This window comes from Tachypleus tridentatus, chromosome 4 (genome assembly GCF_004210375.1).
Source record: "Tachypleus tridentatus isolate NWPU-2018 chromosome 4, ASM421037v1, whole genome shotgun sequence".
Taxonomy (NCBI): Eukaryota; Metazoa; Arthropoda; class Merostomata; order Xiphosura; family Limulidae; genus Tachypleus; species Tachypleus tridentatus.
Genome location: NC_134828.1, coordinates 40346445 through 40490623, shown reverse-complemented (window position 1 = coordinate 40490623; position 144179 = coordinate 40346445). Strand labels below are relative to the sequence as shown.

General features: G+C 31.6%; 2 protein-coding genes across 15 annotated transcripts; one reads left to right on the top strand and one right to left on the bottom strand.

The window, feature by feature from the left end:
* The first annotated feature begins 4996 nt into the window (after positions 1-4996).
* LOC143248910 (protein-L-isoaspartate(D-aspartate) O-methyltransferase-like) lies at positions 4997-23799 on the top strand. 12 transcript variants are annotated; one of them, XM_076497892.1, is made up of 8 exons: positions 5002-5472; positions 9194-9253; positions 9545-9681; positions 11381-11485; positions 15527-15647; positions 20585-20670; positions 21829-22006; positions 23383-23799. In XM_076497892.1, the coding sequence occupies exons 1-7, from the start codon at positions 5457-5459 to the stop codon at positions 22003-22005; spliced, it is 702 nt and encodes a 233-aa protein (XP_076354007.1). In that variant the 5' UTR covers positions 5002-5456; the 3' UTR covers position 22006; positions 23383-23799. The 12 variants fall into 12 exon arrangements, with proteins under 12 accessions (XP_076354018.1, XP_076354007.1, XP_076354016.1 ...); XM_076497901.1 differs by having other exon boundaries at positions 5012-5472; positions 9163-9253; XM_076497896.1 differs by having other exon boundaries at positions 5018-5472; positions 9126-9253.
* Positions 23800-34076: 10277 nt separating this feature from the next.
* On the bottom strand, positions 34077-143562 carry Sos (Son of sevenless guanine nucleotide exchange factor). Of its 3 annotated transcripts, none has more exons than XM_076497905.1 (26): positions 143509-143562; positions 117682-118031; positions 109041-109301; positions 106276-106359; positions 102311-102391; positions 100878-101072; positions 97487-97627; positions 90183-90293; positions 86706-86804; positions 84809-84936; positions 83344-83474; positions 80312-80503; positions 68878-68995; positions 66154-66237; positions 62747-62956; positions 57397-57537; positions 53506-53662; positions 52549-52656; positions 50033-50188; positions 46399-46581; positions 44861-44978; positions 44417-44586; positions 43420-43536; positions 42378-42642; positions 40624-40689; positions 34077-35399 (listed from the first exon to the last, which is right to left on the bottom strand). In XM_076497905.1, exons 2-26 carry the CDS (start codon positions 117781-117783, stop codon positions 34771-34773), a joined length of 4047 nt encoding a protein of 1348 aa, XP_076354020.1. In that variant the 5' UTR covers positions 117784-118031; positions 143509-143562; the 3' UTR covers positions 34077-34770. The 3 variants fall into 3 exon arrangements, with proteins under 3 accessions (XP_076354020.1, XP_076354019.1, XP_076354021.1); XM_076497904.1 differs by having other exon boundaries at positions 143152-143524; XM_076497906.1 differs by lacking the exon at positions 40624-40689 and having other exon boundaries at positions 143152-143524.
* Positions 143563-144179: the final 617 nt, after the last annotated feature.

The following is a 144179-nucleotide window of genomic DNA, read 5'->3' as shown; positions in this document are numbered from 1 at the left end:
CTGCAACTTTGTCCTGAAAGCTGAGACGTGATTTGCAATCTGACAGACAACCTGGTTTTTGCCTTGCAACTTCAAATTCAGATAGTTCAAGTGTTGTGTCATGTCGACCAGAAAAATCAAATCATCTTGCCATGCTGAATCAGTCATGGAAATCACTTCTATATCTTTGTTCTTGCTTCTGAGGAATTCTATCACCTCATAAATCAACCCCCATAATCTTCTGAGCATTTTCCCTCGACTCAGTTAGCGTACTTCACAGTGATACACAAGGTCACCATAGTATGAATCAATTTCTTCAAGAATACTTCGAAACTGACGGTGATTGAGCTCTCATGATTTGATGAAATTAATGGTTTTCGTCACTAATGCTATCAGTGCCTAAAAACCAAGTTCTTTACTGCACAGGTTCTGTTGGTGAATAATAAAGTGCAACTTCACCAACTGTCTCTTTTTCTGCTTTCCTCGATGCTTCATCAACAGTGCTTCCAGCCTGCTACTTTCTCCGGTCATGGCTGGTGCTCCATCAGTTGTCACACTTACCAGTTTCGTGAAATCCGATGAAGCACTACTACACAGTCGTACTGTCTCCTCGAATAGAGCAGATCCAGTTGTCTGACCCTTCATGGAACCCATGCCGATTAGTTCCTCTGTGATATCAAATGATGATGACACACCATGAACAAAAACTAGTAGCTGTGCTGTTGAACTGATGACAGTCGACTCGTCTGCTGCCAAAGAGAAGAAGACAAAGTTGGCTGCTTTATTTGTAAGCTGCCTTGTCACGTCTGCTGAGAGGTGTGAAATTCTTCGTTGAACTGTCATACGATTCGAAGCCACCATCTGTAGCTTGCGAACTGCTTCCGGACACAACTTTTCCGATGCAGTAATCATACATTGCTTGACAAAATCACCATCAGTGAACGGTTGGCCAGATTTTGCTATCATCAACGAAATATCGTAACTGACCTTACATGCTGCACCTAAATCTGCTGACTGCTTTGAGAAAACGTCCTGCTGGTGATTCAGCGACCGCCGCAGATATTCAGTTCGAGCTGTTCGCTCATCACCGACAACGTTGTGGAAATCTTTATGCTTCGACTCATAATGACGTTTTATATTGGATACCTGCGCCACTGCTACTGTCGAATGACACAGCAGACAAATCACGTTCTTCTATTGTTGAACAAAACAGTATTGCGCAGTCCAATCATCATGAAACGGCCGGTTTTCATTATCAACTTTTCTTTTACGATTAGCTGCCATTTTTGTTACGAAATAATATCAAAATAGGGCTCGTAAGTAAATCTCGAAGAACAATTGGAACGCGTGAGATTTCAGAATTACGGAAATATTACATCATTGCATCAATGATTAAATGCCTATGCATTAACGATATTTGCTTATTAACTTTTCTTTATTGCTCGACACAAACATGGAACCATCCAGTATCTATTCTAATGCATATTTTTTATAGCGCTTAATCTTCGAACAGGCGCGAACTCTCTATGTTTGACTTTCCCGTTGGACATCGGGGGCCACTCGGCAACTCATCGTGGGCCGGATTTGCCCCGCGGGCCAGACTTTATGCACCACTGGTCTAGATTGTTATCACAGCTTTTAATCACATATCTTACGTGTGTTGATAGCTTTATATTTGCCTTCATCTATGGTGTGACGTATGAAGCCTTAGCATTAACATTAGCAGTGGTTATTTTACATCACTTACTATTTCTTCAACCAATCCAGCAGCATAGCCAATCACCCATAGTTACAAAGTAACACTGAGACTTCATCCTTGTCAGATTAATCCCCTCTCGAGCTAATACTACCAGCTTTTTTGACAGGAAATAGTTTATTTCAAGTATGACTTTCATAATAGTGATACTATAGACTTTGTCCAGATTAAACCATGTACATGGAGGTATTATCATTCCCTTCATACACTCATGCAATTCACTGTTACATGGTTCAATCTTGATAACATTAAGTGTTTTTCTCATGGTACATTAGCTCTCTGATTGCAAAGGTAAAATTGATTGACAAATTACACAGTACTGAAGTCATTTCCAAATCCATGATTTAAAACATCTACCTCCATTCTCTAAGTAACACTTCGAAGATTGAGCCAGAAATCCACTTTTCTTGTTGAGTCTAATCTAACGACATTTGCCAGAATTAAGCTGGTATGGTATTTGCTAGATGTAATGATGGTGTCAGGCAGAGGATTTGAAAGATCACGAGATCTGCTAAAGTCCTTACTATTCTTGTGTTGACCAGGAACTTAACTCCTTTCCAATGTAAATTTATTGGCACATATCAAGCTCCACCCACGTTGACCACTACACTCTTTGTGACAATATGTCTACTTTGTACTCAAGGCTAGTGGCCAAGCCAGACTTGGGTTCCTTCAGTTTTTGAAGTATTTGCCACAGTGTTGCCTGCCGTGCTGCTAGTCATTTCAGACCAGTTGATACAATGACTGTTATTTATACCTTTCCCTAAGAAGTGCTGATATTATTATTTGGTTATAATTTACTGAGCCATTGCCTGAATATGCTATATCTGCCTTTTTTTTACTGAAAACAAGGTATGGGTATTTCCTCAACCAGTGCTCTACTTTGCTCTTTGGGTCCTTGAAAATGTCCAAGCAGAAGCATTGGCTGTATCTGAAGTATGAAACCTACACCCCATGGATTAATCTAGCTACAGCATATACTTTGTGGACAGGCCTACTACAAGTCAATACAATTACATTGCATTTTCATCTTGTGGAGATCGTTGTTTGTTAACCTTCTACAGGGAGCTAGCTCACCAGGGTGTACATACCTTGGTTGTGCCATCTGATGATGGAAATAACCACTAAAGCTGTCACTGAAGATCTGTTTCTCTCCAATGACTTGTTTAAACTGGTCACTTCAAATTGTTTCACAAGGATGCTATCTCTGTCGGGGTAAAGATTCCTTTCACTTTCAGATGCTGTTGTATAAACCCATTCAAAAGTATTTAATGAACTAATTGACCAAAATGTTATCCAAGTCTCCTGAGCACATTGCAATCAGCACAGATCATCTGCATGGGTGGTTAGTTAATGAATGCTGATTCTCTTCTGAGCCTTGAGTTCACCCTAGCTGCTCACTTGATTCTCCGCTGGATTGAATTGGCAATGTAGCTTATACACTACTGTTTCCAGGTCATCCTTCTGTTCTTCATTTAGATATTTAGATATCAGGGATTGGACCATCTAAGCTCAAGAGTCCATCTCTTCTAGACAGTGACAATCCTGTAATGATTTAGCAACTGGTCTAGACCATCTCTTGCTATTCCTTTAGGTACTTGGAATCTTATCTGCTTGGATTCATACGCAAATACTGAATCGAATCCTCTTTGTCTCTCTCATAATCCCAAAAGATACAAGGAGAATATTCTGCTGAAGTCCTCAGTTATAAATGAAAGCTACTGACTGGGACTCTGACACCCGAAGAGCAGTATTTCCTGTTCCAGAGCAATGAGCTACACGAGGTAGCACATTGTACAGTCCTACATGGTCCAGTTATTCTGAGCTACCATTGATGTCATAGGAAATCTTTCCACCTTGAAAAATATTTTAACTCAAGGGTGACAGGTGGTGTTCCATTCCAGTAAACTTCTGTTATCTGTGCTTCCCTTCTCTCGAGATTGATTCTCAGAGATACCATTTGTTTCAAGAATCTGGACACTGCAGATGCTAACAAATTTATTCGAGTCAGTAGTTGCAAGTTGGTTGATATCATGGACCTCACAACAATGGCAAAAGTCCTTTATCGAGCAGAGAACTTCTTCTAGAGTCAACATTTCGCCTTTAGTTTCCTCTCAGTTATGAGTGTACGTACATTTAGGAAATGCCATTCTTTTCATAAAAAGCATTCTTTTAAACTCAATAAGCCCACGAAAACACAAACGTTATGGTTTAAGAAATTATATAGTAAATTTTAATTTTTATAATATTTCAGCATTCACGTTTCTCCTCCCTATCCACTCGTGTATTTTAAAGTAAAAACTGATTTTTCAAAAGTCATCAGATTATTTTCTCAGAAAGTAAGGAAAATAATTTTGATTTTGTTTGAATTTCGCGCAAATCTATACGAAAACTACTAGTGTTAGCTGTTCCCAATTTAGCAGCGTAAGACTAAAGGGAAGGCAGCTAGTTGTCACTATCAATTGCTAACTCTTGAACTACTCTTTTATCAACGATTAACCGTCACCTTATAACACCCCCATGGCTGAAAAGGCGAGCATGTTTGGTGTGACAAGGATTCGAACCTGAGGCCATGGGATTACGCCTCGAGTGCCTTAACCACTTCCCCATGCTGGGTTTAAATAATTATGAATCTGATAATTCAAATGAGTCAATGGCCAAGTGTGTTAAGGCGTTCGACTCGTAATCCGAGGGTGGGGGGTTCGAATCCCGGTCGCACCAAACATGCTCGCCCTTTCAGCCGTGGGGGCGTTATAATGTGATGGTCAATCCCAATCATTGGTAAAAGAGTAGCCCAAGAGTTGGCGGTGGGTGGTGATGACTAGCTACCTTCCCTCTAGTCTTACACTGCTTAATTAGGGACGGCTAGCACAGATAGCCCTCGAGTAGCTTTGCGCGAAATTCAAAAACAAACAAACAAACAAGTTTGCTTTTTTACAAGGTTTGTGTGTAACCTCATCCGTCAATTGGCATTTAACCAAATTTCTTGCATGGTAAGTAGCACGTAACGTTTTGGAGTAGAAACTTATCTTTTCTGTCAGCAAATTGAGGAATGGCTTGGAGCTTTTTTCTGTTCCAGTGCTTGAAAATGCGTAGACTTATATCACTTGCTGAAGAAATGTTTTGTGTGCAAACTTAGTTTAAGTTTTGTTATATTTTTTATCATCATAAACCGAGTTCTCTTTTGTTTAGCAGATTTTCCTTTATTCACAAGATTCTTTGGTAGAGTTACTGGTTTTTGCAAGATTTAACGTTGTTTTGTTTATCTGAGGTCTTACCATGTTTTGTTTTTATACTTTATTTTAACTTTGCATTTACTTTCTGTTCGTAATTTCAAACCCAGTGGCCCAGAGGTTTATCTGCGAACATACGTCGCTGGAAACCAGTTTACCAAAGTCGTGGTGGGCAGAGCACACACTGTGTAAAAATAAACACTTAATTTACTGTGTAAAAGTGATATAGGACGGGCACACAAGGACTTGAGAAACTGAGAGAAAGAGCTTCTTAAGAGATCACTTCCTTTTTGTCATCAGTTCATCAAAGACACACTTATTGTTGTTTCATTAGTTTATTTCTATTAAAAAAAGTATTGTGCGTTACAGTAATTCCGTACTTTTTTCCTGACAAACTCAATTCAACTTAGAAATTGATAATTAACAGAATACACTCTAAGATCGTTTCCTTCGAACCATCAACTGGCGGGCCTACCTGATTGCTTTGAATGAAATTCGTAAGAGGTAAAATATTATAGATCTTATTATTTCAACATAATAATTGAGTTGACAGATATGTGGCAGTAGAAAGCAAACTCATTTACGTGAAAATAAGATGTTTGTATTGTAACATTTAGAAGCGTGGAGACAAATGGAAGTGGAGGGTTAGTTTTGTTTGTATGAATTCATAAAATAATTTTTTTTGAGAAATTATTCCACTGAGACTAGAAATATAACATAAAGTTGTATTGATAATGTGATACTCAAAGTTCAAACGAGAAGGTAAGTTGGATTTACTTGAAAATAAAAACACAGCTAATCATTAAAGTTTTAAATTCGTGCTAAAATTAGTTGTACATTTATCCTGACTAACGTCTACCTTTCATACACAGTATCAGTGTCAAGTGAGTGTTAGGGTTGTAACAGGCCTCTACATTACTAGTTATAATTGTATAGAACATTGAATGTTATTATGTAATAGTTTTATGATTTGGTAGTTTAGATTTTATAATTGATGGTTTAGGTTTGTAAACATGTGGGATAGTTTGTCTTATGATTTGGTATGTGTGTTTTATTAGTTGGATTTCTTTAAAAACATTAATTGTGTAGGATGTGAAAGACTACGTTTAATGCATGTTTACACTTTGGGTTGAATGTAGCAGAGGAGTGAATTTGATGAGTCAGATGGTCTTCTGTTACAATGCTTTTCCATAACTTTTTGTGCTAACTTAGTAAAGTGTGCAATTTTTTCAGTGCTTTGTGATTAGGATACTGTGCAGTTATGTATTAATGATATAGAATGTTACAAGCATGCATCACTAGTTTCAGAACTTAGATCATCAGTACATAATCAGAAACAAATCGTGATATTAACTAAGTCAGTTATTAAACATTCATAAATATTTAAAATATAAAATGAATGCTTTGTTGTTAACTTTACTTTTGATAGTATTCATAAATTTTGATATTACTTGCATAATTTATTGAAGTGATGTAGTATTGATGCTCATATTTCTACATAATCAAAACATAGTATTAGAAGTACACTTAAGACAGAAAAGGAATTTTGTAATTAAATGAACGTTTAGCCAATGTTTATTCCACTTGGTAATACATAAGTTTTGTGTGTTTATATAGTGCATGATCAGTGCAAGTTAAAATATAACACACACTTCTGCAGCAAGTGTTGGCTCTCTCCTGTTTAAGTTCACTCTCCTTAAACATCTAAAAGAATGTCTGACACCTGCCAAAAGAGTATTCACAAAGTATCTTCTACCTGTAGTTGACCATTCAAAAAACTGGCTCATAAAAACTTAGAAATATTTCTGCTTCATTTAACAGTCATAAAGTGGTCCTTACAATTCCTCTAACCCATGCAAAATTATATTATGTTCTTTAACCAGACTCCTTGTAGAAGTTAATACCTAAGGCTTAATTTATTACATGACTTTCTGCAAATTCAGTGTTTTAAATCAGAATTTAGAAAATCCAAATATTTTCCAGACATAAGATGTATTCTTTGGGAGAGTGAGATGTGTTTTATTTTATTACTACATACTCATGAAATAATATGGAACCTTATCTTGAGAACTGTCTTAGTGTACAGGTGTTAGTAGCCTTTTGTTTAATATTTTATAATAAAAACTTTTCATTCTCAACAAGCAAATCACTTGGCATTATCTTAAGTGAAAGGAATATTAAATTCAAACTTTCTGTGGCTCAAACCTTAAATGTTGCTTGAGATTATATTGATTTTTTAAAAAAAATTATCTTATGAAGCAACCCTTCTCTGAATAATACAGTCACACTTCTACCTTCTTATAACTAAAAGATTTAGCACTAACTAAATTAACAAGATGTACTGTTTATTCTAGTTTAAGCCTAATGTGATAAGGGTTAAAATGTGTATTAGTATTACAGTGTATAACCCATATGAGAGACCTAATTACATCTGTCCTGATTGCATGTATGTGTAATAAAATAAACTTATTCTCAGTAAAACATAATAAATCAACCATTCATATATTATGACCATTTATATTAACTAAAATGTAGCAGTATTTAAATAATACACCAGACTACATTGTTTAATTGTGACTTTTGACTTGGTAGTTATTTCACTAGCAAACTGTAGCATTGACTGATATAATCCAAACTTTTCTTAGATTATAAATTTTATTACCACATTTTTATTTACCTGTTTCAATTGGAATGCTGGCTTATGGTAAATAGTCTTCAGAATTTAGTTGCACTGTTTCCATACTAATGTAGAAATTTTGTTACTTTTTACCCTGAATGTGAATAAGCAATAGCATTGGAAGAGTGTTACCATCAATGATATTGTTATAAACTATATTTTTAATGTAATTTAAAAGTAAGAAAGAGGGGACTGCAGGTCTTATTTAAGTTTAGGAAGCTTAAGTAAGCCTAAATATAATGCTTGGAATGTTCTAATTATATGATGTAAAGTTATGTTATTAGGATCTGACTTAAAGTTATAATAGGTTCAAACTTAATCTATAAACATGGCATTCCATAAATCATTGTGAGGCTAGTTATAAAGTGAATTGTTTCAAGTGTTTTAAGAGGTATAGTTGCATAGTTATGGAGATAGATAGTATTTTCAGACAATGAGCCAGTCAGTGTATTAGCTATTGCAGTTACTTTGTACAAATATGTTGGTTTGTTTTATGTTAATTTAAGTCACTTGTAATGTATTTATGGTAATACAAGTGTTAAGTTTGTTGAAATGTTAAAAGAGAAAATAAAGTAATTTATTATTATTTTGTGTAGACTAGATGCTAAATTATTTTTTTCTATTCAATATAAAACAATTTGCCAAGAAAGGAACTACATTGCTGCAATGGTTTCATGAGTAGAGTTTATTTGTAGAAGGTAAAACAGAACTTTTATTAAACTTTAACTGTTGAAGATGACAACCATGAGGTCAAGTAGTGAAATTCAATCATTATATGAGGTGATGAAGTCACTGAAATAATTGAGTACACGAAAACAGAAAATTAAAAACTAGAAACCGTAAAATAAAATAAGAATAAAAATTGGAAAATTTAACTAAGAACAATAACAACATGATATGAAATCAAAAGAAGATTATGACAAAATTTACAGAAAATCAAATTATATTTTACTTGAAAATGTATTTCTGATATGTAATTGTCTCTACACATTTTCCCACCCATCCTCCCAATATCTCTTGAATATTTTCTTAACCTGTTAAAGAATAAAGATTCATGAGTGCAAGTTCATAAGGGGAGTTAGTGTGCATGAAGATGTGTTTCCCTACTATTGGTAGAGGGCTTTTCAAGCATGATGCAGTGTTGCAATTCATGTAAAAATAACTAGAAATTAAGTAGGAGTTGACTTGAAACTAGTGGTACACAATTCACTTTACCAGATATGTTGAGGAAGGTAATTGATCTGGGTGTGTGGGTTATTATCTATTGAAAGTACATTTTTAGGTAAGGAAAATATAAGCACTATCTCCAAATTTAGTCTGTACAACAGTAGTAGTTTTCAAATGTACATGTAATAAAAAACAACAACTCCTTATTTAATAGTGAAAATTAACTATTTGTATTTCATTGAATGTATTTTGTTTCTTCATAATCTAAATTTTTAAATATTGCACTGCCTGTCTTAAATTTGTATTTCATAAGGTATAGATGACCCCACTGTTGAGGAATTTTTCTTTAGCTACAGTTTTTTTTTGGTGTTCATGGAATAGTGAATATGGCCTGGCTTTCTCGTGGAAGAAACAATGCAGAGATGGTTCAGAAATTAAAAAGTAAGTTCAGTACTGGAGATACATGTTTATTGAGAGTCAGCTCAACTTTTATGAATTAAAACTTTTATACATAAAACTTGACTAAAACCATCTTATGTAAAAGATATGTTGCACATTAAAAATTCCATATAAGAAAAGTATTCATTATGCAGCTTCAAAAACTCAATTTGAAAGCACAGTCTGATTATGACCTCTTTTACTTAGATTATTTATGAAAAATTTCACACAAAAAAAACTTGAAGAGGGTGTCTACTTGTAGTTTGTTTTAATATAGAAATTTATTGTTTTCAGAAAATGGAATAATTCACAGTGAAATAGTGGAGAGAATAATGCTGTCTGTAGATAGAGCTCATTACTGCAAAAGTAATCCCTATATGGATTCTCCTCAGGGAATAGGATATTCTGCTACTATAAGTGCCCCTCATATGGTAAGCTTATTTTCAATAAACATGTGTAAAAATTATAATGAATTTTTTTTATTTTTCAGGTGGACAACAACTGATCCAGCCTGTAGAATTACATGTATATCATTTCAGAAGAACAGTTCATGGAAATGTAGCGATTATCACATATCTGATGAAAATTGTCTTGCAGTAATGTTTTGATATTCCTGCCAACACACAAATAAGTGAATAAAATTAAATCACTATGGTGAACTTATGCCTGTTGTGTATATGCTTGTGAATTGAAAATACATTTTCAGTTCCTTGTATTAAATCTTATTTTTTTGAAAATCAGTTTCAATTCAGAAAAAAATAACATTTATATATAAAATAGAAAACAGAGTTAAACAGTTGATTAGTAATTACTGACTTTGTTAAGTTCCTACAAAATTAAAATTTATAGTGCTCAATTTTGAATGTAATTAGAAGAACCATGATCATATGCAGCCATACATGGTTATGGGGGTACCCTGAGAAAGTCTTAACTCTTCATATTACTGAAAAGTAACACAATTTTTTCAAGCAACAGACAAGTTACTTTGCTTTCTGTAACTCTTTGTTGAGCTGCTAAATCAGATTTCTTAAGTTATAAACCTTAACATTTCTACAAAGTTTAGCTTAAAAGTTTTATAACTTGCACAATAAGCTTGGTAACAACTGACTGAGCAATTTTTTCTTGCTTTGCCTTAACTGCATCGAATGATTGTCATAGCTTAAAGTTAAATTCTCTGTATAAATTTTGCCACAAATACCAAAGAACTATGCAATCAGGCAGCTTGAACACCATTTCTAGTCACTAATTTCTTACAACAGATAAAGTCAGTAGCTTTGTTTGTTTGTAAGTACAAAGTTGCTCGTTTGGTTACCTGAATTGTGCCTAGTACTGTTTATGTCAGAAAACAGATCATTAAAATTAAATATTAAGTGGTACTATAGAAATCAAACACTATTTGAAATATTGCAGTAATGGTGTTTTATAGAAGTATTTGTAAAAACAAAATTGTAAATTTCTGAATAAATACAATGCAATCAAATTTTGTACTTGTTTTCATTCATTACAATGCTGAAACATGCATCTTTGCAGGACAATATGCAACTTTTCTGCAATTATTAGTCTTATATTTTTACAGACTGTTTACCTCCCTGTACCAGTAAGAGTTATGAACTTGTGTTAAATTACGTGAAATACAAATATAGGAAAAATATTATAAATTCAGCAGTTCAATGTTTTATCAGTCATCTATTGTTTTAGAGCTAACTTGGAAAAATGTTTCTATTTCATTTTTTTTATAAATATTTTATTTGGTAGTTAGCTAGAAAAATTACATTTTCAGATTTTTATAATGCTAAATGATTTAATGTTAGATTTAAATTTAAAATATTTTAATTGAACAATTTTATTTATTTAAATGTTAATAACAAATACAATTACTAGTGACTATGTGTCTGGCAGGAAAGCTTGTTTAGGGTTCTGTATATATATATATATCAGCCTTAAGTATCTTAAATGATTTGATTTGTGTGTATTTATTCTTATAATACTACTATTAGATGGAGAAAAATTGCAACTTTGAACTATATTGTAGACCTCACAGACGTAAATCTGTATTTAGACATTTAAATATTTTGTTTTCTAGAAATAGATAGTAAGTTATTTAACAACTGTTTGTTTGTTTGTATGCAGCATGCTTATGCCTTAGAGCTACTGAAAGACCACCTATATGAAGGTGCCAGGGCATTAGATGTAGGTTCGGGTAGTGGCTACCTCACCACTTGCATGGCATTGATGGTATGTTCTTTGGAAATTTGAGGTAATATAAGTGTACTTCTACTTTTCCATGTTTAAATTCAAAAGTTTTTTACAAAATTGACTCTTTCACAGCTGGCTTGGTATAACTTGTTCATTACACATTTGCAAACTTAAGTATTTGTACTATAATGTTTGATACAGCATGTGTATCTTCACAAAATTTAGTAGACCTTCAGTAAATATTACAATTAACTTGTATACAAAAAATTGGATTTTTTAATGAAATATTTTTACTAAAGATTTCTTTATGAAAATATTGAGTTTGTTTTATTACTAGTGTGATTGCAGAGTGATTTCATGCTATGATTACAAAAATTCTTCTTTGTCTTCAAAATCTCAAATATTTGCATAATCTCTTAAAACCTCCTAAATACATTTCAAATATTTGTTTTCAGTAATACTTTTTTTTTTCTATAACTATGTGGGGTCTGTCACTTAATCAACCTTGTAACTGTCATAAAAAATTAGGAAATATTAATTATCCTCTTTTTCTTGCTAGAACGACTACATATTATAACATGAAAATACAAGTGTTTAGTCTAAATAGCTTAAGTCTCGTAACATTTTATTTATATATAGTATACAGGTCATGTATACAGTAATATAAAACTGACTTTTAGTCTTCTCTGTCTTGGCTGCATTTTAGTGGAATAATATTTTATAATGTACAGTCACATTTCAATTATTAAATATTATGTATATAGATTATTACTATTTAGCAATAAATTATTAAACATATTTTTCTTAAAATACAGAACAACAAATCAAACAATTATCTCTTCTCACTATGACCTTTATACTTGGTTGTTGCTGGACATAGGTTACATATCCTTTTAAAAATTCACACATGAGGATATTAATCAATTTGTTTTAGGTTTTATATATACAGTTGAATAAACAGAAAAACTTAACTATACTGATACCATAGAATTCCACTATAATTTATTAAGCTTAGTAACTAAGATTTATTTAGATTTTAAAAAATATGAAAGTTTGAGCGGACTAAAGACATAACCTACCACCTTGAAAACTCGGATCGAAAAAATACAATAGCTTTGTCAAAGATTAAAATGGCTGAGAAAACCATTCTGGGGACATTCTAAATTGTTAATCTGTTATTCATATGTCGTATACTGTAGTAAGAGTATGTAAGGGACTCTTTCAAAAAAAAATGGAAAGAGTTAAACAGGGCCACTGTGTTTGATTCAGTACATTAGTCATATCTCAGCAAAATAAAAAAAGATAAAGTTCTTATTTTATATTCTAACTTGTCAATATTAGGAATTTGAGTTCCTAATTTGTATGAAATTATAGACTTAGTATTCTGACATCACAAACATGTAATTTTAAACAGTACTGCATTCAACATACCATATGACTCACTAAAATCTATATTTAAATTATTTTTTTAATATTTACTTTTATATTAAGAATTTAACTCATATAATATATTAAAGTTTGGATTATAATTTACAATTTGACTCCAAACTTATGGACATAAATTCATTAAATTAGTAATTTAATGAAATTTTGAATGCAAGTCAACAAATGGGATGATATGGTCTTTGAACCCTGACCTTTTGTGAAAGGATTAATTAATTTCTGTAAAAATTTACAATGTTGTAGGTTTACATATATCTTTATGACATGTATGTATAACATATTTTTATACATTGCATATCTTGTTTTGTAGAATGTACTGTAGAAAATAAGTTGTCTGTTATAAAAACTTCATTCAAATACCAAAAGGGTAGTGCTGCTACTCTGATGTTGACATACGTGTATTTCACCAAATATTTTACAGCATGATTTTGGAGTATATTTTTTTGTAGTCATACATGCATTAATGCCAAAATAACTAGAAAATTTATTTTCCTCTAAAAAGCTAACAAGTAATTCTTTTTTATCCTATGGATAAATGAAGGCTGACATCAGAAACCTTATTCTAGCATTTAGTCTTATAGAAGTTTTTGTTTTTTTACTAAACTTTATTCTACCTGTGTACTGGCTCATTAAGTATCTTGTTTAAAGTTTCCTATATTGCAACCAATTTGATATATTTAATTTGTTAATCTTTTATGATTTATTTTTATTTTAAAGTTAAAAATGTTGAATACTGCACCTCAAAAGGTAGAAGTAATCTTGAAGCTCATCTTCCTTCATTAGGCTGTATCTTTTAAACATTTTCCAGGTTTACGCATTTTAGGTAGATAGAAAATAAAAAACATTTATGTATTAAGCCAATGTATTTGAGTACCAGCTGGGGAACTTTAGCAGTAGTTTTATTTTGAAATGTAATTTTTTAAAGCATTGGTTTCTAATATATAGATAATTTTATGTTTAGTTTATCTTCTGCAGAGCTTTAGATGTAATGAATGTGGTTTTGAGACAGTTTATTTTAAAGTATTGGATCTAGTGTTATAGTTATTGTGTAAAAATTAAGTTGGTTTTATACTAAGATGTCTGAGCAGCAGCTTAGAAGCTCTACTATAGATAACATGGCTTTCACGTTTTTTAAACATGGGTTTGTAATATACAACTTAATGAGTACAAGACTCGGTTGCTATAGTGCTTCAGCTATTATTGATACAGTTTTAAGCAATGATTTTGTAAAACATTGTCTTTTAGATTCATTAGTTAATATGCTTGATAGTTTAATAGGTGTCGAATAAACTCTTGACTTTGAATGACAATAAATGAACCATTTCAACAGTTTGTAATTGATTCATCCAGGGATCAAATTCTCACCATAAATCAGCACCTTATTCTTTCATGTTCCAAGTTGAGTACTGCTTCATTTTTGGAAGCCATTACTTTTTTGTATTTTTTGTCAGTTTATTTTGAAGAGTGTAAGAAATTCTGTTAATTTGTTAAAAAATTGATACTTTATATGCTGTGAGGCAATGTCATGGCAAGGGTTGAGAACTTGTAGCTGTTTTTAAAAAGAATTTCACCATTGGTTTTATTGCCCTTGATGCTGAGTAAACCTTCATTACTTTGGTGGTAATTATAAAGAAGCAGAAAAATCTAAGATTTTTTTTTTCTCATCTTTGAATTTTATTACACGTGTACAACTCCTAGTGCAAAAACATATAACCTGCCAATAAATTAAAAATATTCTTCTTTCACTTTTGTAATGTTCTGGTCCAAGTAATATTAGATTATAGGAATTAAATTTTCAACTCTTCAATCTTGTAACCTAAATCTTTTTAAAATTCATCAAAATGGCACAAACTGCTTCCTCTAACATGTCTAAAAGTAATGGACAAACGTGTGTAGTTACAGCATGATAAAAGCTGAAAATACAAAAATACTTTTTTGTAAGGCTTATATAATCCCTATTTAGGACAAATGAGTGAAGAAAGAAAAGCACAAGTAAGCATTCAGTCACATGCACTAAGTAAGATATTGTAGCAATTAAAAGTTACTTTTTAATAGGTACTATGGATAAGCCTGCTTAAGTATTTTAGTAACTACCTGAGAGCATTACCCTTACATGTATGTATTTATGACTAAGTGATGGACATTTCATGAAGATTGTCTGATCATATGAAAAGTTTCAGAATTCCGTAACTTCATTTTTCCACCTGCAGTGAAAAGTAAGAGGAGCTTATTACTATAAACCTGATAATTACTCAGTAGTGTGTATCAGATATGTCTACTACAGGAAGAGTCAGCAAAGAGGGAGGGGGTACTTTTCTTCATTTTGTAAAATATTGTACATATAAAAGACCATGGAAATTTAACTGAGTGTCTTTAAAATTCTAGAAAAACCATTAAGTTTAAAATTACTGATGGTAGTCCATGTGAACTTCATTAGCTTTTTTAACACATCTTGCTAAACTATATATACACGTAATTGTTTAGTAATACCTAATAACATGTTCATCACACAGAAACATTTAAACAAAAATATATATTTTCACATAGCTTAACATTTGTAAACTAGTAATAATACTTTGCTTGTGTTTTAATTAAAAACAGATATAAAACATTAACTGATGTAAGTCTTGAACTTAGGTTGGTGAGACAGGATTGGCTGTAGGTATTGATCATATAAAAGACCTGGTGATCATGTCAGAAGAAAACATCAAGAAAGATAAACCACATTTGTTAGAATCTGGAAGAATCAAAATGATTGGTAAGTTGGAGTTATTCTGTTAGTGTAATCTTACTAAGTTGTTTATTTTGCATTTATATGGTTCAACAATTTTGAGTGACTTTTTAAAGGTTTTGACTGTTCAAAGCTAGTATTCATGTTGCCAAATTAACAGGATATTTGGCAGAGCTAAACGTAGTGTACCAGAGACAGTGAACGCATGTTTACTTAGCTAAAGAGTGGTGCTACCCTCCTATAACACACATGAAACTGTGATTGGTGGAACTGTATATTGTTAAGTCTTGTCTCTGTGATGACATTTTAGCTGCTGTATGGTTTAGTACACAATAACCTGTGAGAATGGATGAGGCAGTGTGTGTATGTCACTGCTTTTTCTGAAGAATTATATTTGGTATTAAAATGTGATTTTTATAATTCAAGTTTTAATATTGTACTAACATTAATTTTTCTAATTTCAAAATGAAATATAGGAATAAGTTCTCAGTCTTCACTTATCTGTAATTTGTGATGCTTCTTCACTCTGAATTGCCCATTGCTTTATTTTATTCACCTATATTATGGATATTGCTCAAGACAAACTTCAAGTATCTTTCTTTAGTGTGATGTAAACAAAATGTCACATCCTATCTTTATATCTTTCTTTAGTGTGATGTAAACAAAATGTTACACCCACATTCCCTTGCTGTCACATCCTATCTTTATATCTTTCTTTAGTGTGATGTAAACAAAATGTTACACCCACATTCCCTTGCTGTCACATCCTATCTTTATATCTTTCTTTAGTGTGATGTAAACAAAATGTCACATCCTATCTTTCAAAAAACGTTAATAAATCTCTTGTAGATTTATTACTGAATTATTTATACCCAATATTTAGATTGTTTCCTTGTCTGTCTTTTTGATGTTTAGCTTAACTGTCTAACAATGTTTTTAACCATTTTATAGATTATTTAAAAAGTCCAATCAATTATAGTAGTTTTAGAACATTTTTCTTATTATTTATGATAATGTTTGTGTTAAACTGAATACTTGAAATAGAAATTAATATTTTGGACCATCAAGTTTATTAGAAAAAAGTAAGTTCACAGTTGTGCTTTGTCCATCAGTGGCAAAAGGACTGTGTTCAGAAGTAATACATTTCTTGTTTTTTTATGTAATTTTTTGTGTGTTTGTTATAAAAGTAACTAACCTATAAAAAATTAGAAAATTATTAGGTTAAACACTAAAATTTAAATGAAAAATTAAATAAATCATGACATGATTGTATTTGGATTATGGGGTCTTGTAATTTAATAGTTTGTTTACACAAATATCTTCAGCTATAGTAAATGGCTTTCAGTGTACTTCAAGAGGATCTAAGTACAATTTTAAACCAATGAATCTAATTAACCCAAATTTGAAAAGACTTACCTTTAAATGTCAGAATAAATTGTGTTTGTTACAATATGCAGGTATTTCAGAATGAAAAATTGGTTTTGTTACTTTGTATTTTTCAGCTTTTAAATATTTTCTACATTTCAGATTTTCTAAATTTACTTGTTAAGGTAGAGGAAATAACAGATAAAATATAAAGTTTTAGTGAATAAAAACTTTCAGTATCGATTTAGGAAATTCTAAAGATCGTGCAAATGGTGTGTGAAAACTGCAAGATAAAAAGAAATGTTTTTATTAAATTATCTTGTACTCAAACTAATCTAAGCCTGACTGACTGTAAATTCTCAGACAAGTTTTCACTAAGAATACTATTAAATATCCATTTTTTTTTGTACAACAGACTTGTAATGTTTACTAAAAGCTTTTCAAATTTTATGAAAATACTTTAAATGCATTCATATTTATAGTATGTAAAGTCTCATGGTTACAAAGTTGGTCAAAATTGTGAAGTATGTACTCAGAGATAATTAGTTCATAGACATGTTTAATCTAAACTGAGAATTTTCCTCAGTAACAGCTCGAGTTTGTTAGAAGCATGTGTTATCAGCAATAGACTCCATAAATTGTGGGTATATTCTACCTTGATTAATTTCTATAGTATAGAACATGATCTATTAATAATAGGTTCTATAAAGTGGAACCTGTGCTAACAGAAGTAGTACCACTTCATGCTAACACTGCATACAGCATCAGTTCATTGGACTAACACTGTATTGGAGAATCAATCTGAATATTTAAAGAGTATTTCTGGTAAAGATACATACAAGTACTTTTGTAGTCGATCTGATTGAAAGTTGATTTTCATGCTAACAACACAAAATAGTTCCTTTTTGTCTTGTAGTATTCAAGTACAATTTGTTTAACAGAATCTTCATTTTGTTTTCCAATAAAACTATTTTGTTCACATATACCCTCTCTTTTGCCCTTAACTTCTAATATGGTTTTCAAAACCATCTGTTCTTGTTGGACTAGTTTATTTTATTTTCTAAGCAGTCAGTGTTCCTTTTGAAGTTGGCAGCAAGAGATATTAGTTCAAAGGAAGTGATTACTGTGAATGTATGTAAGCAAAATTGATGCTCATAGCATTAATTATTAATTTTAACCTGTTTTTAGGATAGTTAGGAAGTAAGTTAAATTAGTTTTTTTTTTAGTGACTTGTATATTACTTATGCTCTAAAATGCATATATGAAACCTGCATAAACTTTTCTTTTGAAAATGATCTTAGGCCTGGATCTATGTTTCACAATGTGCCTAATATAATTGCACTGTATAAGAATCTGCTAATGTGTTCCCACTTTGTTTTGCTTTTTATAGATGAGTAAACTATACTTTGTAAAAGTCAAGCAGTAAAACTATAAAATTGAAATAAATTGTGTAGGAGAATATAAACAGTTGAAATTATGAATATATTAAAAAAACCAATATTTCAAAGTATTGTCTTCAAAGAATAAGTGAAAATGAAAAGTGTAAGGTAAAAATAAAATATTTTTATTTTTGGCATGAAAGTTATCTTCTACTAACACTATTTTATATTTTTCTGATTATAAATTCATGCCAAGTAACTAGTCTGTAATTAAATATCCTGTTTTTTGTGTACAACATACTTGTGACATGTATTAAAAGCTTATCAAATTTCATGAAGTTATTCAAAGTACATTTAGAGTTACAGTATGTATAATTTAATGGTCACGCAGTTGTTATGAGGTTGGTCAAATTATATGAGCTAGTATACACAGTTAATTGAAATTAACGTTTTTGATTATTACTACAACGGTAAACAACTATTTCAGAAACTTGAAACTTACCGAGAAACATGCAACACATTATAAACATGCCAAGTAACTAGTCTGTAATGAATAAAAAGTGAAACTTACCTCCATCTCATATGAACAACAACTTCTTGGGATTTATGAATATCACTAAAACATTTTTTTGATATTCTAGATAAAGAAATTTCTCACTGTTATTGTCTATACAACCTTTTGCTTGAAGGAAAACAAGTACAAAACTTTAGAGAGCTGATACATTATTTTTGCAGTGAATAACAGAAATAAGATTTTTACAAGTAACACCAACTCAATAAATGCTTCTAACACCTTTTCCAGTCATCCTCTTTATTGTAAATAAACTACCACAGCATTAAGTAATCCACCAGAAACTAGCAAAACCCCTTTAACTCACAATAAGAATTTTGAGTTTTTAAAAATGCTTCATGTTTTAATAGGCATGAATGTTCTCAAACTAACAAACCTGTTAAAAATAGTAGTGAGCTCATAAATTACACAGGTAATGATCAAAACTCCACTCATATCTCTAACATTATTAATCTTTCAGACATAACTCTCTCAGAAACAGAACTCAGTCTCCTTAGTAAAGGTCTCAACTTCTACAAAAGAATGACTTTGTTAATGTACTTGAACTTCTTTCTGAACTGTACAAATTCTCTCAAAAACTAAGACTTCAGTTTTTTTCACAATAAATCAGCCTTACTGAAAATCAACATACACTGAACTACAAAGAAAAGTCTTTGTGAATGCTTCCTCCAAAGAGAGAACCACATTTAGAGAATTATATTATATTAAAGTAGTAGAAAATAGCACAGTATGGATCTGGCCCAGCATGGCCAGGTGGTACTCGACTTGTAATCTGAGGGTCGCAGGTTTGGATCCTAATCACACCAAACGTGCTCACCCTTTCAGCCGTGGGGGCGTTATAGTGTGACGGCCATTCCCACTATTCGTTGGTAAAAGAGTAGCCCAAGAGTTGGTAGTGGGTGAAGATGACCAGCTACCTTCCCTCTTGTCTTACACTTCTGAAATTAGGGACGGATAGTGCAGATACGCCTAGTGTAGCTTTGTGCGAAATACAGAAACAAACCAGTATGGATCTTAAAATGTTCAAAATAAAATCATACTAATCTTAACCAAAATGAAAGAATTGGCCAATGCAATCTTTTAAATCAAACAACAATATCATAACAAAGGCAGCAGACAGAGGTGTTGTTCATAACGAAGATCACTATACAGCTGAAGCTAACTGCCAACTCGACTACACTAATTACAATAAGAAACTCTCACAAGATCCTTCAGCTCAATTTATTAAGACCATGACTGGTAAACTTAATTAACTCCACCAAAACAATAAAATTAATAAAGAAACACTTTGATATTTGATATCCAGACAAGTTTGTCCAGGTAGATTTTATCTCTTACTGAAAACACAAATCAAACAATCCTGGCTGGCTCATAATTTATGACAAAAATATGGCTATTGAAAAGATGTCTGCTATTGTTGGCCAACATAAAATGTATTTCACATATCCTTTCTTACATAAAGATACTATTCATTGTCTTAACTCTCTAATGATGCCAGTAATAGCTTTTCTAAAGTGTTAACATGTGTAGAATAACATTTTTAGTTAAAACATAATGTAGCTAATGTTTAAGTCATTTTTAATCCTATATTGTTTTCTTTGACAGAAATATGTATTTAAAAGTGATAAGTGTATTAACATTTTGTGTAGTTGGTGATGGAAGAAAAGGTTATCCAAGTGAAGGTCCTTATAGTGCAATCCATGTTGGTGCAGCAGCTTCTCAGCTACCAGATGAGGTAAATTTTTCACTTTTTTGTTTTAAAACATTATTGTTTCTGCTGTTTATAAGCTCTTTAACTGAATAATTACTTCCTTCACATGGTAAAGTGCCAGTTTTACTTACCAGCCAAATATAAGGAAGAAATCATGCTAATAAAAGTTTGTTGATGAACTTACTGTTGGGAAAATATCTTTGTATTTTACATATGGAATATCTTAGGTAATTTTTTAATTTATATATATATAAATAACTTTTAAATAGTTTGTGTTTCTTCATTAATTATGTCAGCTACTAGTTTTGTAGTTTTTGGGTAACATTTACTGGTATTAGTAATTAAAAAAACATTTTCTATTCTAGTGTTTAAAATAAATGTCAAATTTTATAGATTTATTTATGGAACATGAACATTTTTAGGACATTTTGTGAGGTACTAGGAAACATTAACTAGTTTTATATAGATGTCACTATAGAACACTGGATTAAGTTGCAATACTTTGGACCTTAATTATGAAATCATTACAACCAAACTACAAAACTTTACCTTGGACTAGTACAAGTTTTCATTGGCCTAATTTCAATAACAGAGTCGTATAGAAGGTCATTACAGGCTTTCAAATGTAATTTTTTTTTTAAGTACACTTTTATACCTGTATATTGTAAGTAAAACATTGAGTTTACTAGATTTAGTTAAAAGGCTGGGCAACCTTAGACTGTTTGCAGTAAATGAGTTTTTGGGTATAACAAGGGTATACACAAATTCTATAAGATTTAATTTGTTGTTTTTAAATCAGTAATTGTAAACTGATTATTTCTGAAGCAGTGTGGCTACAAATATTTATTTATTTACCTAAAACTTATCAGCTGAAAGTTTATATTAAAAAAATCTACATAACCTTAATAATTTTACATCCAGGTAATGATGTAGCAGTATTGTAACTTGAAATATGAATATTAGATGTTGATTTTACAGATGGCAAGTATGTACTGCACTTGTTTTTTATAAATTGTAGAGTAATTCAGGTTCATACCTAGCTGACATTCTGCTATGCACTTCTATTTTGTTTTTAAATAAGAGTAAAAACAGTGTGTGTGTGTGTGTGTATTGATCACATACTTTCTTTAAAGTTTTTATACCTCTGTTCACCACTAAATATGTTTTTTAAATTACATCCAGCTGGTTGCACAACTTAAACCTGGTGGTCGACTAATAGTACCTGTTGGAAAAGAACACCATAATCAACTTTTAGAACAAATAGATAAATTACCCAGTGGAAAGATTAAGAAGAAGTCTTTGATGGGTGTGATTTATGTACCTTTAACAGATAAAGAAGTACAGTGGCCTGGAAAATAAAGTATGTTTTTGTCTGTTTCTTTGTCATGATTAGTTTCTCAAAAAATACTGTTAAACTGTGTTGAAAGAAATAAAGAAAAACAAATGTATTCAAGTGGAGTTCATTAGATGAGAAGGGACTGATTCTATTATTAATTATGTCATGGAATAATTATGAAAAATCTTGTGATTTTTATACCATAAGACAAGAACTAGTCTTTTTGTTCAAAAACTTGCAGCTATACAGTAGATGTTAAACTGATCTAAAATGTAAAAATAAATTCATGAAAATTAACTGTGATGTGTAAAACCTTATAGGCTTATTAAACTGTTTATATCATAAAAGGAATGGTGTAGGATATTTTGAGAATTAATTTATTAATAATATGTTGTAAGTTAGTTATCAAATGGCATACAACAAATTATGACTTCTGGCAGAGAAACTATTCATTAATAAAATGTAGCTTATCATTGCAGGTACACACTTATTACCTATTTCACTTACATTGTTGTATAAAAAACTCTTGAGATAACTAACTATATGGTAAAACATTTATAATTCAACTTTCAGAATTGTCACTAAATCAGATTATAACTTTAACTTTTTTATTGTCTTATAACACAAAGTGGAACATCAGAGCAACTAGTCTGTTATCTAGGCTTATTCTGAAGTATTTTTAAAGTTAGATATATAGTCCATATTTAAGATTACTCTTTATTTTTCTTGTGGCAAGCATGGCACTATAGATGTTATTTCAATAACATGGAATTTGGTATATTGGCTTATTTTGAGGGTTTAATTATGTTTGTTCAAGATATATTCTGAACTACAGATAAAACTCAATACTTTTACATCAAGAGACTTGCATTTGTTACCTTTTGCTAATTATTAGAATGGTATTTGTTAACCTGAGAAATTTTTGTTTACTTTGCATGCTATAAGTCTAGCCAAAGTGGTGTAAATATAACATCTCTTGATATGTTGGTATTTCGTTGTTTTTTAAATTTATATTGTATTATAACGTATGTACGCACAGACTTCATATGGTATCAAATGTACCTGCAGATGAAAAGAGAAAAATGTTATTAAATTTGTTTGAACATCCTGTGTAGAATAAAATGAAACAACTGTAAGTACAGTATTAAATGTTACTGTTATTCCTATTTTTATTTACTTTTTTAAATCAATATGTATAAACCACAATATTTGAGAGAGTCGTAGTACGTGAGAAAAATAGGTCTACAACTGTACAGTTAGTGTGAAAATATGAAAAGTATACAATATAACATTTATGATTAGTTAGTAATAATTCTTTCATTGATAGTAAGGATTATAATAGTATATTTATTAGTTTTCACTAATTGAAACTAGTGCTTATTTTTTATTTCCTTTTTCAGATACTCAAGAAGTCAGCTCCAGCATATGTGTTGATTTCATTTTTTTTGTGTGTACTCTGTTAGAAAAAGTTTATTTACCTTATGAAAAAGTGCTTGATAGATTGTGTGTCTTTATTTTCTGCTAGTCTTATCTTTTGATGCAACTTTTCTGATGATCCAAGTTTTATTTCATTTCATTTCAAGTTTATTATTTATGGTCAGTTAAACACTTGTTTCAGTTGTTTGAACAAAATTCTTAGGACATTTTCTTGAAATTAAAAAAAAAAAAAGAATACAGTTATGTTGCTAAGTTTTAAAGGTAACCAACTTTTATGACGTATTTAAGTAATAGGTTCATCTGTTTTGGAAAAATGATGTTGCATCTTTCACATTGTTGAAATTATACTACATTATTTGAAAATAAATAATATAAATGTTCTGTGGAATCATTCTTTTAGAAGCATCACTTCTAAAATTAGTAAAACACATAATTAATTAAAATTAGTTTTTACTTCAAATAATTGCAGCTCCCTTGTATCTACAAACATTCAACTTCTTTCTTTGCATAGTTTGAAAAATTACAAAATAATTGGAAAAAGAAATCTTTATATCAAAGTATTCTCTAAAATATCTATCATAATGCATCCTTTAGTTTTTATGTTGGACAAGTAAAAACCCTATGTAGAACTGGCTACTAAACTTAAAAAAATAAAAAAAACAAAATAGTGATGGAAGTGAACTTACACTTGAGTGGCTAATGATTACGTAGCACACTAAGTTGTTAAGATTTTACGTGGAGAATAATAAATTTAAATAATACTTCCACACTTTTTCTGTTGAAAGATTGGTGTTTGAATAGAATCTCAGCATTCATCACTATACCTTCCTTTTAGTTAACTTTAGAATACTACTTTTATTAGTATTTTACAATAAGTAACATTTTACAATTAGAAATTCTGGTTTTATTTGCTTTACCAGTGAGGAAGCTAGTAAGTAATGTAGGGATTTTATTTTCTATGTAAAGTCAAAACAACTTAGTCTGCTATGTGATTTTATTAGCTTTTCAAGTGATATGTCTACTTCCATCCCTATTTGTTTGGTTTCATTTTTTGGTAGCCAACTCTACATAAATATTGGAAAGATTAATAAAATAGGTTGTCAAAGATCATAATGCCTGTTTTACTTATATCAAATGGTGATAAAATTATAGTTACTGCTTGAACTAGGTGGGTCCTAGGCCTGTTGAAGAGAAATGATTATGAATGAAATAAGAAATCAGTTTTTGCTATTCATTTGGAGATGTTCTGGATAGCTGAAAAGTGACACTGGAATTAGAGTTAAGTAGCACTTCATATTTAGCTTCTGATGGCCTGTATAGAAGAAAATGCAGATGCCTTTTTGTAAAACCAGCATGCATGCCATTTTTACATACAGTAATAGTGCACTCTTTAATTATTCAAAAGTTTCATGAGAACAGTCAGTTGTCAAGTTATTTACTGTCATTAGTTTTCTTTGACAGAGTGAGACTGTTCAATTCTTGTATAATTTTCTTTAATCATAATTTTTTTTTCATAATATTTCATAGTCAGTGCTATATTATCCCATGGTTCATCATGAAATTTCTTTTTTCAGTAGGAAAAGGACACAAGATTCTGTACAAGATGAGTGAAATTGTATCTTATGGCTGCTTTTCAACTCTTTTTCAACTTTTCTGTAAGATGCAATTCTGCAAGAAATCTTTGAAATACTGTAAATTGTGGATTTTTTTTTAATCAAAAACTTTGTGTGTGTCTATTTTTGGGAATCATTGAAAAGTCTTTAAGCCTGTGGATTTTATCATTATGACTGTGTGCAAACTTGTCCTGAATGTACTTAGGTTTAAAAGTAACTGTGTAATGAAGACAGGTCAGTAGGCTGCCAGTTAAGTTGTTATTTATTTAATTAAATAATGCAATGGGTGAGTGGAGCACAAAAGCACTAACTCAAGGCTTTACAGTTAAAGCAAAGAATACAACTCTGAGACCACGATTCCAAAATAAGCTTCCCAGATACCAAAAGTTTACATTTAACATTGCATATTCTCTTCAGACTATTAAAACCTTTCTTGTTCAATCGTGTAAACACTCTTATACTTCAACTTAACCTTCTTTTACTGAGCTAATCAATGTTAGGAATAATGGCAAAAAGTTATTTACAGAGAGTTCGGGTGAGAAACGTCCAGACGACTCATCATTGCAATGTTCATTGTTGCTTGCTTCAACTGTCATGTGTTGTCTGAAATACAGTTTTTTGGCTTCAGGAGAGGTGATTTTTCTGCTCGTTACATGCATTTTTATTCAAACTTCTTTGTATCCTTATGATCATCCAAATATTATTCACAACTATCTGCAAGTAGTTCTGACACTTATTGGTCATTTCCTGCAATTTTGTGCAACACCTAGGAAAAAACCAAAACTGCTTATTGATTGGTTGCAGATGGAGTCTGTAAACTAGCAGTATCTTGTATCTATAAGTGCATTCTTGTTATTAATACTTCTTGAAAATGCTGACTCCCTTTCTTATCTGGCAGTTTCATGCACGAGAATTATTAATAATCTGCAACTTTAGACCATGTTGTCACGTCTCCAAGCTGTTGGGGGAGTTTTCTCAATTCCGTCTTGTTAATGAGACCATATTTTTCATATCTCTTTTCTGATCTTGATAGCATCAGCTCCTAGTAGTATAAACATACAAGTGGAAAGCTGCTCAACTTGTTCTTCCTCTTAAGCAATCATCGTTATACAACCATTGTTATGCCTCTGTGCTTAGTCTTCTGCTAGTCCAGCGGTAAGTCTCCAGATTTACAATGCTAAAATCACAGGTTCAATTCCCCCCAGTGGGCTTAGCAGATAGCCTAATGTGGCTTTGCTATAAGAAAATAAACAAGCCTCGGTACTTATAAATCACACATCTCCCTAATGTACACAGATATTCAAAACATTTTAAATGCCTGAAAATTCTTCACTCTTCCTCCCTCTAGAAAATGTTTATCTTCAATAAAAGTTCCATCACCAAACCTCTGTTTCCACCCTTCTATTTGTATATGGGCCAACATTTACAATTCTTCTTAACTAATTCTGTACAACGGTGCAATTTACCATCCTTAAATTGATTTTTAGGGTGTATACACACACCCACACCATTACATATTTTGCTTACAGTTACTGAAAATAATCATTTGCAATTTCGAATTGTAAACAAAATACTTGTAGTAGCCATAACAACAATATGTTATATTAATTATGTTAGCATTTCTTATTAATATTTTATATTAAGTTTAGTTATTACATCAAAGTCAGACCATCTTTTTACATTCAATGACGTCTTCTAAGATCATTTGAGATGGACGGCAAATACAAAAGAAAACTTTTTGCTTCTCAGATAAACTTCTTTCAGTTCAAGTTGGACATTACAGTTACCTGGTCCGTCAAAAACAAATTCAAAAACATATTAAGTTGGTTGGAGTCACAACGTAGGGAAAATGTTAAACTCTTAAAATATTAAACCCTGGTATCTCAGATGGGGGTTGGGGTACAGAATCTCCAACGAGAGGATTAACGCTACTCCTATGGACACGTCACCGTGTTTTGCATCACAATTCGAAGGCTTTCGCATATATATTTACACTCGTACGTGGTCGTTCATGTACACTTGATAAAGTAAAATTCCACTAATTTTATTCACAAGATTGTAGTTCTTTAGGAAACTTGTATTTTCGTGTTTGGTTTCTTCATAGTTTATGCTTTCTAAACATATAAAAGCCTAAATTACTCTCATTTCGTTGACTGAGAAAACAAACATACGAAAACAATATCATAGGTGAATTAAATTTTCAAAACCATGTTAAAAGTGATTATTCTTCGTAGATGCCTCTACTGTAGTATACTATCTAACACGTAGTATGGTATTATTATTATTATAGAGTAAATTATATTATATTATTTATTATAGAGTAAAGCTACATTTGACATTATTCCCACCAGGGAATAAAATATTGCGTATAGTTATCCAAAATTACCTAAACACCTAAATAAATTTAAATGAAATATAACGACCCACAGTTGAAAGGCTGAAAATATTTGCAAGTTGAGTGCCATAGCCAACAGACTCCTTTCGTGTAAGAAAGGATAATGTTAATTTTATTTTGATATTCCTTTAGTTTTAAATATTCCTAAAATTACAGCTACGACATTCTGTTTACATCTAATAATTGAATTACCTCCAATATAAAATTAAAAATACAGTGAATTTAGAACCAAGCTGTAAATAATTTAATTTTCTATTTAACAATAGTTAGTGTACAAGTTATTATTATAAATGAATATCCAAGAGTTCTCTAAATAAGACATATCGTGGCCAATGTATTTGCCATCTATGAATTTATTAGATAACCTCAACATGAGTTGTACTTAAATTAAACCCCTTTTTTTTATTATAACGTTTCTTATTTAGTAAAAAACATTAACGAATTAATATGTCGATTAGTCACGATTTTTCTTTCTTTGAGCTGCAGTATTTAGACACTGATCACATAGTACACATTAGGTGTCTAGCCAGTGAAAGTAGGTTTTTTCAGGCTATGCCCGTTTCACCCCTTTCAAATTCATAGACATTGAATCCTTAGATCTTGCCTAGGCACAGGATTCAGAAATTCCCGCATCACTAAGAGGATGTTCTTTGAGCTCTAAGTTTAACGTTGTTAACGAAAGAATGTTAGAATCAGTAGGAGGCTCAGAAGATTAATACTTGGCTATAGAAGCTATTCACGAAGGTCAAGATCCTGCTCAAAGGATACACAAAGTAGGGGTATCATCAGTATAATCAGCAATAACATTTCAGCAGTTTTCTTCTGAAACATTTCAAACCTTTCTTTCTATATTGGGATTACAAATTACTATTTACTTTTCATTTGTTTTGAATTTCGAACAAAGCTGCACCAGGGATATCTGCGCTAGCCGTTCCTAGTTTAGAAATGAAAGACTAAGGGTACTCTTTTATCAGCGAATAGTGAAATTGTCACAATATAACGCTCCTACAGTTGAAAGGGTGAACATGTTTGTGTGGGACGGGGATTTGAACCCACGAGCATTACATTGTAAACCAAGAACCCCGTCCATGCTGACCTTTCCTTTTTATTAGATGTTAAATTAATTGCTATACTGATATAATATATGAAAAGCATATCCTTACTGTTAGCTATCGAAAGATATGGTAATTAGGCTTGAAAATAGGTTTATTTTGTTTTTTGTGGCTAAGTTTGAAAGTTTTTTTGTTTGTTTTTTGAATTTCGCGCAAAGCTACTCGAGGGCTATCTGCGCTAGCCGTCCCTAATTTAGCAGTGCAAGACTACAGAGAAAGCAGATAGTCATCACCACCTACCGTCAACTCTTGGGTTACTCTTTTGCCAATGAATAGTGAGATTAAACGTAACATTATAACGCCCCCATAGCTGAAAGAGCGAGCATGTTTGGTGCGACGGGGATTAGAACCCGCGACCCTCGGATTACAAGTCGAACGTCTTAACCCACTTGGCCTGGCCGGGCACACGAGTTTGAAAGTAATTATGTGCATGGGGTATTGACTTCATGAAAATTTTACTTTAAAATATATTTGAAATTTCTAAATGTATATATCAAATTTTTTTTCAATTACATATCAAGAAAGCAACTTTTCATGGCCTAAAATAACCTGGTACGAATGGAAGATTTTAATATAATGGGAATAACTGAAACATAGTTCAATGTAGACGGTTTTAATGACAGAAATTTCTTTGAAATAGAGAATTATACGTTATTTAATAGGGATGAATTACTAAAAAGAGCCTGGCTCTCACCCAGGAGGCCCGGGTTCAATTCCCGGCATGGGAATGAAAGTATTAGGCCCGGCATGGCCTAGCGCGTAAGGCGTGCGACTCGTAATCCGAGGGTCGCGGGTTCGCGCCCCCGTCGCGCTAAACATGCTCGCCCTCCCAGCCGTGGGGGTGTATAATGTGACGGTCAGTCCCACTATTCGTTGGTAAAAGAGTAGCCCAAGAGTTGGCGGTGGGTGGTGATGACTAGCTGCCTTCCCTCTAGTCTTACACTGCTAAATTAGGGACGGCTAGCACAGATAGCCCTCGAGTAGCTTTGTGCGAAATTCCAAAACAAACAAACAAACAAACTAAAAAGAGAGGGAGGAATGTAACCTAAGAGTTACGTCCAACTGGAGTTGAACATTTAGATAATAGCGAGGAAACTGTATCCATTTGGTTGCTATTAATGGGTACAAAAGGAAAATACGTTTAATGGGAATGTTACTGACGACCAGATGATACAGTGATAATAAGGTTTCAGTTGTTAATGAGGTAATAATTATGATTGATTTTAATTTAATTTTTCCTTTATTAGGAAACGTTAGAGTCAAGCCATGACGGACAAAAGTTCAAGATGATTTTCTTCACCAACTGGTCAAGGAACCTACTAGAAACAATGCCATTGCAGTGATGACGAGAAACCCACTTGTTGAGAAATTTATATGCAAAAACGGCATATAAACGAGCCGTTTTTGCATATAAAAATGCCATTGCAGATTTATTATTAACTTCTAACACAAAATTGGTTTAGAGGGGGGAAATGTGGATGCAAGTAATATTTGATCTGTTGGGTTTGATGTTTTACTGAATATGAAATCAGGAATAATGATTTTTTATTACAAAGATAAAAAGGCAAATTCTGAAAAAAAAAGAAGCGACAAATTGTCTGTTGTAAATTGTGCAACTGAATTATCTGGACATACTGATAAAATGTGAAATATTTTGAAAATAAATTTTTGAATATTCAAGATAAACATATTCCTTTAGAAAGAAAAGGATGATTACAATTTAAAAACTATGTTGGCTCACAAAGTATATAAAGGATAAGATTAAATAAAATCATTATAAAGCTAAGAAATTTAAGCTAACTGGTATGGCAGGAGATTTAGAATATTATAAAAGATCAAGGAAATTGATCAAAGAAAACACCTAAACCTTCAATGTGGAGATAACAAAGATGCATAATAAATATGAGGATTAGTAATGCACTAAATCACTTTTCAGTTTGCTAACAAACACACATACAAAGTGTGAAAACAGCCTTCGTCTACCTTCAATGTGGAGATAACAAAGACACATACTAAATATGAGGATTAGTAATGCACTAAATAACTTTTCAGTTTGTTCATTGAGTAAGAAGTATTCCTAATTTGCCCCAAAAGAAGAAAGGTCCACCTTTCGAAAGCGCTCGGATTACAGGGTTTTTATTAATTTCTATCAAGACATCTTGAACCGACGTATTTTTCTAACATCATGAAGTTATAGTATTTATTTAGTTACACGATCGATTAGGCATGTTATTGTACAAATAAATTCATTTGAAAGTTAATGAATAAATTTCTGTTGAAGTGTTATTTGTAAACTTAGTTTACAATTATGGCTGTGTACAAGTTATAGTAACTCCCAACAAACGAAAATTAAGAAATAAACTGAGCTTCGTAATATTTTCATTAAATAATGTAAAAAAATCGACCCAATAATAAAACAGTGATACCATACTTATGTCAGAAATATTATTTTGATGAAAATAAAACCTAAGATAGAACTTTGGCTCAGTTTCATTATGGCATTCAAAGCTAGAAAAGATATTGAAGCTTTGATAGTGATAGTAAGAGTATTAAAAGAAAGTCAAGAAAAAAGTGTGAGAGAGAGAGAAAGAATTAGAAGAATAAAACAATTTTAAGGTATTAAAATAAAGAATAAAATATTTTTTATAAATTATTGAAGACAAAATTAATATAGCATTACGAAATGGCTTTAAGTGGTAAATTTGGCCTGAATACTACAGAATATAAAACCTGTAATGACAGTTGTGGTGTTTACTCCTCAGGCGAATCTATTCAGGCTCTTACGTGTATAGCTAAACCTCGACTAAGTGTTAACTCTTTATGTGCTTAGTTGCGAAATGACAACAAAGTAATTTAATTGATTTCCTTGTCAATTAAAATATCTTTTACTGATTAGTTTTCCCTTGAAGGACACTGTTCTCGTATGTCTACACTTACAGTGAATAGATGGTGCTGCCCTCTATTATGTCTAATTGCTGAGTAAATTACAGTCAAAGTGATCAAAACGTATTCAAATTTTGCTAGGCTAAATTTTACCGTATGTTGTGTTGCATATTCACCATATGCGTACAATCAAACTTTTATAAACAAAGACAATACATATTTAGTGTACAGATTGAAAAAGTTGAAACGTGTTAAAGTATTTTCATTAATATTCGTTTTTCAGGTCAATGTTCCTAAATGGCTACAAATAGGGTCAAATCCGACAAAAACAAATCAAAAACTGCGTTTAGTAGACCTAATAAAGTTGGAATTTCGCATAGAAAAATCTCTTTCTTAATCTCATCTAGGCTTGGCACAAAAATAGTGAGCTAGTCATTCACAAATATTGATACTGTAATATTTATATTGGTTTCTAGTAAGTAGGCAGGGCCTTTTCATGCCTAAGCCTGGATATTATCCAGGACAGGAAGAACTTATGAATTGGTGGAACCCTACTAAAGGAACTTTTCATATTTTGCCATCTAATAAAGACAGCAGATATACTGTTTTCAGTCAACAGTTCAACAGATGCCAGTTAAATCACATTACCAACACTTTATTGAGCAGCAATGTAGGGAGAGATATCGATAATGGCCATAAGATCAGCAGGTCTGGAATGACCAGTAACAAATAGTTGATATACTAGAAAATTTCTCAGGAAATTGATACAGCAAAAGTCAGACTTGGATATTAACTTGAAAAAATATGGTGAACCTCTTCCATTAAATAGTTAAGTAATTATCCAATTTTCTATCAGTGCCATATGAAATGTATGTTGTGTTGAGGGTAAAAAAGCAAGATATTGAGTTCTTAATAGTCACATGAGTGGCAAGAGCCTTACTAGACCTTGCAATCCTTGATGTCATCCAAGAGAGATCATCACTGTAGCCAGTAGATAATACCTTCATTTTGGCAAATGGTGATAGAATGATAGATGAGAAATAAATCTCTGGCTCATTCTAGTAGGTGTCACCCATAAAACGAAGGTATTCATTTCTAATTGCTGTTCTGAAACTGACATCGTTTGAGCAGACACATGGCAGACCTTGTCTTTCAGTTACACTTCTCCAACAAATTAACCAATGTTCCATGGAAAGTTCGTTTAATGTTAATCAGATAAAGATCAGGAACAGTGAATTATACAAATGAATGATGCATAGAATAAAAGCACCTTCATGTACACAAGTGGAACTTTTAATCTGGAATAAACCTGATGTGTAGATGGTGTGCAATATGGTTATAGAGGTTACATATGAAATAAACTTCTGTTTGCAAAATAGCATCAGTTTGTACAGTGGTCTATCTAACAAGAGATGAAGTTAACAATGTTGTTTTGCAGCTATATATGACCAGTTATCTATCTATACACTGGAATTGTTTTAGAGGATGTGACCAAAATGGATATATCCAACACTAGCAGTAAAGCTAGTACTGCATCTGTCACACCACAAATGAAAACAGGTGCCTAGCCATTGACATTCCCAAGTTTGTTGGTTGAAAATTGCAATGACCATCTTCACTCAATGCAGCAATAGCAACTCAGCGACTTGTTAGGTGAATATACTGATGTAATTGTGAGCTCAAATGCATGAATTGGTTGAACAGCAGAGACTTAGTACCATATGAATACAGAAGATACATATCCAATAAATCAACTAGAACATCAGCTTCCTTGAAGCTCTGCAAAGGTTGAAAGTGCTACAATACAGTAGCTGCTGCTTATGGAATCTTACAACTTTTCAAGAGTAATTGGTCATCTCTAGTAGTAATTTTAGAGGAGAAAAAAAAAGTTTACTAGCAATCTTTGTTAGCTTTAGAGGCTGGACACAGTAACCAACATTGATGCCATCTTTTACAGTAAACAAATGACAATTAGAATATCCTAGAAGGTCTCTACTTGGGCTGATGTGATGGGGATTTGAACCTGTAAACCTCAGATTATGAGTTGAGTTCCTTAACCACCTGGCCATGCCAGGCAGTCTAAAAAGAACCCCCACACCACAAAAAAAAAAACTGGTAGCTCACATCAACACATTGCCTGATACTGGTGCACATGACAAAATTAATTCTGCACATGGATTGAAAAAATCTTAGGGAACATTGTTTGGGGTATATAGATTTCCATGTAATTGCTGAGAAAAAATAAAGTATGATGAATCCACAATTAAGTGATTATCACAGTGTTAAAGGTAAACAGCCCACTAAGACCACAAAACATATCTGTGCAGCTCATTGCATGTAGGTAGAAAACATCCCATTAACACTTGCAAACGCACACAGAATGGTTCATCATGTGCAAGCAGAAAATACATCTAGTATGATTCTTTACGTGTACATGGAATGCAATATTTGCACTACAGTGAAGGAAAGTACAAGTGCAATAAAAGATTCACAAGTCTTATAAATTTTAATCTAAATCTAGATGTAAAATAACAGAATTTAGTATATCCTAAATGTATCTTTGTTGTTATAGTGCAGTGATAAATTTGTGTAATAAAAACCATCATCAATTTCAATTTTGTTAATATGTTTAAAATAAAAGCAGACATCATCTGTAAAGTTTTAGAATCTTTTTTTATTTCTTCCTTCACAAACTGCTAGAGTAGAATCTTTTACATTTTCATGGAGTTTATACAAATCATGATTACAAACAGGAGGAATAAATACAAAGAGCTTTATATGTTTAACTCTTCACATTGTCAAGACTGTTACATTTCTTCTAGGGCTTCAAACCTCAGATGTGTGTTTGTTACTGGAAGAAGCCTAGATCTATCTGCCTTCTACAACTATAGTGTCTGTACTTTGACAAAAACAAACAAATAATGCATTTAATATTATACACTAAATCTCATGGCCACAGGTGTTTACCACAGTAGTTGATCAGCTGTATTCCAAAGCATGTTTGCAACATTTATATGTGGGTGAGTGTGTCTATATGAATACACACACACACATAGATATATAGACAATTATACATACATACATACACACACACAGCATGTGTGTGTGTGTGTGTATATATATATATATATATACTGGAAGTTTTATATATATATATATATATATATATATATACAAACACATATATATTGCAAATTAAATACATATATATATATATATATATACACACACACACACACACACACACACATACTTCGCTGCTTACCATTCCACTAATTCATTCAACACAGAATCAGTTTATCTATCTATACACTAGATTGCTAAGTAAGTCTATTTTTTCCCTATGGGCTACCTGGCAGTGGCATGGTTGTTCATCAGGAAACGGTGTGTTTTTGGAGGCAGCTGAGGAGTTTCTGAGCCAAATGACAAGGGCTGATTGGGATTACCAGCAGAAGAGCTTGCTGTTGTCCTAACAAATGGTGTTGCTGTAGTTGGAGGGCTATTAATGCTGGTCTGAGAATGTCTGCGATGTGTAGGTGGAGGCTGTAAGGGCAACTCTGGAGTAGCAATACGACGTGGTAAAGTAACATCAGGATAGCTGGAGAAGTTGAAACCAGGTCCAGATAAAGACCTAACATGAGGCGGAAGATGAGAACTGGAATGCATGCGAGGTAGTGTGGACCCACAAGTCTGATCCCGCCTAGGAGGTAAGGGAGGAGGGCTGGTTTCTTTCTCTCGTGGGGGAAGCATGGGAGCATCTGGAGCTTGCTTGACTTTAGGAGATGTTTCTCCTACAGAAGGCTCTCTCTTCCTTCTTGGAGGGAGAGGAGGTGGTACCAAAGGATTTGTCACTGGTGGAGGTGCAGGTGTTGGTGTCAAAATACCTGTCATGCTTACAGCTGCTAAAATTGTTGTTGGAGCAACAGTGGAAGTTGGGCTAGTTGTTGCACTAATGGTTCCAGGAAGAGCAGTGGCACCTGAGGAAGAAAATAAAAGTCACTCAAAGGAAGTATGATGAACTTCTGAACAAAATGATACTACCGATTCAAGAAGGCAGTATCCTAAATTCATGTAGCACAAGAGAAAAAATAACAGATCTTAAAGCACACCTACTTACAGTATTTTGAGGTAAAAAGACAGTATAATATTTAATGATAGCTTAAAGAATGTAGCCCATCACATGTATTAATACAGACAAGAGCACCTATGAATCTGAAATTAAAATAAGGCAACAATGTGTAATGTAGAAGTGCAGAATAAAATATATTGCTACTATAGGTTCAACAACTTGATTCTTTATTCACTGCTAGTCATTATTCTTGAGAAAGTTATCAAATCAGAAAAACAAAAATTATCTCTTTTGGTGTGGGGGATGAGTTAAACTGGATAGTAGAATGATTAGATGGAAGAAAGCAAGGGGTTGTTACAAACAGATTCAAACTGCATTAATGTTACAAGTGGGGTACCTCAAGGTTCAATTTAGGACTTTTGCTCTTTTTGTTTTACATCAATGACATAGATGAAGAAATAGTCAATAAATGTGCAGATGATATAAAGGTCTTGGGTGTAGAGGATGCTGCTGATTTACAAAAAGATTTAAATAATGTAATGAGTTTGACAAAGACACGACAGATGAATTTTAATTATAATAAAAACAAGGTAATGCATATGGGTTATCATAATTTGAGTTATACACATAACCTGAATGGGAATAACAGTGTCATGAAAGAAAAGGGCCTTTGTTGTTCAACATCCAAGCAGTATGCTGCTGCTAGTGGTAGAGCAAATAAGCTTTTTTGGTTGTATTATTTTACAGAAATATTGAATACAAGTCCAGATAGATTATACATCACTAGAAATAAAGTACATGAATGATAAAAACAGGTTTTAAGGGTTTTTTATGTTGTTTTTTTAAATTCAGTTACTAATAGTTTTAGTTTAGAATAGGAGACAGCTGACACGGACCAATAGATCCCATGTTGTCCCAGTACATTATACATTTATGTTATTTTAAAGATGTTGTTGTTCCATCTCCTTTGAACTACTAATTTTTTTCCCCATTCTCTATAAGAAGAAAGTGTTATTTTGAGTGTGGAAGAAAATAAGTTAAAAGTTATAATCATAATATACAAATGTGCAAATGAAAGGTGCAGGGAAGAAAACTGTTCTTGTTTAAAGCAAAAGCTAGACAACGAGCTGTACCCACCAGAAAGACGGAACTTCAAAATTTTAGTATAATAAGCCCTCAAGCCTACTAAATCCACCTGGGAGAAAAGGGAGACATACTTGTGTTATCACAAGTATCACCCTCAAGCCTACTAAATCCACCTGGGAGAAAAGGGAGACATACTTGTGTTATCACAAGTATCACCCTCAAGCCTACTAAATCCACCTGGGAGAAAAGGGAGACATACTTGTGTTATCACAAGCATCACCCTCAAGCCTACTAAATCCACCTGGGAGAAAAGGGAGACATACTTGTGCATGTGTTATCAGAAAAGTTTTGAGAAAATTACCCACAAAAAAACTTAATGAAAGACAATTATGGAAGTGGTGAAGAAAAAAACAGTATAAAAAAAAAAATAATATAAGAAGGTAACATGTTTTTATAATTAACTACACCAGAGTTCATACTTTATACTGTGAGTAGTTGTCAATCAACCAATCAGAAAATTCCACGTTGTTAAAACGTCTATAAGAGTACAAGCACTCTTGGTTACAAGGTTTGAAATACTGTATGACAAGATACTAAAATCAAAGTTTTAGGTAATGAAGGGCATTCCATGTCAAAACTTGAAAGCAAGACTCCATATTCCAGTAGGAATCGAATATGAAATTGAAGAAGGTGAGTGAAACTAGCACTGCTAATAACAGAATTGGACGATGAAAAAAAAACACTGAAAACTCTCTAAATCAATGTTAAATAGCTTGGAGTATGTTCTTTGTAAAAAATATATACGTGTGTGTGTAATAATAATAATTAGTTAAAGATACATAGATGCTTTAAAACTATTGCTGAGAAAAATGAACCACGTAAAAAGTTTGAAATGAGAGTAATATTACAAACAAGCATCATAAGCTTTGCTGAAGGCATGTTATTTACACACTGAATTGTTTGGCAATAAGCCATGACTGCTAAACAGAACAAAGAAGAACAGTATCTACAGTGAAGGAGAAGATCAACAGAAGTTTGGGACTATCTCTGTCAGTGGTGTTGTTGAGCCACATAAAACTAATGGTATTCTGACTGTTAACAAGTACAGGTAAAATTTCACTCATCACCAGACACTAATTCATTTTTTGGTAAAATATGGTGAAATGATATATTGACGGTAAAGAGGTCAATGGACACTCACAACCATGGTTTGACCTACACAGAGTCATAACATGAACAATCTTGAGAATGTATACGCATTTTAAAATAAAACTTGTTCAGATGATTACCAAATAACTTTACCTATTTATTGAAAGTAATACAGGGCACTTGGAACAATATTCCAGAATCATACGTTAAAAAAATGTACGGTAGCATTAAAACAAAGTGCAAAGTTCTAACTAAACCATATGACTTGCATAAAAATAATAATTTAATGTACAACTTATTTGCAAATTATTTTCTCTTTCACCTGGTTACCATTACAAATTGTTTGTGGCTCCTGTAAATGTACCAGTTGTGTGTTTTCATATAATAGATTTGTTTATGGAAATGTTTAAGAGCAAAGTGTCAGTTTTATGCACAAGTCAAGATCTCAGGAAATGAATATCATAAAATTGTCAGATTTGATGAATAATAATTAAAATAAACATCTGTAATGTTCTTTGTAATAAACATTAACAAATGGGTTTCATGCAATTTCAGCAAACAAAATATGAAAAGAATCAGGAAAACTGAAATTGCACAAAATAAAAGTTTCGTTAAGAACACATTTTCTAAGCCTACAAGTCATGTTACCAGCTATGTGTAACACTAACACTCATTCTTCAACTGAGGGTTATTACAACTTACACAGAAGCAAGGTAAGTTCAGTCATTTTTGTGGTTTAAAATATCATTTCAAGTATTTTACACTTGTATAACACGGCAAAATAGGTGCGTGACCAACCATTACATATCCAAATAACAACAGAAGAAAAAAAGGTGCAACAAAACAACTGTATATATATAGATAGATAGATTTAAGGTGTACTAAGAGCAACTATTATAAATGTACTTTTAACAGTGACTGTTCATAAATGTGTGTTAATTTTTGTATGTGTTATTAAAGTTTAGCAAAACTTGTTTCTACACCAAAAAAGTTAAGTCACAATTTTCATGTAATGATGCAACATCAAATTGATTTTTAAAAGCCAAATTCAGAGTTATGTTCATGTGATTTTATGTCAATGAAAAAAAAGATACATTTTGTATATTTCAAAGAAAATTCATGTGCAATAAGCACATCTGAACATGTTTGGTTTTCACTTGAGTACTGTTCTGTCGTGTTCTGAAAATTCTGTAAACATATGCAAAAGCAAGGATGGTTGAGTAAATTTTTTAAAGGTGATATAAGTATTCACTGTATCACAGTGAAAGAGTTGGTTTTAGTATTAAAAGAACTTTTTGAAAGAGTATAACTTAAGTGGTCATATATTTTATTTTGTGTGGCTAGATAATAGTGAATTGAATTAAATACCACAACTATATGTATATTTTGCAAACTTTTGATACATTCTACAAGTTATAATAAAGTGAAGGAATAGTAAGAACAGATTTTCAAAATAAAAATGGGTTATGCATAATACCTGTTTGTATCTGAGCTTAACAACAATGAAATTTACAAAATTAATGATGACCCATGTAAATATTAAACCTCAGGTGTTATGAAAGTTACCTTAATAAGAACACAACTCAAAGAATACTTAAACTTTAATAGCAAAATTTTAAACCCTGGACATGTTGAAAGTTACTTTGAAAGAAACATAGCTCAGTGGATATCAAGTAATTATTAAAGTAAGACTTCTAAAATAAGGGAAACTGTACAAGTTGCAGAGTAGAATCTTTTTATATCTTCATGGAATTTATACAACCATGATTATAAACTGTAGGAATAAATATAAAGCTTCATATGTTTAACAATGTTGAGTTTGTTACATCTCTTGTAGGGCCTTAAACCTCAAATCTATATCTACCTACCTTCTACAAGAATAATGAGCACTGTACATTTCCTGGTTCAGTAAATTTCATTTTTACACAACAATTATAAAGACAACAAATATGAATAAGGGCTCTTTTTTTCTCAATACTATTCACATAAAGAAAAAACTTAGAAACAGTGTAGCCTATACATAGATGAACAACAAATGAAGGTAGATTTACTTCTAAACACATGAATGAGTGTACTGGTTAAATTAAACAGTTTCTTCACCAAATGTACAAGTTCTCCAACACTTGTATTCATTACACACAACTAAACCAATTATATAAGAAAACAGTGAGATGAAATTCAATAATTATCAAATGGTCTACTGTATCATCATCAGATCACACACATTTTCACAAGGTAAGTGAGAGTTGAACAACCTTTCAAGAAAGCCTGAAGACATTGGAGGAACAACCAATTAAACAATGCAGAGACACATCTGAAAATTACTCTGTAATTACATTTAAGTCAGGGGGCCATAGAAGGATAATTCATCATCATATTAAATGCATATGTATACAGCACTTTAACATGTGTAACAATAAAAATAACAAAGGTAGGTTTTATTCACCATAAAAATATTTTCCATATAATTTTTCAGTTCTATTCTATAACCAGAATATATTTAAGGTAAAGAAGAAATATTACACATGGTAAACATCCTACCAACACTTATTTGAGCAATTTTACTTTAATATCACCTTAATATGAACATGTGATACTCCACACCTAGACAGTCCAGCCAAAGTGAGCTAAACATGAGTTAATAATAAGGAAAAACAAATATTTAATGTGCTGATGAAAAAGTGTTAAACATGTCTCTTAATAACCGTGTAAAGAACACTCCCAAAATAATTATACCTATAACAGAAAATAAAAAAAGTTCCTTATTTCGGTCATCTTGCTTCAAACATGCATCATATTTAATGTCAACGTTAGTTTTCTTAAGAGTTAAATTTGTGGTTAAAAACTGACAAACAAACAAAACAAGTGAAAAAAAAAAAAAGGTTTTCATTGTGTACCTGATCCAAAAAAGAACCGCGACTTGGCTACCAGCTGGCTCCACGTCTGAGATGTCACATCACGATCTCAAAAAATAAAGTTAAATATTAACGTAAAAATAGATGATTACAGCATACTTTGACTACATGTCCTTTGTTAAACATTAAATTTCTGTTTCAAATATTAACTGTTTAACTTCTGACATTTCACAACACAAAGGAGTACTAAACTTATACAAAAGGAGATACAAATTATAGTTTCAATTGTTGCCTATAAAATAACTAATGATCAGTGTAATAAAAACTGAAAATATGAAACTAAGCTTTTAAAACAAGTTGAATGGTGAAAAATGGAATCTGCTTCAATAATGTCAGGATATTGCTAATACTGTGGGAAAAACAACAGATGGTATAATGGTATACAAAATATCAACTTAGAGAATAGTTATCTTACTAAAAAGGATCAATTGGTGGATCAAATTCCAAAAATTATATAATTATAGTTTTTTTCCTAAAAGATATGTTAAAAAGTAAATTATCTTGTGGGAAACTAAGTTGCACAAAATGACAAACATAACAGAGTATACACAAGATGAAACAAAAAAAATGTTTTAGATATTTACTTAGAAACTAATCTTATAATTTACCTTCGTATGCTCGAATACTGTATATTTCAAAAATAAAATACACGCAATTATAACAAGTAAAAACAATTTAATACACAACAATTCTGTGAGCTAGTTTATTTGCCCACAAAAACTTAGTTGTTCGTTTGTTTTTTGGAATTTCACACAAAGCACTGTTTAATTTAGCAGTGTAAGGCTAGAGGTAAGGCAGCTAGTCATCACCACCCACCGCCAACTCTTGGGCTACTCTTTTACCAACGAAAAGTGGGATTGACCGTCACATTATAATGCCCCCATGGCTGAGAGGGCAAGCATGTTTTTAGCGTGACGCGGGCAAGAACCCGCGACCCTCGGATTACGAGTCGCACGCCTTACGTGCTTGGCCATGCCGGGCCTTTTAGTTGTTCCAAATTAAAGTTTCTATTTTGAAAAAATTCATTTAAGAGACATAAAATGTAGTTTCTTTACAAAAAGTGACATATTATGTCAAAACTTAATAAAGAAATATGAATTTAAACCATTAAAATAATTTTTGTAATAAATACTACTACGTTACTTAGTAACATACTGATCTTTAAAATCTTAATAACAAAAACTTCAACTAAGATGAAATTAAATTTACTTATTACACTATCGTTGGTTGTTTTTCATTACATGATGAAAAATGTTGTCCTATATCAAATGGAAAACTATATTATTACATTTTACTAACCTAAATTTTAACTGCATGTCACATTTGTGCATTTCAGTGTAAACTAATGTATATATCCAAGTAGAACAAAATATTTTGGAGCATTTAAAACAGGACTGTAATCATGCATAACTTGTTTAAAAGTTAAAACATGGCAAATTTTGTTTTTGAACACCCACACAAAATTTGTTCTAAAGAATTAATATTTCTAATACCTATGAAATTTCGACAGCAGTTATGTTCATAAAACAGATTTTACATTAAAATGAAACATTTTTCATAACATGGAAATGCCACAATAGTTAAGCAATCAAAGAAACTTTACTGAATTCATTTGTATTTTAAAACTTTAATTTACTATTAAACTGGCCTTGACTGCCACTTCAGCTAAAGTAAAAGTGTCTATGAACATACATGATTAAATTATACATGAACTCCAATAATCATTAAGCACTCACCTGCTCCAATCATAACAGGTGCAAACACACTATGGTCACTGTTTACCCCTGCTGCTGAATGAGGTGGTGTTAGCGGTGTAGAGGGAGTGGGAGGTGTTAAAACTTGTGGTGACTGGCTATCATCATCATCATTACCCAGAAGTTGAGTGGTACTGCTGAAACTACGAAGGTCAGAAGGCAGTGCAGTAAGGTGATGACCTGAGCGTCCAGAGAGTCTGGGTTTGATTCCTGGTGATTTCAGGGACAGATCTGGCCACTTCCTAGGCTATTTTTAACAAGTAAAATTCACACAGCTAATCCAACTTTATACACACATACAACTGGAAAATTAAAATGCCTTGATTTCTTAAATAATCACAATAAGCTTCACTCTCAGAATATTTATAAATACATAAATAAACCAAACTCAATCTAAGCTGTTTTACAAGTTAAAAACCAAAAACAAAAATTACTTCAAGTTATCATTCATCATGCATTGAAATTACACATTATAAAATGGGAAAAGTTACTGTATCTTTAATAATAAATTCTGAGTGCCTTTTAAAGTTGTATTTGTTTTATAAAATTGCATTGAATTTCAAGTAAATCCTATCCATAATGGTAGAACTGCCAATTTTAGTAATATGCTAAAATAAAATGTTGAAATGATACAGAATTTTTAGATTTATATCCAACTATAAATTATTTTTGTCTTAACATATTTTAAGAATTCCAGCAAAAGAAAAAACAAACAAATCTCACAACAACAGAATTATTAATTATATTTATACATGGAATTCAAGATATACAAGGCTCACATTTTATTCTATAACATTAAAAAAAAAAGTAATCACACAAAATTAAGTTTAATAACATTAGACATTAAAAACACACTGTCAGAAATAACCAATGTAACTTTTATTTAAACTAATATAAATAAACTAACTGAACAACATACAACCAATATGCAAGTATATGTTTTTTTGAAACCTACTACCTTAACACAGTTAAAAACATGTTCAAAATGTCAGAAATATAGTCACATTCAAAACCAGTTACTTACAAACTTTGGGGGTTGTTTGCAACCCCTTGGCTCAATCTCCAGAGACTTGCTGTACAAGTAATCGTTAAATTCTTTCTCTGAGAGTCCTTCCAATGGATCGAGAAATTCTAGAAAGTGCTGTTAAAAACCCAAATAAAATCAAATTTTGTCATGTGAACATATAAAACTAAGCTATTTCAAATACCATACAAGTTTTAGCAACTGAAGAAAAAATTTACATTACTTCATTTGTATCTGGTTGAATTTTAATAGAAGTTTTCATTAAAACAACAGACAAAATTTTACACAACTTGTAAACTACAATCAATATCATGGTTTTTATAATTTCTAATCAAATTTTGTCTTATGTAAAGAATCCTTTATTGAAACTTTAATCAATTATTTTATGATATTCAATCTTGCTATGTTTTGCCTGAATTTAATAAACAGTTTGGGAATTAAATTTTAAATCATCTGTCACATTTGGTTTAAACAAACTTGCCCTCACTTAAGACTTCAGCAGAAAATGGTTGAAGCTAATTGGTCTGAGTCATATAAACACTAATTTTTGCTTAAATGTTTTAAAAGAAATAATTTATAAGGTGTTATGAATTTTAAAGAGATGGTAATCATTTTAAAACAGTTCAAGACATAAAGGAAGCTGGCCGTGACCAGAAACAAATGATTAATTAACATTTTTTTATTTTTAACAAGAAAGTTTCTCCAACTATTGGAAAGTCAATTGCCCAAACATGAAATAAATATAAATATATACACTATTTTGTTTTATAAAAATAAAAACTAATCTCTTATTTCAAACTCCACATTACTGCATAATGCTAGAAAATACAAATAAAACATACATACACAACTCAATTAACATTTTCCTTTTCCATTTTCTTGGAGGCTGTTTGAATGTCATTTTCAGTATAAACACAGAAATGTAGAAAGAAATCTAAATATTGACAATTTCTTTAGAAAATTTATAAAAACGTGATTTTGAAATATTTAATCTTACTCTAATTTCAGGCTGTATGGTCAAACAATATGGCTGGTTCTGATACTGTTGGATCTCCCCAGTAATTTCTGCTACTTTTCGACGTTTACTGAAATTGATTAATTCCTCAGAATTTGGAAGATAGTCAGGATTTCCTTCTTCGATGTGTAGGATATTGGTTAAGTACATGCCTATAACAATAATTTTTTTTCTTCAATTGATTTCAGAGATGCAAGTTTAAGAATCAAACACCACACCTACAATGCACAGCTACTGTTCAATTTTGTCATACTTGTAATTCTAGCAGTTGAAACAAAATATTTCACACTAATATCACACATTAGCAAAACTTTACTTACTGTTTACTAATAAAATGACAAAACACCATGACAACATTCATATATTAGAGCTTTACTTAGTATATTTTATAACTCACAGAAGCCTTAACGTAGAACGTTCACTTACCAAAAAATGGAACACAAGGTGGGTTTATTGATCGCAGCTTTTCTTGATATTTCTTAAAATGGTCTGAATTCAATTCCTGAGCTTCCTCAAGAGCTTTTTTTAAGTTATACTTAATTGCCTATAATGTGGAGTAGAAAAAAAACTGTCACTTTACTTACAATACCTATATCTTCCAGTGTAAAAAGAAAGCTTACTCTAATATTTGCTTACAATACCTATATCTTCCAGTGTAAAAAGAAAGCTTACTCTAATATTTGCTTACAATACCTATTATTTCCAGAGTGGAAAGTGGTCTTATTTTAATATTTACTTACAATACTTTTACCTATTTCATCCATGTCTATCAAGAAAACCTATGGTACTGCTTACAGCCCCACCTATCACTAATAACCTTATCTATCCCACAAATCAAAAACAACTGGATACAGATGAACACACAAGGTAGCCAACAGACAAAAACAAGAACCAGCACTAAGTTCACTCAGACACCACTAACCCTGAAGCCAACAATGATCACAGTCCAGACCCAAACCACATGTACCACTACAGTCAACGTCATCCTCTTTTGACAATCAGCCAGCAGACCCAAAGAAAGACAAAAATTTCCAGACCACTGACAAACCAGATGCTGACTACTGTAGATTCCCGTGTTCAACACCTGACAAACAACAGTCACCCTTCACAGGATCACTTTACTATTCAAACATGACCCAGAAATCTTCCAACTACAACATCAAGAACTTCAATGATGACCATAACTTCTTCTTCCTTGCCAGAAAATACAACCTGATGGTTATTAGTACCATACAAAGCACAAAATCCTTATCATGTTTTATTGTATTATTAACTATCTCTTTCTCCCAGCTACAGCCAAACATGGTCAGGGTTTTTTTTTATTTCACCTAGCTGTGAAAGTGGGTTTTGTCAGGGTATTCCTGCTTTCCCCCCCCCCACAGCAAAATTATCGTCTTGAATCATTGGATTCTGTGATCACTACCCTTAGAAAGTAACTTCTCATTTAAAGTTAAAACAAAGTTAGAACCATGTTACAACTAATGTCTAAGCAAATCTTAAATCTAAATCACAGCCTATCTTTTGAGCTGTAACCCCTTAAATCATTACTTCACCACAACCTTGGTCTTCTTTGCCTTCCAAAGACCACCTAGCTATCCTTTAAGATACCACCACTGATGCTGCTCTCTTTCTCTACTTCTCATCTTGTTTCACTGTTTATCCCCATCAGCTTTTAATGTAAACTTAGAATTACCTTAAACAATAATTTGATATCTATCATAACTTCAAGTTAAACTATTATTCCATCCTAGTAGAACCTAAATTTAACCCCACAAGTGGGGCTGAAAAGAAACGGATGTTTCTGAGTGCCACTGGTTGTAATAGGCTAGCAAGATATAAAACAAAAGCCACTGCCAAGCTGTACTGACTGACTTATACCTACCCATGTCATCTTTTTGTGTCGTATATAATATCATTGCTGGTTAAATTACTGTCATAATTATGGATACAGTGTAATCACTCACACTGTGTGTGTGCTCCAGTCTATGGACACAGGCTGAATTCATGGCACTAACAATTTCCAGAACTCCAGTGAAGTTGTTTAAATCTTGTAGCACAATCATAATCTCTAGCACTCTGGAGACAACTGCAACTCGCTCTTCAAAGTTCTCAGTCTCTATGATACATTTCTCTAACCAAAAACTGAACTGTAAAAGTAAATAAATGTATTACCTTTGAATGCTTATTTAATAAAATACAGTAGGTGAAGTAATCAATAACTTAAGCCAATAAAAGATAAGAAGGGCTTTACAGAAGGACATATTACAAAGATAAAATTTCTAATGTTAGAACTGCATAATATACTTATGTAGTTAACACACTGAGCTGTTCTTAAAGGCTTTTTTATATCTTCATTTTATGATGATTTCGGTTTGTTATCAATTGCCTTGGTCATGTTAATAATCACATTAAAGCACTAAATTTAAACTTTTTATATAACAATGAAGTATGAAATTACTAAAACTTCTAACAAGAGCTACTTCATTGTTAGGATCTGAATGATCTGTGGCATTTAAACTAGAATTTAAGTTCTATTTACTAAGAACACTAAGAAACAAAATTTATTTTTCATAAAGCTTGCTAAAAGATTAAGTCCACTCCAATTTTATGCTGTAGTTTTATAAACAGCTTTCCTTGCAATAATATATTTTAAAAGTTTTTAGAATATACATTTTACTAATAAACTAATACTTTGTAAGTCTCTTTTCCCAAATTGATAATTAATACAAAATTTTGGGTGCATACATCATTATATTTTGAATGTAAAATAGCAGTCCACATCTGCTACACAATGTACATAGTTGTTTTACAATGGTTTGGCATCTATATCTCACTGCAAGGATTTTCAGTTGTTCCAGTTTCTCCTTTTCACTCCCAATAACTTTCACCAATCAATTACAGCAGTCACTGTCTTGCTGAAAATCAAACTCCTCACCAATCTGATAGACCATTTGACAAACAAAGAGGTTGTAAATGTTATGAAACTGTTCCCTCATTACTCAATTTTTGACTATGACTCTAGCATCAGAAACGTTAATCCATTAAGCTTCAACCTTCTTACTTAACATTCTTGCTCGAATTTCTCATGACTAAGCTTTCTCACAAAAGCTTTGCCAAAGTTTCCAAAAAGTTAGATTCTTGTCTCAACACCAAAAAATTTGTTACATTTATCAGCTCAGTTCCAGTGATCTCTAGCAAAGACCAGTCTGTTTTTTTCATGATTTTTTGTAATATGTTAAGAATATTTAAACTGTTACTTTTCTCTAAAACCATTGAAATATTATGTTCCTTATGAACTTTAGCACTGTTTTCAAGGAAGGTTTGGAAGCAATTTAAACAGACATCCTTTTAATAAGGTTGTCTTTCTTTCAGTAGCTCTCATCGTATGATCCTTTTTTGCATCTACTTTAAACTGACTTGTATGTAGCAAAAATTTCCAACATCTGTTGTATCATACCTTTTGAAATGCTAAGTGTTACTGCAATACAACATTGACTCTTGCTCTCCTTGTTGGGAACAGTAAATTATTGTAATCTTCACTTCTTAATTAAAAAATGGTTCAATGTCAATACATTTATAGCATTTTTTAGATTTTAAGTTTGAAAATTTAAGAGAAACTGAAAATATGACATTATAGAAAATGTTAAAAACAAGAAAGAAATATGTCATTATTCCACCAAATAAAGAACATTATCATCACAATTTTAGTGGAATAAGAAATATATTTCACTCAAAGTTAAACCATTCATTATAATAACTGTACATTTTAAAATTATTGTATAAATATTTTTATATTTCTAATGTAACTTACATTAAATGCAGTAGTTTTGTTTTGTTAATTGATGTTTTGAGGACTTAATTACACATTTTATCACTAGACACAAATTTTTGAACAGTTATAAATAAAATAATTTTAGTAAAATATAATTTGCAAGAATTAGAAATTAAAACACTATCATGATCAAACCTGTTCAACTCTTTCCAGATGGGTTCAGTCAAATCGAGTGTTCATAACCACCTTAAACATGTTGACAGTTTCATACTATAACTTTTAATACATGTATTTTCACAAAAGTTGGCAGACTTTCAGTAAATATTAAGAGAGTTTTGTATATAAAAATTAATTTTCAATTATGTATTTTTAATAAAGATTTGTATAAGAATATAATGAATAGTTTTGTTTACTAGTCTGAGTGCAAAGTGATTTTCATGTTAAGGTTAAATACATTTTTATTCATCCAAAAATTTTCAAATTTCACTTACATAATCTCTAAGACATAAATAATAATGAAATGTCATTTTCAATAAAACTTTATATTTTTTCTGTTATTTTTCTACTCTAACTCTATCTACCAGAATGGTCAATTTGACCAACCTTGTAAGTGTAAAAAATATAGAAATATATCTAAATGTTCCCTTTTTTTTCTTCTAGAATTGACTTCAAATTATTACATGAAACAACTTTTATTTATACTAAACAGCTTCAAACCCATAACAGTACACATCTGTATAACTTGAATTTTATTGTTTCATTGCCCTTCGAACTATGTCTAAGTTAATATTCCAACCATAAAATTTGAAAATAAATTGGTGAACACAGAACTTGTGTTACCATATTGAAATACATAATGCACAAGCTACATGTAAGCTGTGTGCAAATGCATCTTGTGCAAAACAATTATTATTATTATTATTAATTTTACCTAATCTAACCTAAAATGTTTCCAATTTTTACATTTTAGTTAATTTTATAATAAATAAATAATACACACAAAAAACAAGAAATATATTACCTACTGCATCTTGTCAATGACATTTAACCCTATCTTTTTTATACTAATGGTACTGCTACACTAAATAATTTCTTTTATATAACTAAATAATGCATCAAAGAACACAGAATAATAACATGCTAAAAGTAGACAATGTTCTGTAACTATCACAGTTTAGACATTCTACCTGTGCAAGAAGAGCTGTTAAAAATTCAGCTAAGCTCATTCATGTGTTTCCTATGTGAATAAAGACTGAACTGGAAACAAAATATAGTATTAAACATAAAAGAGTAATATTGGAAAGTTGTGAAAAAGAAGACATAAAAAGTAGATATGGCAAGTGGGGTCTGATTTTTATATTTGATGGTTCTATAACCAAATAACATTAAGGATCCAGTTTATTTACATATCAGGTTAATAAAATAGTCTAATTAAATTTTGAATGCAACTCACTAAATCCTGACCAGTGCACAAAGTGATACACATTCTGAAATGATTAATATTTGAACAAACACTAATTACTCTGTTTTTATGTAAGAACAAACTTCATCTGCAATGATATTTTTTATCAAATGTTAAGAAATTTAGAGTACCTCTTTAGTTTTTATGTCATAGTTACAATTTTTAATTCAGAAAACCCTAAAGACACAAAACCAGGAATATGAGTTCTTTTGCTATAGTTCTCACTGTGCAAATATAGTTTTTGTCATTATATGTAAGGAAAAAGTTATATAAAACATGATCCAAAATGTTTTGGTGAACACCTACATCCCTGGTTGATGTATCTACTTTTTATGTCATGATAGTGGATATTAATGTGACTCACATTAGATGAATGATGGATCATTTTAAGGAGATTTGGAGAAGTTTTCTGCTTGTCTTTTTTTGTCCAAACACTTCCAGTCAATTCTGATGGTTTAACTGCCCGGTAAAGGTCAAATTCTAGTAGTGTCAGCTGGCGAGCTATTTCTATAGGGTGTAGCTAAACAATAAGTTGAAAGAGAAATAATACTTTTCTTCAAAATATATTTTTAAAAAACTTAGAAGTCAATCCTTTAAACAAAATTAAACCTAAAAAAGGTTGAGACATTGTTCACTCCTCTACATAAAAAAATTCTCAACCCAAACAAGCCATTTTTACATATATATTTTACTCTACAAGTAAGTTTTCTCGACATCACTGAAAATTAAACTATGTATTAAAAATAACACGTACTAATTCTCGCAGAACCAAATTACTAAAAAATAACCATTTCTACTCAAAACAAGTATTTAAGAGTATTAGTAGTTACTTAACATTTGGTTCAAACACTGCATTATTAGTTACTAAGAGATGGGTATTATCATTTAGTTTTCTTTTTCAAATATTCTTTACCCTGAAATATTTTTTTTTTGTGTCAAATGATGGAAGTTATAAATACAAACCCTTGTTAATAAACCACTAACTGTGAAGAATATTACTTAATTAAATACTGTAATGAACAGATAAATGAAGAAACAAAACAAAAGTAAACAGAAAACCATTCAACTAAAGAAAAGTGATTTAAATGGAGAACACATGTGACATCACAAAGTTTTAACCTATACCGAAAATAAAAAGAACACTAACTTTGTGAATTGAGGTTCAGTGATGTTACTAAATCTTTCACTTAAAGTAACAGAAAACAAAGAATGCATTTAGACACTTTACACCATGATCATTAAAATAAATACTAATTAGTTTCAATCTTTGTGGCTAATACTAGACAATTGGTCCTTGGTTATAACTTATACAGTGCATCAATTCACCTATATAAAATATTCCCATAATAAAGATATTTACAGAAGATCAAATAAGGACGATTAAATGGTGAACTGTTTATATGTTAGGATTTTAGCATTTTTAGAATTAACAATTGTGGATGTGCATTTAAGATAATGACATTACAGAAAGAGAAGTCATAAGGCAACAAGTTTAACTCAAGATGAAGTGGAAGAGAAACAAGGTGATTACTCAATTGAAATTCAGCAAAACTTAACAATTGAAGAGATTAAAAACAAATGTGCAGCACATGTGTGTGAAATGGTAAGAATTTTTTTAGATATCTCAGTATTGTAACTTATCACTATCTGATCAGACAAAGGATTAGTATGGATGTGAATATTTATGGAATGTAACAAATTAACTACCATACTCCTATAAAAATGTATATATTATGAGAGAAAACTTAGGATTATTACTGAAATCAACTTTCTTAAAGAAAATGGTAACTGATAAACAAAATTCATTTAACTATTTTATAAACTTGAATAATTTTAAAGGAAGAACCTGTCTCAAACAAAATTATTTATTTACAAATAAGAAAGAAAATATATTTAAAATATTTAAAACTACTCTTTCTTCCTTATTTTAAATACTACATTTGCTTGGTTTATCAAGCATTTTCAGATGGCAAAGTTCACAAGTCTTGTTCTTGTCCTTGCTAATTCTGACAAGTGTATCGAGCAATAACTTAAAATACATCAATTAAGTAATGGAATGTTCAGTTCAAAAACATTGGTTTTGTGATGCTTAATTGTAACTCAAGAAACTGGCTATGATGAAGAAATTTGGTCTATAAACTCAAATACCTGGACATACTGGTAAACACATTTTCTTCACTTACATGGAAACTGATTTTAATAATGACATTTCTTTCAAAACAAATCATAATTGCATTATGCACTTTGTAATCATGAAAAATTAGACAAGATTCTACAAAACTGCTGGGTTGACTCTGGGGGATGTTAACCCTGGGTGCCATATTTTCCAGATCTAATGGTTCAAATCTTGCAAATTACAAAGATCATACCAGGGAAACAATACAAACTAAGACCTTTTGCTTATCAATGTGTTTAGCAAATAATGCATACAAAAGTATGAGACTGATAAAAGTCACATGTAGACAGTATGAAACCTGACAACATATTTACCAATATATGTTTATTTTTATTCTCTTAAATGCTATAGTGTTTTAAAATGTAGAAACCATTTTTGTTATACATTTTATATACTCTTAACACTCCTACGAAAAGACGTTTCTAGTCCTGATTTCTCCAAGCCCGTTCCCCTGGCTGTGGTTTCGCTAGATAGTAGATAGGGACAGTGGGAATCTCGTTAATCCATTCATTAATGGATTTAAATGGCAATTTCATTTAAATACAAAATTATTAGCCTAATATTAATAACCTTTCAAGTTGCTCTGGGGCCTATTAGGCCCCACTTTTTGTAGGAGTGTTAAATGTTTCCAAAGTAAGTTTAAAAAATTTAATTTGATCAGCATACATAATTTTTCAAACAAATAAATACAAAGATGAACTCACTGTCAAAAGATCAAATTTTTCAGGTGCTGTACTTATATGCCACTCCACTTGTGGTGGACTTTTCTCATAACTAAACATAATTTCTCTTGGTTCTTCCACACACTCACTCTGAAAAATTCAGACAAGCTTTGAAATATTACACTACAATTTTAAAATTAACATTTTCATGCCCACATACTTAGCTAAGCAATTTTTAAAAACTTTTAAAACATGAACTTTAATTTAACCCAAAAAATGGTTTCTACTTGGAACAATTAAACTTAATATGCTGACTACGCAAATTTAACCATAGTTGAAAATGATTCTGAAGTTTATTTATCACACTTACTTCAAATCAAACATGATTAATCATAATTGATTAAAGGTTTTACTCTTTTTTAAAACTTGTTCTCTTCTAGTATAGTCTCAATTTCCAGATATAAAATGTCCATCTGCTCATTTCCAAACTTGCAGTATTAAAGCATTTATGATTTATTAATCACTTTCTTGATATAGTAGCTAAAGTCTTAGTAATTATAATACTGATATCTAATGTTATGCCACAGTTTCAAACAGAAATAAAAATAATTACATAGCAATTGAAAACACTTATTTCAGGTGCAACTTTGATATAACCTTTCTTACATTCTTCTCTCTCTCTCTGTTTTTATGAACCACTTCTAAATCTCAAGAAGATTTCTGATCACTTGATTTACAGAATAAAATTCAAACAAAATAAACTGTTAATCATAGCTGAAATATAAGGTAAATGATTTGTAAAACATTTTATGACACATGATATTTCACTGACTAACAAAACATGCTTTCATTTTAAATATTCTGGGAAATAAATAACAATCGAAACCAAAGAATTAATATACAAGTATTACACATTAATTCTAATACTTTTTACAACAAGCATAACTGACAAAGTTTTCTACATGTTAACCTTTGCTAATAACCTGAATATATACATACCCTTCTTTGAATAACCTTGTTAATAGATTCCACCCACTTTCTCATGTTTTTACCCTTCACATTACTCAAAAAGTCTCGTAATTTTTGCAGGAGTTGTGGTTCTCTCTCAAAATCATAATAATGGTGATCAACCCAATGTCGAAGAACGTTTAATATCCTAAAAACCATCATGATAATTTAATTTAGGTGAGTGCTTAACAAAATAACAGCACACAGTAACAAAAAATTCATAAAAGACACCTACCTAACACTATTCTAATGAAAATGATGATGCATTAATACAGCTTTTGTATTCCATAAGCTGTGTTTTTAAACTATTTAAGTATTGTGTTTTAACTTAAAAATATATTTTAAAGGAACAAAGATTTTAATACTGTTTTAACATACATCCTTCTTCATTGAATTATTTTTTTGAATTCAAAACAGGAAAGATGTTAAAGTTCACTTGAGGTCTCATAGAAGAGGGAGGTATTTACATATGTTGACTGAGCTTACTCATCAAGAATTATTTGTTGAAGTTAAGCACAAATTTACACAATGGACTATCTGTACTCTTCTCACCATGGACTCATTAAGAAAGAGAAAAATTTAAAAAAACAGTTAATGTTCCCCCTCTTCATTATTATTAATGAGTCCTCATGAAATGCTAATTTTTTACAGTGATTAATGGAAGGTAATAATTGACTCATTTAACTGGTTAAATATTTGTATCTTTAATTTCAAAGTCAAAAGTTTACATAAAAAAATGGTAATTTTTCTTATTTCAAGGAATTTTTTATCCCCCTTATCAGGCAAAAATCCAAAAACAAAGTAGCTCATGTATGTTATTGGATTGTTTCCAGTTACTATACAAAATATTATAGTAACTGAGCCACCCAATCTGAGGTGATAAATGTTAATCATGCACAGATACACATATAATGGATCACCTTATAGAAGGATGTAAACATATACATTCAAATAACAAAACAACCTAATCAGGTATAGTAAGTTCTTTGTATCATGTTTCCTTTTTTTCTTTTTTAATTATCTTAAAGCACTGAAGCATTAACATCTAATTTGTAGGCATTGTTGCAACATATTTAATCAAAGTGTCCTTCAGGATTTTACTCAAAATGTCTCTAATACACTCCCATAAAGTTTCATTGAAAGTAACTTTTGATCTATCAAGTTCCAGGCCTTTTCAATTGGGTTCAGAGTTGGAGTCTGTGTGGGCAATTTCATCACTGGAATAACTCCAGGAGTTTCTTTCTCAGCTGAGTAATTTCTGCATAGGCTGGATGAATGTTAGAGGTCATTATCTTCTTGGTCATAAAATCCTTTACCAATAACACACAAACCACTGGTATACCATGATGGATCAGTATCTGATAGTATTTCTGCTGATCCATTATTCCATCTATTTTGCAAAAATTTGTTGTTTCCTCTGCAGAAAAACATCTTGCCTCACAATGCCTCTCCAATGCTTCAAGATAGATGATATGTCCCTAAGAATATTTGAAGATTGAAATAAAATAAGTTGTATTTTTTAACTGCTACACAACTAAATATTCCATTCTCATTGAGTGTTGTTGATACTGTATATCTGGACACTTTTCTTTCATTTAGTACATGGTTATTTATCTCATGCTTGAGATCAGTGGCAACCTTTCTTCTGTCCTGGAGACTGCACAAAAGAAGATATTTAACATCAGTATCATTGAGTTTAGGTGTTCTGCCTCTTCTTTTCTTATCTTCAAATTTACCTGTCTTGGTCTCATGATCTAGGATGTACTTGAAAGTATTTGGGCAGCATTTCAAGTCTGCAGCACCTTATTGAAGAATCCAACCAAAATCACAAAGCTTTTATACAAACAGTCTGCTCTACTGACAATTCTCATGGCATGACAACAAAACTTAATATTTCATGTTAAACACTGTTTTTATCAAGGTATATTTGTGGAGTGCTATTACACTGATTTATTTTAGCATTTACTGGTACCATATGCTAGCTCCTTGCTAGCTTCTTTATACACAGTTAAGACACTGCAAGTGGTACCATGACAGTTATTTCAGACCCTAAGTTTGATCAGTATGTGCATTCAAGCAAAACCATTATGACATGCCCTTGGTATAAATATATGGGAATTATAAAGAATGGTAAGTGTTCTCACCCTGGTTCATTAAATTGTTAACATGGATCAGAGAATCATTACAATAGTATCGAAATTTACATTCTGCAATGGCATGGAAAAATTAGCCCCATAAAATTGGAAAAAATAACAAAGTAATTTCTTGTCCTAACACTTTTGCACAGTACTGTATACTTGCTGGATGAGCTCCCTCCCTTTAAGGAGTGTTTCATCAAACTCACCACCCACTATTAAAAACACACAAAATAGAAATGTATAAACACAAGAATGTGTATAAATTGCATCCACCTGTTTCAAGGGCCAGATGTACTTCCTACTTCAACATTTTGAACTCTTTGCAGCTTCAAATAATGCAAATATGTGGTAGATAAAATACTTTGCATGCTTCCAAACATTTCAAACAACTTACATATTTCACTACTCAACCCCAGCTAATATACATAGTTTTTACTAAGATTATAATGAGTTTCATATTTTAACTAACTTCTAGTTATTTCTATTCAATATTTCTTGTCATTTGTTTTTCAACAAAGAGGGTAAATGTTAATTCTGGTAATATCTTTGAGAAAATTCAGCCTAAGATTTTGTATTAGTTTTCTATAAAATGCACATAATAATAACTAAATCAACCCATTAAGCTCTCCAAATTTTAAGCTTCTTGGTTTAAAAAAAAATTATGTTCCTCAGTGGTATTAAACAAGCTTAACTTTAGGAAATCTCATATTACATAAAAAAGGTTCAACATTCATGATTATTACAAATTTTGTCAGTTCCTTCTGGAATAGGAGTTGATTTACATATCAGTAACACAAAACAAAAAGATGTTCAGTTAATAATAAAAAATATGTTGGAAATACTGCTTTCCATGTTTCATTGTATGCAACATAAAAGTCAATATTTTGTTATCTATTTATAAATACATTACAAATATAAAATATTCACTTTAGAATTATAATAAATAGTTGGACAGATCCAGTTATATCTGAGTGCAAGTCAGTAAGTTTTAAAGTTATTTTTTAATTATGAGCTTTAAATAATCACATTAACTAAATTTAACATATTTCAAATTAACAATACAACTAATATTACTTATATTTGTGCAAATATCATTAAAAAAATTAAAAGTGTCAGCTAAGTGTTTAAAAACATCACTTTAATGAGTAGTTACTGTGTTCTGAACAGAACTTTTAATATGACTTTCAAAGTTAGAAATAACAATAATCTGTAATGTACTTTGGCATGAAAAGTAAAGTATGTAATACTACATACACAAACACCCAAAAACTTGTAATACACACATGTATATATATCCATAACTCTTCATGTTATCTTTGCCTAATATGCAATATTCACTGTAGACCAAAATCCACACAAATATGAACGTAAAAATTATCACGCAGCAATACATTTTCATAAGTTAATCAAAGCTTGAGTTTAAATTTTAACTTGACACAAAATTCCAGATTCAAAAGACTTTAGAGACCAGAGCCACCAAGAGGTGTTATCCTGTTCTTCTTTATGCTACAAACTAATATCAGCTAAGTATACTGATCTTACAAATACAAGTCACTGGGTTGTTCAGACATTAGAAGTGCATATAATAAATTTTTATTGTCATGCATATTATATTTTGCCTCCAGTTAGATTATTTTCATTATTATAACATACAAAACCTTTCTGTCCCTGCTCTTAACTTCAGTAAATAACAGAACTGTCTAAATATATTCCTTCAACATAGGGATCAGAAGTAACAGTTTACCTAAGTTGCACAGGTTGACTATATTCTTTCCTAAACCGTTTCAGATCTTCTCGGTAGGAGTTCCTCAAATTTTCTTGCTCCATTCCATCAATTACCCCATTCACCAAAGTTGAAGGTGGTGGTAACTCTCGAATATTGAACGTACAATCTCATGTTAAGAATTCATTGTAACCAAACTGTCTCCTCTTTTGTTTATAAACAACATAATTTTAATATATACAAATTTAACGCAATCACATATTGGAAGAGATTTTTTTAGGAGCACATGATCTTTCACTGTACACTTCTTTATAGTTACAACTGAGAAAACTTTACATGAAAACAGTAAGAAATGTAGAGCTAATCATAATCAATAGAAAATGTCACAAACATTTTTTACAGCAAAATAAAACTTACAAAATTAACTTTTAGATTTTTACTGTTATAATACCAATAGAATGACTGGTATTCTAAATATTATTTCAACTTAACATTATATCTGTTAAAACTAATAATTACATACTAATCACATCACATACAAAAGTTTGATCAACAGTCACAAATCTTGTGAATAAAACAAAAAAGTAATTAAATGCCTTTAAAAAAAAACCAAAAAACTTACAAGAACAAAAATCTCCTCAGTACCAAAAGGAATTTTTGGATCTACACACATTAAATATTTTGATAAGCTAATCTTTATATATAAAGGTTATTTTTTTTCTAAATATCTTACATTCCTTAAGTATTCTAACAAATGCAGTGGCTTGCAGAGTATTGTATGTGCCGTACAAGTACACCACACTAATCCTTGAACATTCAACTACATCTATATACTGTTGTTTAACCACTTATAAATGCATGATAAATGAGGAAGTCCTGTCTACATATAACAGTACATCAATGAATTAGCATCCTCTTGGGCAAGGAAACAAGACTGAACTTTTCTTTTTCCACAAGAGCAAACAGACGTGTTACTTGTGGTGAGGATGAAATATTGTTAAAAGCACAACACAAGCCTTTCATGCACTAGGAAATATTAAATTGCCACTAAATCTGATATTAATGGGCTTTTTAATCATCCTGATCTCTATACACTTTCTAAATAATTTTGAAGAAATTAAAAGTTTTTATCTTGCAAATGTTCAAGTTCCAAAACTCTGCTCCATTACATTATCAAATAAAACTTTTCCTAGTAAATTGTTCAAAAGAAATATTATAATAAAAAGAAACATCTATGATGAAAGGTATTTCAGAAAAGTGCACAAGCCAACAAGTACTTTTATATAAATGTATTTTGTGTGTCTTTATAAAGTAAATAAATTAGTTATTCTGCAATCAAAAATAGGGATTTTCTATTTGAACTTTAAGAGAAAAAAAAAGAATAATGATATCAATACCTTAACACTTACAAAAAAGTAAAAAACAGCCATCACTTTGCATTCAATAACTGATTTATTTACAATAAATAACAAGAAAAAGCTACACATGATATAAGCTATATGTTATAGTTCTAAGGATAATCACTGATACCATTCAGACAGATTTGAGATGTATCTTTATGCTGACTGCAACACTTTTATTTAAAAAAATTATTTACACATAATAATTTATTACACATAACTTTAATAATTCATAAATAAACAAATGTTTAAAAATTACTTCAAAACTTGTTAAACCTGCTAGTTCTGGAATCAATGATCATAACTAAATGAGTTAACCCAGATGCCTCAATCATAAATTACAGTTCATCAGCCAGGGATCAGTCCCTTTCCCACTCTCCAAGTAACGATATGTTTATGACTCACGATGTAACAACTAAGATGCTGATTGGACTACACTCAAAATATACAGTTACTCGTGTTGTAGTTCAGGGCTTTATTACCTGATACAATGGTGTGGACCATACTATACAATACAAAAACATGGAACATATTACAGTTGTCAAAACACAATAATATAGAAACCATGGTGACACTTGACTTGAGGATTGTTATAATAAGACTTTGGTGATGATACACAATGAATAACTGGTTAACAATCATAATGCCAATACAGCAAGCTATTCTAATAATTAGAACTTTCTACTGTCTTCTTGCTTAAAGGGTTTTTCACTATAACTCATTGGTTTTTCTCTCTCCTATTTAAATAATGCTATAAAATACTTAAGGCAGCATTTTATATGATCTTTCTAAATGTTGACTACCCCATCTATGGACTTGCAGAGGGCACAAAAAGTAGGCAGCATTGCCCTTTCTCAGGTTTAATGTCCAAGAAAATTAATCAGTTAATTGTGACATTCCGTTGCCTTTACAATTACTCATATCTAGAGTATGATCTCTGGTTAATGTGTGGTAGCTTTGACAGCATAACTTGAGTTTTTAGCATCTTCTTTATTCTCTGCTCACCAAGTACACTGTTCAAGACCATTGTATCTCCGCAAGCAGTTGAAATAAATAACTCACTTTTGCCTAAAGCTGCATATGTATTTGAAAGTGTGACATCATAAAATCACAGCAAGCATCCATAACTGGGTATGATCCTTCCTATTTGTTTGAAGCCTAGGAATGCATTGTTATACCTTCAACAGTAATATGGTGTCATGCTTCCTCTCTTGGATGAAATGGTAAAATTAATTATTCCACCTAGACTGAGCTTCACTGCATTAATTGACAAGACTATGAGTCAGGGTGGAGTTGAAATTTCTATTAGGCCTCTAGGCTGAGGATACTGTGGTTTTGTACAGTTTCTTTATCTAGCACTTTTCTAACACTTTCTAAACAGCCAGTTCAAAATTCTAATCTCAAGTTCTATGCAGCTTTACATGGACCAAAAATATCCCTAATATCAATGGTATGTTCAATCATTAAGGTGAATCACAGGCCATTCTTTAACATCTTAGATCTTTTATAACAGATGAATGAGTTAATTTTCACTGGATGAGAATATGTAGAATTTTCTGAAAAAGGTCTTCCAGATGCCTTGGTCACGATGACAACAATTTCTGGCATGTGGCTACAATCTGGGTCTTGAAGACTGATGATCATGGCACACACTGTATAACTGTAATTGGTTTAAAAATATTTAAAAGCCATTCATCTTCCAATGTTCATAGTCTTGTTGTTGAGTTAATAATGTATAATGCTATGGCACCCTTGATGGAATTGACCAATACATCTTCTATCATCATAACACATGGAGTTGTTCTGGTTTAAAGCTAAACTTAGAGAACTACCCTGAGGTTTCATACTACCTGTTATTATATTTGCAGTAAATGCCATTTTCTTCCCTATAATCCCTACCTCATTTTACTGAAGATTCAATTACACAAATGTCTAAGAAAATATAATTCCATGATGTAAATATCCTTCATGTATGTTGTGTGAACCTTATGCATCACTGTGTTGCCTGTAGCTAATTATTTCATGGACTCATTTCAACATATCCATATAACATTCCGACTTGTCTAAACATTATTGGTGCTACACATATAGATCAATTACATGAGTATGTAATTTGCCCGTGCATTCTGTTTTTCAGGTCAGTCATGCTACTCTGAATGTTATCCTACATACTTTCACTGTTGTTGCCATTGTTCCATGCATTTTAGTTGTTTTTGTATATACCAAGTTTGGTGATGTTCTCTTGATTACTAACTTAAATACTATTCATACTCATCTTTAAAGTAGAGATTTCATCCATTAACAAGAAAATATGTGAAGTCATCACTTGTGGCATGCTTTTTATTATGCCTACCATGTTGCTTTTAATAGATTTCCCAATTTTAACTTGTTCTATGAGTATGAGTGAGGTCAAAGTGCACATGTTATTATTAATTTGATGGGAGAAGTATCAACTTTTCATTTTACCCTAAACTGCTGATTTTTCAACAGTTCTAGAGTTGAGAAAATATGAATTTTTGCATACAACAGACTTATAACATTTACTAAAAGTCTGTCACATTTTGCAGATATACTTAGCAAATTAAGCATTAAAGGCAACATTACTTCAATATGGGAGTCAGTTCAATGGAATGACTGCATACACATTCATTTAATTCTTGAACTGTCCTAAATTATCCACATGTACATCATTTACAGAAACAAAATCGCATGTGAAGAATATTTTAAAAATCACAATTTAACTCCATTTCAAAATTATTTAAGAAAGCCCTTTGACTGCTATGTAACAGCCAGCAGTATTGAAAATGGCTGTATTATAAGCAGTTTGGTGGGAAAAAAAGTATATCTGTAGTAAACCTGCATTTATATATTTGATGATAAATTATGAAAGAACCATGAACAATTACAATAACAGAATACAAGCACACAACAGTAAACCAACAGTTACTTGTATATATATTAAAGTTTTACTAGATTTTGTTATTGTTGGCTTCTTAAGGGTTTTGCCACAGTAGTTCAATGGCTTCGTCTGTTACTTAAATCCTACATGGCATTGCCTGGAGCTGCGATATTCCAATATTTCCATGTACGTTTTTCCCATGTATATTGTATTATCAGAAATCATTCAAAAAATTATCACAAACTGCATTCTATAACAATGTCTAGGCTTTGGGCCATCAAATGAATATTATGTTGCTAAGTTCAGTTAAGATAAATATTGGTAGGTCACATGTTTGATATGTACAACTGATGCCTTATTTTGGAGAATACTGGATTCTGAAACTACACACAATATTTAAAGGCATGGAATAAAGGTCTTCTGCAGTATACGTTCATCACAATTAGAAAAACAAAGATGAAATTAATCCAACTTTATAATTACAAAGAGTAATCAGCAAAAAAAAACAAATCCCATAACTTAACTATTAAAATTTTTCTAATACAGCTACTGTGATCTCAAAAAACAATAAACAATAAATAAATAAAATGTAGAATTTTCCTCATAATAATCTATTTATTCCAAAACTGCAAGCTCCCGTAAGAGCTCCTTGCAGACTAAATTTTAAATATAAACTTTATACAGACAAGAGACTAGCAGCATTTTTATCATGACACATTAATTTTATTTTCTCATTATATTTTGTAACTTACTCTGTATGTTTAGCTTATGTTTGTTTCTTGATAAATGAGAATTAATAAAACAAACCAATAACACATTCTGACCACCAATAATTTAAATACTTACTTTACTTAGCTTGATAACATAACACATCTGTTCAATGCTTTTAGCCTAAAGTAAATCTTGAATACTTTTTTGATTATCTGATGAACGTGTTGATAAAAAATACCTTTTACCAATAACCTGTGTTAACGTTACTTACTAACAATCTTTGTTTTCTCAGACTTACTCAACACAAGTCCAGTACTAAATAAATACAGTTACATAATAATAATTACATGCTAAAGGATATCTTTCAATAAGTAGATCTAGCAACTCTTGGGGTTGGCAAAAAGATCGAAACGTTGTCAGAAATGTGCGCACAAACATGGGATCAGCATACATGTGGTAGGTCAGTCTCTCTACCAGCTTCAGTAGTGTGGCTCCTTTGATCAGTGGAACTCCAGCATTTATCTTTCCCTCCTCAAAAATTATGTTGCTTTCAGAATCCTCAACTGCAAACCTGTATCAAAAACAGAATTTCATGATAGACATCATTAAACTATCACTTATTTCACTGTTATTTAAAACTGAATGCACAATTCAAATTACATGAAATAAATTCAACTAATAATAAACAGTTAAATGCTGCATTAGTTTTTCCCACACAACTATCACACAAGCTTGTGATGGATTTAGTTTTGAAATTTTTACATGTTCAACAGTAATTCATGTGTGTTGAATCTAAATATATCCAATTTTCTCCATTATGTACAGATTTTTCATAAAATGTCATACGTATTATGAATTATTCATAATTCAGTGAATTATTTTCACTGAAGTCAGGTTATGCTTAAAATGTTGACAACCACAAGCTACAGATTTCTCTAGACCAACCATGACATGAAAGTCTTACCAATCATCTAGAACTCAGAAGATTGTATATGTAACTGCTTGTACATAAACTATAAACAGTTAACAGGCTGTATGATGTGTCATTTCTGAATGGTATGTTTGTGTACTTTGACATTATTCTTTTCATTTTACTATTATTTATTCATTTCTGTGGCAACAAGAGGTTGTGTAAAAGACACAAAGATATTCTGATATGTTTGTGGTAAATTTTGTAAAGAAACAAAGGCAAGACATAACAGATCTCTTCAAAAACGTGTATTGAATATGTTTTGGAATAAAACTTGGAAACAAAGACAAATCACTGGCTATACAAAGTTTACACCACTTGCATGAAAGACAATTAACTGAAGGTAAGAAAGTCTTTGCCTTTTGGAATTCCAGTGGTCTGGGGTGAGCTTAGAAACCACGGAGATGGCTGTTGTTTATTCCTCATGTAACATGCTAGGCTACAACACTCTAAATAAATAAAAAATTTCTTATCCAAATCTTCAATCTGCTACAAAACCTCTTGCTCATAAACCTGATGTGCCTGTACCTACTCTACCAATCTTTTGCAAGACCTGTTGCTCAGGGACCTGATGTACCTGTACCTACTTCATTCGAGACTCTTGATACAGTTTCATCTCATTCTAAATCTAATAAACAGAAATAATGACAGGGAATGTTTTCAACCTGAAACAAACAGAAAGTTTTCATAAAGACAACACAGAAACAGAGAGGAGGTATCAGGGAAGTGGAACATCAGCATGATTGCTGATCACTGCTGGTTATTGAAACAACATGCTTCAGGCACAATACATATGAGAAAGACCACAATAAGTAGTTTTGACACTACTAAAACACAGATTTCACACAAAGAAAAAATCAGGATGAATGAGAATACATAATTTATTTGACATCAATGTCCTTCCCTTTTTCTTCTGTTGGTCTGTATTTTTTTAAACAAACATAATAAAAAATGTTCATTGAGGTAAATGAAATAATAATTTGATGCAAGACTTTTTGGTTCATGATTTGTAAAAAAAACAAAAAACCACACATCACGTGATAGGAAAAAAAAAATGTTTTTGAAACCTGTGTAGCAGAATTATAGAAAATCCATTATTAAAACCAAAACAACTTTTATGAAGTTTAAGTTCACAGGCCTGCGTTATTTACCAATCCAGGTGGCTTTGTACCTGACATTTCAACGTAAGCACATGTTTAACAAGAATCAAGTAAAAAAGAAGCCACTCACAACATCACAAATATATATTATGTATTTATAGCCACATGAATCAACTTTCAATGAAAAATAACCAACTTTTTAAATAGATCATAGACATTCACAGCATTTAATATGGTCTACATGTTTTGGTTTTGGTGCATATTACACAGCTGATTTTTGTTGTAGGATTCTAAAAAATATATGAATAATAATAATGAAATAATACTAAAATATACATTCACAATTTCAGTAAAGTATGAAACTCAGTATAAATCACCACTCACAAGTATAAATAAATCTACTATGGTAACTGTCTACTGTTAGAAAATTCACTGAAGTAGTTACAAACAACCACGAGACAAAGTATAACAGTGAACTTGAGAAATGATGAATCCTCAATGTGAAAGTTTCTAATTAATGCACTATAAGTTGCACAAGTTATTTTCCAGCTAATGTAAATTAGTAAAACAATTGATATTTTTCAATAGTAGAAAGTGAGGGACTTAAAAGCAATTCTTCAGAGCAAAAGAAAAAATGTAGGTGCTTAAGTTGCATTTAAAACTACCCTATGGAATACTGCATCCTTTACTAGTGTCTAAGTTCTGGTAAAATATTTACAGCCATTTTTTCTACAATGGCTTATAAAACTATAATTATTTATAATAAGGCTTGAGACACCGTTATAAATATACAACAACTTACTCTAACAAAACAAAGTGTTTCTGACTAGCATAAAGCAGTTTTTCCAATTATTATACCAATGCTTAAATGGTTTCAAAGAGCTTATATTTGTAGTGAAGAAAAACATAGAAAATTTTAAATAGGTGAAAATCTTGAATTAACTTAAAAACAGCCCTCCCTACAACCTTTGCAAGAGTTTGTTTAGTAGCTGTGTATAGACAGTAGTGTAGTATACCTAGCTTTTTTTTCTGTAGGCTTAATTTGCTTGAGCAGCTTCAAAATGAAAGTTAACCAACAGAAATGCAAAAACACTTTCTCCTCTTTCAAAAATCAACATAAAAATAGTCCTATGTCCTATGTAGGAGTCTTTTTAGTAAGATTAAATGAAATATACATAACCATTTTATCTGTAGACTTACAAAACAATAATAATAATAATAATATGAAAAATAAATGAACTCAAGCCACAGGAATTTTACAATCACAACACTGAAATACTAACCAAAAGTTGTTATGAGACATGCACATAACTAATACACTGCCTACATGAAAGGTGATTGAGGTTGCTGGACCCTCATAGTCTGCATTACTCAGACAGATACTGCAAACAAGACATGGTTCAAAATACTTTCAAGAGATAGTAGTGTCTTTGAAAATATAAACCTATATTTTTAAATCAGCAAGAATATTTATGAAAAAAAAAATTAATGTGTTGTTTACAGGTAAACCTCATCAGGGTTCAGCAGAAATGAAAGTTGGAACTTTATTTTTTTGTTGTGAAACATATTAATCGTAGATTATGCAGTGTTAAAATAAGACTTAAAATGATATGTTTTACTTATATTTTAAAATCTGATATATGCAGGTGCACCCTCTGGCACACCAGTTATACAAGTTCATCACACATTTATGTGTACCTGTACTCTTCAGGAGGAGGTAACCTCAGAGGATGTTTCTTCTCTTCACCTAAGAGGATGCTGTCTAGTGTTCTTTCTAGCATACTGAAAACAAATTAATACTTTAAAAACGTCTGTGAAAAACTTTGACACTTGTTCACTACACTAATATGATAAAACTATAAATATTACTTGAGATTTTTTTCTTTTTTTTTCCTTTTATTTGTTGAACACAGACAAATAAAATGAATATTATTGGTGTCATGTATTATAAGTCATCTCAGATGAGTCTCTAATTTATTATGTTACATATTATGATTTCAAATGACCTAAAACAAGTTGAATTGTAATTTTGATTTAGAAATTATTTACGCATCAATATGATATTTTCCAACAAATCTGACACACAAAATTTTCTTTCATAAAACAAATACAGAGATGCCAACTATTTCAAATGGCTGAGCGTAATGAATGTAAACAGAGCCCTTTATCAATTGCGGCTACTAGGCCTAATCAATGATCTAAGCTGTTTATTATTATATTATTATTATAACTATTATTATTTATTACTGCTATAGATTGCTCATTTATGACTGTTTTGTGTATTTAATAGATAAATTTAAAAAATTCTTTTGAAATTCTTTTTCATATTCTGAATTCTTACTCATAAATGTTGTTATCTGCATCGTTTTTGTCTTTGCCTTAGCTTTTTCTTGGTGAGATGCAATTTTGTATGTCTGGAACAATCGTTTATCCTGCCATGCGCCACAGAAAAATTGATGTGACAAACTGTACAAATTGCATGACTGTCACTGACTTTTGATGCAATAACCAGATATTTTGCACTATACTCTTTCCTAAATTTTTGATTCACAGTTTTAGTCCTCTTAGATTTGCCAAAAACAAGACAATCTGGTGAACGAGGCCTCTTTTTTTTCCATCTTGTGAACAATCGCATTGGTGTTTCTATGCCTCTTAGAAAACGAGAAATACCCATCTACGCGAGTGCTGATTGGCTGACAAGCACTGATGACATAACTATGGTTTCCCCCACGTACCCAGTATGGAGAAGCACCACACTCAAACTATTGGTAGACGTAGGAGATACAAATATTTTTTATTATTTCAAGCACAAACATGATTATCGCAAGTAGCCATTTGGATGATGTCTTTTATTTATTATCAAAATTTATTTGTATCTTACTAGAAATTTTCTTTTCACCCCTTTCAAGCCCTGGGGGAACAATTTATCACTTTACTATATAGGCCTATATAATATATAATAATTTGGGAGTTGCAACAAGTCGTAATATTTGTCTGTATGAGCATATAGTCGTAATGTGTACACCAAAATCGTAATGATTACGCTCAAATCGTAATGGTTGGCATCTCTGCAAATATGTTTTAATATATAAATAATTATGCAATTTATAATAATGGTTAATACAAACAATTATTATCAATAATTATTTATATGCAAAAGTTTTACAAACTTACAACAATATTGAGTCTTCTATCTGATCTGAAACTGAATATTTTATTGTTGGTTCATAATGAATGAATTAATTTCAAGTTGATATCAGTGCAGTTCACTTAAGGGATAGCTAGCTACCTCTTAACATTAGTTTTTCATGAATGAAAACATCTAATGTGTTTATAGAAATATTAAAGTCTGAAGTTAATCTGCTGAAATCAAACAGTTCATAATGTTCGAAATCTATAAGTGTTCTTGGTCAAATATCTAGTTTCCTTATTAATAGATGTTTATCACAGTAACACTTTTAGGTTTATAGTTTACTAACTGTAGGAAACCAACAATATAAAACTGTTTCTCATTGCATCAATTTATAACTTTTAGGTGAGGTTCTCAAAAGTTCAGTTGGCAACAATATTGGTAATCACTAGTACTTTACATATACAAATAGTACATTGTTGATTCTTACACTTCAGAATCTTCTACAAATTCAGGGAATAGGCAAGAATTTTACAGCATACATTAAATAGTACAAATTACCTACATTTTCAAATATAGATTTAATGTACACAAATGTCAATATTAAAATAGTTATATAATAGTAAATCTGTTACACTGGTTACAATTTTTTGTTTTTGTCTTTCACTATTTTCATGGTATTATAGTCACTATACCTTCTATAGTGTTTTCTCATTAAAAATCCTTACAGTTTACTGCTAATGCCATTTATTCCCTTCTTTGCAGAAAACTGTTGTATATAAAGCAAAAGTGGTGCTAGTAGTGCAAACAAGGTTTTGCACAATTCATACAGAATAATAATAATAGTATAACTGAAATGTATATATATTATATCCCTTGTTTCTCCAAATCTTAAAACATCAGAAGTTGTATTACATTGAATAATGTTCAAAATTCAAAACTATCTGCTAAATGTTTATCCCAATGTTCTGGATTTAAACATGATGTGTGTTTTCACAAATTGGTGAAACATACAGAACTACAACTTCTATCCAACTTATCTTTTGGCTCACATCTTAACCACCATTTGCATACTAACAACCTTTCTCTAAGTATAAATGTTTAAATTTCAGTCAGTATCTCAAACGTAAGACAAAACTGAAGCAGAAATTACCATGTTGGAATTGTACAATGTACATTAGTGAGAGTAGAATCTGCAGATATAGAACTGAAATATGGTCTAATAAAGTGCTTTGTATTTGAGAACTTGTTGAATATATCAACAGAGAAAAGAAAAATCAACAATTTCTTACCTTCTTGTATCTAAGAGAATGAGATTAGCCATCCAGATAGATTTTTCTTCTAGACTCTTACCAAACAATATAATGTGTGGTTGATCTCTAGGAGCTATTTCAAAGGCAAATTTCAGTTCTATAAAATAAATATTCAAAACAGAATAAGAATATAATCATTGCTTAAACACACACACACAAAAGAAACTACCATAGACTATATAATTCCATTCTAAAAAATAACTTCATTTCAGGCCCCTAAATGTACTTAATTAAGTCATGAGAAAATTATAGGACAACTTTATCTAAGAATATGGGAAAAATTATATGGATTCATAGAATATTACAGGTAAATATACAGTTGATAAATTAAATTTATAGTGTTAAAATGTACCCAAGACACTGAAAAATTATGCTGATTTTCCAAACAACCTATTTCTGTTTGTAGGTTCTTTGTAAAAACTAAAAATTTGCCTATAAGCCATTTATTGGTTCTATTTACTAAGGACTCTCACTCCAAGAATACATGATTAAGAAAATCCATTAATTCTGTTATTACTTCACTTATCATCTAGAAAAATTTCAGACATTGAAAATGTTTGCCAATTCATGTCATATGTTCAAGCAATGCTGCTCCAGAAGCGAATTTGTACTAGCCAACCCTGATAAGCTAGAAAAAAGGCAGCTAGTCAACAGCACCCACCACGAACTCTTTGGTTTCTCCTGTCTGACTGAATAGTGGGAGTTAACCTTCCCAAGACCCTAAAGTGTAGATCATAGTTTTGTTTTCCGCTAATGGGACATAAATAATGGCTCTGCAGATCCACAATCCAACATACCCAAGCTGATAGAAAAATAGGCAAACAGGGATAATGTCACATGCTACAACCTTTCTCATATTAATTCATTTTAATTCATCAATTCGTAATGGTAAATAATAAAGCAGTGCAGAATTTCACTCAATTAACCATTTTTGGGAAGAACAGATATTGCATACCTTACTATAACTTACTTAAGTAATAAATCATATATCTGAGTAGGTTAAGATAATTCAGCATTTTCCAACATTATAATTGATAAAAAAAATTACAATATTTTCCAGCCCCCAAAATATAGAAATTTATAGGTTTTTCAATGTAGGAATATTTAATAAGGAAGTTGAGAAGAATTTTATAAGGATTAATACACAACTTGAGGTCCAGATTTCACAGAGTAACTTAAGAGAAACATTATAAAGCAGCTTCTGATTTAAGGGTTTGTTCTTTCTGTCCTTTGGGCAGCAATACAAAACATACCAACGTCTTTCAACTGAATTCAGAATAGGGTTCTAGGTTGGCTGAGACAGATTCTGGATGTTATTTGCAACCAATAATATCTACAATAACACTACAAGTTACTTCATTCATGGACTTTAACTTTTAATAGTGAGCCAAGTTGCACTGTTACTACTCCCATCATTCTTCACAGTTGGGAGGGCCACACAGTCTGATTTTCATCAGACTGCTTATAATTTTGTTACTCTCTGTCTGAACCAAACAGGTTGGAGAATTTAATGATCTACATAGTAATTTACCATTTCATTTTTGCAGTGTGCAAGTAATACACTTAACTACACCTTAAGTTACATAAGACATTTGATATATATTATGCATAAAGGGTTGAGTGTATTATAGTGAAATAATTTTGAATATGCAAATGAGCAAGTCAAGTTACAATCACATCCAAGATAACGTTGCAGTGGAACTTCATGAATCAGAACTACATTTTCACACTGTGTGGTATTTCTCTCCAGAAACTAATTGCTTTAGGGAAGGGTAAAAGACTACAATAACCTTGACTACAACAGATACTGTGAGAGTAATTACTAAAATACACTAATGACAACAGGTTTCTGACATACTTTTACAAGAAGAATCCTACTGCTACAAGCTACAATAACCATGATTTCAACAGATATTATGATGGTAATTGCATAAATAATTAGTATATTAATATTAAAATTATAATTATTGTTGTGCAAAAACAAAATTTAAAGTTGGAAAAATAAAACTGTATCTCTACAACTTAAATATTCCAGTAACTTTTTCCTTTATCCTACATGTTCACATTCAATTCCTGCTTCAGAATCATCCAGTTCCTCAAACCTGGCAATGTTAAGTGATACAACTTTTTTTTTTAACTTGTAAAAATAGCAGTCACTCTCACATAATATGCTTTAAACATCAAAACACTTTCACATTGTTACTAGAACAGTAAGCATGTAATAGAAAAGAAGTTCAGCAATTATAAGACAGAATTTTCTATAATTTATTTTACATATTAAAGTATCTTACAAAAAAAATTATTTTGAACATGCAAATGAGAAAGAGAACAACTAAAAAATAAGGTATCTCCAATGCTATTCCCTACTAAATTTGTACTTTTCACAGTTTCACAATCTAGCCAATTCCACTTGTTTTTATGTCTTCTTTAAAGTAAAATATGCATACAAGTGATTTTTATACAAATATCAAATCTACTTGGAACACTATTCTTACACAACTTTGGTTTGAAATCTATTGTGAACACATTAAGACTTAAAAAATAGAACCTACATTTTTATGCAATTTTTATCACAAATATTAAACTTAATGCAATATAATGTTTAGCCAGCTTCCAAAACTAAAACTAACTGTAACATAAATGGAACTTTTTTGAATTTTTAGTTTCTAACATTAGATAGATAATGTGTTTATAACAACCTCAATAATCTCATTTTAATATAAATTAGAAGACTGTTTGAAGGAAATTTAGCCTGTAAATTAGCAAAATTATGTGATAGAGCTTTCAGATACACCTGCATAGTTATTTTACACCTAGAACTTTTGCTTATTTTCATTATCCTTTTCTATAGTTTTGTCAAGTAACATTAAATATTTTATAGATTTATGTAGTTTGGAAACAGCAAACAAATAGGGTAATTCAAAGTGGTAATTTACACTAAGAGTCAATTGAAGTTTTAATGATACTACACAGAGGTTTCATGATGAGTGTGTGTTGTGTGTTTAGAAGAAGCCTATCAACATAGCCAAGTCATTTCTTTAGGCTTAAGTTCACATTAATTTTGTACACAATTTCAAGGGAGGCTCTTGATTTAGTTGCAATAAAACTGTGTTCCTTGATTACTGATGACAACCAAGTTAATTATCTTCACTACTTAACTGATGACCAGCCTGTTTTACCCATGTTGGAATCCTACCTCATTAGTTTTTTGGATAAGACTCAACATTACCATGGATATTTTTTTCTTTATTGGTAAAATTTCATGCCTTTATGTTTTTTATAATTATACACAACTCAAGAGCTAAACCATTCTGTCATGTAGTCCTCTCAAAATGGGGTCATTTATAGATGTTACCTGCACTTTTAAATCACAAAACCGAGTTACAACAAGAGGATTAAAACTTGTAATATGAAATGTTAATTGCTGCCATAAATCACAAACCATTCTTTGTATTTGCAAAATTAATTGAAAAAATATACAGAGTTAATTTCCCAACAAAAATTATATAACAATTGCTTATAAATAACTCCAGAATTACAACCTACTTTAACCACTAGTAAATAATCCTATAAGCTGTTTTGAAATTTGCAATTTTAACTCCAAAACTGATAGAAAGGTAAATCATTCTAAAACTCTTGAGTTAAGTCCATAAAGATTAAAAAATTACCTTATTAAGAATAAAACATCTCTATTTTAGAAATAAAAACCAAAAATAATAATCAGTATCATAAGGAAGATTAATAATGTAACCATCTCTTTGTGTTTCAGATGATTTTAAGATAGTACAAAAATGGAAAAAGCACGAACAACTTCCTCAATATCCCATGTATAAAGCAACAATTTACCATTTAAAGCTAGTTATATAAAGGTAGTTGATTATAAATAAAGAGAAGTAGAAATTAAAATAAAATAAAGTGTTACTACACACAGATCACTGCAGAAAATAAGTAAAAAAACTTCCACAAAAAGATAGCATCCTAACCCTCATAAGTCACATATCTGAGTGAACAACAAATAATTAGACCTGAAATGTTTTGGTTAATACTTTGACTATTAGAAATAAAAAAACAGCATTTATCTTCAAAGTTCAATCACAGTAGTAAAATGCCCTTCCTACTCCACATACAGTACTTTTAACTATGAGGGTTCCACTCTCCAATTAGTATCTTTTAAATGAGAGCTCAGTTGGAAATGTAATCTTTAATAATTACACATACAAACTGACACATTGCTAGTTCATGAAGGTAACCTTGATACCACATATTTTCATACAGTGCTTTAAGCAAGATAAATCAAACAGTAAAAAGATTAACAAGAGGTAAATTAATATGCATATATAACTTACAAGAATACAATACAAATCTGAAAACCTTAACAATAAAAAACTTTTATTATAAAATTTCCACCAAAAACAGTACTAATTCTTTCTTTCAGAAGTAAAGAAAAACAGGAGTTTACTACTACATACACACAACTCAACAAAGGATTATTTTTTTACATTATAATGACATGAAGTATGTAAACCTTCAAGAAAGTCAAATTCCTTGCTAAATACAAGAACTTTTTAGAACTGACATACACTGACTTACTCAATTTTTTTAATCAAACTTTAAAGTTCAACCAACTACAATTTCAGAAAAAAATTTTAAGAATTTTAACTCTACATATAAATTCAAAATTTCTGATGCCAGAGTACAGGGTATCTTATTCTTATAATAATACATATTCTAATAATGCATAACCCATTCACTAGTGTAAAAGAAAGGTTATAATATGTCAATCCCACTACATCTGCCATATCTAGTGCCAACAAGCACTTTCACCCAGTACCAAGACTCATCAGCTTAGCTGGAATGTGACAGATAAAGCAGTAGTCTACATATTATGTTTGTATGTATGTACATGGATATGTGTACATATAGAAAACATTATTTTCATAGACAACACTTTATACAGTGAACCAGATCAAGCAAGTGATTTGATTGATTGATTGATTCAGTGTTTTATGGCACAAAGCAGCTAGGCTATCTGCGACAAACGTCCGGTAAAAATAAATTAAATGTAGTAAAATACAGAAAATGAAATGAAGGTAAAACATCATTGAAAAACAGAAAAAGCACAAAACCAATGTTGACACCTAGTTTACAATGGTAAGAGAGAAAGCAGAGTAAAAGAAGTTGTAAAGTTACTTACTCTAGCAAAATGGTAATGACCATAACCCGCCAGGAAGACTAACAGGTAAGTTCAAGAACCACCGTCAGTCACCTAAAGTTGGCCTTTCCAGTCCTGGTTCTGGGTTAAGTGTCATAGCACCCATTATCAAAATGTAAATTAATAAAAGTTTTAAAAGACATATAGCAAAATCGTAACAATGAGTAGCCAAATGTCCAGTAAAAAGGGAAAAGTAAATGTAGTAAAATTTGTAAAAGTAAACGAAGGTAAAAACAAAACAGCAATTAAAAACAGAAAATGCATAAAACCGATGTTGACATTCAATCTATAAAGTTGAAAAGAACTTCTGTAGCAGAATGGTAATGATCATAACTCTCCAGGAAGACGAACAGGCAAGTACCAGAACCATCGTCAGTCACCTGAAGTTTGTCTTTCCAGTCCTGGTTCCGGGTTATGTGTCATTATGGCCAGTACCAAAAGGTAAAGTAATAAAAGTGTTAAAAGGCATGCAACAAAATTGGAATAACAACTCGCCAGGACAACTAACGGGTAGTTCAAACAAGTAGTTCAAACAGCAGCGTCAGTCACCTGAAGTTGGCTTTTCCAGTCCTGGTGTTGAGTTATTTAATGTTCTGGCCATTTTTAAATGTCAAATTGAACTAGAGAGAATGAAACTGTGAAAAGGGAACCACAATTAAAAAGATGTAATGAATAAATATCCAACACTTAAATGAGATTAAAAAGATTAATGGCCATTACAAAACTAAAAACTTTATCAAGGTGGACAGTGTCACCATCACCAATAACACTGTCCAATGTTACAGATAAACCCTGGGAAAAAACATGTTTAAAATATTGCCGTCGTTGAGAATCGTAACGATGGCAAGAAAGTAAAATGTGGCTGATAGTGATTTGAGTGTTGCATGAACTACACATTGGTGCATCAGTTCCAGATAAAAAAAAACGATGAGTTAAAAAACTGTAACCAATGCGTAGTCTAGTTAGAACAACTTCCTCCTTCCGAACCTTATGGAAGCTAGACGGCCAAAGCCCAATATAGAGTTTTATTTGAAAAAGCTTGTTGTCACGTTGCTCACTCCAAGTGGACTGCCAGCTGGCATGGAGCCAAGCCTTGAATACAGGACCATAGTCCATGTATAAAATAGGCACAGTGCTGATAGTGCCAGAACAGAGAAATTTAGCTGCCATATCTGCAAGCTTGTTCCCGTGAATACCAACATGGCCTGGTATCCAGAAAAACTGGATAGAAGTAGCAGTTAATGAGAAATGGGCCAGTCGGTTTTGAATATCAGCAAGAACAGGGTGTGAGCCAACGTGTAGTGATTCCAGGGCCTGTATAGAACTAAGCGTGTCAGTACAAATAGTGAATTTGGAGTACTGCTCAGCTTCAATATGATACAGGACAAGAGATATGGTGTACAGTTCAGCAGTGAACACAGAAGCTGAAGAGGGGATTCTGCGCGCAACCACCGAACCGCAGCAAACCATAGCAGAGCCCACTGGATTACCTGATTTGGAACCATCTGTATAAATGGGAACGGAATGATTGTTTGAAAGATGTTCATTAAATAAATGACGGTACTTCCAATCTGGAGTATCTGCCTTTTTCAGATGACTGAAAGAAAGGTCACATTTGGGGGCTGTAATAAGCCATGGTGGGATGGGCCGAGGTGTGGAATCTCCAATGTTATCTAAGGACAGACCCAAGTCATCCAATTGCGACTGGATCCGAAGGCCAAACGGAGCAATGGCAGATCGTCTGTTCTGAAAAAGTACGACCCACTGAGGAAGAAAAACACATCCCCAGATGGGATGCTTTGGTAAAGAATGAAGTTTCAAAGAATATAGTAAAAGATAGTTGCAAAGATAGGTGCAGAGAAAGTTCATGAGATTCAACGTATAAGCTTTGAACTGGAGAGGTGCAGAAAGCCTCAGTGCAGAGTCGAAGTCCTTGATGATGAATGGGGTCTAGCATCTTTAAGGCTGAGGGTCTGGCAGAGCCATAGACCATTGATCCATAGTCGAGTTTTGATCGAATAAGAGCACGATATACCTCTAAAATAGAACATTGATCTGCTCCCCAACTGGTAGTAGAGAGGACATGAAGGATGTTCAGTGCTCTTGTGCATTTGACCCATAGCTGCTTTAAGTGTGGTATAAAAGTCAACCTACAGTCAAAGATAAGCCCTAAAAACTTGGTCTCAGGGACCACTGGCAGCAAAACTTCACCGATATCAAGTTCAGGATCAGAATGAATACCCAGTTGGCAGCAAAAGTGCATGCAAACAGTTTTAGAGAGAGAGAGAAATTAAAGCCATTCACCATAGTCCACTTCAGTACACAATTGAAGGCAGTTTGTAGTTGCCGCTCAATAAATCTCATGTTCGACGACTGACATGAGATGTGAAAGTCGTTGACATATAGCGCATTCACAATAATGAGAGGGAGTTGTTCAGTGATGGCATTTATCTTTATACTGAAAAGTGTGACACTCAAAACACAGCCCTGAGGGACTCCAAGTTCCTGTACAAAAGAACGGGAAAGTGTCGAACCCACAGGAACTTGGAATCTCCTGTCCATTAAAAAATTTTTAATAAACATGGTTAAATGGCCACGTAACCCATATGTATGGAAGTCGCGCAAAACGCCATACCTCCATGTTGTGTCACAAGCCTTCTCAATGTCAAAGAATATTGATACAAGATGTTGGCGTTTGAGAAAGGCTTTTCTGATTGACGTTTCAAGTCGAATTAGGTGGTCTGTGGTGGAGCGCTGTCATCGGAACTCACACTGGGTGGGCGAGAGGAGGTTGTTTGATTCGAGGAACCAAACAAGACGAGCATTAACCATCCTTTCTAAGGTCTTACAGAGACAGCTCATCAAAGCAATTGGACAATAGTTTGAAGGAATCTTGGGATCTTTCCCTGGCTTAAAGAAAGGTAAAATAATAGCCTGGTGACAGGCATCAGGAAAAACATTCTCCTGCCAGATCTGGTTAAAGACAATGAGAAGGATAGCAAGAGAAGCAGGAGATAGATGGTGCAGCATGTCATAGTGTACATCATCAGGTCCAACAGATGTACTGCCAGACCGATGAAGGGCCATTTTCAGTTCAACCAGTGTAAAGGGACAATTATTGTCAAAGAGACAGTCAGTTCGAAAGGAAAGAGGTAAACGCTTTTCCTGAGTCTTGATGGCCAAGAAGGTGGAGAAACAAGCAGAAATGCTAAATACCCGGCAAAAGCTTTCACCCAGAGTATCAGCGATGCTCCGGACATCAGCCACCTCCTGACCATCAGAGAGTAAAATCGAGAGGGGGACAGAATTGTAGTGCCCACTGACCTTTCGAATCCTGTCCCATATGACCTTGGAACTGGTGGTAGGAGATATGGTAGTTGTGAACTTAATCCAAGATTCCTTCTGGCTTTGACGTCTTGCCCACCTAGCATGTGCACGGGCCCGTTGGAAAGCGACGTGGTTTGAAAGTGTGTGATATCTACGAAAAGTATCCCAGGCCCGTTTTTGAGACTTCCGTGCTAAGTGGCAAGCAGGATTCCACCACGGACGAGGATATCATGGAAAACATGTTGAGGTTTTAGGAATACACTGAGCAGCTGCTTGTATAATACGGTCAGTTACCACTGCCACACATTAATCTATTGATGTCTGATTCACAATGGCAGGATCAAGTTCTGCGTAAGCAGTGAAAGTGGACCAGTCTGTCTGATCCAGCTTCCACCAGGGCACGTGGGTAGAGTGGCATCGACCACAGCCAGTCTCTCTCAAAAGTATAGGAAAATGATCACTGCCAAGTGGATAATTGTCAACCCTCCATCAAAAATGGGAGAAGAATGAAGGGGAGCAAAGTGAGAAATCAATAGAGGTAAAGGACTGACTAGATGCATGAAAATAAGTGGAAGAACTAGTATTGAAAAAGAGAAAGATTGTGATCAGAGAGCATACGCTCTACAGAGCGACCCCTCCCATCAATAACAGCACTTCCCCAGAGGGGATGATGTCCATTAAAGTCCCCCAGGAGTAGAAAGGGAGACGGCAACAGTTGAACGAGAGCATCAAGGTCTGATTGATCATATGTCTCTCTAGGGGACAGGTAGAGAGAACAAACAATGATGGTATGACCCAAGGAAACACGGATGGCTATGGCCTCCAAGGGTGTGTTGAGTGACAAAGACAGGGTGGGCAGATGCTGATCAACCAATAGTGCCACCTCCATGTACTCGTCTATCACACAGCCTGTCATTTCTGTACAGAGAAAACTGCCGAATGGTGACTGTATCAGCAGGTTTTAGAAATGTTTCTTGTAAGGAAAGACATACAGGATGGTATGAAGCAATCAGTGTTTTGATATCATCCAGATTAAAACGTAAACCTCGACAGTTCCATTGTATCAAGGTGGCCATTTTTAATGACAGGTAGGCGAAGTGGCTGGAGAACCCTTCTGTTTACGACCATGTCTTTTTTCCTTACTGTCCTTAGTCGGAGGAGGTCTATCAACCTCCATGGATCCTGCCCTGGGTCGATTGGGCAGGTCTTTGTTATTGAAAGGAGATTCCAGTGACTGAGGATGCAAACGAATGATTGTATTACCTCTTGGGGTGGGAGAAAAAGATGTACGAGAAGAAATGCCTGTATCTGAAACTGAAGGATGTGGATCTTGAGGTTTGTTGGAATGTATGGGAGGAACAGAGATGGGTGTGGAAGTTGATTCATCAACCTTTTTTAACCATGGAGGTCAAAAGGCTTTTCATTTGTTTTGAAAACGATTCTCTTGGAGGCACAGAGAGATCTGTCTGCACTCCCATTGTAGTTGTAGAACAAAGTGCAGCAGCATATGTCCGAGATGGAGTGGCAGGCAACAATTTCCGAGCCTCAGGATAACAAACGTTACGAGTCGTTTTCAAACGCTGCACCTCTTTTTCCTCCAACCATTATGGGCAAAAACGAAAGGAGGAAGGGTGAGAACCATTGCAGTTGACACAATGTGGGTCCGTGTGACACTCATAGGCATCGTGGTCCTTGCTACCACAATGTGCACATGTCAGGGAACCACGACATGATGTCTTTGAGTGGCCGAACCTCTGACATTGGAAACATCGAAGAAGGTTTAGAATGTATGGCCGTACCCTGCAAATTAGATAACCTGCCTTGATGGTGGCAGGTGCACGTGCACATGATGAAGTAAATGTCAAAACAAGGGAGTGGAGATGCGCCTCACTGCAGAAACTCCTTGAGTGGAGAGACCAGCGAGAATCTCTGACTCGGAGACATTCTTCAAATTCCTCTCAACAATAACTCATGATGAATTCAAGGTAGCATGAGAAGTAACCTCAATAGGTATCGACAATTGCTGTTGATTTCAAGAGGAGTTCACTGTGGTGGGTTGTGGATGTTTCAACTAATATGTCTCCAGATCGAAGCTTCTTTACTGACTTTGGAGAGCCAGCAAGACCCTCTAGTCCCTTCTGAATAAAAAAGGGGGACAATTGCCCTAAAGGTTTTTCTGAAAGAGAATGTAATATAAGAAAATGAGGTACATGTGTTACAAATGTTGAAGATTGCTGCTCAGAGTCTTCAAGACGTGGTCGCTTACCTATTGACTGTTTTTTCACTATTTTATTTAAATTTTTTTGAAGGAGGATCCATAGGAAAAAAGAAAAATTTCAGTATCCACTGACCCCACCCACCATGGAGCCCTATGAGGGGACGCACTACAGTGTCATGCAAGGACAATGCAGCAACGCCAGGGTTTCGTGAGCACTATACCCAAACACCAGCATCAGGCACAATGTCCACAACACCCGTTGAGAACTTCCAACACTGGTACTTGGTTGACTCTAGCCCAAGTGGAACAGCCGACTGACCTAGGGGGGGCCACCCAAAGGCTGCCCGTCTACAGGAATTCAAGGACAAAGTGGTGTGTTAGGGTTGGACCCCTCAACCACCAGGATCCTCTCCTCCCCTTCACGGGTCGCCACGCACGGCAAACACGTGGGTGGATGTTTAGATCCCTGAGTAGGTAACCAGACAGAACAGAACCTTCCCTGGGAGGTCCCCTCACCACGTACAGGAATCCACACCGAAGGGCAAGTGATTTGAATTTTTTTCTTAGGTTACTTATAAATCAATAATATTTTCTGATTCTCAAACAAGTTCTAAAATAAAACACTGCCTTTGAAACTATATATTTAAAAATCTTACCATCTGCATCTTCTCTGTCTATTACTTCTATTTTTCTAAGCAAATAACGTTCTTTTAGACGGAACTCTCCAACAGGCCCTGTCACACTTGTTCGTTTGTTATTAGGCTTACATAAAACCATTAGACCATCAAAAAGGAACACATGACGCTCAGTCAACCTTTTTCCTGAGCCTACTTTTCCAAGCACGCCCTCTAGAAAATTAATAACAAATGAAAATTATAAAGGATTCATTATTTTGAAAGAAATAATGCATTTAATGAAAATTACAGATCAAATATGTGGTACAAAAAGAAAACTCAAAAAATTTTTACAACAAATAACATATTAGTTAGTACTTGTCTCAAAATGATAATGGATACAAAAGTTCCAATTATATTTTGACAAAGAAAGTTTATTTTATATGGTACACAGATAAAAAAAAATTAAATGATCATAATTCTAACTAAACAAATATGATGATCACAACTCATTATCTTTAAAACAAAAAATAAGGCCATAACACCATATAAAAAAGTAAATGCTATTAAACTGGATATTCAACACTCAGAAACATTACATAATACATGGCCCAGTAAGTATGTGCAGTGTTATGTACCAATTTTAGCTGATTCAAGGAAGAAGTCACTCCCTTTACAAAAACTAAATCTTATAACACATTTTATAATTCAAATACTGATTTCACGAATTTACTGACATTCTATTTTTAACAATTTAAGCTTTGAAACTGTTATTTATTTTACTTGTCAGCTACACATGTACATTATATACCTCTCTCTCATACATTTTATTACATGTGTGAACCATAAGTAACAAAAACATTTTCTTTATCCAAATTATAATACAATTAATTTTTGATTATCAGTCAAACTGAGCAAGTGAAAAATAAGAAATGAACAGTAAAACACTTCCATTTATTTTGACATAATATAAATCACAATTATTTTATTAATTATTTATGACTTAATTAAATTTAACAGGCAGAAAATGTAATATGATAAAAACTTTATCTTATTTTACACTTCATGCCATCCCTCAATATATGGAATATACACATTCCTTAAACATTGTCCAGAAAGAAAACTTTCATAGAGCAAAACCTGTTTTCTCACCCTACCATTATATATTTGTAAATATGTTCCTGCTGGAAAAATTTTAGTCCCAAGACATAACAATAAAACTTTTTAAAAAAATTAACACATTTAATATAAAATCAATAATGTTATAACAAAATATTAATAGCACTAAAAATAAAGCATAGAAATAAAGATACATAATTTTCCAATGTTATCAGCAGCTGTGATTGCTGTGTGAGGAGGTTTTGTAGGGAGATGTGATGGGCTATTGGGAAATAAATGGAGGGGTGGTACCATCTACAAATAGTAACCAAGGAAATGAAGTAGTAAGATTAACAAGAGGGAATCCTCAATAGCTGCAGACATAATTCAATTTCAAATCAGTCAAGACCTGAAACTATGTACTAAAAGTCTGTACATAAAAAAAAACTCAGCCATTCTACAAGCTGCTATACTGCAGCTAAAAATCTAATCACATGGAGTAAGAACAATAAAATTTACAGCAAAAACCTTCTTAAAATAAACTGCCAGTAAAATATAAAACAAGAGGTTTGAAATTCAATAAAAATTAATTTCAACCTTTCTTAAAACAAATTGGTTCCCTAACTATATAAGTTTTGTTATCACAGATTTATGTAAAATGAGTTTCCATAAACCAAAGGTATAGTTTATTATTAGTGATACATTCCTACACCTGTACAACAGCATGATAATCTTACTGGTAGAGATGATGAGTCTGTTGTGTAGGTTGTAAGGTATCTAATGTATTATTAAATTCTAATAAAAAAAACTGATAAGAAAAAAACCAAAAGCTTTATTATATATTAACTGTTCAAATTTTTGTAATCATAAAATACGTCACAAAATAGTTATAAATACCAGACTAAGAATTACATTTATACATTAAAACAGCAATAACAACATAGAATGTTGTATTTTAGAAAATTAACTTAAAAATGAATGATTATGAAACATTGTCAAACAAATGAAATACAATGGGGCTATTATGATCATGTAGTACCACAAGTTTATCATTTATTATTCTATAGTATATAGATATTCAAAATCTTTCAGTAGAACATTAATGATCACTTGCTTGATAAGGCCACTATCAGTTCATTTGGTGGGTAAACACATCAGAAATTACCTTCAGCTTTATATACAAGGAAGCAAGGTAAGAAAACACTTAAAGACTATCTTAGAAGTATGAGCGTCTTCCACAAAACAAGTGTTTGAAATAAGCTCTTACTTTCACTTGGAAGTTTGTTTGGCAAGCATTAAAGTACAAATTATATGAAACAAGGTTTATGCACCTTAAATAAAGTGCTCAAAATAATCTGTTATTTTCACCTGGACATTTTGTGATAAACATTAAATACAAATTGTCTCAAACTAATTGAAGTCTTATGCTAAAGAAATATGAAATCCCCAAATACTGTTGTTGAATTCTTGCAGAGTTACATGATGGATACCTACATGGAAAGCAACTAGTCAACACCTCCCACCACTAACAAATGTCAACAAACAATGACATGGCCTTTGACCTGTATCAAAAGGGTTAATGCATTTTCAATATGTTTTTGTTTTAATGGTCAATAAACATAACAGTAATACATTTATGTACAATTTCTACTAATGACATAGCAAACCATTTCCTTATATAAAATTTGGTAAAACATTAAAGTTATCAAAAATAAATATATGTAGTCCTGGTTTACTGGCCAAAATAAAAGATAAGTAGAATTAAATGTGTACTGTTGCAGGATTGACTACTTTGAATCTTCAAGTCTCACTAGATCTTACTTGTTCTCTCATTATCACTTTCCATATTATTTACAGTTTTGGAATGATACACTGCTACAATTGTGGATAAACATAAATTCATTTTATTAAGGTGAAAAATAATAGACTGATAATAGCTCTTTGGAAAACCAGTAAAAACATATATTTGTACTTACCCATAATAAATTCGTTGCAACACTGACCAATATCTTTTCCCTCCCAACCATCTATACTTTTTTGAAGTTCATTCATCTTCTGAAGAGCAGCCTGACGGCTCATCCTACCATTTATTCGAAAGAATGATTCCCTAGAAATTGAAGGATTTTATGTAAGCTACAATAATTGTTGATGAATAGAAGAAAAATAATTAACAGTAAGAGAATAACTAGAATAATAAATAACTAGTTTTCAACACATACAACTACAGCAACCACCTAATACTATCTTAACCTGAAAGACTGCTAAAATCTAAAAAGATTCAATAAAAATTACAAAGTCATCAATCTTATATTAGGAGATTCAGGCAGAGTTCATGTTGAAGTAAATGAAGGTGAAATGGACAACTATCCAGATCAGAAATATTGATGATGTTCTGAAAGTTTATCTAAAATTTACCTGAAAATGAAGGTCAGAAGAACTTTAAACCCTTTTACCACAGAAAACAGCTATGGTCAAACAGCTATTTACAGTGAAAATGGCAACACCCTACAAGTTTGTATGAAGTGCTAGATAATGACCCCCACTAGTACAGCGGTATGTCTACAAATTTACAACGCTAAAATCAGAGGTTCAATTCCCCTCGGTGGGCTCAGCAGATAGCCTGATGTGGCTATAAGAAAACACACACATGCTAGATTTTGGGTGTGTGTGTTGACATCTGAGAGTGTAAGCAGGAAACACCAGTATAAACTATCCCTCACTGGAACTTCAGTCAAAAGACAATGAGAGGCACCCATGCATAGACGTCAGCTGATTATTATATCTTCTCTTTGTTTTTACCATAATTTAGGTAAATTATTAACACCATAACATCAAAATATTCAATGCAAGTGTCTCATACATCACAATACATAATTAAATGAAATATACTGCTTAATTATGATGTTTTTCAATGAAGAAATGATATTGATTAGGGACTGGCCATGAAATATAATTATGTAATTAAAATGGTTAAAAATGCCAGATTTTCTCACAGATTGTTTTTTTTTCCTATATTACTTTCATTTACTTCAACAAATTTATCACATTAAAAGACCAATGTTAATAGAATAAAACCATTTTAAAAAAAGAACCTTTTCTCACAAAAACAAATGGTTCTATGAGCACATTTTAATGAGGTTCAATGATATAATAATGCATAGAAAGTGTTTCAGTTTTCTTTTCTTGCCCACTACAACCATGCTACAAAAAAACTTTTCTTATCCACCAACACATAGAAGTGTGTGTGTGTGTCAGCTTTAACTGTCACCATTTGTATCTTAGTACCTAACATTACCAGATTTCTTTATTCAACTTCTTTTACTCTTTTACATTAGAATAAACTTTCACATGCTATTTCAAAGCTTCAGGCATTCCTAAATTTTTAGTTTATTCTCTTCTTTTTACAGACTGGGAAGCACATATTTTTATTAGCATTAATACCCTGCTTTCTTTTTAGGTAACGTGCTGCCAAATATTCTCTCTAGCTCCACTTTAAGAGGCTGCAACAAACCCTCAGCTTGTTGAAGGCTTTCTCTGTCTTCATCTAAAGGAGTTAACTTCTTCAGAACCTGTTAAAAAAAAAAATTAACATTTATATAAAAATTTCTGTTAAGCAAAAGTTCACAAAGTTACATGGTTTATACTATGTTATTGCTTTCTAAAATCATAAAAGTTTCTAAATTATAGAAATGTATAATATTTTCTTAGATTCTCTATTCTCTTTATCACTGTCCCTCATACTTCTTTATAAAAAAAACAAACAATTAGGCTTACTGTGAGTTATCTAAATTTTCATTGTCAAATTACTCTTCTTGCTCCCTCATTCAATTATTTTCCTCTGACATGTAATAAACAGTAGCAACTTTACTGCATAATCTCGTTTGTACAAAATATGTGGAACTCTATTGACTCTGTTTAACCAGATTTAATTAGTAATGCATTCTACAAATACCATGCATACACACATTTATAACTTTCCTATAGCATATACTTAATATAGTGAATACAATCCAGAAAATTTAATAAAGCTGGATTTTTTACTACTAAACGTTTTTAATGACAGAGTAAAAAACTTTTATAATTATTTAAAATTCTACAAAAACATGAGGAATTAATTCATTTTTTAATGATCACACTAACACATTAACCTGTGTGTGTTTTTCTCATAGCAAAGCCACATTGGGCTATCTGCTGATATTAACCTAGCATTCATACATTACATACAGAAATATACATGTCTAATTTTCATTACATCATTCTAAAAATGATGTAATGAACAGACTGACATATATTAACCTAGTGTTCAAACATTACATACAGAAATATATATACAGTCTAAGTTTCATTACATCATTCTAAAAATTATTAACAGAGGAATATTTCCATCTTTTAAGTTAAGTCATATTTATAAGACTTTCTAGGTATGTGCTTATGTTTTGCTTGGATTAAAATAGTTATTTTTTAATGCAAAGTTTTACTGCTATGATATGAAACAGCAGTGTTTGGGCAAAGTGAGAGGTAGTTGATGACCTTTTTTGACAAGTAAAGCACTCTATACATGGTTACATTTTCAACCAACTAAAATCAATGTACACAACTTCTTGACTTTACAGATCCTGCTTTTCACTTCCTAATAAGACAATCAGCAACTTGACCAATCAACTTTAATGTTGACATTGCAGAGGGTTGTTCTGACATGATCAGTGTTCTTTGTTTGGACACACTACTGTTTTCTTATGCAGATACACTAAATCACGTTTGAATGAAGTTTATGTAGCAATTAATTGAATTGGTGTTTTACTTACATTTGCATTTATATAATTACAAACAATGAAACATAGTTAATTATCAAAAAGAACCAATAAAACCTTCAGTTTAAGCAGTTAGACACTTGAGCATAAATATTCTATGTGAGGCACTACCTCACATGCCTCACCAACCATGTAGAAATTTGGCATTGGTATCAATTAGGAAACAACCATGGGGCTCAGATTGGGCAGTTTTTGTAATTTTGCCCAGCAGTGACTTGGTGACCTGCCCAAAGATATAACGTGTTTCACCTAAGCTGTAGTAAATTGTATTTTTAGTTTTGTAATGTCATGAAAGAAGTCATTACAATGAAAATACTATGTCTGTGTACAGTTGTACAAACATAATAATGTATTTGTTATCATGAAACACAAAGTTGGATGAGTACATTTCTTGTGCCTAATAGCCCAAGTGGTATGCAAAAAGATTTTACATCCCTGTAATTAATATCATTTACACAGATATGAAAAGTGACACTTTTGAATTTGTATTCATTCTTTTCATTAAGGGAAGATGTTACCAGAATTACCTTAATTGAGTCAAAGTAATGGAAACAATGAAGAATTGGACCAAAGAGTAGTTGAGGCAGAACATACTTTACAGCCAAGATAAATCCATGTCCTGCAGTCTGTACAAGGAAACAAATATATATATATATATATATAAACAATTACTTTTACAATTTAAAAAATTAACTTAATTGTTTGAAATGCTAATACACAAAGTACCATTAATTTTAATTCCCAAATATGAAGTTTAATATCAAGCACAAAACAGTTTATATGGATCTTACTTTACTTCTACATATTCAATCTTGAATGAAAGGGCCAAGATGAGTTAATTGGATAGCTTATCAAGATTTAAATACACCTTATTTTAACTCAAAACAACCATCACTTTGTACTGAGGGAACTATTTTGACCAGTTTTTCTATAGAAAATATTACCATAAGACCTATCATCACACTGCCATAACATTTATGACAAAATTGCTACAATAGAGCGATATTAAAGTTATATCAAAATCTAACTTAATGTCAGGATTTACTTCAGCAACAGTTCAATATGGCAACAATAAAAGATGAGTACCTAAACATTATAAGCTCCATCTTCCACCATTGATAGTGTTCTGTATGATAGTCCTGGACATGGACTTTTTCTATGTAATATAATTTTCACTTCAAAAGTCTTTTATGCAACAAACTGAGATCAGTGTCATCCATCAGCTACTAATGTACTATTAATAGATTTTCAACTGTAATGCTTCTAAAATAACCATCTGTCAACTCAAAAGCATAGAAGTTTGTCTATGGGGAATGCTGCAAATGGCACAGTATGAATTTGCATTTTACAAAGGAAATACAATATCAACTCAGATGTGTGTTTTGGAGCTTTGTCCTGATAAAATCAATTTACTAGCATCTAGCCTTTATGATGGTGGAATCAGTACATTAGCCCAATAACAACCAGAGTTTGCTTTAACAAGTTCCTTCACTCTACAGGTATGTAACTTACCATTATGGTTGTAACCTTCACTTACAATAACTCCATTCAATAAAATTTAGCACACTTGCATTATACAATGTAGAGTTCACCCAAGTATGTTTCTCAAAACTTTCAATGTTTAACTTACATTGTATCAATGTCTTTACATAACCTGTCACCATCATAACACCTTCATTTTTTTTTTAATACTTTGTACTACATTTTAAATGTATCACTGACAGGATAACAGTAGATCACGATCACCTTTTATAGACACCTAAAAAACACATGCTTTATGCAATGTGGTTATGTTTCTATTTGTTACATGCCAGCTTTCATGGTTCCCATGTTATTTTCATAAATGAATACGAATCATGTTGTTTAAAAGTTCCAAGCTGTTTAACTTTATCACCTTAAGTGTATGACTGAGGAGATTTTATGAAGTAGTCAATTTTTCCTTTATTATAAATATCCTTTCCTTTGTTTTATCAATAGAGCTCAAAACTACAGATATTCCTTTCTCAAAATGCAAACATTTCATGCTTTGCATGGTTTTACTACCCTGAAGAAAGAAAAGTTTAAAATTTAACTATCCAAAGAGTCAGTTTCAGATGCCTTCTACACTTGTTAATAACCACAAGTAAACTAAATCAGCAACAAGTTCAAAGATTTTAACCTGAACAGTCACAGGCTACAGAAATAACAAGAGGGTAAAATAACTGGATATGCAAATTGCTAAAAGTCAAAAACAACCATTTGCATACACATTAGAATGCCTCTTTGAATCTCTTCTCCCAACTCTTTATTTAAAACTAAACATATCATTTATTTCTGAAATGACACCCCAACAAAGGTTATTTAGCCTATCACAAGTTTGCCAGAATGATTTTCCATGGCTGAATACTAAATTATATGTCCCTGAATATACAATACACAATCAAAACTTTGAGTTACTACACCTGATTGGGAAACTTAACACATCGTAATGTGCACATGCATGCTGGATAACTACTGAAAATGCTCTACCTGTTTCTATTTATTAGCTGTTTTTTTAAATAAGTACCCAATTAACTTACAAACACAACTTCACACAAAGATATGATACCTTATAACTCGAGTTCTTTAGAAGGTGGAACTTTCTTCTTCAGAACTAAAGAATAAATGTCAACCTTTAGAAAGTGTTTGGTTTATAGGTGTCATATCTTTGTGTTAAATTGATTTCTTGAACTTGCGTGTTTTTCTAACATCAGTATAACAACATGACTAATCTAACAAAATATTTGGCATTCTTAAAAAACATGCTACATTACCTTTTCCCACTATGCCTCTCTTCTATAGCAAACATTAAGAAAATGTAGAAAATATCTTAACACAATTCAAATTAGAAACAGAGGAAGAAACAAATGTGGAAAACCATTGTAAAAGCTATGACCAATCTCTGTTCTGTAACCTTCAATTCAGTTGATGCAAGCACCTATAAAACTGGCCTTACATAAATGTTTTACTTTTGGCATGAAATTTCTCCCACATCTACTGTAAATATAAACCAGCAAAATTTCCCTCGCAGTAGAACATTTAAGACAAAAAGTACTAACCAGGAATTTCTTGTCTCTAGACAATAGCACTAATGGACACTGCCAAACTGTTAGTATTTGCACCAGATGCCCCATTCAAAAGAATAAAGAAAGGAAAGAATTGAATAACTTAAGTTGAGCTGGAAACTGAACAAACATTTAAAGTTAACAAAAGTTTAAACTTTCAGTGATCTAATAATTATTCTGGGTTTAAAGAATTTTCTTATTTCACGTTCAAGTTTTAAACACATGATTTCATTTAATTTCTGAACAAGCTTTGCATGTTTTATACATTTTACTAGCTTACTAACCATTATTCATTTTCTTACTGCATAAAAAAATTATTTTCATGAGTCATTGTTTACATGTTCTTAGACTAACCAACTGTTTGTGTGTGAACTGGTATAATAACCCATTAATGTGATGAGCCTTTAATATTGCAAAAATTTGCTCACACTTTGTTAAATACCTTGTTTAATGTCATGTTACTTGTCCATGTATTCTTTGAAATTTACCTATTGCCAAAACTGTGAGAACTTGTTGAACAGTAGTTGCTCAAAAATCTGCTTGAATAAACCTATTTTATCTTTTTATTTAATACTACATCATAACAATATTATCTGTGAATGTATGTCCTAGATTTAAACATTAATACATTAGTTCTGCAAAATATCAGCACAATCTGTTCCCCTTACAAACTATGAATAATAATGTGGTATTTGGCTAATAACTGACAAAAAATAAACATGGCCTAACAAGGAGAAAAATATTTTATTATGTTATTAATGAAATATTTTACTTTTGTGAACTTTCACTGATTATCTTCACCAAGACTTTTTGTTTCTACTTGCTTAGAAATGATTAATCATTCATGACAATGAGTAGGAAAGATATTTATAACAGTGAAACACATGGAACGCACCAAATATAACTGGCATCACTACTTACATGTAAGCAAGGAACAACATCAGGACACTGTAGGAGAGACATTAATGTTTCTTTACTTCGAGATGACCAAATTTCTCTTGCATATTTCTCATAAGCATCAAATTCTGCATCCTAAAATAATCAGTTTTTAATTAAAATAAAACTATTAATTTTATATATAGCTATATACTCTTTCAAAAACAAATACAAAGTAAAAGACCTGAAACACGACTAATCTTTCTCTAATAGGAAGATTTTTCTGTATTTTACATGATCAATTGTAAAACTAAGGAAATAATGGATTATGAACACTACTGTAAAATAATAATAATAATAAATAGCTGGTTTTAGTATACAGTCTGTTTATTATAAAGTATTCACATAAAAATCAAAGAAAAATTCAGTAGGTCAATTTCTCAAATACAAAAACTTCTACTGCTATGGTTGGTATTACCTTTGATGTATTTGTCTAAGTTAATATTCTATAGTAAGATATAGTTAGCCAAGAATATGCCTTATACAGTATACTAAATGGTTGGTTGGTTGGTTGGTTTGTTTAGTGTTTTATGGCACAAAGCAGCTAGGTTATCTGCTCCAAATATCCTGTAAAAAGTTAAAAGTAAATTTAGTAAAATTTATAAAAGGAAATTAAGGTAAAACAAAACAGGGTTTAAAAAAAAAACAGAAATAGCATAAAACCAATGTTTACATCTAGTCTACAATGTCAAAGAAAAACTACAGTAATTCAAATTGTAAAGGAATTTCTGTAGCATAACTGTAATAATCATAACTTACCAGGAAGATTAACAGGTAAGTACAAAAACAACAGTCAGTCACCTAAAGTTGGTTTATCCAGTCCTGGTTCAGAGTTATTATTTGACGTTATGGCCATTTTCAAAAAGGAAAGTAATAAAAAGGTTTCAAAAGACATGTAGCAAAATTTTAATTATAACACACCAAAATAACTAACAGGTAGTTCAAACAGCAGCATTAGTCACCTGAAGTTGGTCTCTTCAGTCCTGGTTTTGAGTTATTTAATGTTACGGCCAGTTTCTAATTTCAAATCGAACTTGATGAACTGTGATTTTTAAAAGGGAGCCACATTAAAAAGGTGTAATGTATAAATTAAAAAAACTTAAATAGCATTAAAGAGATTAATGGCCTTTAAAAAACTGGAAACATTACCAAGGTGGACAGTGTCACCATCACCAATAACACTGTCTAACATTATGGACAGAACGTGCTTAAAATGGTGCTGTTGTTGAGAGTCGTAACGATGACAAGAAAGTAAAATGTGGCTTACAGTGATTTGAGTGTTACACAAACTACAGACTAGTGCATCAGTTCCAAATAAAAGAAAATGATGAGTTAAAAAACTGTGACCAATGCATAGTCTAGTTAGAACTACTTCCTCTTTCTGATTCCTACGGAAGCAAGACTGCCAAAGTCCAATACAGGGTTTTATTTTGAAAAGCTTGTTTTTGAGTTGCTCACTCCAAGTTGACTGCCAGCTGGCATGGAGCTGAGCCTTGAATACAGGATTATAGTCCATGTATGGGACAGGCACAGCAGTGATAGTACCAGACCAAATAGACTTAGCTGCATTGTTGGCGAGCTTGTTCCCGAAAATACCAATATGGCCTGGTATCCAAAAAACTGGTTAGAAGTAGATGTTAAAGAGAAATGCACCAGTCGGTTTTGAATATCGGCAAGAACAGGGTGTAAACCAATGTGAAGCAAATTCAGGGCCAGTAGAGAACTAAGCAAGTCAGTATAAATAGTGCAGTTTGAGTACTGCTTAGCTTCTATGTGATCCAGGAAAATAGAAATGGCATACAGTTCAGCAGTGAACATAGAAGCTGTAGAGGGGATTCTGCATGCAACCACCGTCCCCACAACAAACCATGGCAGAGCCCACACAGTCACCTGATTTCCAACCACCTGTATAAATAGGAATGGAAGGATGGTTCGAAAGATGTTCGGCAAATAGCAGACAGTATTTCCAGTTAGGAGTGTCTACTTAAAGATAGGTCACAACTGGGGGCTGTAAGAAGTTATGGTGGGATGGGCTGACCAGAGATACAGCAATGTTATCCAAGGACAGACCCTATTCATCTAACTGCACCTGGATACCAAGGTCAAAAGGAGCAATGGCAGACAGTCTGGTCTGAAACAGCATGGCCCACCGAGGAAGGAAAACACAACCCAGATGGGATGCTTTGGTAAGGAATGAAGTTTCGAGGCATACAGTAAAGACAGTTGCAAACAGCAGAGGTGCAAAGAAGGTTCATGGAACTTTATGTATAAGCTCTGAACTGGGGAAGTTCGGAAAGCCCCAGTGCAGAGGCGAAGTCCTTGATGATGAATGGGATTCAGCATCTTTAAGGCCAATGGTCTGGCAGAGCCATAGACCAGTGATCCATAGTCGGCTTTCAATCGAATAACAGCACAATATATCTTTACCGATCGAGAGGACACAGAGAATGTTCAGTGGTCTTATAGAGAGAACAAACAGTGATGGTATGACCCAAGGAAACACAGATGGCTATGGCCTCCTAGGGTGTGTCAAATGACAAAGACAGGGTGGGCACATACTGATCAACCAACAGTGCCACCCCTCCATGCACTCGTCCATTACACAACCCGTCATTTCTGTATAAAGAAAACTGTAGAAAGGTGACTATATCGGCAGGTTTCAGAAATGTTTCCTGTAAGAAAAGACAAACAAAATGGTAGGAAGCAATCAGTGTTTTGATGCCATCCAGATTAGAAAATAAACCTCGACAGTTCCATTGTATCAGGATGGCCATTTTTTTTATGTGGAGGCAAATTGGGTGGAAAACCCTTCTGTTTATGACCTTGTCTTTTTTCCTTACTGTCCTTATTCAAGGATGGTCTATCGACCTCCATGGATTCTGCCCTGGGTCAATTGGGCAGGTCTTTACTGTTGGAAGGGGATTCCAGAGACTGAGGACATAAACAAATAACTGTTTGACATCTCAGGGTGGGAGAAGAAGATGTATCCAAGGAAATGCCTGTACCTGGAACCAAAGGATGTGGATCTTGGGGTTTGATGGAATGTATATAAGGGACAGAGATAGGTGTTGAAGTTTATTCATCAACTTTTTTAACCATGCGGGTCAAATGACTTTTCATTTTATTTGAGAACGATTCTTTTGGAGACACAGAGAGATCTGTCTGCACTCCCACTATAGTTGTGGAATGAAGTGCAGCAGCATACGTCCGAGATGAGGTGGTGGACAGCAATTTTTAAACTTGAGGAGAAGTAATATTATGAATTGTTTTCAAATGCTGCACCTCTTTTTCTTCCAACCATTTATGGCAAGAACAAAAGTAGGACAGGTGAGAGCCATTGCATTTGATGCAATGAGGGTCCATTTCACACTCATAGGCATCATGGTCCTTGCCACTGCAAGGAGCACACATCAAGGAACCACAACATGACGTCTTTGAGTGACCAAACAGTTGACACTGGAAACATCAGAGAGGGTTTGGAATGTATGGCCATACTCTGCAATTAAAATAACCTGCCTTGATGGTGGCAGGCAAGCGTGGTGACATAAATGTCAGAATGCGGACGTTGGTCGACACAACAAATCCATCTTTGCAAGTGAAGATACACACCTCACTGCAGAAACTCCTTGGGTGGAGAAACCAGCGAGAACCTCTGACTCTGGGATGTTCTTCAAATCCCTCTCAACAATACCTCCTCGTGATGAATTCAAAGTAGCATGAGGTGTAACCTCAATAGGTATATCCCCAATTACCTTTGAATGCAAGAGGAGTTCAGGATGTTGAGATGTAGATGTTTCCACAAATATGTCACCAGATCGAACCTTCTTTACTGACTTTGGAGAGCCAGCAAGTTCCTCTAGTCCCTTATGAATAAAAAAGGGAGACATTTGTCTTAAAGGTTTTTCTGAAAGTGAATGCAATATATTGAAATGAGGTACAAGAGGTGGTACAGATGGTGAGGATTGCTGTTCAGTATCTTCAAAACATGGTCGTTTACCTATAGACTGTTTTTTCACTATTTTATTAAGATTTTAAATTGGAGTATCTATAATAAAGAAAAGGAAATTTCAGTGCCCACTGACCCCACCCACTAAGGAGCCCTATGAGGAGATGCACTACAATGTCAAACAAGGACACAGCAGCAACGCCAGGGTTTCGTGAGCACTATATCCAAACACCAGCATCAGGCACAATGTCCACAACACATGTTGAGAACATCCAACACTGGTACTTGGGTTGACCCAAGCCCGAGTAGACCAGTAAATTGACCTAATGGAGGCCACCCCAAGGCTGCCCATCTACAGTAATTCAAAGCCAAAGTGGTGTGCTAGGGTTGGACCCCTCAACCACCAGGATCCTCTCCTTTCCTTCACGGGTTGCCACACACGGCAAACACATGGGTAGATGTTTAGATCCCAGAGGAAGTAAACTGAAAGAACAGAACCTTCCCTGAGAGGTTCCCTCACCACGTACAGGAATCTACAACAAGGGGATACTAAATGGTACTGTGTGTAATAAATAAATATAAAAACTGAACTCTAAAATCCCTTTATATTTTATTACTCTTATCTTCCTGTGCTAGCTTTCTCAAGCCTTCAAGTCGGTTAATTTTCACAACCTGTTGATAAATATTTAGTCACTTCTGTCTTTAGAGAGAGAGAGAGAGTTAGTTTGTGTATGAAGTTGTTATATAGAAATGTTTCATTTATAACAGATACAAAAAAATAAAATATAAAATATTCCTAAGAAATACAGGTAACAAAACAATAATCTATAGAGACAATATTTACTATAAATCAATAGAGTAAATAGTTTGGTGGGTTTGATTAGAAGAAACTGCTAATCAGTGCTTAATTTGATTAGCAATTAGCAAATATTGCTTAGCATCATGTTTAATAATTATTACTTTTACACATTATAAAACTAAATCCAGTACTAAAAATCTTAACTCTTTGAAGAAACATCTATCAAAAAAAAAAAAGAGGTAAATGGTATTTTTATTATAATAACACATTTATTCAGCTTCAAACCCTAATATTAATTATATCAAATATGGCATTTCATAAACAAAATAGTTCCTGATACATAAAGTAAAATCTCAAAACTGTAAGAAATGCGAAAATCCTCACCTGTCACAAAATTATACAACAATCCATTAACCAGAAAAAAAAGTTACATGAAGATATTGCAACTGAACAAGTTTGTCACAAATCATTAATCTAGTTTGTTTACTTTATATGAAATCTCATCACTCTCTTCACAACAGTCTCCCCTTAGCCTTGTGAAGAAAATGTCTAGCAACTTTTCAGCAGTAACTACCCCTCTATCCAAGAGCATCCTATACTGTACATGTTAAGAGGATTTTGGCGAGTTACATTCAAAATTTAATTAAAACACTTTTTGTTCATAAAAATGTATCTCAGGATGGCTGGTATTGGTATTCACATTTTAATCAAAATAAAGCAGAGAACAAAGTTTCGACCAGCTGTCCTGATATACGTTTTTACTTCAAATGGGTTTCTCATCATTAAAACCTTTCTGTTCATGTTATACCAATTAGTATAGCATAAACTCATAGCTAATAATATATGTTTTACATTCATAATTCTATAAGGAAACACTCAAAAAAGATACTGAATTTTCCCTAGTGTGATAAATGTTATTTTTTCTATAAGAATTCTTTTCTAATTTATTTATCACCTCTCCAAGAAGTAAAAATGTATTGTAAATTATTTATTATAATATTTTCATTGCTCAGATAAAGCATAATTGTCATAGGTTCCAATTTTATTTATTCTGTTTGGTTATAAAGCAATCAAATAGAAAATCAGGCCCTTCTTGCCACACCCACTTGTCATGTCCTCTCTTTCAGGATTTGTCCTCTCTTCTGTTTAACCTTTCCATGAGAGGCTCAGTATAATATACACAAATTCATCTACACATTTGCATATATTACTATTTGCACTATAACTTTAGATACAGCATCTGTATCTTCAAAAAATTTGGTAGAATTTTAGTACAGATTAGAAGTATTTTATACACAATAAATCAGATTTTTTTAATGAAATATTTTTCAAAGAAAAATTGTGATAGTTATGGGACATTCTGCACTTTTTGCATGCTATTACTCTATTTTCTTGTGCATTATTATACTAAATAAAAATTTAGTGCACTACTACAATAAGTATAAAATAGTAGGGTTAAGTGTTATTGACCACTTGATAGCAAATAAAAAGAAGGCCTAAGTAAATATTTTATCTCTTGTTGTTTGTTTGGATACTTTATAAAGAATAATTTGGTAATGTAATGTGAACTGCATATTCCCCAAGTGGGTTACAACTTATAATGACGTGAATAGTAGTTAGACATGTTTCAAAAGACAATAAAACAATAAAATTTAAGTATAAATAGATGTATACTGTTATGAATTTAAAGGTATTTATGATAAAGATATGAGCTCTATGTTACAATCTGAAGTCCCTCTAGAAAGAAATAAGGGTAATTTAGATTTAGTTCATGTTGTGTTTTTTATAATTAGAAGGTTATTCTAATTGGCCAACCTTTATTAAGTTTGAATGGAGAAAGTAACTAACAAAATATACAATTTTACTGAAGAAAATTTCAAATGTGTTTAAGAGATTACATAACTGACATCTGAGAGTTTGAGGATGAATAAAAATATTTTTAATCTCAACACAAAAATCATTTTGCATTTGGACAGGTAAAAAAACAACAAAAATGTTCAGTACAACATGGACAAATCTTTACTGAAAAATACTTCAGTGAAAACTCATTTTCTTTAAAATGACTTGTAATAGTTACTAAAAGTCTTCCAAATTTTAAGAAGATACATGTACCATTTTAAAGGTTATAATATTAAAACTCTATACAAATAAAAATGGTCACATGGTCAATCCTTAGCAAATTGCAATACTTTGTCTTCTATATGAAATAATGTAATTTTAATTTTGTCCTAAGTTAAGTACTTTTGTTGTTTTTATTAACACAAAAACTACACAATGGATAATTTGTGCTATGTCTACTGTGAGGAATCAAACCCCAATTATAAGAGTTGCAAGATTAAATTTACTATTGACACATTTGAAGTGAGTAAACTGTAATTTTGCAATGAAAGTGAACACAAAAATGAAAGATTAATTATTTAACAGTAATAAAAATATATGTCTGAACTTCTAAAACAGTAAGATCGAAATATAAGTTTATGCATAGAGGGGAATAAAGTTTCATAAATAATTTATCTTAATTCTTCAAACATTAACTTCACTGACCTCTGCCATTTCTTCAAAGCATGAACCAATAGCAGGACTCCTCCTTTCATCTGACATCTCCACAGCATCTTCAAATAACCCAAGTAAATTGACAGAGACATCATAAATCTCAGTGATGTTGCTGAAAATAGTGTCCAGATCCTGAAACACAAGAGTTGGTATAAAGAATATCAATTTGATAAATGTCTTTTTGAAGCAACAAATAATTTGAATCTACTCTCATTTTCCATTTTTGGACCTCACCCATATATCTATAGAGCTTAATTTGCAGGTACAAAACAGACTGGTTATGTGCTTTGTCAAGTTATTGCATAAGTTTATAAATACAGATACGTATGTAACTTGAAAGACAACAGATGCAAGGATCCATTGGACTTTCATATGAATATGACATGAGCACCTCTCTACTAAAAGCATTATTATAAAAATCCACGTTTTTGAATAACTTTCAAAAACAACCATAATTAGCCTAACATTAATACCACATGTTATGAAATAAATCTGTTACTAAGAACTGTTGCTACAAACCAATAATAACTGACCAAATGAAGAGACAAAAAGACTTGAAAATATTAAACAGAAATAAAATTACATACATACTAACTAATTTCTTCATAAATACAAGATTGTTTATTTTTTTTAATTTTGCACAAAGCTACATGAGGGCTATCTGCACTAGCCATCTCTTATTTTGCAGTGTAAGACCAGAAGGAAGGCAGCTAATCACCACCACCCACCTCCACACTCTTGGGCTACTATTTTACCAACGAATAGTACAATTGACCACCACACTATAGTGCCCCTACAAATGAAAGGGCGAGCATGTTTGATGCAATAGGAATTCGAACCTGCAACCCTCGGATTATGAGCTGAATGCCTTAACCCACCTAGCCATGTTGGGCCTCATAAATATAACTATTTACAATTTACCTTACAATTAACATTATAATCACTATTACACTGCAGTCAACAACCAGTCCCAAAACTATATTGCATCTAAACAAGAAAGCACAGACTTAGTAAGTTGTGTCTTTTGGTTCCTTTAGGTCAAATAGACTTTAAAGGACACTCAAATTTGTTACTAAACATGTCTACCCCATAATATTGAATTATTAAACAACTAAATAATGGTTCATCCAAAACAATAATGAAATATTTCACTTTTTTTATTGTCTAGTACAGATTTAGTGAAAAACAGTGACTTCAGTCAATTTTTTTTATACATTTACATCTCTCAGCATGAGCTTAGTCAATTTGAACCAGTCATGCAACTTCTTTGTACTCAGTCTTTATAGATTTGATACTATTAACTACTGATATAGTGTGTATATCTTAAAAAATTTAGCAGTCTTTCACATACAAAAAATCAGATTTTTTGTAAAGTATTTTAAATAAACTAAAAAAAGATTTGTCCATGAATATATCAATTATTTGTTTTGAATAGTCTGTGTGTAAAGTGATTTTCCTGTTAAGATTAAAAATACTTTTACTCATCTCAAACTTTCTGTAATTTCCAAAACTGCTTAAATACATTTCAAATGTTTGTTTTCAGTAAAACTATTTTATCTATTATTTTCTCTTCACAACTCTTTTACATAGTTGGTTAGTCAGAATGACCATGTAATGACCAACAACAACAAAACAATAAAATAAATTTAAATCACCTTTTTCTCTTTCTGGAATGATTCCAGATTGTAACATACAACTACATTCATCTTAGGTAGCTTTAAATGTGTAACAGTATACATCTGTTTATAATTAAATTATATTATTGTATTGCCTTTTGAAACATTATTCATGCCATTATAAGTTATAAATAACTGCGTAATGTGGAGCTCATATTACACTATAGAATTACATTAACAAGCTGCTTGCATGGATGCCTCATGAGACATTTTCTTGCATTATTCATTTCACCTAACCTAAAGAGATCCATATTCTCACATTTTAGTTTCTTTTATAATAATAAATAAAGAATAAACATTCTTTTTTTATATTAATGGTAGTAATGCACTAATTTTTTATTTAATTACATAATGCACCAAAGAACATAGAAAATTAACCTACAAAAATTATATAATCTTCTCTAACTATTACAATTTTTCTGGCTTTCTAACTATCCAACAAGTACAGTTACAAAATCAGCTAAGAAAGTCATTATCTTTCTTGTGAGAACATGCTTATACCAACAGTGAAATTAACAAGTCTCTATTCAGAAAACAAAGTCATATAACACACCAATGGGTGGATGAAAACCCTGGCTTTCTATTTGTGAAAAATAATATAAAAAGAACTATTAAGAAAGCTGAAAGAGAGGATGTGAAAGGTGGATATGACAAGAGAGGTTTGATTTTTTTATTCAATGACTCTGTAACCAAATAGAATTGATTGTTTTGTTTGTTTTTGAATTTTGCACAAAGCTACTCGAGGGATTTCTGTGCTAGCCAACCCTAATTTAGCAGTGTAAGACTAGAGGAAAGGCAACTAGTCATCACCACCCACCACCAACTCTTGGGCTACTCTTTTACCAATAAATAGTGGGATTGACCATAACATTATAATGCCCCACGGCTGAAAGGGCAAGCATGTTTAGCGCGATGGGGATGCAAACCTGTGACCCTCAGATTACGAGTCACACGCCTTGACACACTTGGCCATGCCAAGCCGAAAACAGAATTGAAAGCTAAACACATTTATAGTTTGACCTATAAGAGTTTCATAGTGAGTAATTTTTGTTGAATTTTGTACTAATTGAAGGGGTAATGGATAAAATAGAGAAGAGGAGATACGTAAAGAAAAACGTGTTACACTAAAAGAAATTAAGGATTTTTAAAATATTGCCTTATAATATTAAGAACTTAAAACTTGTATACTACTAAAAATGTGGATTATTAGCTAAGATTTTATGCTATACTAATTGGTACAACTTAAGAAACAACAACAATTCTGAATGTACATCACACTTGTGAAATGTGCAGTAAATGTTGCCTGTTGCAACAGAATTAATCACCACACCTTATCCTTATTACACTATGTTTGCCAACTCATTCCTCTGTGAACCAGTGAAAGACCATAATCCTACAAATTAACAAATTTTCCAGAACCATGTGTACTTTATGCCATGATGTCATTTTTGAAGTGAATGGTGGCTTAACCTGAATTAAGTAGGGGTTCTACTAAGTAACCAATCAGTACAATGATAATGCAAGTAAGTGAAAGTGGCAAATTTTTACTCCAATTCTTTATTACATTCACCTGTAAATAAAGTTTCAGATGCTTCTGTTCACAATTTTACAAATAAAGCAAAGCAACTATAGATGTAATTATAGGAACATAAGCCACCTTTTAAAAGAAGAGTATATTTTATATTAAAAATAAATACTACCATTACTTTTTTTGTAGGGACAATAGGAGTCAGAGAATCTCTAAAAACTTTGATGATCATGCTTAGGTCACGGATGTATTGTTTTTCCTCGTGAATCAAGTCTTTGATCACTTCATCATGTGTTAATGATGTTCTTCTACTAGGCTCCTCTTCCATGCTTAAGGAAACATCTTCATCTTTATAAAACATGTCCATCAACACCTGAAACATCATTTTATGTAGAGTTATTCCCCATGCTTAGTGTAACATACTATTTTTGAGACAAGCCAACAATAAAATCAAATATATATTAATCACTTTCTACCTCACTTTCCACAAGAAGCATCATCACTTTCACCATCTCCTGGTTGCATTTTTGTCATTCCTGATAATCACTTTCAATGACAACTACTCTAAAATCTGCAATCAGCTGGTGTGGATTATAATTCAACACTTAGGATTTGCAATCACCATGACTGCTATCTAATACTAAAAATTGAACCTGATGCTTTTAAAGTATGACTCAAAGAGAGATGATGTTGGAGACTAGCTTATATGATGATTTGCTGTAGTTATTGACTATTCAACTGCATTAGTTTCAAATGTGAAGATTTAACCTGGAGCTGAAGATTCTTATGAAGAACTGTTTGAGAAAATAGTGAGAATTTATAGTTTCTGTGTTACTAAATTCTACATGCATAATGCATAACAATTGGTATATATCACCATGGACTAAGCAGCCTTTTCAAGTCAAACACATACATTTAAAACATCACTTTAAATAAACCTTCAAATCTTTTAAAAGAATAACATCATTAATATGTATAATAAAATGTAATATTATGTGTGCTGTTTTTTGTTGTTTTTTTAATTCCTTCACTTGTTACATAATACAGTGGTTGGTTTTATAAAAACACCAATTGTATAATGTACAAAGCAATGAGTAACTACATGTTGCAGTCATTTAATGTTTATATATTATTGACTGGTAATTCCTTTTTCACCCTGTACTTAAGCTTCTTAAAGGAACACCAGATATCAGTTAAAAATTAACTTCAAGAAGTAATGATGATATCACTTACACTAGAATTATGATTTTTTGAGCTTAAGAAAAATAAGGAAATAACTTAAAAAGTATCATACACAATACATAATGATCCATTTAGTAATACTCCTGAGGTTTAACTGTAATAATTGCAGAAGTTTTTGCTTTAGGCTGGCAGAACCATAATAAAAATAAAGAGAACAGATAGGCAATCCCTATTATGATCCACTATCTTGGTTCATTATTTAGACAGACATCACAAACAGCAAGTTTTATTCAACTATTTCACTACTTATCAGTATTATTTTAAAAGTTAAAAAAATCAAAACAATTCTATTAAATACGTTAATCTCATATCTTATCTGTTAAAATATGTCACCTCATACCTTATCTCTTAAATAATTTCATCTCATACCTTATCTGCACACATTGCAACTTTCACATCTTGACAGGTAATTTCTGAGTGACGAATGTTTTTCACATAGTTTCCTGCCAACTGAAAAACAAATATGAATAAATTGCATAAAAACAAAGATTCGTATGTTAATTTACTAAAGAAAGTAAACTATTATAATGTCTTCACTTTTACTGTACTAATTTTGTTACTAAATTTAAAATTGAGATTATTTATTATAACTTTGTTAACCTAAAAACAATTATATAATTATCAACATAAATAACAAACTATGTTGAATTGACTTGGTTAAGTTGCATCTTTGATTACAAATGAGGAGACTCATTGAGTTTATTTATAATTTTTGAATAACAGCTTGAAAGAACAACCACATCAATCACAAATATACTCGATCTATTCAGTTTCCTTAATATCTTTTTGTTTTCAACATGTGTTTATAACCTTCTCATGGTAAACTGACAAACCACTTCATAAATCTTTAGTGGTGATGTCTCCATGTCCAAAAATAATTTTGCACATCCTGGCTTAAAAATATGATATATGAAGGAGGGTACGCAGCTGTTTTTTGATATATAAAACACATTTAACCAATGAAATCAAAACTACAGTGAATGGATATTTAGAAAATCCACACACTGGTGGTTTTACAAAGTCCTTTGTGTCAGTATTGTTTTAGGTTATTCTACCTGCAAAGACAACAGAAAAACTATTTTCATTGTTTCAACTACAGCTTCATTGGTACATTTAAAACAAATATTTTGACAAAAATGTCAATGATAATAATATTCATGCTTGGAAAATTGCTAAAATCGCCATCATTGTTTTGGTTTCCAAACTGGCACAGTAATCCCTGATTGATGTTATGTGAATCAAACAAACTGATAAACAAATTTTTTTTAAAAACATATTACAGTTTCTGTAAGAAATAATTCGGTAGACAGTTATACAATTTAGTTACTAATGCTATTGTTTCAATATGATAAACCTAAAAACATTATTCAATAAATAAAGACCTAAGCCCCAAAATATTTTTTACTTTATTTACTCTAATCACTAAATCTAACTAAGCTTAGATATCTTCCTCTGTAGTTTTCAAACAGACATAATTTAACACAAACACTTCAATAAATGCAAATTGTCTGTACAGCAATAATGTTTTTTGGCATAGTGAAAGATAAAAGCTTTACTAGATATTTCAACATACTACTTTCAGAAACACAGAAATGTCAAAAATATAAATAGTAATTTGCTCCCTCAGTAAATCAAAGGCGACAGATTAACGAGCAAAGGATTTAAACAAAAGATTATTTTATTTAAAAATATAACAGTTCTCTTTGAAATTTTTAGTCCTTTCTGGACTCACAAAATAAATACATAGAACCTTTAAACTTCACACATTTTAACAAGATATTTAGTTGATTAAAATCATCATTCAGCAAATTTATATGCAATTTATTTTTAGAACATTTAGGTGCAAATCTTTGGCTTTCATTAACCTGAATTAAAATGATGTAGATTTTACCATTATATTTGATTTGTCCTTTGGAAATCTCATACAGATAAATTTTAATATCTAAAAGGTTAATAATCATTACAAAGCACCTAAATTTTACAATAATATGATACCCTATAACACGTGTTTCAAAGGAGGGACCTTTCTTCTTTAGGGGTAAACAACCTCTGAAAAGGAAAGGTCCAGCTTTCCAACTCACCCTGGTTACAGAGTACTGTCTTTTTTAGTTAAAATGATTTCCTGAGCTTGCATGTTTTCCTAATCTCAATTTTATAATACAAATTAAAAACTACTAGATGCTATAGTTTCAGTTTTATAAGAGTTGACAAATTTTACAAAAATAATGACCAATAGTATTCAATTACTTATAATTTGCTCATCCATGTATATAGAAACCTACAGCCACAATTGTTTCAGTAACCTGAAATTTTTATATTTTAATTGTCCTCTATTGATGAGTGTATTTATCTAAAGTAATAACTGAATCTTAATTTTAAGAATCCAAACATAAGAAAAACTTTTCTGAGTTTCTAATTCAGTTGTAGAATTTAAAGTCAAAATGCATCATTGCCAAATAGTACACTTCATCTTCATTCCTCTAATTCTGATATACTTTCCCATTTTAATTGTAATTGTTGTTTTTTAAATAAATTTTCACCACCTTTTGTTTTATTTAATAGATTCTTATTTATAATTGAAAATGACTAAAGCTAATGTAACATTTTTATGTTCTCAAAGTCTTGTATCAAGCTAGAGAAAGTTAAGGTTTTAATTGTAATGGACATCACAGGGCACTAATGTCAAAAATCAAAAGTTTATAACTCCATGGTCATGCTTTCATTGATTCTATAACCTAAATATATCAGTTCTTTTGAAAGAAATTGATAGGTAGGATGATTTGCTTCCCTTACTTCTACTTGAATATGATTAAAGAATTTAATGGTAAGCTTTTAAAACTGTACAATACTTATACTAGTACACAAAACCATCTGAAAAAGTGAATTTAACTGAAGACTAAAAACAGTTGTTAAACAGGAGTAGCAAGCAATTTAACAAAAAGTACAAAAGCCTATTACACGCGCACACACTTTTGTAACCAGTGGCAACAACACTGAAAGAGAATGACAAAAGCCTCGTGTACTGTAGATTGAAGTGTTAAGCTCTAAGATGGTTAGAGCTGCAGGTGAAAGAAACACCTTTTATGACTGCACTATATACCATAAGTTTACATGTAATATAAATCTGGTAATGAAGTAGAACTTCACCTTAATTCAAAGATCTTTAACTAATTATCATGTATTTTAATGGAAACTTAAAATTTGTGATAAACTACAAAAGCTAATCAAAAATAAAAGAAATTATCTTTTAATACTAATATTCAAAATTTAAACTGTTAAGCCAAATATATCACAGAAATATAAGTGAAATAGCAACAATATTTTAGCAAATAGAAAATAGTTGAACTTCCCTTGTCTTTGATACTGACTATCAAATTATCTTTAATGTTACTATAACCATAGACCACAAATGTGCAATTTAAAAACACCAAGTCCTAGAAAGCATGTGCACTCAACTTGTATATTTCTAGTAGTTTCAAAAATGTTAAGTAAAAATAAACATATGAAAAATGTATACACAGTAAATTATTCATGTACCTGCATATAATACAGCTGGAAATAAACTATATACACCCACACATTTTGCACACATACTTAGATCAAAATTAATGTATGTGGTAGCACATAAGCAATGCATGCAACACTGTACATGGTAAGTTAACGTTCTACAGGCTGTTTCACAAGAACATATTTAGCTGCTATAACAGCAGGGACACTAGTTCAGAGAAATATCTTATTGTACAAATGTTAACAGCCTAAGTCTAGTAATGTTTGTTTTTAATTGAAAATCCAGATGTCTTGTAAATAAAGTTAAATACTAACTCAATGAGGTTAATTCAAATCCACTTTTATATTTACAATTAAATTTTCATTCTATAATACATTGTAGTAAAAGAACAATCATCTTTAGTCTAAGTTACTCGAAACAACTTATTAACTCCTGTAAATTAAGATTTCTCCCAGAGTCAAGCACTCTGCTGTTTCAGGACTATATCATTACACACCAATGTATTCTCATCCCTCTAATTAACGATCAGAAGTATGAGCTACACAATGTTCTGTGTATAATGGGACAATTCTTATACATGTAATGCACTTCACCTACATTGGAAATTGCAGTCTATTACCTTTTGAACAGCTATATTATTCTATGGAGTTGATTATTTTCTTTTCATAGCTTGACGAAAAGCATAAAAAATACCAATATTTGTAAATAATGTACACATTAAGTTAAATCTAAGTACCTGAAAGTTCAGATTCATAAATAAATTATAACAGTTACCAAATAATAATAATCTCAATTCATAATCTAATATCTAACTCATACAACTTACCTTAAGTATGTCTGCAGATATGTATTCCAAAACAGCAACAATGTACTGTGTCATCTGCATGTCTATTTTGTAGCCTAAGACCTCCTGCAATATAAATATACAGTTTTAATGTGCGACTAATTAGAGTGTACAAACATATTTGCTTGTTTCCACTTGTCTTGTAGTTGAATATCCCTAAAGAAAACAAACATACTTAAACTTTCATGATGAGCTCAGTATAATATACACAAATTTGCCTATACATTAACACACATTAAGTATTTGCAATGTAACTTTTGATATGGCATGTGTACCTTCACAAAAATCAGATTTTTAATGAAATAATTTTATTAAACATTTGTTTGTAAAACTATCAAGTTGGTTTTGTTACTAGTCTGATTGCAAAGTGATTTCATGTTATGATTACAAATAAATTTTCTTTGTCTCCAAAACCTCAAATATTACTTGGATTATCTCTAAAGTCTCCTCAACACATTTCAAATGTTTGTTTTCAGTGAGACTTTATATTCTATGTTATTTTATATACTCTAACTATGAGGGGTCTGTTACTCGACCAACCTTGTAACTATCGTAAAAAAAGTAGGAAATAAATATAACATACTTTTCTTGATCCTAGAACGACTACGTATTATAGCATGAAAATACAAATTTTTAGTCCAAGTAGTTTAAGTTTCATAATGCTATATACTTATATATATATTTATTATTTTTTTATTATACTGGCTTCCCAGTCACATCTATCTAACTTTACACAACTTGCATTTATGCAGTGCACTTGCACTCATGTTACATATCCAGTAATAGAAAATTGACCTATAGTCTTCCCTGTCTTGGCTGTGTTTAAGTGGACTAGTATTTTGTAATATACAGTCACATTTCAATTATAATATTTTATATATGTATATAGATAATTACTATTTAAAAACAAATTATTACACTTATTCTTCTTAAAATATAGGACAAAGAAGTAAAGAAAACAATTACATCTTATACAAGGAAGACCAAAGTAAAAATGTCTGCTCATGCTGTATCATATCTGTAAAAGTTCAAGACTATTGGAAAATAAAAAACTTGTATATTAAAGCCAATCACATTCTTTCCACAACTGAGCTGAAATATAATTACCTTCCACTCTACTTTGCAACAAAGTACTAACACTAATTAATTCTAATACAATAAAAAATATACAACCCTTAAGTCAATACAATATCTCCAGAATGATACACTGCTTATTCATAATATCAGATTGCACAATGAAAATTTACCTTGGTTTGAAAAAACATTTACCACTTGTTATAACAAAATAAATTACAATTAAGCCTTCACACAAGATTGCATGGTTACATTAAGTGTTTTTAAACATAAATACTGAAAGACCATTTTAAAACAAATATAAATCAATAATGTTATACTATTTTTTAGATATTCTGCTGTCATGAGATATCATCTTGAAGTAACTCATTTATATACAGATGGTAAAATGCTCTTTGTGAGAATGACTTACAAATGCTAGTAAAGTCATATATCATTACTGCTGCAAGGGAAACATTTAGAACTTTTATATTGGTTCACAGCAAAATCCTGCCCATTTGAAATTAGAATGATGCCATTCTAGTTTATGGCAAAAGAAATATTAAAAGTATTTTTGAATACTACATGTGATTTGTTCTAAAGTCTTCAAACAAACTAATTTTTTTATTCTTCTTTGTAGAAGCTACATCTAAGCATTATCTGGAAAAACCATAATTCTCCCAACACTTTTTTTACTTTATACTGAAATAAATACTTTACTACCTGTTATATCCAATGGTATGTAAATTTTGCCTTTTAACTTTTTCTAAAACCATTCTTAACTGTTTGTTGTTCTGATCCTTTCATAACCTTATAGCAACAGAAGTACACAATAAAAAATTATCAGATAGAAAAGTCATTACAGAAACAAGACTTGGTTGACTTGCATTCTCAAGAAATAAAACATTCTTTAGGGTGGCAGAAAAAGTCTACAAAAAAATCTACAAATGGGCTGTTTACAGACAAGGCTCCTCAGAACTGCATAAAAATGCAAGTTTGAACACTTAAAAAAAAATATATATATATAAATATAGTCATACACTGACAAGCAATTTCGTTGCATATATGGTTTAAAAACCAAGCTCAGAAAGCTAAAGTCATCCAGATCTAATTGATAAATTTAGAGTTAACCAAAAGTCTAACGGCATAACTTAAGGATCATACATTTACCAGTTTACAACCTAACAAACCAATGAAGTAAAGACTGGCTATGCTCATGCTCAGACTTTTCATGTATCTCAGCAATAAATGAGATTATCAATGTAACTTTGTGCTACTGGGCTGATAAATATCAGTGCATTCTTATCTCTTTCCTACTTATAATACTTGTATTGACTTTGACAATTAACTGAGGAAAATAAAACTTTACTACAAGGTGAGAGCAAATAAGACACATTAATCACAGTTATATAATGACAGACAATTAACTGAGGAAAATAAAACTTTACTACAAGGTGAGAGCAAATAAGACACATTAATCACAGTTATATAATGAAAGTCAAACTAAGATAACAGTTCATTCAAATGAAACAAATTTCCACAGACTTGTCCTAGTACCCAATGCTATAAATAGATATAAAATAACAGATATTTTGGTTAATTACTGTCTAAATTTTGAAAAAAAAACTATATATAAGCCTAGTAACTCAACTTGAACAACAACATTCTCTTGAATACTTGAAATGTTAACTTACTTTTTGCAGTAACGGATGAATTCTTTCAACAGGCAACACAAGAGGAGACTTCTTTTTGCCTTTTTCTATGGCACTCTGAGCATCTGCAATTGCCCATTTGTCAATGGGGTGAGGAAATGTTTTCTGCACTCTTTCTTCCACATCCTGTATTGTATGGGGTTGAGCTGCAGAAAGCATGCCCAGTAAGCGAAATATAAGAGATTCAACATACTTAAGAGCACCATCCTTAGCAGTCAAAGTTGGATGGACTTGAAACTGAACCTAAAGAAAGAGAGAAATTTCCAAATTTTATTCATAACATTTACAAAGGGTATCATTTCATAATTAACTAAAATGACTGTGCAAAACTATTTTCTGTACATAGTGCAACTTCACTACTGAAGAGAAAGAAAATATTGTTACACAATATTTAATCAGTATATAGATTATGTATGCTTTAGGCTCCAACAATTTGAGTACAAAGGATTTCTTCTGCATAAAATGATAAAGCTCTTATATCATCATATTTATTTTTATAGAATTTAATAAAAACATAAGATGGCAGGATATTATGAAGACCAGTTGCAAAAAAAGCATGAACTATCAATCAGTGTAACTTCCCTCTGGCAAAATCACATCTTTTATCTTTTAGCCTATGGCTGACATTGCTTACAAAATAATATATTGTAATGCTATTTACAATGCATTACAATATTTACAAACACACCTTAGAATGAAATTTTAGCTAATAAATTATTTTGATAAGAGATATCTATGTAATTTGATTAATTGTTGATCAACTGTTTCGTGTTACAATAAATATTCAATTAAAAATGTTAAAAGAGCTATCTGAAGATGCCCCTTATCAGATCATTGCTTTAATTAGAAAAACATAATGGTTCTATGCTACTCAAGTGCAAATTTCTTAAGCATCATCATGAAAAAGACTGACAAAGAGCATTACTATTTTACTATTTTGTAATTGGAAGTGTGAAGTAAAAAACAAATCATACAGTGGTGTTAAACTGGAATCTGACATGATAGCTTTCACTGCAAACATGTAAGAGTCAGAAAAATAATGAAGGGTTTCTGTTAAAAACTGAACTAAATATGATCTGATTTTAAAAATAGAAGTAGAGCCACAAAAAAATTAACTAATGTTCCTTCTGAAACTAGTGATGAAAATACTGTTATTTAGAATAACTCTGAGAAATGATAACATAAAATGTCATACAAAGAACAAACAGCAGTTAGCAAACAATTATCTTTTTCAAGAAACTTGCACATTTGATAATAAATCAATAATTAGATAATGTATTCCACATGTGTATTTCCCAAACAACTGAACTTAAAATATTATAATATTTTAACAAAATATTCATAAGGATAATTCAGTATTCTGGTTTGTAAAAAAAATATTAAAAATAGTATCATCTATGTTTTAGTATTTGTGGCAAACTTATTCTTTCTTTAAGGGAGCTCTAAAATAAATTGCATGTGTATAATATAGACAAAACAAAATACATATTAAAGTAACACCTACTTCAATACTTACTAACTTGTACAAAATAAGGGTAATAACTGCTGTGGTGATTTAGCCCACACTTAATTATGATAAAAATGTTTTACAATTATATAAAATGTTTATTTATAACTGTCCAAGGCCTATTAGAATGATACCCTGTAATGCAAAGAGAAAACAAATCTATTATTGTTAATGCAATAACAAAATAGTACTATTGTTGTGACAATAATTTTCATTTTTTTAGAGCATAATTAAGAACAAAATATGCAACAGATGCTCTCAGTTGTGTAAATTCACACCAAGAAGATAATTGTTGTGTAATTCTATTATTTAATAAAAGCATAATTAACTACTTTTGAATTTTTACTCCATTCACTAAATGGCACCAACATTCAGTCAATCAGCAGTTAATACTTGAGACCATTCTAGTTCATTTTTGAGATCAAATCTATAAACACAAAAATAATTTTGCAGTTCCTAAAGTATGCTATGTGTTTGTGCCTTTAAATATAAAAGGAATGTTGACAGTGCTATATTTTCTGTGGATTTCTTTGCAAGTTAAATATCTCAGCCATCTGAGTACATCCAACTGCCAAAAGGTAAAATTTCAATTTAAAATAAAAACAATTATAAAAATAAATAGTAATAATTCTTTCACTTTTAAAAATATTTTGTATATAAAATTTATTCAATAAAAAAGTGTTTACTTCTTATTATGGATTGAGATTCTAATAAGTTACGAATTTTGATTTAGCATTAAATTTGCTGCACTCTGAAGAAAAATGTTAGCATTCATGAATTCTCCAAATATTTCTGACATAATATGGCATTCATAGCATGCTATGTAAACAAATTAAAGTCTTCAATAAAATTACCCAAATTTGACCATTGTAACTTCAATATAAGGATAGTTTGTTGTTTTTTTTGTTTTTTTGTTAGTTTTAGCCAATCACTATTTCTCAACCTTAGTTGTCATGGTATGATGTAATTGCCAATATCCCAACTTTGAGATGTCATAAGCTAATAATTTAAACAGGTATTGAAAGCTCTTTTCTGTTAATTTCAGCTAACAGTTCAATACAGACTTGTGTAGAGATCATAACAAAATGACAAAAGCTTAGCCAAGTGGTATGTAGCTAGAAGAAAAGACATTTGTTAAAAGCTTCCATCACAATTAGTCCTGATGTTTTTTAAGCTTGTGAATAACTTGCTTTATTTTATACTTCATTTGAAATATGATGTTGCAGTATATTACAAAATGTTTCTAACTGAACAAGATGAGGTAGAGAATTGTTAGGCCTAATTAGATCATTTGGACTCAACTGCATCAAGTTTTTTTTCACTGTTAAGGCTACTATTTGTTAAGAATGTTTACACAAGGCTTTATTGACCTCAATTACTGCTTGAATGAGCAAAGAAAATCACAAACACACACAATATAAAATCAGTTCAAAATGTATTTTACAATGTGTGTGTGTGTGTGTGTAAATATAACCTTCTGGTAAACAATTAAATAAAAGTTAGCTTGCTTTAAATAACATTACTGTCCAGAAAGGATGGCATATCTATGTTGCAGATAAAATTTTCAATTTTACCTTTGAAGAAAAGAAAAAATTCATTGCTCTGCTAGAGACTAAACACCTTAAGCTCATCAACTTCACAACACAGCACCTCAAGCAGTGGAAAATCAATCCTTAAACAGATTTAAATATAGTTTGGTACCTCCAAGGGTACTTCATAGGTAGTATGTTTCCAGTTCAACCACCATTTGATGGAGCTGACATCTCCTCTGAAAGTCCAAGGCCCACATAGTAGCACCTAAAGATGAGCTCTCTCAAGGGCTCTGATGAAAGAAAGGATGCGAGTAGGAAAGTCTATGCTCACAATAAAAGTGTTTGTTTTGAAGCAAATGCAAGCTTCCTTGGTATTTGGGTAAAACTTGCAGACATTTCATCACATAATTGCTAAAGGTAACATGATGGGTTAATTTTGGATCAAAACAACATGACTTTAGCATATTGGTTATCTACCCCAACCACTGTTTAAATTTTCAGTAGTTTGTATTGAAAACATTCTAGGTGAGAAAAAGAAAACAAACATTCAAATGAAAGAATTCAAAATCTACCTGATGAAACCAGGCTTACCCAAAGGGAATAACAAACAAAAATATTCAGCTTAAACAAAAAGTAAACAAAGATACTTCCAACATTCTGGATAAGTTGGCACAAGTAGGAATCTATCCATTATGTCTTAAGAATCAAGCCCTAAGAAGCAAGCAGTATCTTGGATGGTTAGGTCCCACCACAAACTGTAGCAAAACATTGTAAAAGTGGAAAAGATTATATGTAAGCAAATGTCAGAAGAGGAGTACTGTTTGGATTTTTTTTTCTGATTCCTAAACCCTCTGGAATATGTGCAAAGATGTTCAAGGAAAGAAAGGTGTTTGATGCAATTCCTGTTAGAGGCATGGTACAGAAGTCTGTTAACCCTGTGTGTGTGTGATTAGTGGGTTAAAGTGAGAATTTCACAACTTTTACAGGGTGTTACTCAATGTTGTATCATATTTAATGTCAGAGTTATGAACTATTTATTTTACCCTACATTGCTGTTGTACAACAGTTCATGGTAGGGTAAAATGAATCAGTCATAATATATATATAATATATTACAATATTGAAAAAAGAAGCGTAGATATTCATTTCTAAGGTTTTAGAAGTTATCCAAATGCAAAATAAACAATGAACAAGTGTTTTTATTGTTCATATGAACATCACTTTGCACTAACTTGTCAGAGTCAAACTAGCATTGCCAATTCATACACATATCTTGAGTACAGATGGTTTTGTAACAAATATGATTTTTGTATACAATGCAATTTTAAATTTTACTAATAGTTCACCACATTTTATAAATATACATCAGTAAATCCAGAATCAGTCATCATTCTTTCTCCAATATAGTGTTTAGCCATTAAAGTTAACATTTTCCTCACCTGAAAATGTATTTCTGATAGATATTTACCTCTCTGCACTATTCCACGCACATTTGTCTTTGAGTTTAAACATGCAACTCACCTTGAATTATCTTTCACCTAATTCATGTATTCTAACATGAACTGTGCAAACAGAAGATGTAATCAACATAGAGCAATAGCCTTCCATAGATAGGAGGACAATATATCCTCCATGTATAGTAGATACCCAAGAGCACTTGCAGCCAAACTGGACTTAATTCTTGGATGAGGCATCAATAGTGTGTATACCAGTAGTGAGGAGTAAGTGTGGGAAGTTGTGTAGAAAGGTATCTATCTTAAACAGATCTTTAGGTAAAGAAAATGTTAACTTCTGAAACAATCCATTTACCTCCCTCCACATTGTGGTGGATGGACAGATAAAAAAAATTAGATGACCTGCTTTTAGATGTGTCAGAAGGGGAAAGCCTAAAGAATGTATTATACAATACATTAGAAGGTTGTCTGCACTATACTTACAAGGATGCTACTGCTCTACTTTCCACAACATTCTGCTGTCTATTCAGACACTTTCTAGAAAGATTGTATAACCAATGAGGAGCTATCCAACTTAAAAACCCCACTGGCCTTGAACTCTTAGAGAAGAAGTGGCATGGCCAATAAAAAGGCCTTAAAAGAAGATGAAAGTAACAGCCAATCATTCATAATCATGTAACTGAATTCCAAGATTGTGGATGTTATGAGCAAATGCTTTCATGACTCAGCTGAAAACATACGAAGCTGAAGCCATGCAGAAGGAAAGAGCTCAAAACTGGTACATATAGTCCTGATGAACAAATCAAAGAAAACATCATGAGAATAGGCAATAATAATGCTCATAAAGGTGTCCGAGACTTCAATTTTGGTCATCCAAAGTCAAGGGAAAAAAACAACCAATGGAGAGGAACAAATCCCTCCATCATGAACTGAAAAACAACCAGATAGTAGCTGAGACAGCTGATGATGGGACATAATTCAGTTTTTTGCAGTTGGCAAAAAGACAAGAATAAAACCCAAGAGAGGATCAAATGATTCTCTTGTTGGCTCTCATGACCAAAAGATCTAATACTAAGGCCTCGAGATGCAGAAAATACTGAAGTACTGGAGGAGGAGAAAGATGAATGGGAAAGTTGACAGAGAAGGAAGAGACAAGAAGTGAAAATGAAGGCCATGCATAAGAACCTGAATAACTCACTAGTCAGTTGTAAAAGAAGTCCAAAGGTCTGCAAATTGGAACACATGTAATCCCATGTGACCCAAGCTGACTGGATATAAAGGCACAGAGTCACTAACAGAATGTGCAATGCCAAATCCCAAGGGAGTAAGATGGTGAGTTGATTCAAGAAATGGGCAAAAAAAAAAAAGAGACATGTGAAAGGTTCATAAAATTGAGGAACAGGAATGGACTAGCAAGAATATAAGAATGGAGAAACCAAGGAAGTAAGGGAGAGCTGGTGTCAGTCAGCCTCTGTTGGAGTCTCCACGGTATTAGAAACACCTGTAAAGGTTTCAAAGCAAAAGAAAGAAGTCAGGTGTAAGTTACAAAGATAAGAATAAAGAAAACAGTTAATTCAGTTATGTAAAACATGTGTGAACCCCAAATGATAAAGAATACCTCACCAACAAAGGATTCCATTTGACATGAAAAATCACAAAAAAGATACAAACAAAATCTTTGAGCTGAAGAGATAACAATGTGTTGCATATAAAAGTTTAAGGATACATCTGGATTTGTTGAAAAGCAGGTTTGCTAAATATCCTCTAAAGGGTACTCTGACATGGATGTCATAAAGTTACAAAATGGCAAATTTAGAAAAAAAATTAACCCAAAGTTCAATTTAAGGTGCCAAAGAACATCTTCACAAACAAAATGGAACAATTGTTCAAACCTATTTCTTAAAGGAACTGGAGAAATATCTGGTAAACATGACTTCAGTTTATGTTTAAAAATGATATGAAAAAAAGATAACAGACAAATAAATTACTAAGGAATCAGAGCCATGAAATGTAATGTGAAACCAATTTCCATTTAGGAAAATATCTAAAATCTAAGAGTCACTAAAGACAAACAACTCCAAACAGATCTTTATATGATGGAGACAAAAGGGATTAATGGCTTCCAAGGTATCTGAAAATGGCAGATAAGACAGCTCTGTAATAAGCTATGGAAGCTGCTTATAACCCATTAAGAAGATGAGGAGAAGATATACCATGTCTCCTACTCTGGAACGTACTCACCAAACTGATAAACAGCAAGAGAGATGCATCTGCAAGAATAGCCTAATGTTAAAGTCATCCATGAAGATCTAGCTTTCTGACAAACAAAGGCTCAAATAACTGCAAGCTGTAAAGTAATAGGCATCAAATATCAATACTAAGATAACTGTCCATGTTAAAAGAAAAATCAATGTTGCAGTAGTGAAGAAGACCAGCTAAAGCTTTAATTAAAAAGACACACAGATAAAACATTGGAAGACTGTGATAAAATATTTACTCTGTTCCTTTCTGAAAGAGAAATGAAGACTTCTTGATCCAGAAATTGTAAATCAGTAAGATCAAATTGAAAAAAAAATGTCATAAAAAAAAGTGAAAGTAAAAAATAAACCAATGAACCTGTAAAACACAAGGGTTTCAAGATTATATGTCCCAAAGATAAAAAAAACAAGAGGCCACCCCAAACACCCAAAAACCAAGAGCCAATATCAGTGATACCCACAGTTATTGATAACTGCATAGTAGATATTTTAACATAATTAAAAGAATCAAAACACAAATAATTTATAACTATGAAGAAGAAGAAAGTTTCAAAAGAAGACATAATAGCATGAAGGGCAAAAATAAAAAACCATGTGGATTTCACTCATGGAAACAATCTGAGGGTCAAGAATTTAAGAAGTACCATCAGCAGTAAAAGATGACTCTCATCATCACAAGGGTGACAATTCTGTTATATGATAAAAAAAAAAAGAGAGAAAGACTACCTTTCCAATGAAAACAAATATACAAAGGTTACTAATGTTTGCTAGTTTCTAAAAGCATCAACAATATCTCAAATACAAGATGATGAAAAAAGTAAAGATTCAAGTTCAGGACCATCTCATAAAACTAGCACCCTTCAAGATTTAAACTACAACATACTGAGAGAATATGACCAACAGGATCTTATTCAAATTAGGAACAAGAGAAGAGGAAAATATACCTTAAAGGAAAATGTCTATCTTGTTCAAAATCATGAAAAACTTCAGGTGTTCTACAACTTGACCATAAAACCTGAGTAAGATCTCCAAATAAATTGTAAAAAATTCTCATTATTGGAGGTATATGCATCAAAATTAAACACTGAATTCCAAATTTATTACAGAAAAGTTAACAGCATGACTTGCAATAACAAATTTGGATTATAATGGGGAAGCAGAAGCTATATGCATCATTCTGACAAAAGCATAAGTAACTTGGAGGAGGAGGAGGGGGGAGAATAGTTAGTTAAAAGTACACAAATGCTCTGCACTTTGTCCAGGACTTTCAAAACTTTAGTCACATGCTTATTGAAAACATGAGTAACTCAGCAACAAAGGATTTTCATATTTCATAGAAAAATCTGCCTTCACAAATTTTTCAAATGTAACTGTTTGAAACTTCATTACATCCCACGGAGAAATGTTCTGAAACTATTAATGAATAATATAAATCACAACAAATAATAATAGTTTCTCTAGAGATAAGTCACACATTTATTCCTAAAGTCCTAGTATAATGAGTAGAAACAAAATCCCTACTGTACAGACTGCTTTAGTTTTTTATTAATTAGATAATTTAATCATAGTATTAATTGATATCAAAATATGCCTGTTATGATATTCTACAACATTTTAAGCCCTAATTGAGAAAACTTGCTTCTTGAAGTTCAATGTACTTACAAAAGTATCACACAGTCATTAATATTTTAAAATTTGTAAATACTTGTAAGGATTGGTTAAATATATAGCTTAGCCAGTTTTACTTGAAACATATAAGAAAGAAAAATACTTCACATTTATATATTTTATGGACTTTCTCACACAAACAATTATTTATTGTTAGAATGCATTGCAAGAGGAGTTAAATGAGATAAGACTGTATATACTAACCTTCTGCAAGGCACTTGTAAGTAATCCTTTCCATTTCAATGCACTTTCTTCATTTTCAAAATCATAAATGGGTTCTGAATCTCGACTGGCTGCAGCAAACATTCTTCAAAGTGGATTGAAAAAAAGACTGTTCTAACAACACTCTTTATGGATCTGCCATTATTTCAAGAGTATTGGGATCATTCAGTAAAGTAACCTTTTGTTTTGGCTTTATTGTAATTATAAAAGGTAAAAACTCCACTCAATAAGATCTCACTTTCTTGAATAGGAAACAAAACTAACAGTCTGTTTTTATTTTATCCCAAGTACCTCCATGTATAATTCTTAGATGAAGGTATAAATGACGGTACCTGAAAACAAACATAAAAAGATTTGTTTAGATAAATAGAACATATTTCAAAACAAACCTATGCTGTGAATTACCAAATATAAAATGTTTTATGAGTACCTCACACAGATGTTTTTTTCAAATTAATACAGTTGTTAATTCACAATGTAATTATACAACATAATTAAATGAAAAATATACATACCTAGTAGAAGTTAAAAATACACTTTAAAATTATGTATAACTTCTGTCTATCAAGACTTGCTACATATTATTTCTTACTAAACAAAAAATAGTTCAGGTATATGTAATTTATGCAATTAACATCTGGCACGTATTTCAAGAAGAATTCAAATTTTTGTTTTCTAAAAAAGAAATACACTAATATATGAACAAAAAACAATTAATTTCACACAATTAAATACAATTTTTTTCCATTGTAAACAACAAACTATAGCATGAAAACTTTTGTACATGATCATTAAAAATAATGTTCAAGTTTTTGTTGTCTGAGACATACTGATCATAATTGATATTGTTAATTTTAACACTTGTTAAGATCACATAATGATCATTATTGGAAATTAATCTTCCTCAAGTTTAGAGTTGTTTTTATTTACTAGTACCATTTAAAGATGTTAGTTCACTGGTGTTCCTCTTTTCAAACTTCTCACTGAATGTTTAATAGATCAACTCCAAAAATATTGCTAGTAATATATAATTTCAGTGTTACACCATTAATGCTACAATGCTATCTCCAGTTTAGTTAGTGCTCACAGTGACAAACCTCATGCTCATTCACAACCCATGCTGCTGTTTTTTATGTTGCCAGTGTTCATATCCTCATCACAGAAAAGGTAAGGATTAAAGGTCACAAATAACAAGTTTAACTCTCCAGTCCAGTTTTTTTATATACAATGTTTTACAGGTCAAATCCTTTCTTATTCCAGTGGAATTGTTGGCACATATTTAGTTACAAAATGTACACCTGCCAATCATTGTGAAACTGATTTACTCTCTCTGAAATAATGCCAGATCTCAATAAACAACTTGGGCATTATTGCATTTTTTCAAACTACTTAATTGGCATTACAAATTTGCAGTCAAAAGTTCTTTAAAAACAACAACTCCATTTGGAACAAGTAGATGCTTAATGAACAGATCTGTATACAAACAATAAATTTCTGCATTGAAAGAGAAATAGTTATATAATGTTAGGAACTAACTGACTGATCAACCTTATTTCTAGAATATTATAACTAATCCTGACAACTGTGGATCCAACCACCTATTTTCTAAACCTTTTTTGAGTACACCACTTTCTGTGTAACAGATTACTTGACAGTTAACATATTAAAGCTTCAAAAATATAAGTAGTGCATAGAATAATAAAGAAATAGTACACAGAAAACAGCTACAAGTTACTATAACTTTGCAATGACTTCAGTTAAATAGTACGTATGCATAATATATGGCATAAATTCTAAAACTCATTTTCAAGAATGTAGGATTAAGCCTACATTAAAAACAAAAAGGACTAGATAGGAATTCTCTAGAGTAGAGCATCTATTAAAATTTATCTGCCAAGTAGTTTATTAGGAGTCATACATTTCACACTTGAGCTGTTAACTAATAGAGAACAAAAAATGAAAAGGTAATATGAAACTGCAAAAACATGTAATAACATACATCCAACAAAATTATTTTTAACTAAAGAATCTTCTGAAAGTTATTTTTTGTATCCTACAGTTTAACCAGTCTATACATATATCAACCACAATAATTAAAATAAGTCTGATCTGTTACATAAAATGTCAAAAAATTACTCAACAAGTCATAGTATTCCAACCATTTTTTCTATATGTTATATGTCAAGACAACTGCTTCCAAAACACCAATACCAGAAAGAATGTCAATGTACATGACTTTTTCCTCTTAATAATCACAGCTAAATAAACTATAGTGAATTGAAATTTTTAACAGGAAAATGAAACACTTTTATCTTTACAGTAGCAGTCTCTACCTTAAATAGACTAACATGTGCAGATAAGAACAACAAGACTTTGAACTTTGAAGCCTCTGGTTCAGTGTTTAGCTGAAGAAATAGTTCCTAGAATTTATTAATAGAAAGTAGGTTAACATGTATTGAAGTAAATATTGCCTTATGTATATACTTTAGCCTTCATTATTTACAGTATTGAGCCCTAACTACCTTGAAAGTCAAACTTTCAGGACTAATTTATATTGAAATCTATAGTAACAGTCTATCACAAAATAATACTGAACTGCTCAAATAGATAGTCTCTTCATATGAGTGACAAACACATTAAAGAAAGGTTTCTCTTACTTTATGGAGGAAGTACCTGAAGACAGTTATTAAAATTCTGACCTAAACCCTGTCTAAAATCAAAGCAATATAGGTAACAAAACAGTTGCTTTGCTAATATCAATACCAAAAAACTACTTTTCTCAAACTCACAAAACCTGCAAATATAAGCATCAATAATATGTAGTTTCTAATTACTTCTTAAAATATTTAACTTACTTGTTGGATTAAGCTTGTCATGATATTACTTTGAGAGATCATCAAATATATATCCATACACTAGTGTCTGGTTGTTTGAAACATAACTCAAATATTTCTACAAACTTATACATGGCACCACAAGCCACTGTTCTTGGTGTTTTTCACCTATGGTAGGTTTTGTTTTTAATTTATTAAAGAAATATGCATTTTTAAAGAAATTTTATACCTCTATAGACTTGCTCTTTACCCTCTAATGCTTTGCCTTCTATAATATTACCATAAATTATGTAACATACATACAACCATAGTGCCTCCTAAGCACATCATGTTTAACCTCTAGTAATATGCCCACATTTTTCTTGGCTTTTTTTTCAGAGCTGAGATTTTTTTTTTTCATTCTTGGTGTCATTTTCAGGAACTTTCTATGTTCCATTCAGTAGTTTAGATGTAGGCTATAACATGATAGTAATAATAAGCACAAAACATGCTGTTCTGTAAGAAATATTCCTTTCAGTCAAAAGTGTGTGAACACTTACAATAACAAGCAAATAACAATACTGAAATGAATTTTATTACAAGGAAGTGTAAAGACATCAACTTGGACATGAAAATTTGATAGAAGACCTTGTCAGTGAGGAAAACTGATGTAGAAAATAAAAAGGTAATTAGATACAAATATCTCTAACTGTAAGATAACTTCAAACAAATATTTAGACATGGTGAAAAAGAGCTGACAGGTTTCTAAATCTTATTGTAATTTTGTACAAGACACTAATGAGTGACAAAGTCTTCCAGTTATGGTCTCCTCAGTACTGTACATAAGCTTGTTGGAAGGTTTTAGAAACAGTTACTCAAACGATTCAAATTACCAATAATTTAAAAAATGTTAATATTTCCCTTAGCATTTATTTATATTCAAGTATTCCTGTGATTGCATGAAGACTATTGCTTTAAATGTATAAAATGTATTTCAAACAGAACTAAATATTGGCAGTTAAACATTTGTTCAAAATCATTATATCCTAATTTATTACATAAATGTTAATAATAATTAAACTTGCTACATAACCCTTTCACTACAAACTCGGTATAATATACAAGTTTGTCTACACATTTTCACACTAAGTATTTGCACCATAACTTTTGATATATCATGTGTATCTTCACAAAATTTGGTAGGCTTTAGTAAAGATTACAAATATTTTATATACAACAAATCAGGGTTTTTAATGAAATATTGTTACAAGAGGTTTGTATGTAAAAATAGTTTTTTTGTTACTAGTTTGAATGCAAAGTGATTTCATGTTACAATTAATAAACTATTCTTTGTCCAAAAAATCTAATATTATTTGTGTAATCTCTAGGACCTCCTAAATACATCCAAGTGTTTGTTGTAAGTAAGACTATATTCTATGTTATTTTCTATACTCTAAATACGTGGGGGGTCTGTCACTTGACCAACCTCACAGCCATCATAAAAAATTAAGTAATAAATATAAATTATCCTTTTTTTCATGCTAAAATGACTACATATTATGACATGAAAATACAAGTCTTTGGTTGAAGTTGCTTAAGTCTCATAACTCTATATATTTATAATTTTTTATTATATTAACCTTCCAGTTATGCCTAGCTAACATTACATAAGTTGCATTGATGCAGTGCATGTGCACTCATGTTACATATCCAGTAATATAAGACTGACCTTCAGTCTTCCCTGTGTTGGCTGTGTTTTAATGGACTAGTATTTTGTAATATATAGTCACATTTCAATTATTATACATTATATACATACATTATTACTACTTAGAAACAAATTGAATGTATTTTTCTTTAAATACAGAACAACAAATCAAGAAGTAAAGCAAACAATTATCTCTTATTTTGTACTCGGTTGCTGCTGAATATAGGTTGCTAAGCCTTTTAAAATTTCACATGTCGAGGATATCAAACATTTTTATGTCATATACACAGCTGAATAATCAAAAAAATCATACATAACTATAGTGATACCACTGAATTCTCTTATAATTTATCAAGCTTAGTAACTGAGATGTATTTAGGTCTGAAAAAAGTATGATACTTTGGGTAGACTAAAGACATGACCTATTTCCTTGAAATCTTGGATCAAAAGAATGTAATAGCATTTTCACAGATTAAGATAGCTGAAAAACCCACTAGGCAGACATTCTAAACTGATGATTGGTTATTCACATCATATATTGAAGTATGTGTATATAAGAGACCACTTCCAAAAGTGGAAAGAGGTGAACGGAGGGCCACTGCATTTCAGTACACAAGTTATAGCTCAGGAAAATAAAAAGATACAAGATTATTTTATTTTACAGCTTGTTAATATTAATAGAGTTCTTAATTTGTTTTAAACTATAGATTTAGTATTTTGACATCACAAATATCTAATTTAGATGTGTTCTTTTAATATTTACTTCCAAATTAAGAAATTAACTCATACATAATATTAGAGTTTGAATCATAATTTACAGTTTGATTCCAAACTCACCGACATAAAACAGTAGTTCAATAAAATTTTGAATGCACGTCAACAAATGATATATGGCCTTTGACCCTTGACTCATAGTTACAGGGTTAATGCCTTTCAAATGTAACAAAACAAAATAAATGCTGTAGAGTTTTCATTTCATGACACGTCTTACTTCAGGTAATAATTTGACTTTCTATTAACATAAACTGGATAAGAATTTGAGTACTTCCTAACAAGAGTTCAACTGATAATAAATACAAATAGCATTAAATTTTATCTTTGATATGAATTAATAAACTGTATTTAAGAACATTAAATTTAACATTATCAGTTTGTAACTTGCAGCACAGTCATTCACCTCCTTCTTGGTATTATTTACATTTCAAACTATCTGTTCAGTTCATACTCGAATCTTTTGCAAGTTTGGCAGTCTCAACAGAAAATTCTGGCTCTGCAAAAGATTCATACACACTTTAATTAAGGTCAACCAATTTAAGTGGAACATAACTGTTCATATGTTGAACCTTCATTCTGTTTCCTCTGATCAAAATACACATACTGCTTGGTATATGTATCAGCATTATAATCCTCATTGAAAGAAGTTTGTTGCACATTTTTTAGTATACAATCCTGTACACACTAGGAATCACTGGATCACTACACAATATTCGAGGAAAATGAAAGAAGCAACACAGATAATGCCATAAATACCTTTCACCATGTCCAAGTGGACAAAATCTCCAACACTCAAATTATGACTTATTTTATAGGTACTATTACAACTTAGTCTAGTTCAGACTTCTGTTGCTTCATACTGAGCTGAGCCAAATAGTCTTCACTCTAACAACTAAAACTTTGAGAATTTCATAACACAATTTTCCTGAAGGAAACTTTCCCCACGTATTCAAAATTCATGTAAATTGACTTAAAGATAAACTCCTTACATTTTCTGACAGCAAAAAAGGTTTGCTTTTCATCACAGATGATGATTGGATGAGTATATGTAAGCAACTTAATTCTCAAGATTACTAAATTATATTATAAAAATTTTTTTTAAAGATTCATTCTTGGTACATCTGATTCAAAGATGTTAATGCACATGTATTTTAATGCAAATCCTAAAAACTTGACCATTTTCTTAACTCTGAGCAAGATGTAACTGACCATGATTTATGCTTTCACTGTTTTTTCACTGATGACTAGAATTTGATAAGTAGACTTATTTGGACTAAATTTAACACCCTAGAACTTTGGTGTATTTTTAGCAAAAGTTTTAAAACAAGCTTTGGGTCCTCCTCCTGAAAGTCAGTATTGGGTGTTACGAGAAGTTAAAACCTTGGCCATGCTTTACATTACTGCACCTTGATACTGAAGTATAATATGAAAGCTGAGACCACCAGGTATTTCTCTAGAAGTAACTTCTTTATCCTCTTTAAGCTACAACACTATGGAGCCTTTAAGACTATTTTCTTCCATCAAATCAAAACATAATATCTGCCATATCTTCCTATAATTGTTATGAGTCTTTTAACTAAATAACATCAATGTAATATTTACAGTGTTAATAACTGGTTCATCCCACAGTTTATTCCATCACAATGAATGTGCATGCACACATATATACTTTGGCTTTATAACATGATCAAGTTTTTAATTCAGTATTCAGTAAATGAGTTGACAGTTAAATTAATTTTGAAAGGACAGAGCTGTCATGTGTTACAAAGAAGTTGACTAGTATAGACTTTTGACTATGTTCAGTAACACATCTCTGATATAAACTGCATTCAATAACGACCTCCAAGCATGATTTTCCTACTGTGTAATCAACAATCCTTTCCATGTCAGAGTTTAGAGAACACACAACATGCTAAGACTGAGTTAGCTTCATTAGGGTATTTTTTACAAATACAATATTCATGTGCTCATTCGTTCTAATTGAACTGAGAGCACATTCTTAATTAAATTACTTACAGGTAAAAGTCTTTGATATTTGTTCTGGTTTCCTTGCTGGTGAGAAATATGTTCTACACTACTTTTATTCTTATTTACTCTCGCTGAATAATTTTTACATATTATAACCTTTACAGTTACATAAATGAATGAATTTAAAAAACCATATACACTATGACCTAATCACATCATCTTTACGTGTAAAATTAGAGCATCACAAAAATTCTGAAAGTTGTCAGATCATTCCTACCATATATACCTAAAACTGGAAAAGACATTAGCCAGAATGTTTGGATGAATGTTACACATTTAAGCATTTAAATCAATACATAGATTGGAAAATAAGGATCTGATTGAAAAAAATTATAAAATCCAAGTATGTTCATGAGAAACAGCTGGAGAATAACATTAAAACTAACAGCAAGGATTTTTCAAGTATGTTACATGTAAGTAAAATGTTGAAAAAATGGAATTGGAATCTTAAAATATGCTGAAGACGAGGTTTTTGTTGAAGCTTATAAAATGAATAACCTTTTAAATATTTTCATCTGTTTTAAAGAGAGAAGTATTTGCAATATTTCTGGCCTTTGCCATTTTATGAGAAATATTGAAATTGACATCAATCATGTAAATATTAATCTTAGGTAGTAAGCAGAAAGACAGATTAAAAATACTAAAGGTAAAGTCCCAGGTTTTAAAGGAGGTCAAGTATCAGATATACTAACATCTCTGTTGAATTTTTAGTAGATAAGCAAATGCCAGGATTGCAGTTGCTAATAATCATTGTCCTAGAAATTAAAAATCTGAAATTAACATGGTTGATATATTTTCATCACTCACATTGATTAGTGTCATGTAAAAATAACAGTGATTAACAAAACTTAACTCAATGCCATTAAAATAATTAGAATTTCTGCAGATACAAAATTATTAGTAATTTGATAATGAGTTGATATTGAAAATTAATTAGTTATTGACAAAATTAGCATTTTTGTCAAACCACTTTATGAAAAATTTGGCAGTTCAGGATTGGTTGGTTGGTTTGGTGTTTCATGGCACAAAGCAGCTGTGCCATCTGCACCAAACATCCAGTAAAAAGTTAAAGTATATTCAGTAAAATTCATAAAAGGAAATTAAGGTAAAACAAAATAATGTCTTAAAAAATAAATAAATAACACTAAAACCAATATTTACATCTTGTCTACAATGGTAAGAGAAAAACTACAGTAATACAAGTTGTAAAGGACTTTCTGTAGCATAATTGTAATTATCATAACTCGCCAGGAAGACTAAGAAGTTCAAAAAAACTACCATCAGTAACCTGAAGTCGGCCTTTCCAGTCCTGCTTCCGAGTTACTTGATGTTATGGCCATTTTCAGAATGTAAAGTAATAAAAGTTTTAAAAGACTTGCAACAAAAGTTTAATTATAACTCACCAGGATGACCAACAAGTAGTTCAAACAGCAGCATTAGTCACCTGAAATTGGCCTTTCCAGTCCTGGTTGCGAGTTATTTGACATTACAGCCATTTTCTAATTTCAAATTAAACTAAATGTACTTTGATTCTTAAAAGGGAATCATATTAAAAAAAGCTCTAATGTATAAATTAAAAAACTTAAATAGCATTAAAGATTAATGGCCTTTAAAAAGCTAAAAACATTTCTAAGGTGAACAGTGTCACCATCGATAATAACTCTGTCTAACGTTACAGATAAACCTTGGGACAGAACATGTTTAAAATGGTGCAGTTATTGAAAGTTGTAACAATGGCAAGACAGTAAAATGTGGCTTATTGTTACCCGAGTGTTACACAAACAACATATTGGTGCATCAGTCCCAGATAAAAGAAAACCATGAGTTAAAAAACTATGACCAATGTGTAGTATAGTTAGGACAACTTCCTCTTTCCAAACCTTATGGAAGTAAGATGGCCAAAGTCCAATATAAGGTTTTATTTGGAAAAGCTTGTTTTCATGTTTCTCACTCCAAGTCAACTGCCAACTGGCACAGAGTTGAGCCTTGAATACCAGACCACAATCAATATGGAACAGGCATAGCTGTGATTGTGTCAGGGCGGGTAGATTTAGCTGCGGTGCCAGCAAGCTCATTCGCATGAATACCAATGTGGCCCGGTATCAAGATAAACTTGATAGAAGTAGATGTTAAAGAGAAATGGGCCAGTCACTTTTGAATATCAGCAAGAACAGGGTGTGAACTAAAGTGAAGTGATTCCAGGACCAGTGGCGAATTAAGCGAGTCAGTATAAATAGTGCAGTTTGAGTACTGCTTAGCTTCTATGTGATCCAGGACAAGAGAAATGGTATACAGTTCAGCAGTGAACATAGAAGCTGTAGAGGGGATTCTGCATGCAACCACCAAACCAAAACCACAACAAACCATGGCAGATCCCATACAGTCACCTGATTTCAAACCATCTGTATAAATAGGAATGGAAGGATGATTTGAAAGATGTTCAGCAAATAACAGACAGTATTTCCAATCAGGAGTGTCTGCTTTTCTCAGATGACTTAAAGATAGGTCACATTTGAGAATTGTAAGAAGCCATGGTGGGATGGGCTGACCAGCAGATACAGCAATGTTATCCAAGGACAGACCCAATTCATCCAACTGTTCCTGGATAAGAAGGCCAAAAGGAGCAATGGCAGATTGTCTGTTCTGAAAAAGTATGGCCCACCGAGGAAGGAAAACACAACCCTAGACGGGATACTTTGGTAAGGAATGAAGTTTTGAAGCATATAGTAATAACAGTTGCAAATGGCAGAGTTGCAAAAAAAAGTTCATGAGACTATGTATAAGCTCTGAACTGGGGAAGTGCAGAAAGCTCCAGTGCAGAGCCAAAGACCTTGATGATGAATGGGGTCCAGCATTTTCAAGGCTGAGGTTCTGGCAGAGCAACAGACCAGAAATCCATAGTCAAGTTTTGATTGAATAAGAACACGATATATCTTTAGCATAGAACATAGATCCACTCCCCAAGTGGTGAAAGAGAGAACACAAAGGATATTCAGTGCTCTTGTACATTTGACCCATAGCTGTTTGATGTATGGTATAAAGGTCAGCTTATGGTCAAAGATATGCCCCAAGAACTTTGCCTCAGGAACCATAGGCAGCACAACTTCACAGATATAGAGAGTTCAGGATCAAGGTGATTACCCCGTTGCTGGCAAAAGTGCATGCAAACAGGTTCAGAGAGAGAGAAGTTAAAGCCATTTAGTGTGGTCCACTTCAGTAAACGACTGACATGACATGTGAAAGTCATCAACACAGAGCCTATTCGCAACAGCAAAAAGGGAGTTGTTCAGTGATAGCATTAATCTTCATACTGAAAAGTGTGACACTCAAAAGACAGCCCTGAGGTAGTCCAAGTTCCTGAAGAAAAGAAAGGTATAATGTGGAACCCATATAAATGAAGGTCTCGCAAAATGCCATACCTCCATGTTGTATCATAAGCCTTCTCAATGTCAAAGAATATTGATACAAGATGTTGCCAATTGAGAAAGGCTTCTCTGATTGACGTTTCAAATCGAATCAGGTGGTCCACAGTGGAGAGCTGTCATCAGAACCCACACTGGGTAGACAAGAAGAGGTTGTTTGGTTCAAGGAACTAAATGACAGGAGCATTAACCATCTTCTCTGAGGTCTTACAGAGACAACTCATCAAAGCAATTTGACAGTAATTTGAAGAAACCTTCCCAGCTTAGAGAAAGGTATGACAATAGCCTGGCACCAGGCATCAGGAAAAAACATTCTCTTGCCAGATCTGGTTCAAAACAATCAGAAGAATAGCAAGAGGAGCATGAGATAGATGGCGCAGCGTTTCATAGTGTACATCTTCGGGTCCGATCGATATACTGCCAGATTAATGAAGGGCCAGTTTGAGTTCCACCAGTGTAAAGGGACGATTATAGTCATAGAGACAATCAGCTTGAAAGGAAAGAGATGAGTGCTCTGCCCGAGTCTTGATGGCGAATAAAGTAGAGGAAGAAGCAGAAGTGCTAGATACCTGACAAAAGCTTTCACATTGTCATAATATATAGTCATAAAAATGGTGGAAAAACAGACATGAATGTAAGAATTATCACAGAAGATAACAAGAAAAAAAGGAATCAGATAACAAAAGACCCAATAACATAACAGCAGAAGGCCACTTCATTTACCAACAACAGATTAATTATATAGAAAAAAAAACAAACATATACATCAAGATCACTAGAATATAAAAAAGAACTAATGATTAAGTAAGAACAGATAGTACTGCCCATTAATAGTTAATTCAGTTTTACAAATGATTTGTAATACATTTTTTATGAATATTTATGATTCAAGTATTACAATAGACAATGTCATCAAGTATTTCTCTTTGAAAACACAGAACACAAAAAGCATAGCATAGTTAATTCACATATAGTTCCACTTAATTTTTTCAATCAATGCACAGAATAAATCTTGTCATATGCACCAGTAGTAAGACAATGTATGGGTGTGTGCTACTAGTTTCCTTTAGGGGAAGGGTATTTTTAGACTATCAACTCTATTAGATCATGTTACATAATTTATCTTGACAGTCTCATGTTTTTTTACATTTTTCAAATAGTCAAAAATTTTAATTTACAAGTTAATTGAATATCGATACGTGTTAAATTTATCTCTGCCAACAAGACTGATAAACACAGTTTTCTTTCTTAACACAAATATATTTTAATACACTAATAATAATAATAATTCAATTTATAATAACATTTGTTCAAACAGTTATAAAAAATAACAATTTACATACAAAAGTTTTACAAACTTTCAAACAACATTGAGTCTTCTATCTGATCTGGAACAGAATACTTTTTCGACAGTTCATGATGAGCAAGTTACTTTGAGCTGATATCAGCATAGTGCACTAACAGGTAGCTAGCTATCCCTTCATACGAGTTTTTTTTTTGACAAAAATATGCAATGTGTTCATAAAAATACTAACATTTGAAGTTAATCTGCTGAAGTTAAACAATTTGTAATGTTTAAAATCTTTTAATGTTCCTGGTTAAATGTCTGTAGTTTTCCAATTCATTAGCATTTATTACAGTTATAGCTTCTGAGGTTTATAGTATATTAACTGTAGTAAACCAACAATATTAATTGTCTCTGCATTGCACTGGTTACCCTTTATAAGCTTAAGAGGAGATTTTCTAGAAATTTCAACTAAGGCAACAATACTGATATTTTACACACACACACACACACACACACACACAGTATATAGTTGATTCTTACACTTTAGAATATTCTACAAATTTAGGGAATAGATGAGAATTTCACAATACCAATTTAACAGTATAAGTTACATGAATTTCTAAATATATATTTAACTATAACAAACATAGATATCAAAATAAATATACAACAGTAAACCTGTTACAATCATGAGGTCACTTTGCTATGTTACCAGCTGGTTATTTGTGCTTTAGGCCTATTGACCATCTGGATCAGTAAGACGATCATCATGTTGAAATTTCTCACAATTACTGGGGATATGAGTGGCAAGGTTCTTGCACCTTGGATAAAATGAAACCCCTGACCAAAAATAAGTTTTTCCCTAACAATTTTTTTTTATAAATCTCTTACCTATATATCAGTGTATCAAATTCCTAAACATTATTCTTATATCATTTAAACAAGACAAACTAAATGTTAAAAATCATCTTGCAAAATTTCAACATATTTGGGCAAGCTGTTCTTGAAGTACTGATGCTTTATTAGGAGAGTGTATGACAATCACATATTCTAATTCTAATCTAAATAACAAAAATATTATTATAGCACAAGAAGCACTACATATTTTAACAAATGTTATTATAACATTTTGACTTTTAACACAAAGGAATAACACATTCACTGTTGTAAAATTTAATATTCTTTAACAAATATGCTGCTCATAGGACAAATGTTTATTAAAGTAATACTTTCCACACAAAAAAAAAACAAGAAGTTTCAGCAATCAACTCATATTTCCGATATTTATAAAACAACAGAACTTAATGAAATCCTCCAGACCATCCTGTATTATTTTTACACATGCTTTGAAACTGTGCATATTAATTCATCAGTAGCAAAAGTTCTTTGAGTTAACTTGACCATGTAGTGACTGATAAATCATGATAACAAAAGTATTATTTACAAAAGTTCTTTGAGTTAACTTGACCATGTAGTTTCTGATATATCACAATTAAAATATTTTCAGTTTTTTGCAAGTTTTGTTTGTTCACAAGATCACCAGATTATACTTACAAAGAACCAATCTGTAACTTGAAATTATACATAAAGGACACTTTTTAAACAGAAACAGACTTACTACACAACATCCATATTTATGACTGCATTATTACTAAAGCATCACAGTGTTCCATCATACACAGCAATTTCAGAGGAAAGCATATTGCTGGATATGAATATCAGTCATCAACAGTAATACTGAGTAAAAGTATTATACACTCAAATATTTTTGAGTTTTCATTTTGTTGTTATATAATATTGCTTATTACATTAAACAGAAACTGCTACTAAGTAAAACCTTTATAAGCCACATTATAATAATTCTAGACAATAATAAACATGTTGCTTGTACTCAAATATACTAGCACTACAGAAGTTAATGATAATTAATATCTCAATCCTAAGAGTATAACATAGTCAGAAAGCCAATAAATTCAATCTGCATATGCTCATCTTTACCTTCAGCCTTTATTAATTCCCATCTTATTTATTGCTTGACAAATACAGAGTTACCACCTTTTAGAAATCCATTTCAATGAGATTAAAAAAAAAATTAGAATTTTGAGCAAAGAATCTGTTGGCCTTAAAGGGAGATCCAAGGGCATGCTCCCCATAAAATTTCTTATCTAATGAAACAAAATGGTGTATCTGGTATATTTCCTGGATCAATGTGATGCTGAATATGACCTGAATCTAGTTAGTCCAACTACAAAGCATTATTATAAAAAGCTACTAACTTGAGTCAAACATGATTTGCAAGTCTAACATTCAAAGATTAAGTGTTAGTAGTCCTGAAATTAGAAAATATTTCTAATATATTATTCAAATAACTGATGCATCAAATTATATATTGAGAGGTAAGCAGAATTTATTCACTGGCATAAGTTCATCTCTTTCTATAGATTCATGTCACATTCTTGAAATCCCTTGCCCATGTCACTATTTGTTAGTCTAAATGAAACATTCTACATTTTAATTAATTTTTTCAAAACATATCTTCAAATAGTGATATTACATATTGCCATTCATATTCTGCTTTATAAAGGTTCTCCTTAACTGTCACTGTGGTCCCTCCCAGTACAATGGTAAGTCTACAGATTTGCAATGCTAAAATCAGGGGTGCTATTCCCCTCAGTGAACTCGGCAGATAGCCTGATGTGTTTTGCTATAAGAAAACACACACACACTATCACTGTTAATGTTCTACCTGTCTCTTGAAGATATTACCTGTACACAACCCTAACTTAAACTGTACTATGATGTATAGGACAATTACACAACATTATGACAATACAATGCAGTATGTGTTACAGGTAATTTGTAGCTATGTATATTTTGTTTTATGATGAATTAAAACAATTCTTTTATATAACTCTCATAATAGTTTTTGAATTGAATAAATATATTAAATACAGGTACATATAAAAGCTCAACAAAACTGGATGGAACTGCTTTATTTTTGAATGTACAGGATTTACCTGAATGACCAAGCTGTTCATTTTGATGAGATTTAAATATTTTCTACAGAAATATATCAACGATGAAATATATCCAGATCATCACGTACTCTTTCTATGACTAACGATAAGGGAATTGTTTACTAATCTGTTAAAATTTGTAAGATGTTTGTTTTTGAAATTCATGCAAAGCTACACGAGGGCTATCTGTGCTAGCCGTCCCTAATTTAGCAGTGTAAGAATAGAGGGAAGGCAGTTTATCATCATCACCCACTGCCAACTCTTGGGCTACTCTCTTACCAACAAATAGTGGGATTGACCATCACATTATAATGCCCCTACAGCTGAAAGAGTGAGCATGTTTGGTATGACAGGTATTCGAACCCACAACCCTCAGATTACGAGTCAAGTGCCTTAACCACCAGACCAAATTTTGTAAGATCAAAATAACTTATTTAATGAAAATAGTTTATCTCTTAATAGTAATTTGTTAAAGTATTTTAGTCTATAGTAGAATAATTTTTATGGCCTAGGTTTAGAGAGATGAAACAGTCTTTTCTTGAGTTCATACACTCAGTTCAAGAAGGAACCTAGCTACAATTTATGTAATACTGGCCTTGACAAATATTTTCAAATCCAGGAACCAGGTGTGCCTAACCTTCGCAACTGTTTATACTGGGAAATAAGGGCTACACTATTGCCTTGATCATCCTCAATCCTTAACTATCCAGTGTTTTCTCCAAATTTTCTCAAAATAATTGTGCCATTACAACTGTAGATAGTAGTGTATATGTTTTAGAGAAATTGTTACTCAGAAATTAATTTTGGTTGCAAAAGTTCAGGTGTTGAATGTTACCTAAGATTTTTGCATGCAAGATATGGTATGCATTCAAATCATTAGTCATCTGGTTTAAACTTAGTTTTGCCTCTGTTATGTTTAGTTTTTATAACAGAAATAAAAATATATGTGGCTTGGTTAACTTTATTTGATAAGTGATTAAAAACAGAGTATAGAAAAACACACAAACTACACTTAAGATTTCTTAAAGAGTTCACTCAACTTCAATTGTTATCTGCTGTTCTGTGCTATTGGAGTGTTGTCCAGTTATGTGTGTTTCTTCACTACAGACAATTAGTACCTTCAGTCTCTTTTAACAAAGGCTTTTTTATAATAGTTTTCAAGCACAGATTTGCACTAACTTGTGACTCATTTTTCACAAGTAATGACGGGGTGAGAATGCACTTCTGTATCTTTCGCAGAAAAAGTACAAAACTTTAGGAACTACTTTCACCTGTGTTATTTATTCAACTAAAACTAGAACAGCCAATCAAAGAGGAGGTAATATAGTAGAAAAAGTGGAATTAGACTTGGGTAACTCATGAAATTTGGATAAATCAAGCTTAATCAACTGACCTCTAGCTTTCATAATTATAACTGTGACGACTTTTACAACTTTTCCTGATAATACGACTAAATAACAGTAAAAAGAATTTACAATGAGAAGCTTAAATATATTTAAAATTTTTACTTAGATCAAGCAATGTGATAACTAATGAGATACACTAGTACCTCGACTATCTCCTGTTTCTGTTATCCATGATTTTTTACTTTCCCTAGCCCAATGGAAATAATCAAGGCACCAGTATATATTATTTACTTTCAGAGCAACGAGTGCATCCTAGTGATCACATGATATCAACAACCACTTGATACTACTGTCTGAACTAACTGCCTTTAGTCACACCTGAGCCTAAGCACACTGATTGATTAAATTGATAGAAAATAAAAATGAAATGAAATTAGTAACTTGTTGTGCAACCAAAAAACTTCATTTGTGAAAAAAAGATAAATAGCTGAATCTGCCATTAAAATCACAGAACTATTTTTGTATTCTGTGAACCCTGAATCAAACTGCTCTACATTAGAGTTCTATTTATCACAGCTCTACACACAAATAAAATAGAAGAAAATAGCAAATACCACAATAAATTTCTTAGTCATTATGTTGACCCAGAACCTGGGATATATTGAAGCCTGATGTAATATTATAGCTGCCTTTATACTCCTTAACAATCAACAGAAAACAAAAAAATTATCTACAGAAAACAATGATTATGCTTAAGGTATGCCTATTGGTTATGCTTAACACAACAGAAGTAACCCATACATGATTTTTCTGGCACTAATGATAACCCTGAAGAAACACTATCACATGAAATTCACTGACTTTGGTTGTGGTATGAAATTTGATAAAACAATTGTAATTACTTGTCATAAGACATTAGTATAAAGACTATTATATTTAACATTATATGCTTCACTCAGTCATTTCAAGAATTAGAAGAGTGTATAGCAAGAGTATTTTAACCATACCATATCTGTCACATCTACTTCCAACACACACTTTGTTCAATCTGGAGTTCATCAGACTAGTCAAGACACAAATATACAGTAGTTGTTGAAAAACTATATTAGCCAATTATTACAATGATGTGAATACATTTCCCAAGCTGGTGAAGCATGATTATCATTAATCATATTTGTCATTAGAAAAGGCAATAAATTCTCTATCTAACCCGAGCCAGCTTGATGAGCCTTGAACTGAGCAAAACAAGTATGATTGAAATAGTGTTATTATATAATCTTCAAATTCTTTTATCTCTCCCAGTGGCCTCTGACCTGCGAGAATCATGTAATATTTAACATATGAATTCTCACTATACACATATGATGGGGGGATTACACAATACTGAAACACTGCATCAATCTGAAATGTGGTACAATGAGGATAAAAAGCTGTAACTGGATGTACACAAAAAATGCACATTGATATCTAAAGCTGTATTAAACTGATAAGGTAGCAAGTTTCTATTTTGTCATTTTATTTTCTTATCACAGTGATTTTCACACAGTTTTGCACTTATCAAGTATTGTAGCTATCAACTAGTCTCAAAGTGAAGCAATATCAAAAATGTCAGGAATACTTATCTATGTCATCATAATCACTCTGTATTACCAAACCATAAGCAAAAGAGCAATGAAACACTGCACTAAACCAATAAACAGAAGAATCATTTCCAAAATATAACAATCATAAATCCACACCTAAACCTGAGATCCACTCAAGTCTCTAGTATTTATGCTTATATTTTTAACTCATTAATTCCACTAGTCAGAACACTGAAAAGGAATGCCATACATTTTCACATTGTTAAAAAACTGTTAAGTAAATTTTATCTGATTTGTAGGACTGCAAAATAAAGGCACATATTCAAATTATTAAAAAAGTGATTATTAAACAGTTTATTAAGCTTCTAAAAATTAATAACATGACCTGTCAATTAATCAACAAAGTATGTTTAGTCAGGTTTTACGGTGTCACTTGACAAATTGCACAATTTGAAAATAAAACTATTAACAATAAATACAGTTGTGAATAAATATCCTAAATCGAAAAATATTCATCATATTTTTAGTTTCTACCATACACAATAACAGTAAGAATTTATTTGATATGGTTTACAATTATGCATTTTTGAGATAGTTGATCACACAATACCACCCTCACAAACAATTTTGATTCAAATAATGCAAGTTTTGATATTTTAAAATTTAACATGTTATTACTGATATAACCATATTGAACTTGTTGAAAATGGCATCATTGCAATTGTAATTTATTTAAAAACAAAATTTCTAATTCAATAACTGAATGCTATTTTTCTGCTTTGTATATTTAATTACAATTGTCATAGACATGACTTGAGACCAAAATGTGTAAAAGGGGGCAAAAATTCTTATAGCATAACAATGCTTTGGAACACTATGGGACCTATTGGTCCATTTAGGCTGTCCCACCCTCTAAACTAAACTAAAATATAGTCATCAAGTTTCTCTTAACTCACTTAAATTTACTACCCACACAACATTTGAATGCAACATATTCTAAAAGCCAACCATCCTGGTAGATATATAAAACTATTTTAGCTGAAAATGACTCCTATCCTACCAAAATTTATACTTGTGTTCCCTAGTCCTACTATTCCCACTGTTAAGTACAATAAAAAATGATGATGCATCAACACTATCAATTCCCTTTACGATCTTAAACATCTTAGTCACATACCCTATTAATTTCAAGAGAAAACAAGAGACTTCAGCCTCTACCCCATATGAGAAATCTTCAATCTCAGGCATCATTCTAATAACTATTCTCTGAACCCTTTCCAACAATTCAATGTCCTTGTAAGAATCCCAAGACTGAATACGATACTCCAAATGTGGCCTAACAAGTAACCCACACAACAGTATTATTGCCTCTTTATAACTGCATTCAATACAACCTAACACTAGCAACAGAACTCTACTTCAATGGATTAAGACACTGATTACATGTTACACAAAGATTCCTTTCTATTCATGATACTGTTAAGGTTATTCTCATCCAAATTACATTAAAAATTCAAATTATGATAACCCACATACATTATCTTTCATTTATTATAATTAAAATCTATTTGCCATTTATTTCACCAACTCATTAAATGACCTAAGTCCTTTTGTAAATCAGCAGCATCTTCTCACCCAAGAACTTAATATCGCCTGTAAATTTAAGTAATTTATTGACCATTCCTTCATTTATAATATTGATGTAAATCAAAAAGGAAAAAAAAGGTCCTAATACTGAGCCCTGAAAGACACCACTTGCAACATTAACCCAGTAACAACAGGCTCAGTATAATATATACAAGTTTATCTAGATATTTGTATGCATTAATATTTGCACTATAACATTTGCTACGTGTGTATCTTCACAAAATGTGCTATACATTTAGTAAATATTCCAAGTTGTTTAGTACACAAAAAATCTGATTTTTTTAGAGAAATATTTTTATTAAAGATTTGTTTATTGAAATGGTCTGTTCCATTTCTAGTCTGAATGCAAAGTGATTTCATATTATAGTTAAAAAAAAACTATTTTGTCCAAAAAACCTAAAACAGTATTTGCATAATCCACAAAACCTCCTAAATACATTTTGAATGTTTGTTTTCAGTAATACTTTATATTTTGTCATTTTGTATACTAACTATGTGGGGTCTCATCACTTGACCAACCTTGTAACCATCATAAAAAATTAGAAAACACAAATACATGTTTTGTGCTAGAATTACTAAATATTATAATATGGAAATACAAATGTTTAGTCGTAGTAACTTAAGTCTCATAATGTTATATATTTGTGCGTGTGTGTGTGTGTATGTATTCATTATTTCTTATGTTGACCTTCCAGTCATGCTTAACTAACATTATATAACTTGCACATACACATTGCACATACACTCATGTTATGTAGCCAGTAATGTAAAACTGACCTTTAATCTACCCTGTCTTGGCTGTGTTCTTGTAGACTAGTATTTTGTTATATAGTCACATGTTAATTATTATACATTAGTTATATATATAGATATATATATACATTGTTACTATTTAGAAATAAATTATTAAAATTATTTTTCTTAAAATATAAAGCAATAAATCAAGAAGTAAAGCAAATAATTATCTCTTCACACTTTGGCCTTTGAACTCAGTCACTACTGGACAATAGCTTGCTAAGCCTTTTAAAATTTCACATGTGGAGGACATCAAAAGTTTTAGGTATATATATATGGTTTAGTAATCAAAAAATCATAAATAACTCTACTGATACCACATAATTTTGCTACAATTTATTAAGCTTAGCAGCTAAAATGTATTTAGATTTTTAAAACGTATGAAGTTCAAGCAGACTAAAGACACAACCTACCTTCACAAAATCTTGGTTCGAAAGATTGTAGTAGCCTTTACACAGATTAAAAAGACTAAGAAAACAACTCTGGACATTCTAAGCTGTTGGTTAGCTATTTACATCATATATTGTAGTAGGAGCATATAAGAGACTATTTCATAAAATGGAAAAAGTTGAATGAAATCACCAGGTTTGATTCAGTGCATAGGCCATATCATAGTCAAATAAAAAGATACAAGGTTTTTATTTTATATACTAGCTTATCAATATTAGTAATTTAAGTTCCTAATTTGTACAAAACTATATCCTTAGTATTTTGAAATAACAAATATCTAATTTTAAACAGTGTTGCATTCAACATACCACAACTTACTAAAAATCTATATTTAGGTGTTTTTTTTAATATTTACTTTTAAATTGAAAAATTAACTCATATAACACTAAAATTTGAATTATAATATATAATATATATATGATTCCAAACCTAATGATGTAAATTCAATAAACAGTTGTTCAATAAAATTTTGAATGCAAGTCAACAAATGAGATGACATGGCCTTTGACCCATGACCCATTAAGAAAAGGTTAATCCAGTTTGAATGAATTCATTTTTAACAACCCTCTGCTTTCTTCCATCCAGCCATTCTTTTTATCCTATTTGCTGATTTGTCTCCAATACCTACAGAGATGTTTTCACAAACCTTTTATGTGGCACCTTGTTAAATGCTTTCTGCAAATCAAGATTCACCAAATTGACACCCTTATCCTCACCTACATAAGCAATAACCTTTTTTAAGAATATCAAAATATTGTAAGGCAAATTTTTCCCCAAGGAAAAACATGTTGTCTGTATATCCAATAAAGTTCTAAACTTTGTGAAATGGCTTCGCAAAGCATCCTTTACCAGACTTACTAAAACTTTTCCCACAGCTGATGCAAGACTAATGGGCCTATAATTATTGAGATGATTTTTAATGCCTCCCATAAAAATAGTAGTTACATTAGCCAAATTCCATTCCTGTGGAACTTGCCCATTATTCAAGGGTTTACAAAAACCTCCTTCAAAACTCCTGAAGAAATATTATCTAGCCTAGGAGTCTCATAGTTCTTTAAACTTCCCAGTTCAGAATTAATGCAGTCATCTTGTTTTCATCTATCAACTGTTCAGTATACGAGTTCTGCTTAAATCTTCATTAGTAAAAACTGAAGAAAACCACCATTTAATAACCCAGCCTTCAGATAATCATCAAATATCTTCCTTTATCATTCCTCAAGAGCCCTACCCCCATCCTAATATTTTACCTTTAATGTATTGAAAGAATCCTTACTATTAATTTTTATATTTTTAGTCAACCTTTTCTCAAATTCTTTCTGATCCCCCAGTTTCCTGTTTCACAGCCTTCCTTGCTCTTTTACAATCTTCTAAATCTCCCATCATACTAACCAATTTAACACGTTGGCTTCCACATGGCCAACAGGTGAGTCATGATAGTCTTTCACTAAGACCAACACGACCCACTGGTGAGTCGTGCTCTATTTTCTTTTTAAAGGGCCAGTTATTAGCTGGAACATAATGACTGCATATACACTATTCCTAAAAAAAAAAATAATTGTACAATGACTAGCGAGACCCTGGAAAGTATCAGGAAAAACAGGCTTGGGAACCAATGTGTTAAATTGCTTATACTTTAATTTTATCTCTCATACTCAGTAAGCCAACCTGGTTTTTTATTTGCATCCACACTTTTCCTTCTATAAGGAATATGTTTACCTTAAATATTTAAAATTTACTCTTTAAAATTTTTCCACCTCTGAACAGTGTGTCCACATAACTCAGTTGCCCATTTCATAAGAGATAATTCTCATCATATCTCTTCAAAATTTACTTTTATTAATTTTGTAATTAAAAATCATTATTCCAATTTCAATATGCAGCGAAATATTGACCCTAACAGAGCAATGATCACTTGCACCTAGATGTTCTCTAATTTTTGCTCTATCATTTCTATATTTGAAATTAACAATAAAACTAACATTGTTTCTAGAAGGTTCATTAATTTACTGATGAAGAACGCCATCATGAACTGTTTCAGAAAAACTTCTCACGTGGTTTGATTCTAAAATTTCTCAATCTAAAAGCATAAAATTAAAATCACCCATAATTACGACTTCATTGACAGCTGAAATCTTAATCTCTCTGTAAAGGTTTTCACTAATTTCATCAGTATCATCTGATGGTCTGTAACAAATTCCCACTAAAAGCCTTTTTCCTATATATCCACTAACAGAAATTCACTCTTAAACTCTTTTAAGTGCAAACTGAGATTTAGAAAATCTATAAACCTGTAGTGAGAAGTTATATTTTAAAGTTTCAATCATGATCTTAGAAAGTATTTCATTAGCAAAGAATTTCACTTCTGTATTTTTCAAAAAACAAATCACAAAGTTTACAACCTTAAGTTAAACAGTAAGTTTTATTTCACTATTAATTCTGGCAATAATAAAATTAATACTACAATATATGAGATGGTTAAGAAAACCAGAACAGTGTGTAAACCTTATATTACCTATAGTACTTGAAATAATTTATAATTTATTACGTAAGCTCAATGTACTAGAGATAAGTGACCTTATTTTACACAATTTGGTAAAACCAGTGTCCGTCCACTAGAGTTCCAGTTAGTTAAGCCAATATTTTCCCATGGTCAGCTCTATATAGTTATATCCAGGGTACATCCATTTGATAGGTTAAAGTTTTATGTCCCTGAAGATGCAAATATTGGAAATATTGTTTAATAGGAATTTTTTAAAACAACTTTTTCAATCTGAATTGAAATGTACTTAGTTTTATACCCTAACTAGAAATATCACAACTTTATAATATATTTTTTAAATTATACTAGCAAAATTATGTCATAATATTTTGTATAACTATAAAGAAAAAGAAATATACACAAAAAAAGACTACATACACAGACTTAAGGCCAACTAGGTAGAACTCTTACAAATGCACGTTGTGTATGTTTTATATTACAAAATTTTAAAATCATAATATTCATCTTGTGCTGCAGCATCAAACTGAATTTTAAGAGCCAGTTTTCAGAGTACTATTTATGTTATTTTGTTCTAATAAAAATGTTATATTTTTATATTAAAAAAAGATTGATGTCTAATTTAAACTTTGAAAAAAGGATGTTATAAAGTCATCCTGCTATTGACAAGTGGATGAATATGGATGACTAATTAAAACTTTGAAGGATGTTATAAAGTCATCCTGTTATTAACAAGTGAATAAACATGAATGACTAATTCAAACTTTGAAGGAAGGACGTTATAAAGTAATCCTGCTATTAACAAGTGTATAAACAGAGATGACTAATTAAAATATTTAAATGTCAAATGAAAACTCACAGCATAAGCATTGCCAAAGGTGGTTTTCAAGTTTAAAAGAACATTAAAAAAAGCACATCTTAATGGCCATATATTAAAATTTTTGTGGTAAGATAAGAATGTAAATTGATTAAAATACTACAACTCTGTATATTTTGATGAATATTAACATTTTAACAGCAGAAATACTTATATGTGTAATCTACTGATACCATAAGTAGCAGTTAGCACTTGGATCAGTAGATACAATTCTTGCAGTCTAACAATTTTTTTACTACAAGCTTTTGTATGAATAGGCCTGGCATAAAAGTGAACAAACTGTTATTATAACAACATTAAATCAGGTGCAAGATATTTGAGTGAAGTACAAAGTTAAATTGATTACAAAATCAGAAAGAGACTCCAAAGGTACAATTAAATTAAAAACCAAAAAAAATGAAAAAAAAACAGATATAACTTTTTTAATTCAATGTTCACAACATTTCTGACATGAGTACCCTTCTGATAATTTTATTTCATCATAGTTTAAAAGTACTGAAAAAAAAGATAGCACTGTATATATTATGAATATTAAAAATATCTGTTTGTCATATGTTTGTGATACAAGTCTTTTCTCTAAGAGATAAACTAATTTGTAACTAACAGTAATATTTCAGTATAATTTAAGAAGAAATATTGAAACTAGTCCAGAGACTGGAACATTTCAATATTAGTTAAGATCACTACACACAATTTGTCAATAACAAGAGTAATAACTACTATATGTTAGTTACAAGCTAATAAAACTGTATAAAGTACTTTAATGGATAGCAGCCTATGTTGGATATATATGTATGAATGTAACCAATCGTAAAATAATAACTCACTGTTGTAAATACTTTTAGAATAGTAAATAAATAATACAATAACCAAACAAACTATTTTAAACTGAAAATCCTGTCTCCTTCAGAGTAGGGTTATATATTAGACTCAAAAGAACAACTTCATTAAGCATAGCCTGGGACACTAAGAATAAAATTTACTAAAATGAACTCCAAGTTTACAGTTGCTCAGATATTTCACAGTTTACAACTACACATCAAACTAGTACCATTACATATTTTTTTTAACTTGTAATTTATATCAAGTATTAAAATACTCTGCCAGTCTTAACCTTCTCAGCCATTAATGAAAATAAGTTGTTGTACATGCTTAAGTAATGTTACATATAAAAAGATAAAAAAATCAAGTTTGAAATTTCCCAAACCTGAATTATTCGAGCTCCAAATTTAATTTCAAAACAGAGCTGGGCACAAATATTTGGCACTGACACTCAGTGACACTGCATATGTATGATCGTGTGTGGTCGAAACTGTAATTTGTAGTCTAACTTCTAAAATCGGGTACTTTGACTAACTTAGGGCACTATATTAGTTGTTACTAAATAAACCATATATATTTGCTCCAATTTTTTAACACTACACACTGTGTACATGCTGCTCGTGTATTATTACATTCTCAGAAAATATAATAACTTATTATCAAATACAATCAATTAACAGGAATTCGCGTCAAATATAATCTAACTCTAGTACTGACTACTGATCTTAACCAATAGGCTCACCATTGAAGCAAACAACATAATTGCGCATGCACCAAATGGTAAAAATATTTCGCCCCCCCACGAGATGGCAGTATCTATAAACGAAGTCATTGAACTTAAAAAAACTTAAGAAATGTAATAATAATGTTACATTAAACAACCTTTTCGGTTTACTACATTTTTTATCAATAAAGTAAATTACTTTTTACTTACTAGCATTCAACATTCTGTGATATTTTTGAACTGGTAATAACTTATGTCTTACATTTCAAAAGAATCAGAAAGAATATATACAATATATTTTACCAATTTTTTAAACTTTTAAAGAAGAAAAATAAACTACTTTCTTCCAAACTACGGTAATACGAAATTATATCAATAATTATTTGCAATCTTCACAAGAGAAACAAATTAAAAAAAAAACAGGATAACATTATTACACATTTTTGGCCGCTGCCAACAAATATTAGAGAACAGGGTTGGATGAATTACAACACTCAAATATTAAACGTATCACTCTGTGTTATATATAAGACACTCGTTAACAATTCAAACTACCACATTATAGCCCTCTCAAAACAAGACCTGTTCTCGATCCTTGTTTCAAGGTCGTGAAGCAATCACTACAGTGGTTGTGTACCAGTTTTTCTGTGACAATATCATTTGCAGTTTTAAAAAGAGCACGACTGAAA

Coding starts and splice junctions, on each gene's coding strand:
- LOC143248910 (XM_076497891.1), top strand. CDS start 5,982: ATGTGGGATAGTTTGTCTTATGATTTG. Junction 9,682..11,380: donor CTATAAGTGCCCCTCATATG/GTAAGCTTATTT, acceptor GTTTGTATGCAG/CATGCTTATGCCTTAGAGCT. Junction 11,486..15,526: donor CCACTTGCATGGCATTGATG/GTATGTTCTTTG, acceptor TCTTGAACTTAG/GTTGGTGAGACAGGATTGGC.
- Sos (XM_076497905.1), bottom strand. CDS start 117,783: ATGTTTGCTGCAGCCAGTCGAGATTCAGAACCCATTTATGATTTTGAA. Junction 83,475..84,808: donor TTACCTAAAAAGAAAGCAGG/GTATTAATGCTA, acceptor TTCAATTTCTAG/GGAATCATTCTTTCGAATAA. Junction 52,657..53,505: donor ACAAGGTTATTCAAAGAAGG/GTATGTATATAT, acceptor TGAATTTTTCAG/AGTGAGTGTGTGGAAGAACC.